Source organism: Sebastes fasciatus, chromosome 22, assembly GCF_043250625.1.
Source record: "Sebastes fasciatus isolate fSebFas1 chromosome 22, fSebFas1.pri, whole genome shotgun sequence".
In the NCBI taxonomy this organism is placed as follows: Eukaryota; Metazoa; Chordata; class Actinopteri; order Perciformes; family Sebastidae; genus Sebastes; species Sebastes fasciatus.
In genome coordinates this window covers 22,103,479-22,231,425 of record NC_133816.1, presented here as the reverse complement: position 1 = coordinate 22,231,425, position 127,947 = coordinate 22,103,479, and the positions used below count along the sequence as shown (strand labels likewise).

The 127,947-nt window shown below is 38.7% G+C and overlaps 6 protein-coding genes and 2 long non-coding RNA genes across 10 annotated transcripts; 4 read left to right on the top strand and 4 right to left on the bottom strand.

The window, feature by feature from the left end:
• Window positions 1–12,478: 12,478 nt before the first annotated feature.
• Window positions 12,479–16,534, bottom strand: LOC141760899 (uncharacterized). The gene is made up of 3 exons (XR_012592480.1): window positions 16,395–16,534; window positions 15,668–15,748; window positions 12,479–12,642 (listed from the first exon to the last, which is right to left on the bottom strand). It is a non-coding gene; the product is annotated as an uncharacterized LOC141760899 (long non-coding RNA).
• A 98-nt stretch (window positions 16,535–16,632) lies between these two features.
• Window positions 16,633–29,203, top strand: LOC141760895 (FERM domain-containing protein 7). The gene is made up of 12 exons (XM_074623995.1): window positions 16,633–16,784; window positions 23,720–23,824; window positions 23,908–23,950; window positions 24,648–24,726; window positions 24,866–24,963; window positions 25,128–25,242; window positions 25,379–25,526; window positions 26,056–26,151; window positions 26,275–26,438; window positions 27,191–27,259; window positions 27,554–27,629; window positions 27,974–29,203. Exons 1-12 carry the CDS (start codon window positions 16,650–16,652, stop codon window positions 29,159–29,161), a joined length of 2,316 nt encoding a protein of 771 aa, XP_074480096.1. The 5' UTR covers window positions 16,633–16,649; the 3' UTR covers window positions 29,162–29,203.
• A 1,194-nt stretch (window positions 29,204–30,397) lies between these two features.
• On the bottom strand, window positions 30,398–59,374 carry LOC141760897 (serine/threonine-protein kinase 26-like). Its single transcript, XM_074624000.1, has 12 exons — window positions 59,047–59,374; window positions 42,274–42,342; window positions 41,971–42,132; window positions 41,744–41,800; window positions 40,927–41,035; window positions 39,927–40,084; window positions 35,620–35,805; window positions 34,141–34,283; window positions 33,924–34,020; window positions 32,950–33,012; window positions 32,644–32,771; window positions 30,398–31,855 (listed from the first exon to the last, which is right to left on the bottom strand). Exons 1-12 carry the CDS (start codon window positions 59,065–59,067, stop codon window positions 31,840–31,842), a joined length of 1,209 nt encoding a protein of 402 aa, XP_074480101.1. The 5' UTR covers window positions 59,068–59,374; the 3' UTR covers window positions 30,398–31,839.
• A 1,765-nt stretch (window positions 59,375–61,139) lies between these two features.
• On the top strand, window positions 61,140–70,219 carry LOC141760380 (palmitoyltransferase ZDHHC3). Its single transcript, XM_074623104.1, has 9 exons — window positions 61,140–61,326; window positions 62,767–62,855; window positions 63,045–63,118; window positions 65,133–65,245; window positions 65,324–65,385; window positions 65,902–66,022; window positions 66,127–66,199; window positions 66,850–67,027; window positions 67,401–70,219. Exons 1-9 carry the CDS (start codon window positions 61,202–61,204, stop codon window positions 67,490–67,492), a joined length of 927 nt encoding a protein of 308 aa, XP_074479205.1. The 5' UTR covers window positions 61,140–61,201; the 3' UTR covers window positions 67,493–70,219.
• A 2,362-nt stretch (window positions 70,220–72,581) lies between these two features.
• LOC141760381 (uncharacterized) lies at window positions 72,582–73,224 on the top strand. Its single transcript, XR_012592342.1, has 2 exons — window positions 72,582–72,718; window positions 73,141–73,224. It is a non-coding gene; the product is annotated as an uncharacterized LOC141760381 (long non-coding RNA).
• A 1,696-nt stretch (window positions 73,225–74,920) lies between these two features.
• On the bottom strand, window positions 74,921–82,723 carry LOC141760498 (uncharacterized). The gene is made up of 11 exons (XM_074623354.1): window positions 82,497–82,723; window positions 81,461–81,651; window positions 80,882–81,022; window positions 79,830–79,968; window positions 78,706–78,880; window positions 78,434–78,575; window positions 77,453–77,596; window positions 77,240–77,292; window positions 77,010–77,102; window positions 75,813–75,892; window positions 74,921–75,060 (listed from the first exon to the last, which is right to left on the bottom strand). The coding sequence occupies exons 1-11, from the start codon at window positions 82,608–82,610 to the stop codon at window positions 74,992–74,994; spliced, it is 1,341 nt and encodes a 446-aa protein (XP_074479455.1). The 5' UTR covers window positions 82,611–82,723; the 3' UTR covers window positions 74,921–74,991.
• Window positions 82,724–85,110: 2,387 nt separating this feature from the next.
• On the bottom strand, window positions 85,111–110,089 carry LOC141760838 (uncharacterized). Of its 3 annotated transcripts, XM_074623931.1 has the most exons (12): window positions 109,781–110,089; window positions 108,005–108,195; window positions 107,580–107,720; window positions 106,912–107,050; window positions 106,033–106,210; window positions 105,342–105,483; window positions 104,498–104,641; window positions 104,300–104,352; window positions 100,554–104,189; window positions 100,277–100,356; window positions 99,757–100,148; window positions 85,111–85,178 (listed from the first exon to the last, which is right to left on the bottom strand). In XM_074623931.1, the coding sequence occupies exons 1-11, from the start codon at window positions 109,886–109,888 to the stop codon at window positions 100,038–100,040; spliced, it is 4,923 nt and encodes a 1,640-aa protein (XP_074480032.1). In that variant the 5' UTR covers window positions 109,889–110,089; the 3' UTR covers window positions 85,111–85,178; window positions 99,757–100,037. The 3 variants fall into 3 exon arrangements, with proteins under 3 accessions (XP_074480032.1, XP_074480031.1, XP_074480033.1); XM_074623930.1 differs by lacking the exon at window positions 85,111–85,178 and having other exon boundaries at window positions 99,239–100,148; XM_074623932.1 differs by lacking the exons at window positions 85,111–85,178; window positions 100,554–104,189 and having other exon boundaries at window positions 100,080–100,148; window positions 104,316–104,352; window positions 109,781–110,052.
• Window positions 110,090–112,570: 2,481 nt separating this feature from the next.
• On the top strand, window positions 112,571–119,013 carry LOC141760459 (type I phosphatidylinositol 4,5-bisphosphate 4-phosphatase-A-like). The gene is made up of 7 exons (XM_074623309.1): window positions 112,571–112,866; window positions 114,874–115,055; window positions 115,778–115,884; window positions 116,811–116,922; window positions 117,031–117,083; window positions 117,166–117,256; window positions 117,403–119,013. Exons 1-7 carry the CDS (start codon window positions 112,749–112,751, stop codon window positions 117,544–117,546), a joined length of 807 nt encoding a protein of 268 aa, XP_074479410.1. The 5' UTR covers window positions 112,571–112,748; the 3' UTR covers window positions 117,547–119,013.
• Window positions 119,014–127,947: the final 8,934 nt, after the last annotated feature.

The window sequence follows — 127,947 nt, the reverse complement described above, 5'->3', positions numbered from 1 at the left end:
GCTTAGCACAAATACTGGAAACAGGCTACTGTATATAAGAAGTGGACGTAGTCACCATGACGTCACCCGATGGTTTGTGGACTACTATTCTGAAGCCTCGAGTTCAGCATCATGGCCATCGCTATCTCGGTTTTTGCCCATAGCCATCTTGGTTTTTGACCGTCTCCATCATGTTTTTTTTTCCATCGCCATCTTCGTTTTTGGCCGTCGCCATCTTGGTTCTTTTCCGTCACCATCTTGGTTCTTTTCCATCGGCACTTGGTTTTTTGCAACCAGAAATGACACGAGACGGGTGGAGCTAAGTAAAACCGAACGCTGCATAAATCCAACAGTTTTAAAACAAACTGTGAATTTCTTGACTTACAAAATTGACAAACATCACATGTGTGATTCACGGCGCAATTCAATCAGGATCAGAAAGCTATTTGTCACCGTTGACTATCGTACATATTGTTTTCCGAAATAAGGTCCCATGCGGGACACCGGAAGAGGCGGGACTTCGTCCTCTCTATAAAGCTTTAAAAAAGGTTCAGTATTTTTCCAAAGCAGCTGGTAACTGTAGTTTTTTAATCAAACAAACAGGAGGAAATAGTGCAGTTGTTAAGGGGGACTATTTTCAGCGGCGGATTAATCCACATGTGGTGCTCTGGTGAGTATTAGTGGCAGCAGGACGGTGTATGAGGAGTCAGAATAAACCACAGTGGGTGTGTTCATGGTGCAACAGTGAGGCGCATTGATGTGTTTTTAATAGTTTTAACAAATTAAACTATTTAATTATTTATTATTATTATTTATATAATTATTTTTTTATTAATTTAATAGTTTTTCATGGGATTTGTTAAACAATAAGGAAGATATAGAATATGACCAGACATATTCAATGCATCTCTTCAATGGAGCTAATTACGTCTGTGTGCAGCATCTAGTGGCCATTAGTGGTACTGCAGCCTACTCCCACATTGGGCTTCTTAGCCGCAAATATTCACTAAAACCTAAAAGATTATAACTGAAATAATATTCTAAATTTGTATTTTGGTGTCTCAGTTTAAAGTGTTTGTCGCATTAAAGAAAAAAATCACATTAAACAGAGGAACATTTAACTGAAAACACTATTGACTCTCAAACAGGAAACTACAGCAGCACTCCTTTCTTTGACCTCCTTAATGATTCATTACAGCAATATGTGTGTGTGTGTGCGTGTGCGTGTGTGTGCGTGTGCATGTGTGTGTGCTGACCTTTCCCCAGTGTTAGCCGGTCGGAGCCATCACAGGAGGTATTAATGGACTAATCACATTAAACAGAGAATCATTAATCATCTCCCCTCAGCGCTGTCACTGCCACGCAACGCCTAATCAACTCTATTGTTTACACACACACACACACACAGGCTGGCATGAGGCTGGCACAAACACTGAAAAACACACACACTCAGGCATGAAACGTGCAGCAAAAACACGCCGTGAAATTACTTAAAAACGAGCAAAACCTTCTTCTTCTTCTTCCCTCTATTTTGTCTTTAATGGTCACTATCTCTCATCACATTTTACATCTAGTTTTTAATTTTTCTTCCATCTTTTGTGCTTATTTTTCCCTCCCTCTCATCTCCTTATTTATGTCATCCCTTTTCTTTTCTCACATCTTTCTTGTCTTTAAAATCTCCTGTTCATCTTTTCTTTCTGCCTACACCCCCCTTCTCTCTCTCTCTCTCTCTTCCCTCCATCACCCTCCGACTCTCCATCTTTCATCCTCTTCACTCCGTTCACTGTTTTTGCTGATTCAGCAGCGGCGTCATTAAGATGCCTGGTAGAAAAGGCAACACACACACACACACATACACTTTGCATCTTTAATAATCACACACAAAGCTGAAAGTGACACGATGCTGAACGAAGCTAAATACCTAAAAGTTCATCTAAATTCTTATTTTAATCAAATTACCAAGCTTGTTGCTGATTGGCTGTCATATTAATGTACGTTTTTCTTTACGTTTTTGTCAATAAATCACCAAATTTAATTATCTGAAATGTGCATTACAGTGCAGTAAATCCACCTTTTCTTCGGTTAAAAAGTTCAGGATTTACGACATGAGTGCAAACACGGGGGCGATTTTAAAAAGTGAAGCCGGGTACAGACAGATGTTACAAAAGGATGAATCCAGATGTGACGGATGATGAATGTAAAAAAGACAAACAGACAATTTAAAGCTGATTTTTGTTCCTGAAACAAAGAGGATTTTCTTTTTTCTTTAAAGAGCTGCCAGTTAACACAGATCATATATTCCACCTACTCACACACACACACACACACACACACACACACACACACACACACACACACACACACACACACACACACACAGTGTTTTTTCCTCCGCTCATCCAATCTTACCATCAGAGTCCTGGAAAGTGTGTAAATGATTAGACATGGATAGAGGGAGGAACGGAAGGAAAGATCGGGGGAATTCCTTCACTGGGAACGCCGGTTTGGTTTGCACCTCCTGACACAAATAACATTACATAAGAAAGGAGAGAAGTGATAGCAAAGAAATAAAGATGTCATGGGACAGAAAATTAAAGATTAAAGTTGATCAATTAAGGAGGAAAAAGAGAAAAGAGTGACGAAAGAAGCAAAAGAGAAAGACAGATGGACACAAAAGAAACAAATCAGAGACATGAAAAAGAAAAGAAAGTAAAGAAAAAATATAACATACAACATGAAATCATAACGTGGAAAAAATCCAGGAGAAACACACAGCAGAGGAGTGACAGAGCGAGACAAACAAAGAGGATGATGAGGAAGAGGGTGATGAGCAGGAATCATCAGAGACGGTGAAAAGGATGAAGAAGGAAAATAAAAAAATTTAAATAATAAAAAATAAATAATAATAATAATAATAATAAAACAAAAAAATAAAATAAGAACAGGAGTAAAAGTTATTTTGTCAAACATTTCTTTTATTTTATTTAACAGTCCAGAAATAAAATAAAACAAAATAAAATAAAATAAATAAAATAAAATAAAATAAAATAAAATAAAATAAAATAAAATAAAATAAAATAAAATAAATAAAATAAAATAAAATAAAATAAAATAAAATAAACTAAAATAAAATAAAATAAAGTAAGATTAAATAAAATAAAATAAAATAAAATAAAACAAAACAAAACAAAACAAAACAAAACAAAACAAAACAAAATTAAATAAAATAAAATTTTGGATAATATATGGAAGCCCATTCTAAAAAGAGAATCTCTCATATGACACAAATTTATTTATACAGTATATACTTCCCATATGAGCCCATTCAGAGCTCCATATATAGATGATGGATGTTTAGACAGAGGAAGAGAGAAGAAAGGAGGAAAGAATTGTGATCAAAATGAAATGAAAGAGAGATGGAAAAAAATAAAGTTATTAAAAGAAAATGTTAGAGAGATGGGCGAACACTAAATATAGAAAAATAAATATAGAAACAGAAAAGAAAAGCGAAGACCGACAGACATAAAATAAAATAAAGTAAGTTACACAGAATGGCAAACCTTTCCAGAAAAATATAGACAGAACAAAAGAAAGAAAGGAAAAAAGAAACAAAAAAGAAAGAAAGAAACAAAAACGTTATGGAGAATGGAAAAGAAAGAAAGAATGAAAGAAAGAAAGAAAACTGAAAAATAAAGATGGAAAAAATAAGAAAGAAAGAAATAAAGGACGTAAAAAAAGAAAAGAAGTTACAGAGTATGGAAAGCCTTTTCAGAAAAATAATAAGAAAAGACTTGAACCAAAAAATAAAGACAGTAAAAAAGAAGAAACAAACTAAAAATTTATGGAGAATGGCAAATAAAGAAAGAAGAAACTGAAAAATAAAGAACAAACGAACAAAAAAGACAGAAAGTAACAGAAAACGATTATGTAATTTATGATTAAAAAGTTATAGAGGATGGCAAACTTTTCCAGAAAAAGAAAGACAGAAAAGAAGAAAGAAAGAAATATAAAAACAAAAAAAGAAAGTAACAGAGAATGGCAAACCTATTCAGAAAAAGAAAGAAAGAAATTGCAACAATTAAACTAGTCATTGGATTACAAAATGACAAGTGAAACGACGACTGAAGAAACACAGTTTTGGACGTAGAAAGAGAGAAAGAGGAAGAGGTGTGATAGATGTGAGGATGAAGAGATGAGGGTGAAGAGGAGTGCATTAAGAGCGTCTGTGTCTTTTAGCGTCTAACGTCTAATTTGTAAGAGGAGAGAGACGGAGAGCTAACCAAGTGGAAAACACCATCTAGAAACTATGATTAAAGCCTTCCACTGTAATAATGAGATCTACTCCAATCCTTTTAACAGCAGCCAGCCTCCACACACACACACACACACACACACACACACACACACACACACACACTTATTTCAATCCAGGATTTTTTTAATATAAATTTAAGGTCAGACGTGTAATCTGTGTCAGTGTTACTGTGTGTTAATCACTTTAAGGACTCATCCTTCGTAGAGGGGGTGTGTGAGGAAATGTTCATTTTATATGTTTGATTTTTTCCGTCTTTGTCTTTTAAGTACTTGGACATATTCAACGTACTTTCTGGTTCTACTCCACGACATCTCAGAGGTAATATTGTACTTCTTTAGAGTATGTTTTAGCATCAAAATGCTATTTTCCCTCCTAAAAACTTTTTCCCCACATGACCTGACGTAGGTTTCTGCATGACGACGCTGCTACATGTACAGTATATATACATCCTTATAGTCAATGTATTAATGTTACATGCTCCCAATTTGGAGAAGCAGACGACATACTAAAAAACTTACTGCTTTTGGATCTGAAAGTCAAACAATAACACAAACTAACTAACCGATCGAGGCAGCGGGTAGATCAGCAACCTTCTGTGTTCTGAGAGGTAAAATCACTGTTTTTGTGAATGGAGTCTGGTGGCTTTGAAGACAGCGATGTAACGGCTTCGGTTCCCCGTCAGAAAGGGCTGTCTGATGGCGAGGTAAAGCGGTGAAAATATTCAACACAGCGTACACTTAAGTGGAGAGTTTAGGTGTTTTTTAGTGGGGTTTTATGAGGTACTTATCCATTTATCTTGCTGTTGGACAGCGCTTTCTGACGGGGAACTGAACTGAAAGTGAAAGCCAGCAGGCTCAGATGACAAAAACAGTACAGATATGTTTCACTTTCAGTTCAGTTTGCCATCGGAAAATATTCTAAATATAGCATACACTTAAATGGATATACGTTTTTTAGGTGGGCCTTTCTTTTAGGTGGCTTTTCTGCCGTTTCTAATCCGCAGCTATATATTGCTTTGCTCCAGTGTCGGTGCTCCTGTTTTGTTTCTTGATGCTGGGGGCGTTGCCAACTGTCATCTACTGTACACCGACTATGGATAAATACCTCATACAAACCCAACTTCAAAACACCCGAACAATCCCTTTAGACTGACCAACAACTCCGTGTTCTGAGAGGTAAAGTTACTGTTTTTGTGAATGGAGTCTGGTGGCTATGAAGAGAACGATATCGCGGCTTCAGTTCCCCCGCCACCAGACTCCATTCACAAAAACAGTAATTTTACCTCACAGAGAACGGGAGTATACATACAACCCCACCTTTCAGTTATTTCCAAACCTTGCACCCGTTCAGCGTTCACATTATTCATAACCTTATTGATTAGCTTTCTTTGGTGGGCTTGCTGAAAATCAAACATTTTTACTGGATTAAAATGGTTATGTTTGGAGGTTATGTTTTCACCAGCGTTGGTTTGTTGGTTGGTTTGTTTGTCCGTTTGGACGATAACTCCAAAAGGCGGCGATGGATTTGAATGCAATTTTTTGGAGGTTTGGGGTGTGGCACAATGAACAATCCATTCGATTTTGGTGGTGATCCGGATCATGATCTGGCTCCGGGAATTGTTTTTAATAACTCCGCTTAGCCTGTGCATTAACACCACAGGCCACCACAGGGGGGAAGCAACGTACATGAAAACTGCCTTGGCAGAGGTCTGCGCTCTCCGAGTGCACTTCTAGTTTAGATATTTTCCAAAGTAAAAGTTCCTAGAAGTGTATGATCCATGATCTAGTGTAAAACAAGTTAACCAAAATCGTAATAAATCTTAATATCGAATCGCAATACATATCGAATTGGCACCCAAGTATCATTATGGTATTGAATCGGAAGATAGGTGAATCATCCCAGCCCTGACAATTAGCTGATAACACTTACTTTTACTCAAGTAAAGTTTTGAATGCATGACTTTTACTTGTATTGGAGTGTTTCTACAGTGTGGTATTAGTACTTTTACTGAAGTAAAGGATCTGAATACACGAGACCATCACCCACTCTGGAGGTTTTTTTCTTTGCTAACAGTATCGGAGAAAAGGCAGTGTTAAATCTGCACCTTTTAATCCCTCTAATTGTCAAAGCGAAACCCCTTCAACAAACGTTTCACACTGACTTCCATTTCCTCGGTGTGAAATGGGCTCTTCAGTCGTCTTAACTGGCTTACAGCCGTCCTCTTCTGTTTCAAAGACAAATCCTATTTTCAGCTCTCATCAGTCAAGAACAGACGCCGAGGATGTCTCTGTTTCAATATCTCATTTAGCCACACACACACACACACACACACACACACACACACACACACACACACACACACACACACACACTCAGCCTGTTGCCACAGCTGCATTTGGAGACAAATCCCTTTTTCTGCTTTGCCCTCTCAGACAAAAAGTACTCGTCTCATTTCCTAACCCTGCCTGTTGCACAAGATAAAAGAGGACTTGCGATCAAGTGCCTTCATTTGTGTTCTCTCTTTTCTCTTCACCTCCTTCCTTTCATCCTCTTTTCCCCTCATCCTTTTTCACAAGACCAAATTATGCTCTCTGTGTTTGGACAGGACATAAAACTAAACTGTGTGAATGCCTGCAAATTATATCTGTGTAATATATATATATATATATATATATATGTATATATATATATACGGGGTATTAATAAAATATTTACTGGGTAGATATACTGGGACATATATGTAATTACCGGGGAAGAAGAGAAACAACTTTGTGCTGTAGAGAGACCTGGAAGTGTTTTTTAACTCACTGGGAACAAGCTGTAAACATGACACCGACATATTATGACCTTATAGAGTTGATATTATGATAACTTGTTAGCAGACATGTTTGTGCACGGAAGATTAAAGATCAGTCTTTGCTAAGGTGCTAAAAACCCTACAGATTGTGTTTTCAGTTAAAGGTCGACTCCATCTGCGTTCTTTTTCGTTTTATCCAAATAGAAATAATCAATAAAGCCCGGGACATACACAGGGAACGTCAGGAGCGCGTGGCTGCTGCGTGATTCACGCGTCGGTTGTTCACACCAGCTGCGTTTCTGCCACGTTTCTGCCGCTGCTGCCAGCCCTTTCTTTCTACATAGTTTTCTACAGAGTTTGCCTTTCATAATGGCCATTTAATTTCGTTATAAATGTCATTTTTATTTATTTTAGATAGAGAAAGGTTAAGAAACGTGTGGTAATTTGTAAATAATAGTAATAATCCACAATTTAAAAAAAAAACCTGTACTATATTCATTCATATCAAAAGTGATATGAGGAGAGTGGAAGTTTTTCACAATGGATGCCTCCGACAAATATGCCAGATCTTTTGGCCAAACAAAATCTCCAACCACCAACTGTACAAAAAAAACGGTAGCCGTAGCATCATCAAGGAAATTACACACAGACGTCTGAGATGGCTAGGCCATGTGCTGAGAATGGAGCAGGACCGGATCCCGAGAGTCGCCTTAAGATGGACACCACCAGGCAAAAGAAAACCCGGGAGGCCCAAATCCACCTGGCGCAGAACTGTGACACAGGAGCTGGACAAGATGAACCTGTCATGGGGAGAGGCCCAACATGCTGCCAAGGACCGAATACAATGGAGAGAGCTCATTGAAGCCTTATGTCCCATAGGGAATGAAGAGGAATGATGATGATGATATTCATTCATGGAGCTCTGCAAGTCACTGCATCTTCTACAACACTGTCTTGCAAATATTTAAGAACAAAATATATCTTTACTTTTTTTCATGTCCGTGACATATTCTACAGATACAGACATCGAAAGTGTAGTAATGTTGCTGATATGATGTCAATATAAAGTCAAAAGATGATTTTCATTGTCTGTTGTTGCTGTGAACTGCGCGGCTCGCGTTAAAAATAGGAGAGACCTTGAATCTCTAGAAGAGACGCAGCTGACATGCGGCTGCTCTGACCTGTTAAACATGGACGCCGAAATAAAAAAACAACAGGTAACGCAGCCACCACGCACTCCTGATGTTCCCAGGTTGTCCCGGGCTTAAGGTTATGAATAATGTGAACGACCGCGCTAGCTGAGTCAATGTTTGCTGTGCTAAGTTTGGAAATAACTGAAAGGGTTAGTTTGGATTTCTTGAAGTGGGGTTGTATGTACTGTATACTCTCGTGTTCTGAGAGGTAAAATAACTGTTTTTGTGAATGGAGTCTGGTGGCTTTGAAGAGAGCGATATAACAGCTTCAGTTCCCCGTCGGAACGGGCTGTTTGACGGTGAAGTAAAGTGGTAAAAATATTCTAAATATAGAGAAAGAGAATGAAAGCAGAAGACAAGAAAAAGAGAGAAAGCAAGAAAAGAGGAGATTCAATCTCAGTTAAATAACTAAGACAGGACAAAAACAATGGAAAGAAAAACAGAAAGACAGAAAGGAGGAGACAATAAAGAGACAGGAAAGATGATGAGGAGGGAGGAAGAAGGACAAATGCGGAAGCGAGAGAGCAATAAAGAGAATAAAAGGAAGAAAGGGAAAAGAGAGAAAGGATGACGAAGGAGAAGAAGAGAGGTGGAAATAAAAATAGAAACTGAAAGATGTGAAAAGTACAAGACGAGAGAAGAAACAGAGGGAAGGAATGGAGGGAATGAGGAAAAGGATGGAGGGAAAGAAGTGAGAGGATTAGAGAAAGGAAAAGAAAGAAGCTGAGGAGAGAAAATGAATAAAGAAAGAAGGGAGATAAAAATGGGACAAAAATAAATGTTTGAATGTAGAAAACAGAAGGAATGACTGGGAAACAGAAAGAGAGAGAGAGAGAGAGAGAGAGAGAGAGAGAGAGAGAGAGAGAGAGAGAGAGAGCAGCCGGCTGGTTTTTCCCAGCAGATATGATCTCTGTCATCAGCTTTCTCTCAGTTTTCCCATCGTTACAATCAGACCTCCATTATCTCCCATTAAGCAGCCAGGAAACACTAATTCATTTCACCTTCTCCGGGCCGTAAACGTGCATGTGACACAATCAGAGATATGTTTTAAAAATCAGCTCGGCCTGATGACTTCCCAGCAGCAACAGGAAGCGGCTCAGACGCAGAAGGTCATCCGTCACTGGGACGCTAAAACATGCAATCACAATATGTACACTCTCTTTTATGAGTTAAGTTCATTGTTACTGTAATACTCGCTGACGGTTTTATGGCTGCAATTAAGCATCACTTCCATTGATTCATCACTCCATTCTCCCATCAATCAATTCATCTCTTACTCTAAAATGTCAGTCATCAATTAGTCAAATGAACCTTAATGTCTTCGCTGACTTTTCCTCTCGCGCCACCGTGAGGTTGACATTTTTGAGATAATAAAACAGAATTTATCCCGAGGAATTGCTGTGCATCGTCTGCAGCACAAAGAGTGCAAATAAACAAAATATAAAGAATACAAAATATGAATAAGGTGTATAACAAAAGTGTAATGAGTCTCCTGGGGAAATGTCTTTTTTTTTTGTAATTATAATCACTTTGGTGATCTCTTTGATTTTCATCTACCGCCACCATGAGTGCAAAATTTAAATTTCGGCAATATCTGAGAAACTATATTCCCATCAGTCTAAGTACTGTACTTTGCATTTAGTACTAATTAGCAAACATTAGCATGCTAAGATGGAAACCTGGTAAATACAACTTGCTAAACATCAGCATGTCACCATTGTCATATATCACGTTTAAATTCACGATAGCGTGTTGGTGTCACGTTTTGAGTATTACACGCCTGTATTAACGTGCAGTACCAGCAGAGGGGGTAACAAAGACACTGACTTAGGATCAGGCAAGGAAACCTAGAAAACCTTAACTAAGGTAAGGAAAAAACGTCATGGTTGGGCTTAAAATAAGTACGTAAACTAAGTAAAACACGTACGGAAACAACGTAACATCAGTGGCGAAAACAAACTTCAATACAAAACACAAACATTATTAACGTAACTTGCTAAAGAGAGAGAGAGGGCATTCTGCCCAGCGAGAACTCATCGGTCCCGGGCAGCGTGAGCTCGTGTTTACAACACTGGAAGTCGTGTGCACGATATGCTTGGCGTTCAAGTGGTTAAGTCGTGAAGAACACCGCTGGTAAGCAATGGCAATATTAACGTTACTGTCGGCGTCTAGAAGCCACAGAGGCTAACAATTTAGCAAACTAGCAAGCGGGTAACATAATGCAGTAAATGCAAAGACATAATGACAGAGGAGAAAGATGAGGTCGTTGGGAATATCAACATTTTCCTCAGACCTATTATACAATTACAAAGAAAAACAATACACGACTAAAATTACAATATATTAACTTATTATGCACCGAAAAAATGACTTCCATAACTTCCGCCCTTTCTGTCAACATGAAAAAACACGTCACAAGTCGTGAACTCGGAAATTTCAGAAACTTTCCACTTCCGAGGTCGTGAATATGACATGAGGGGGGCGTTCTTATGGGCCCAACTCGTAAACACGGTAAACAGGACCACATTTGAAGGCACCATGAGTCATTACCTCTGAGCTTAGTACGGAAAACACGTGTCAACCGTCTCTACAAAACACTGCACCTTCATGCAGGCGTGTAATATTCACATCTCGGCGACATAAAACGTGACACTGACGCCCTTTCTTCTGGTGGACATGCGGGTCTGTTACACGCTTTGTCGTGAGACTGGGCTGTCTATGATAGAGCCTGTGAGTACTATACAATTTATATTGTTTTGGAGCGAACTATTCCTTTAACTCACCACTTCACCAAACCATCATCCACCTTTTGATCTTCATCTTGATAGTTTCCCACCTCTGGTTAAGTGTGATGTCCGTCATCCATTAAAAAACACCAGAGTAAAGACACACATCAGGACGACAGAGACGCCGGTTATCAAGAGACAACGAAGCAGAAATAAGAGATCATTAAAATGGCCACAGAAAACTAAACATCCTGCATGAATTTACTGATTTAATCCATCACAACGTTGTGATTTCACACCGATCTGTGTGACACATTCAGAAGCACTACGAGGAACGAGCCGGGACAGCTGAAGCGTCTTAACTCAGCTTCCTGCTTCTCTTATTTCCATAATTTCCCTCCAAATTAAGTTTAAAACCAAACAGCTGACTTTCTCTGCAGTCACATTAATCAAGATAAAGAGATTAACGCGCTGCAAAACTCTGTTTAACTCTCTCTTATTTAACGAATGAAATAAATATCAAAAAGCATGGACATGATTTCAGGAGAGGAAAGGTCAAGGTGTTTGTTTTGAGCTGCAGGGTGGAGCAGGCAGGTGGAGTTTACTGAATAAGTCTCAGGTGATACGTTGGTCGGTGACTTTAAATGGTTTCCTGGGATTGTCACACGCACACACACACACACACACACACACACACACACACACACACACACACACACACACACACACACACACACACACACACTCAGCCTTGCTATTTGACTTTCCATACGGTGGTTAATGGTTTGCACCTGTCCTGCTCTGTTCTGTTCTGTGCAGCTTTTTCCAGCGTATCCTTCATCAGTACACACTTTCTTTTTCCACATCACGTCCCCGCTCCTCGTCACGCTGCATCTCGTCTTTGCTTCATTTTGTAGAAATGCCAGGATGTTGGATTTTCCCCCCTCGAGAGGTCGACAGATGTTGACATCAGGATTTCATCCAAACTCACAGGGACAAAGACCTCCTCATCCGACAGATGATGAGATCAGCGGGCAACAACTCCGGTTCTGAGAAGTGAAGCCAATGCTGAAGTGTCTTAAAGCTGCAAACGTTCTAACAGCCAGCAGGGGGCGACTCCTCTGGTTGTTAAAAGAAGTCTGATTGTATAGAAGTCTATGAGAAGATGAGCCTACTTCTCACTTGATTTATTACCTCAGTAAACATTGTAAACATGAGTTTATGGTCTCAATCTCTAGTTTCAAGTCTTCTTCAATACAGCATGATGTTCATTTAGTAGATTATGGTCCCATTTAGAGTCAGATAGACCATAAAGCGGGAGATGCTTTAGGGCGGGGCTACCTTGTGATTGACAGGTCGCTACCACGGAATTGTCCGGTCTGGGAGTTGTCCGCGTTTTCGTCGTTCATCATAGTTAATTATAACCTTTTTGATCGCCTAAAAATGTTTTATTCAGTGTTCAGTTGTACTTAGCTCCACCCCACAAGACCCCAAATTAGCAGAGCAATACAGGAGCTGCAGTACCTCACCTGGAACAACAAGACCAGGGGCCTCTTCCTGGAGCCAGACCGGCCCGAAACAGAAAGGCATTGGGGTTGGGGACCAAAGCGTTCTGGCCCTTGGCACCGTAAACTGGTTCTAGGGGGAAAAAATAACATTTAGTCAAAAAAAAGACACACAAACATTAAATACTGTGCATCTGCATGCATGCACATCTGTATACATACTTTAAACACATAGACATGTAGTACATTACTGCATACTGTCCTGCTTTCATTGACTCATGTCTTCCAATATTATATAGAAAATAACTTCATTAAACTGCATAATAGTAATGTGCAATTTATTATTATTATTATTATTATTATTATTATTATTATCAACATCATCATTAGTAGTAGTAGTATTTTATTCTATTTTATTTTATTTTATTTTATTTTATTTTATTTTATTTTATTTTATTATTATTTTTTTTATTTTAAATAAATACAAATAAAAAGGAAAAAAACAATAAAATCTGTAAAAAAACAATATATATAAAAAAAGATGACATCACATAAAAGCACAAGTCTATAAAATTGGAGCTTTAAGAAGTGATTTAAAACACATATAACCTACTTATCCGTCCGTATTTTTTCATCTTTAAGGCAAATAATAAATAATTAAAAAATGTCCCTGTTATATGACATGGTTCATGGGCACATAAATAAAAAATTCAGCTTTCTAAAACTCAAAAAAAGAGAAAATTGTAGTTTTCAGCACTAGATGAAAGCTGTTTTAAATGTTACGTAACAGTATAAATACACAGTTTGTGAATTTAAATCTGCTACCAGCATTTATTCAGGAGTGAAGAACTCAAACTGGACATAATATGGTGAAGCTGAATATATTTTTATTAATTTACTATTTTTTAATTTTTGTGAATTGTTTGTTAAAGAAAGAGCAGGATATTTAAAGATCTTTATTATTAAGCAGGCGCCATGAATGCAGGTGTTATCACCTGTGAGTATCAGTGAACCAGCCGAGTTTAGAGGACGACGACACGCTGCTGCTGCTGCTGCTGCAGAGGAAAAATTATATAGAGAGAAAGCTGTCAGTGTGTGTGTGTGTGTTTGTGTGTGTGTGTGTGTGTGTGTATATGTGTGTGTGTGTGTGTGTGTGTGTGTGTGTGTGTGTGTGTCTCAGGAGGGAGGCAGCAGCATAAAGACGCCAGATGCTACTGTGTCAGGCAGGTTAGGTGTGTGTGTGTGTGAGACAGAGAAAGTGAGACGGGTGAGGAGAGACAGAAGGAGGGAACTGGAGACAAGGGATGGAAAAATGAAAAGTGCGTGTGTGTGTGTGTGTGTGTGTGTGTGTGTGTGTGTGTGTGTGTGTGTGTGTTTGTGTGTGTGTGTCTGGGTGTGTGAGGCAGATGGTGAGTAGAGACGGAGAGGTTCATATTACAGTATCAAAATATCTACTCATGTTTAGTGGACAAGTGTGTGTTTCTGAGTGTGTATGTGTGTGTGTGTGTGTGTGTGTGTGTGTGTGACTGGATCCTCAGGTCTTTATCTCCATCTAGTGGTCTGATTGTGATAATAAAAAATAAAAAAACAAACAAATCTGATCTACAGTCAGTTCATCTGAGCCAAAGTGAAACCAGGAAGTCTAAGGTTTTTTTGGTTCCAGAAGTAACTCATTCAGAACCTCATTGACATTTCTAACAATTCCGAAATCATTCAATCATCCAAATGAAGACCAGACTTAATGCAAAAATCACCAAATTTAAAGTAAGAAAATGTGTTTTCTTTATCCAAACATCCAAATGAAGAACAATCATTCACTCCTCCTTACTCACTAACCAAGGAGCTATAGAGTGAGCTCATCGGCAAAATGAAAAAAAAGGACTTTCGGACTCTACTTGGGTCATTTCCTCGGCGCCGTTAATTACATCATTGCTGTCGCACACTCAAAACGTGCCAGATCACTGCTAGACCGTGCATAACAATATAATGGATACTGACACGTATTTTTTGTGAGAAATACATTTTTTATAAGCTATTTTGCAGAGTTGATTGAATTTAAAGGTCCCATATTGAAAAAAAAGTGAGATTTTCAGGTCTTTTATATTATAGAGCAGATTTAAGTGCTATATAAATACTGTTAAACTATCAAAACGCTCAATATACGGAGAATTACACACAGTATTCAGAAATTGTGCGTTTGAAACAAGCCGTTAGGATTTCTGTCCATTTGTGATGTCACAAATATACAATATTTAGACCATTACACGGTTTTAAACGTAAACATTATAAATGTGTCCCAGTTTATTTTCCTGGTTGCAGTGTATGTGAATAACATCAGCTGACAGGAAGTAAACATGGACCCAAGCTGTTGCCTAGCAACGCAATTCCGTTGCAATTCCGTTGAAATGCAGTAAAACGGAGCGTTTCAGACGGAGGGTGAATACAGGTATATTCAGGCAAGATGGCGATGGCCAATTTATGGCTATTTATACTCTTTATTGTTTGTTTTTTTTACTTCTGTATAGATGCTAAATAATACTTGTACTCTGTGCAATGACAATAAGGTTGAATCTAATCTAATCCATAACCCGATTATTGTTGTATTGGTATATTGTAAGTGTGAGTGCATGTGTATGTGTATGTGCATGTGTGTCAGTCATAGAAACAGACAAAGGAAACGGAAAATGACTTGACCAACATTTCACATGTGTGCCATCCCTGTATGTGTGTGTGTCTGTGTCACACACACACACACACACACACACACACACACTAAGTGCTCAGTCCATGCTGGAGGCGAGTGAAGGCATTGCACTACTAGCCTACTTTAGGACAGGTCAGTCCTCTAAAAGCGTCCAGCCACCGTGAAATTCATATTATTCCCATGGAGGACACACACACAGGCACACACATGGTGGCGTCCCATATTGAGTGTATAGCATCATCTCTGTATCTCTGTGCAACTAACACGCCTGTTCATAGAAAATACACGAGAAGAGAAGAAAACTACAAATCTCACCTGACCAGACTCAATGCAAAAATCACCAAATTGAACATAAAAAAAAATCTCAGTTTAACACGTGGACGTACGAGCAGGATTTGTGACATCACAAATAGTTTGGAAGCCAATCATGGTCCAATATGAAACTTACACAAGTGTGATGTGGAAACTTGAAACATCTGGTGCACCAATAGACTTTTCAGGAGACGTCTTGTATCCAGTAATGAAACTTCTGAAATAAAAAAAAAATATTTGCATACTCATAAATTCTGTATTTTTAACTATTTCAAACATTGTAATTGAAAAACAAAACAAAAACATAGACATAAAATTTAATTTAATTTAATTTAATTTAATGTAATAATAATAATAATAATAAAAAATCATATTAATAAATTCTGTATTTGAACTATTTCCAACATTGTAATTGAACAAAAAAAAACATATACATAAATTATTATTCCAAGCAGAGTATTTAATGAATACTCACATAAAGTGATAATAATAAATTAAATTAAATTAAATTAAAATAAAATAAAATAAAATAAAATAAAATAAAATAAAAAATAAGGTAAAATAAAATAAAATAAAATAAAATAAAATAAAGTAAAATAAAATAAAGTAAATTAAAGTAAGATAACAATAAAATAAAATAAAATAAAATAAAATAAAATAAAATAAAATAAAATAAAATAAAATAAAATAAAATAAAATAAAATAAAGTAAAGTAAAGTAAAGTAAGATAAAATAAAATAATAATAAAAGTCTGACTGGGGCTGTTCAGCTGCACAATTATTATTTTTACTTTTTATATTTTAAGTACATGTTTCTGATGATATTTCAGTACTTTTACTTGAGTATAATGAATGCAGTACTACCTCCTCCACCGTAGTACTGCAGTATATAGTGAAGTATACTGTAGGGAAGCTGGATTAGTGGTCATCAGGCATCTGGAGAGAGCGCGCTCTCCGGAGAGGAAGAGGAAGAGGAGGATGATGAGGATGATGATGATGATGAGGATGCATGAAGTCGTCGTGCTGCTGTGAGTTCTGGATGAACCGTCAGGATGAAGGATGTAACAGAATCTTTCTGTTGTTGTTTTAATCTCTCCTGAGAGAGAGAGACCTGGACAGATGGGGGACCTGGACCGGCCCCGGAGGACCCGGAGACTCGGGAGCATCACGACCAGGTCCCGGGTCTCCAAGGAGACCAAGCTCCGGCTGCGCGTGGTCTTCCTGGACGACAGCGATCGCACGTTCGAGGTGGAGGTGAGTTATAGTCAGCAATAGAAAATAACTTACTTTTATTTATTTATTTTTTACTTTATAACACAATAAAAAAATAATAATAATAATAAATTAAAAAAAAATTAAAATTAAAAAAAATAATAATTAATAAATATAATTTTATGGAAATCAAAAAAAAAAGAAAAGGAATTAACTTATTTATTTGTATTTATTTCACTGCACACGTGCACCCATCTCTTTTTTATGGTGCACAGTATTTTATTACTGCATTTTATAAAATATTTATGATTTATTAAATAAATCCCACATTGTTCTTTTATACTAGGAATAGGATTAATATACTATAAACTATATTTATACTATAATATTGCATACCAGTGTATGTTTCCACATGTAAATCACTATTACAGTATAATCTAACCTATAGGACACTATGACCACACCAGTGGTGAAATGTAACTAAGTACATTTACTCAATGTACTTGAGTATTTAAATTTTATGCAACTTTATACTTCTACCCTGAAATATTGTACATTTTACTCCACTACATTTAGTTAGTAGTAAGTTTGCAGATTCAGATTATTAATACAAAATATAAATCTACTAATAAATTATGATGTATAATTATAGATTAATCTACCCAGCAGTATATAAAGTATTTAAAAGTAGCTCCACCTTTACCCACATTAATGCATCGATAATTATAATCCAGTTATATAATACCTATTATTCTGCATAATGAGTTTACTTTTGGTACTTTAAGTATATTTTATCGCTGATTTATATTTTTAACTTAAGCAAGATTTTGAAGTAATGAATCTACTGTACTTCCTCCACCACTGTTTACTATACCTACTAAACTATTGGGCAGTTTAAAGTATTATATTATATAAGTTATATATTATAACCCTAAATTGATCATATTTTTTTCTCCCATTGGTTTCTGGACTACGGTTTTGAAGCCTCGAGTCCAGCTTTTTGGCCATCGTCATCTTGGTTTTTGGTCATCGCCATCTCGTTTTTTTGCCGTCGTCATCTTGGTTTTTGGCCGTCGTCATCTTGGTTTTTGGCCGTCGTCATCTTGGTACTTGGCCGTCGTCATCTTGGTTTTTGGCCGTCGTCATCTTGGTACTTGGCCGTCGTCATCTTGGTTTTTGGCCGTCGTCATCTTGGTTTTTGGCCGTCGTCATCTTGGTACTTGGCCGTCGTCATCTTGGTTTTTGGCCGTCGTCATCTTGGTTTTTGGCCGTCGTCATCTTGGTACTTGGCCGTCGTCATCTTGGTTTTTGGCCGTCGTCATCTTGGTTTTTGGCCGTCGTCATCTTGGTACTTGGCCGTCGTCATCTTGGTTTTTGGCCGTCGTCATCTTGGTTTTTGGCCGTCGTCATCTTGGTACTTGGTTTTTGGCCGTCGTCATCTTGGTTTTTGGCCGTCGTCATCTTGGTACTTGGCCGTCGTCATCTTGGTTTTTGGCCGTCGTCATCTTGGTACTTGGCCGTCGTCATCTTGGTTTTTGGCCGTCGTCATCTTGGTACTTGGCCGTCGTCATCTTGGTTTTTGGCCGTCGTCATCTTGGTTTTTGGCCATCGTCATCTTGGTACTTGGCCGTCGTCATCTTGGTTTTTGGCCGTCGTCATCTTGGTACTTGGCCGTCGTCATCTTGGTTTTTGGCCGTCGTCATCTTGGTACTTGGCCGTCGTCATCTTGGTACTTGGCCGTCGTCATCTTGGTTTTTGGCCGTCGTCATCTTGGTTTTTGGCCGTCGTCATCTTGGTTTTTGGCCGTCGTCATCTTGGTACTTGGCCGTCGTCATCTTGGTTTTTAGCCGTTGCCATCTTTGTTTTTGGCCGTCGTCATCTTGGTACTTGGCCGTCGTCATCTTGGTTTTTGGCCGTCGTCATCTTGGTTTTTGGCCATCGTCATCTTGGTACTTGGCCGTCGTCATCTTGGTTTTTGGCCGTCGTCATCTTGGTTTTTGGCCGTCGTCATCTTGGTACTTGGTTTTTGGCCGTCGTCATCTTGGTTTTTGGCCGTCGTCATCTTGGTACTTGGCCGTCGTCATCTTGGTTTTTGGCCGTCGTCATCTTGGTACTTGGCCGTCGTCATCTTGGTTTTTGGCCGTCGTCATCTTGGTACTTGGCCGTCGTCATCTTGGTACTTGGCCGTCGTCATCTTGGTACTTGGCCGTCGTCATCTTGGTTTTTGGCTGTCGTCATCTTGGTTTTTGGCCGTCGTCATCTTGGTACTTGGCCGTCGTCATCTTGGTTTTTGGCCGTCGTCATCTTGGTTTTTGGCCGTCGTCATCTTGGTACTTGGCCGTCGTCATCTTGGTTTTTGGCCGTCGTCATCTTGGTTTTTGGCCGTCGTCATCTTGGTACTTGGCCGTCGTCATCTTGGTACTTGGCCGTCGTCATCTTGGTTTTTGGCCGTCGTCATCTTGGTTTTTGGCCGTCGTCATCTTGGTTTTTGGCCGTCGTCATCTTGGTACTTGGCCGTCGTCATCTTGGTTTTTAGCCGTTGCCATCTTTGTTTTTGGCCGTCGTCATCTTGGTACTTGGCCGTCGTCATCTTGGTTTTTGGCCGTCGTCATCTTGGTTTTTGGCCGTCGTCATATTGGTACTTGGCCGTCGTCATCTTGGTTTTTGGCCGTCGTCATCTTGGTTTTTGGCCGTCGTCATCTTGGTACTTGGCCGTCGTCATCTTGGTTTTTGGCCGTCGTCATCTTGGTACTTGGCCGTCGTCATCTTGGTACTTGGCCGTCGTCATCTTGGTACTTGGCCGTCGTCATCTTGGTTTTTGGCCGTCGTCATCTTGGTACTTGGCCGTCGTCATCTTGGTACTTGGCCGTCGTCATCTTGGTTTTTAGCCGTTGCCATCTTGGTTTTTGCCCGTCGTCATCTTGGTACTTGGCCGTCGTCATCTTGGTTTTTAGCCGTTGCCATCTTGGTTTTTGTCCGTCGTCATCTTGGTACTTGGCCGTCGTCATCTTGGTTTTTAGCCATCACCATCTTGGTATTTGGCCATCGCCATCTTGGTTTTTGGCCGTCACCATTTAAGTTTTTGATCACATGTTTTATTTGTAAATTCTTACTTCTGTACTTTTACTTAAGTAACATTTTGAATGCAGGACTTTGTGTATTTTTTACAGTACAAGAGATCTTAGTACTTCTTTCAGCACTGAAATCACCTAAATGAACGAATGAATAAATGCAGAAACAATAGTGACCAACAGTTTAACATAAGTTATGTTGAGTGACTGAGGTTAAACGGTTTAGACCTAAAAAGTGTTTTAGTTTTGAACATTAGTGACCTCAGTTTTAGATTTTAGATCAGCCAATGACTCATTCATCACTGAAGTTCTCCCACATGGTCACAGCTGGTATCTATTTATCTACTTGTTCAGGACAGATTTACGATGTGTGGAAGTAAATATAGGATCAAACTTTTTAATTACATATCTTAAAATAGATTGCATGAATCAGATAAATACTAGGATGTTGCAGATGTTTGCCAGCTGTCGAACAGAGTGTGTGTGTGTGATGTGTAAACAGCTGGATGTGGAACGTAAATACTCTGCTGTCTATGAACGGTCATGTGATCCACCAGCAGAGAGACGGCTCGCGTTTTTCCAACATGGTGACGTCGCCTGCGAGGCAGTAAAGCAGTCTAAAAAGAGACTTTCAGTGTTTGTGTGTGTATGTGTTTGTGTGTGTGCGGTATTGTGTTAGCAAAGTAGTCGGTTTCCCAGCAGCCTCGGGGACATTAGTAGCATCTTTACAAGAGGAGGAGGAGAGAGACGAAGGAAGAAACAATAAAAGAAAGAAAAAGGATGGATAGATGAGAGCAAAAATAAACTCTACCCACCCTGTGATAAATATAGTTTATCTGGTCGACAGAGGAGGTAATAAGTGTGTGTGTGAGACGGACCAAACCAACTCTAAAATCATAATAAATAGGTTTCAAGTTATGTGGGTGAGACCCAGAGAGACTCTGATCTTCAAGCCTTCGGGGCAAAAACCACAATTAATGATCAGACAAGATGTGGAGGAAGAGAAAAGAGGGATGACTGACTGTCTGGAGGAATGGTGGATAGACAGATGAGTAAAACGTATTCTCAAAGTTTATTTTATGGAGAAACACTATGCCTTGTTATTATTTCAGGAGTAGTAAACTAATGTTACATGTTTAAAAATGAGTGATAGAGGAAGCTAAAATGAAAATGTGAAGAAAGGACTAATACCTGGGATTAGTGAGACATAGAGCCGGGGTTAAGATAAATCTCCGAAGTTAGAGTTACTCTCATAGACTGTATAGAAGAAGTGGACGTAGTGATGTCACCCATTGGTTTGTTGGCTATGGTTTTCAAGCCTCGAGTCTGGCATTTTGGCAGTCGCCATCTTGGTTTTTGGCCGACGCCATCTTCGTTTTTGGCCCTCGCCATTTTGGTTTGGCCATTGCCATCATGGTCTTTGGCCGTCACCATCTTGGTTTTTGGTCGTCGCCATCTTGGTTTTTGGCTGGCACCATCTTGGTTTTTGGCTGTCGCCATCTTGGTTTTTGGCTGTCACCATCTTGGCTTTTGGCCGTCACCATCTTGGTTTTTGGCCCTCGCAATCTTGGTTTTTGGCCCTCGCCATATTGGTTTTTGGCCCTCGCCATATTGGTTTTTGGCCGTCGCCATCTTGGTTTTTGGCCCTCGCCATATTGGTTTTTGGCCATCGCCATCTTGGTTTTTGGCCGTCGCCATCTTGGTTTTTGGCCCTCGCCATCTTCGTTTTAAAAAAAAAAGACAGTAGAATTTGAAATTTCCAATTTTGGCACCACGAAATATGGAAATGCAGGCAGATTGATGTAGCAGAACTAAAGATATGGTCCGGGTTTAAAACTGCATACTAATATACTGACCCCCTATGGGGATTGACTCGCTTTTGGAGCCTCAAGTGGCCATTTGTGTGACTGCAGTATTTGGCACCACGTTGGCTTCATTTCTCAGCACCAGAGGTTGCCGCTTGGTCTCAAGGCACCCAGATCAATTCTTGCTAATCTAGCATACATCTTGACATATTCTACAAATAGTACACAAAATCCCCCTACATGTACTCTTCAGTGTGAACGCACGTCATACTTAGTATGAATAGTATGTGTTTTCTATCACAGCCATTGAGGCAATTTATCAGACTTCACACAGCTCCCTCTGGAGACACTGAAGACTTACTTTTTTCACATCTGCAGTTGTACTCCCCAACAAATGTACACACACTTTGAGGTGCAAAATCAGTGGAGTTCCCCTTTAATTAAAATAATAAAATGACACAGTATTAAACCCACAGTTCACAAGAACACACTTTCATTGACAAAAATATAAAGGATTATAACTTTCCTTTAGTCACACAGCGGAGCGGTTACAGCTTTACTGGCTGGCAGGAAGTCTGAACAGGTGGAGCTAATTAAAAGTAATGAGCTGTGTGGGTTCAGTCCTCTACCTGATATCAGGAACATTATCACACTTTATGACTTCATGTGAGGAAAGTGAGTTGATGATCTTCTTACGGACAGTCAGTCTGAATGTTGTGCCTTACATCTTTGCATTAAAGAGACATAATTAAAGATTAAAAACTCATTTTACCGCTCAGGAACGTTGTTGTTTTCCTTCACACGTTCCACAGATGAACGTCCAGCCAGCAGATTGGACAGTAAAGTTGCCCTCCATTGTGCTCTATTCCGCTCTATTGAAACTAACTGCTCTGTTGTTGTGGGGGCGGCCGTTTGTTTCCAGTAATCATCGGTTAGGCCGGTGTTCTCTTTATAATCGCTTACAGCTGCTCTGTCCCTCCTCTTCCTCCTCTTCCTCTTCTCTCTCTCTCATGACAAGTTAATGAGGGGCGTCCAGTGACCCCCGCCGGGGCGCTAAACGCCGGCTAGCAGACAGCTAACGCTAAAAAAAAACCTTGCGTTGCAATGCATAAACAGCATATCGGTAATTAGAGAGATAGAGAGAGGGAGAGGGATGGAGAGAGAACAGAGAAGGCAAGAACAAGAGAAGATGTAGGAAGGTTATTGAGTGCAAATCCCTGCTACATTTTATTGGACTGAAACAAGCGACGACTTTACTGGGTCTTCATAGCAAATGAACAAGCTCCGTTAACTAACGTGACGTCCACAGCAGCACATCGCTTAGCTTCCTATCTGCTTCTCCAAACTGGGAGCACGCCGACCACCATCCAAGTTACTGTATGTGACGTTAACCCTGCCTAAATATCTCCATACCGATACTGAAACGATACCACGGCAAAAACCTAAAACATCAGGAAAAGTAATGAAATAATAGAACTTCATATTTATATATATTATTATTTTATATATGTCCTGCTGTCGCACATCGACGCAATTCACAGCTCGTATTAAAACATGGTCATTCTTAAAGTATCAGTACTGATAAAACGGGGTATCGTATCGTTTTCGACAGCAGCGTATCGCATTACATTTCTAGTGTTGGTGTTCCGTGCAACACTAGACGTCACTACACTGACTATAAGGATGTTTATATACTGTACATGTAGCAGCGACATCATGCAGAAACCTACATCAGGTCACGTTGGGAAACTTTTTTAGAAGGGCTTGAAGGGAAAATAGCATTTTGACGCTAAAACATATGTATTTCGAGCAAAATGTGAATTGAATACATAAAGAACACCACTGGGAAAAACACCATTCACACCTTTTTTTGTGAGCAGGCCTCAAAGGCAAAGAGTCAATGGACCTCCAGCTCATACGAACGCAGCATTATATAAACTCTCATTATGCAAAGTGAACTAAGTAACAGAGAAACTGAGCTGCACCACATCCTCTGGGGTCCCCCGAGTGTCCCCGGGAATCCAGGTTTTAAGAGCGTCTCAATTAAAAAATCCAATCATCCCTCTCTCACTCGCTTACATTATCTTTAATTCTCTCTCAGCAAAAGGTTTTAGGAGGCGACTTCTTCAACAAAGTGTGTGGTCATCTGAAGCTGCTGGAGAAAGAGTACTTTGGCCTGGAGTTCAGACACCACGGCGGCAACTACGTAAGAAAAATCAAACACACACGTGAAGAGTATTTGGGATTTCTTTGCCATGTATATATACCGTGTGTTTTTGTCTGTTGCAGGTGTGGTTGGAGCTGCTGAAGCCGCTGGCCAAACAGATTAAATGTAAGTTTCTAAAGCAACTGATTCAGGCGGCTAAAATAATCCTCTTTATTCTCATGCAGCTAATCTGGTTCTTTGGAAGCAGTGAGAGGATTGATTTGTTAATCCTGGGTGAGGTTATATTGAATAACACTGCGCTCTTATTTTGAAATAAAATTATGAACTATGATCATCATTCATACGGTTGGGTTGAGTGCTGAAGGTTGGGAACCCTCCCAGCATGCATTGGAGCGATAGGTTCTTCTTCACGGAGTCCACCATGTTTCTACAGTAGCCCAGAACGGACAAACCAAACACCTCTCTAGAGAGATCCTTTTTGTGTTTTTACGTTACCTGAAGGCCACCGTAGTTCTCCGTGCTAAACCGTGGTACCGCCAGCCGCCGTCTGACTTCCATTGCTCTTAAACTAGCGTCATTATGGTAAAGATGGCGTATGAGCGAGGTGAATGGCATTACCGCGTTTTTTCACTCGGTGGCTCACGTTACCGCGGTCTTGTAAAAGGGAGGAGTGAGCGGAGGGGTACTCAAGTTGGTTGCAATCTGCAACCACACCACTAGATCCTGCCAAATCCTACACACTGTACCTTTAATGTCAAATTAAATGTTACGTTTTGGCTTTTTTTAGTGTAGCTACAAACCTTTATTTTGTTGTATATTTTACCTGTGATACTTCCTTCCTTTTTCTTCTCTCTCTCGTCAGACACCAACGATCTGTTCTTCAGGTTTATAGTAAAGTTCTTTCCACCAGATCCTGGACAACTAAAGAGAGGCCTCACCAGGTAACGCTGTTCCTTCTCTTTGGATCTTTGTCGGATGCTCTCATACAGGATTGTATTGTACAGGTGTCCTCTGATATGATTCATGTTTTTCTAAAACAGCAATGCAAACTGAGATACCAAACTTTAACTGTGTGTGTAGGTATCTTTTTGCCTTACAGATAAAGCAGGACTTGTCTAACGGCAGTCTGACCTGTAATGACAACAGCGCCACCCTGCTGGTCTCTCACATACTGCAGGGTAAGACATTGGCATTATTTAGTTAATCTACTGAACTTCCCCTGTAACCGTACAGAGTTGTTTTTATTTACATGTAAGGGGCATGTTTTTATGTATTTTATGTGTGTGTGTGTGTGTGTGTGTGTGTGTGTGTGTGTGTGTGTGTGTGTGTGTGTGTGTTGCAGCAGAGCTAGGGGACTTTGACGAGGAGCTGGACGCTCACCATTTAGAGATGAAGCAGTACGTCCCCAACCAGGAATATCTAGACCACAAGATCATCAAGTTTCACAAGAAACACAGGTACACACTGAGTTGATGCGTTGATCTTCACTCCAAAACATAGCCACCAAAAACATATCGCAAAGCTTGCAAATCCTCACGTTAATCACATCCAAGGTCTCTCTCTCTCTCTCTCTCTCTCTCTCTCTATCTGCAGAGGCGTGTCCCCAGGAGACTCCGACATCCACCTTCTGGAGGTGGCGAGGAAGCTGGACATGTACGGCATCAGGCCTCACCCCGCTCACGACGGGGAGGGAATGAGGATCAACCTGGCTGTCACACACTCTGGAGTACTGGTCTTTCAGGTATATGGTCTCATACGCTGTGTATAGCCACATTAGCAGCTCAGCTCAAGGGAGGGTTAGTTTGGTGGTCCAAAGCATAGACTGTATCTTGGTTTTTGTGCCGTTGACATCTTGGTTTTTGGCCATCGCCATCTTGTTATTTGGCTATAGCCATCTTGGTTCATTGCAACCAGAAGTGACACAAGAGGGTGGAGCTAATTACAACTGAACGCTGAATAAGGCCAACAATTAACTCTCATGAACTGAAAACACACTGTGAACGGGTTAGTTCTAAGATGAAGCGTGATGAACGTGGTAGCAAAATTTGGTAGAGCCATTCAGGGTGTCCAGAGGATGAATCCTAAAGACTTTGGTGATCCCTTGACTTTTTATCTAGCGCCACCAACAGGTTAAAATTACACACATTAAACATCTAAAACTGACCAAATTCATGACGGATATGTTGCATGTTGCTAAACATGAGCGTGTTATATCTGTCATCTTGCACTGAAGGACATATCAATGGATATTTTTGTTCTGCGCTTTCTAGGGAAACACCAAAATCAACACATTCAGCTGGGCGAAGATCCGCAAGCTGAGCTTCAAGCGCAAACATTTCCTCATCAAACTCCACGACAAAGTTGGGGTGAGGCCCGTTTGTTTTAAACTCGACCGGAGACGACTGGCGGTTGTGTGACTGCATTTGTTCAATATTTATTTCTGTGCACATACTGTATGTGTCCATTGATGCAAGTGTCTGTCCATCCAGCCGTCATGTAAGGACACACTAGAGTTATCCATGGCCAGTCGAGATGTGTGCAAGTCCTTCTGGAAGACGTGTGTGGAGTACCACGCCTTCTTCAGGCTGGCCGAGGAACCCAAGACGATGCACAAAACGCTGCTGTCCTGTAAAGGCTCCAGCTTTAGATACAGGTAAAACACACTGCTGTGACATGAAGGTATAAAACTCCCATTTCCTTGTCTCTGTATATTTATAGAGTGTAGTTATACACAAGAAGTATCAGATCATGACACACCACAGTGTGAAAAAATAAGTAAATTATATAAAAGTCACGCATTCAAGTATTAGCATGAAAATATACATAAAGTACCAAAAAGTAAAAGTACTTGTTATGCAGAATGACCCATTTCAGAATAATATATATTATATTATTGGATAAGAACTATCGATGAATTAAATCAGTGTTTTGTTTTGCAAGGTATATTAGTGACGTTTTCTTAGTTTACTTACCATCCCTATTTTTCTTAGTTTACAACCAACCACGCCCAACCACGACGTTCTATTCCTAAATCTTACTGTTTTTGTTGCCTAAACCTAAGAGAGTGTTTTTTTCCCCTCAACCTAACTATGTACGTTATCGTAGTTTTGTTGTGTGGCGTACAAATGACACGCTAAAAGGCTAAAATGCGTCCTCATGACACGCGGAATGACCTTCCAATGTTGTGCTATCTATACACCTTCCTGTGAGACCGGGTTGTGTTGAACTTGAGCACATTTATAACTTTATTTTTGTTTTAATCTATATTTTCTCATTCATTTTTCTCACGCAATTTCATGTTACTTTGGGGAAAGATTTTGTATGTTGTTTTAAGTCAAACGCTATATTGTAAGCTTTAAGAGGATGATGATGATTTACTGTTTGACGTGTTATTTTGTGTGGCAGCGGACGGACGCAGAAACAGCTGCTGGAGTGTATGGGATCAGGGGAGAAGAAGCCTTCGCACTTTGAGAGGTGAGAATAAATTCATCAGCAAACGTTTAATGTATTAGACCATTTGATCAACACAGATGCTCAAATTTGCCAATCTGCCATTTAGCCAAACAGACAAACGGTACAATAAATCAAGTTCAACTCTTTGATCTCTTTTTATCCTGTGATAACCTCAGATAATCATTTATCAAAGAAACATTTGGAAAAGAGATAAAACACGAGCTAGCGAAGGATAAAAGGCAAAGTTTTTTTGGTAATTTCTTATCTTTTCTGTATGTATCATCATGTCTTTTTGTCTTCTCGCTCTTTAACCAGGACTTACTGTCAGTCAGACCACGATCCCAGACAGTGTCGCTCTTCTCCTGATCTCCTCACGGACGTCTCCAAACAGGTAATAAAAACTGACATTTATGCACATACTATGCTGTACGTAAGAAGTAGAACTGCATCGATTAGTCGATTAATCGTTAAGTTGACCAACAGAAAGTGAATCAGCAACTATTTTGATAAAAAATTGATCATTTATGTCATTTTTCAAGCAAAAAAGACAAATATTTGCTGCATTTCTTGGTAATTTATTAAATTGAATATCTTTGGGTTTTATATCTTGGGCAATCACCAGTTTTCTGATATTTTATTGACGTAACAATTCAAGTTAATAATTAGCAAATTAAACTATAATGAAAATAAATGAGTTGCATCATAGTCTAATGTTTGTGTGTCTTACCTGCTCAGTTGTACGAGCACTCCCACCTGTTCACCCGGTCGGGTCATGCCTTGGCGGTCTACAGTCAGGATGAGTTGGACCCACATCACCGAGGCGTAGACAACATCGAAATCGGTGGAGGAGGAGCTAAACGCAGCCAATCATCCGTGGAGGTCACCCAGAGGACCCGCCCTCTCACCCAACTCTCCCCGCTCTCTCCATCTCTACACCCGTCAACCCCCTCGCCCAAGATACGATCTGCCTCCACATCTGTGATGGACGACATGAGAGGAGGGCGGATCGGGGCGCAGCGCCAAGCCCAACGGCTAGCCGGCGTCTACGGCAACCGGTCGCGGCGTCGCCCCAATCCCCAGCCGCACCCGGACGCCGCTCAGCAGCTGGTCCTTCTCTACCCAAACAGTCCCGCCTACCAGTATCACCCCGTCCTCCCAACGTTCCCGTTCGCCGGATCCTCGCCTCTCAACCGACACCCCTACTTGTCGGACTACGTCACCGTTTCCTCGCTGGAGCGTTTCCCGCAGGCGAGGAGGCAGGATTATGTGACGATGGACGGCCTATCGCGGCCGCCTTTCTATCCGCGGAGCCATGATTCGCCGTCGCTCTCGCCAATCAGGAGGAGCCTCCGCCCCTCTGGCTCAGGCGGGCTGGGATTGGCTCGGGTTTACCATCCGGGAAGCAACGGAGCGAGGCTCTTGGGCGTTGGACATACAGAGGCGGGGCATTACAGCGACGACTCCAACTTCCTCCCGGGGCTGCCTCGCCGCGTCGCTAGCCAACCAGATGTCAAGTTTCACCTCTCGAGGAGTTCTAACCCCGGTTTTAACCCCGCCTCTGAGTTCCGTCCCCTTGGTTACTACCCTCACCTGACACGCCCCTCCAGACCCAACTACCTCCCGCTGAACTCCTCGCCTCTGCCCGATCGGCCCACCTCGCTATGCATGATCGGAGGCACCACGGGAAGCTACAGTGACTCGGACCCGGAGGTTTTCTATCCGTACTACTGCCCTCCACCCCCGCTGGGGACAGTGGTACGGCCCGCTGGACTAGCCAGGATGAGGTTCTCCTCTGGGAGCCTCCAACTGGACGAGGAGGAGGAGGGGGAGGAAGAGGATGGCGCAGCAAAAAAAGAGTTGAAGGGTGAGAGAGAAAAGACCGAGACTAAAGGTGCTGCAAAGATTACTCAAGTCACGCTGTAGATAAAAACAAAAGGTTCAAGATGTGATCACACTCAACACTGGCAGGATGGGTTTTAAAATGTGATGGCTTCATATGTATGAGAAGTGTGTTGGTTTTGAGGTGTACTGGCAGATGAAATGTACTGTTTATGCCTTGTTTTAGCGAAAACCTCAGCTTCTTTGGTAGCCACATTACGGGTACAAGCTAGCAAATTTGTAAAAAAAATATATGTGCCCCTCCGAGCTGACCATCAAAGGTCCAACAAATTGTAATATCCTCGGCCTAACCCACCTGATTTACAGTCTATTACAATTTTCATATCTAGCCAATCAGTTCGATCAGTTATACATCAGACCGGCCATACGTTATCCAGAGTAGGCTCGTATGGCCACGCCCCGTTTTGGGGAAATTACAATCCAAACATACGTCAAATTGCATTGAAGTCTATGGGATCTTCGGTTTTCTATCCCCAAAAGGGGGCGTGGCCTTGACCTTTTGCAAAGTATCCGTATGTGTCGGTCTAATCTATCAAATTAATTCAAATTTTTATTTCCGCATGTGTAAAATGTCAACACTGTGAAAATCGAGTTACCACGAGCTGCACAAAAAGGTTAGTCAAGAGTTATAGTGCGCTACATCAGGTGAAGCCTTTGTTCACTCCGTCAGCTGGCAGATATCAGGCTTAATGTCTTAACATACAAATTAGCATGTGGACTTTTTCTGCTCTATCTGTGCTGAAACTGATTATTAAAGTGGATTTCTGTTTTCTACTTAGTTGAAGCATCTGGTATTGACAGTCCATCTCTGTATGGAATAACATGCATTTTCTTAAATATCCACAACAGCCTTGCAGGTGGAGCAGGTCTATATTTATAAGACTTTAACATTAAGTCTCGTTTGTGCGATGCGTAGGCTACGTAGGTTTGGAAAACTTATTGGACGACGTTCTGGGTGATGTAGCTGGGTATGTGTTATTTTATATGAATGGTTCTTGTGAATTCTGTAGGAAAATGTGAAGATTGTTTTGGTTTAAAGCAACTGTGCCAATAAAGGTTTATACAAGGATAATGCAACAAGATCTACAAATTCATCTGGTATGTTCTCTACCCTTTATCATATCATTGTTGGGTATTTTCACCCAAGACACATTGCGATAACAGAAATTTAAATAAAGCAAAGATTACCAGAAATTACTCGTACCCAAAATTTCTTTTAAGCTTTCCTTCAGAAAAAAACACATTAAAGTACAGAAACAGTTGTTTCTCAATCAAACTTAAATATTTATTCATAAAACTCTAAGTCCCGCTACAAAAAAAAAAGAGTACACTTCTGTAAAATCTTACATCTTTCATTTTACATTTCCCCCCTCAACAAGCATTGTCGTATCCCTTATGATATATAAAAAGACAAAAATATACAATGACCAAGTTTTTATAGTGTCTTTGGTACAAACTATCAGCAATACCTTTGATTACAGCTCCCGTCATGCTCTTGAAAAGGACCTGCGTTACTTTACAATGATGGGTAACAACGTCCTTTACACATCAAGCATTATGTTAAGAATCAACAGTTTTTTCCCAAACTTGATGCATATTGAAAAAAGGACACAGTGTTTTCATGAGCGAGTGGAAGACCTTTGTGCGGTTGCGTCTTGCTTGCAGATCCTGGAAAATGTTAATTTTTTGTTTTTATTCCCACTGAAATCTTGACACTTTTTGAACATCCCAGAATACGAATCCCAGAATGAAATCTCAGCCAACAGTCTGGACCAATTCAACCGTTCATTTGGAGCGCCAATTAGTTTTTCATCTTGGATGTACAAAATAATTTCCATACAAATCAGTAAGTAAAGCTGAAAAATTGTTCCGGATTACATATTTAATAGCATTTATGCTGTAAAATCACACCTAAAATGACCAAATATAAGTCTGAAAAACGGAAGTGTTTGACTTTGAAGGTTAGACCTGACCTCGACTTGAACTCCGGGATCAGGGAACTGTAATTTAAAGCATTACTGAAGGCAACAAAAAAATTTAATATTGGCATATAATCTGTCTCAAGTGCTACTGAACAAACATATAAACATCTACAAAGTCAAGACGAGTCATGACACAAAACATACCACTGCTGATGGACGAGAACCCTCTTCTATATAGAACTTTCTGTGTACGGTTTCAACAAAAAAACAAATAAAAACATGCTCAAAATGTGACGTCTACTTTTAAAAAATGACTGATAACATAAATAATTAAGGCACATGATGGTAATTTTAAAGTTTAAATATGTAGACTTACTTAAGGTGTTAAGTTTGAGCAAAAAAGGAGGAGTTCATGACCCTAAAAAGGGGAAACGAAAACCACAAATCCAACTGACAATTTAAGATTGTTTTTTCAAAACTTCAGACCAGAGGATTAAAAAATACGGCGAATTTTGAATCCAACTCGGGGTGAAAGAAAGGTCTTCAACCTGCAGCAGTGAATATATATATATTTATAATATATAGTGTATATATTACATTAGTAGTGTGTGTGTGCATGTGTGTGTGATGTGTGTGTGTGTGTGAGATGTGTTTGTACAGCGAGGAGACATCGCACAGCAAATCTCCTCAGTTTTCCAAATCATCCAGCAGCGTCACCGTACGGAGACACAGTCTCTATTCACATAATGTACTTCCTTTTCCGATCCGGGTTCGAGTCCTTCAGGTGGTCGTGAATCTGAGGGAGAGTCAAGATGGAGGGAGAGAGAAACATTTGGTTAACAAATAATCTGACGGAGGTCGATACAGACATCTTGTTCTGAGTAATATGACGGATGAGAGGGAGAGAAAGAAAGGCAGGAGAAGGAAAACAAGGAGGAATTATACACAAATAAAAGAACTAGTCAAAAGTTCTGAGGTAAAATTACTACTTTTGTGAATGTAGTCTGGTGGCTTTAAAGAGAGCGCTATAACGGCTTCGGTTCCCCGTCAGAAAGAGCTGTCTGACGGCGAGGTAAAGCGACCGTGGACTGGTTCTGCGTGGTAAAATTACTGCTTTTGTGAATGTAGTCTGGTGGCTTTAAAGAGAGCGCTATAACGGCTTCGGTTCCCCGTCAGAAAGGGCTGTCTGACGGCGAGGTAAAGCGGCCGTGGACGAGTTCTGCGAGGTAAAATTACTGTTTTTGTGAATGTAGTCTGGTGGCTTTAAAGAGAGCGCTATAACGGCTTCGGTTCCCCGTCAGAAAGAGCTGTCTGACGGCGAGGTAAAGCGACCGTGGACTGGTTCTGCGTGGTAAAATTACTGTTTTTGTGAATGGAGTCTGGTGGCTTTGAAGAGAGCGCTATAACCGCTTCAGTTCACTTCATCTCGCAATCAGACAGCTCTTTCCAACGTGGGACTGTAGCCGTTATATCGCCGCCTTCAAAGCTACCACACCAGATTCCATTCACAAAAAAACAGTAATTTTACCTCGCAGAACGTGGGAGTTGCTGGTCTACCGTTGGGAAAAGAAAGACTTCTGGTACCTGGCAATGATGTGTGTGACCATCCTGTCCGTGATGCCTGGACAGACCTCTTCAGCCAATCGGATGTTGCGTTCCAGCTCCTCGATGGCCAGTCGCTGCTCAGAGTGCTCCTTGTGCTGCTGCTTCAACTACAAGAAGAAAACACATTGTGAGCTTATTTTAGAGTCTCATGATTGTTTTAGGAGTTCAATAGCAATATTTTCATGCACACATGTGCAGTACATGTATTTACAGACATAAATGCCTCAGAAAATTATACTAAATAGGGTTGTTGTTAGCGTGACTGCAGTGTGTGTATATACTAACCTCAGTGAAGATGGGAGAGATGACTGTTGTGAGACTGGCAGATTTAACCAGCTGATCCTGACCCTGCACAGAGGAGGAGGAGGAGGAGGAGGAGGAGGAGGAGGAGGAGGAGGAGGAGGAAGTTGGAAAAAAAAAAAAAAGGTGAGCATCAACAATTTAGAACCTGACACATCTGACAAGATAAAAAATCATCTTTGCTTATAAAAAAAATTAATTTAATGTCCATATTTAAATGTCCGTTTTCAAATACAGACCAACACTTTTCAAGACGTTGCCTTTAATTTCAGACAATGCTTTTGTTTTACTATTTCCAGCCCTCAAAACCTTTTGTGAAATATTTATAAATAAAATTGTTTATAGTGTCATGTTAAAAGGAACATCAATATTTTTTTCTCAAGTTTACAAAATGATAAACTGGTTTAAAATCTTCTCCCTCTCACAAATCCATGTATATAATATATATATATATTATATATAACATATATAATATATATATGTATATCTATGATATATATTATATATTATAATATATATTATATATTATATATTATATAACATATTATATATTATATATATAATATATTATACATAATATAATATATATATAATATATATATATTATATATATATATAAAATATTAACAACAAATAACAAATTATAGCATTACTAATAATTAGTAAACATTAATTATCATTTCATTGTTTGTTAACAGTAAAATAACTATTAACTAAGTTTTAATTAACCATCAATTTAGCATTTATAAATAATGGTTATTATAAAGAAATGCTATTTTAATTTTAATATTTTGTTTTCTGTTAAACTTTTCTTCAAACAAGAAATCATTGAATTAAATTTGAGCATTTTGACAGCGTTATCAGCATTTCTCCACCCATGAAAAGCTGTTTCTACGTATAAATACACACATGCAGTATATATACAGTATGTATATATACAGTGTATTATGGGTACTGACCGTTCCGTTGAGGACCTTCCTGCCCTCCGTCTTCTTCTTACGGACGGTGGTGAAGGACCACTCAGGTGACTCGCTGTTCTCCTTATTACTGGACTCCCTTTACATATAAAAACACATACAGTTATGTTACTCACTAAGCACCATCAGACATTAAAGAACATCTGCGCTTCCTGTTTAAAACTGGAATGAAAAGAATCTCCAAAAGTAATCAGATTACCCGTCTGAGTCGTCGGAGCTGCTGCCGCTGTGGCCCTCCTCCTTCCACCTCCTGTACCTGTCGATCAGCTCGCTGAGGTAGGACGTCTTCTTACAGTGTTTGACGATGAACTTGTGTTTGAGGAGCTCTTTGGCTGTCGGACGCTGAACAAAGACAGAAGATTCACCGTCTTTAGGTCGACTTACTTCACTCGGTTGTTTTTAAGTAAGAGAAAGATGGAGATAAATAAAGGCTGACTGCAGGATTCTGTACTTATCTGAACAGTTTCTTATATGGTTCATTTATGGAGGAGAAAGAGGAAATAAGAGAGAGAAAGAAGAGGAGCTGTTAGACCACCAGAGGGCAGCAGAACGCAGCTACAATAACACACAGTGAACGACATGAAAATAAAACCTTAACAACTAGAGAAGAACTGAGTTTACAAAGTACTTAACAACAAAAACAATGACAAAAAATAACAAAAACTATTCAGTTAAGATAAAAAAAAGCAGCGATTTGACAAACAATTATGGATACAATCTGTATTTTCTTGTATTTATGCATCAAAATATTGTTCCTTAAACTTCCTGTATGACGGCAAGACTTTGGTAGTTGGTGTTTTCTTTTATTTAATTATTTTTATAATGACAAAGGCACGTTTTATAAACTGTAACCTCTTAGAAGACCCTATAATTCTGAACAAATAAGTAAAATGTTGCTGCCTGACTGGCTAGTAATAGAACACTGAAGTTATTTATTGTTATATCATTTGTTGAATTTCACCTTCATTTATTGTACTGATATGTATTTATTTATCTAGCTAATTATTTATTATATTTCACCTTTATTAATTGTATTTCACCTTTTTAGACTGGCCTTTAATTGAGCATTATTTATTTATCTATTCATAGACATTTAAATAGACTAAAAAACTAAAATCGATTAATCAAGAAAATAATCAACAGATTAATTAGTTGCAGCCCTACTAGACATTAAGTCTTTGTATGTGGCCACAAGTGAAAGACGTTGGGAGCCGCTGGTTTAATCTTTAACTATGTGTATTTTATTATCCTGGTGGTTGGATTTTATGCAAAGTAGCTACAACTGTCAGATGTAGTGGAGTAAAAAAACAATATTTCCCTCTTAGATGTAGTAGAGAAGTTAAAAGTAGCATTAAGTGGAAACAGTACCTTAATATGACACTTAAGTAAACATACTTTTATCCGAGAGCATTTAATGATTTTATTTGAATTTGAATTTTATTTATTTTATTTTAATCTTTTATTTCTTTTAAATTATGTTTGTGAAGCACTTTGTCACGTGGGTTTTGAAAAATGCTCTATAAATAAAGATTATTATTATTATTATTGAGTAACTGTATAAAACTTGGCAGACAGTGTCACAATAACAATTTAAAGAGGAGGAAAAAAAAGCATCTAAACACCATAAACAGATCCTTCGTACGGGGCTGAGAGGATGTAAACTGTGAGTGTGTCTTACGAAGGTAGGGTCCTTGTTGAGGCACGCCTCGGTGAACTCTTTGAAGCTCTTGGAGAAATCTCCGCTCAGCGTCGGAGGAGGAGACTTGGGGATGTGGAACAGCACTCGCATCGGATGCATGTCTGAGTTGGGAGGTTCACCCTTGGCGAGCTCGATGGCCGTGATGCCCAGCGACCAGATATCGGCCTGGAGAGACACACACAGTCAGAATTAACACACAAAGCTTCCTCTCTTAGTGTGACTCTGTTGGGACAGGAAAGCTTGAACAGCATTTATGCAGCTTCTGTTGTCAAAATACCAAACATCAAATTTAATTCTTCAACCAACAGCAGTATTTTTAGATGCCTGCCACACCTGTAAAACTTTTCATTTATTTATTTACTTTTTTCTTTATTTATCTAATCATTTATTTAGTTACTTATTTACTTATTATTTATTTAGTTATTTATTCTTTATTTATTTATCTACTCATTTATTTATTTATTTATTTATGTATTGATTTATTTACTTTTCTTTGTTTATCTACTCATTTATTTACAAATTTATTTAGTTATTTATGTATTTATTTATTTACTGATTTATTAAGTTATTTATTTATGTATTTATTTACTTTTTATTTTTTTACTCATTTATTTAGTTATTTATTTACTTATTATTTATTTACTTATTTACTTTTTTATTTATTTAGCTACTGATTTATTTAGTTATTTATTTACTGATTTATTTATATATTTATTTATGTTTTTATTTATTTACTGATTTATTTATTTATCTACTCATTTATTTAGTTATTTATTTACTGGTTTATTTATTTATTTATGTATTTACTTTTTTCTTTATTTATGTACTCATTTATTTATTAATTTACTTATTATTTATTTATTTACTGTTTTCTTTATTTATCTACTCATTTATTTAGTTATTTATTTACTGGTTTATTTATTTATTTATGTATTTACTTTTTTCTTTATTTATGTACTCATTTATTTATTAATTTACTTATTATTTATTTATTTACTGTTTTCTTTATTTATCTACTCATTTATTTAGTTATTTATTTACTGATTTATTTATTTATGTATTTACTTTTTTATCTACTCATTTATTTAGTTATTTATTTAATTATTATTTATTTACTGATTTATTTATTTACTTATTTTCTCTATTTATGAGGACAACACAAATTAAATCAACATTTCTGTAAATATGACATTTGTTAGTCAGCTGGCTAATTTTCAACTGCAAACAGCAAAACGTTAGTACAATAACAGCAAGCATCCCTGAAAAACAGAAAGTTTTTAAAACAAATTTATGTTTGTTTTTGGGCAGAAAGCGATTGTTTTAATTATCAATTAATCTCGTACGTTTTGCAATTAAGCGATTAACTGTTTAGTCTGTAAAATGTCAAATGCTTGTTTTGTGTGACCAACAGTCCAAAACCCAAAGATATTCAGTTTATAATAATTTAAAAATGACAAAAAAACAGCAAGTCCTCAAATCTGAGAAGCAGGAACTATAATATGTTTGACATTTTTGCTTGATAATCAACTTTAAAATTATAAAATTGTTTTATAGTATGTATGTTTTAAGCGTAGTATGACTACTTAGTCAGGTGGTTTGTGGATGAAAGTTGTGAGGCTGATTTTTCGGTTGCAACACCCACTAACCATATGTCAACACACACAAACTGATGTAAACACACACTCGGACGTTACACATGCACACAGGTTGAATGTCACATCGTTTCAACTTGCTCCAGTGACCATGTGGCGGCCCAGGTAACACACACACACACACACACACACACACACACACACACACACACACACACTCTGTACAGTTGTAGCTGCTCAGGGTCACATTACATCAAGATGCTCGGTCACTGTTTGACTGTTAACTCTGCCGGCTCCATTACTGCTACACACTGAACATATGGCAGCCTGGAGACACACACATCACGTCTTCATGATGTGTGTCCTACGGAAACTTTCTGTAATGGAGACACATCTACAAATCTGCAATTGCTGTTTTGGTTTACGTTTTTTATCAGTCATTGTTATCTACTTGGTCGTACTAATGAGTGTTGTGGGTTTTGTGAAGCCTGATAGCTCTTATTCCTTTGTGCCACAGAGCAGTGGTTCTCAAACGGGGGTACTAGTACTCCCCGGGTACTTTGGAGTACTGCAGGGGGTACGAGGATTTTCTTAAATTGTTAATCTAAAAAATAAAATAAAAATAATCATTCATGCATAATTCCTAAAATAAGTAAACCATATATTATTCTAATAAAAAAATGTAAATGTAAGTTCAATAAACTATATTTTATATTCCATATTCCTATTTTTAATTCAATCGTCAACTGTCGAAAAAACTGTCAACTACCATAAACTGTCAAATGTTGTAAAACTGATGTAAAAACTAACAACTGCAATAAACTGTCAACTGCCGTAAAAACTGTCAACTCAACTTCTGTAAAAACTGTCAACTGCCAAAAACGGTCAACTGATGTAAAAACTGCCACAAAAAACTGTCAACTCAACTTCTGTAAAAATTGTCAACTGCCGCAAAACGGGCAACTGACGCAAATTGGGCAACTGACGCAAAAGGGCAACTGCCAAAAACTGTCAACTGCCGTAAACTGCCATAAAAGCTTTCAACTGAACTACTGTAAAAATTCTCAACTGTCGTAAAAACGGTCAACTGACATAAAAACTGCATTAAAAACTGTCAACTGCCGCAAACTGTCAATTGTCGTACACTGTCAACTGTGTAAACTGTCAGCTGCCTTTGTTTGATAAAAACAACAGTGACCAGCTGTTTTAGTAAATTAATGAGCCTTTTTTAAGAGTTAATCTTCATGTTTGAGACTTTTTTTAAAGATTTACAGTAGAGACAGATAATATAATAATAAATATCAGAAATTGTGTTGAGCTTCGAAATATAACATTGAGATCGAAGAGTGCATCTTTATGTTGGGTATAGTTACGGTCACCATGTTAAACGGTTCAGATAATACATGACGTTTTGTGACTAAAGCTACGAGTCTGATGTGACGACAGACAAACGGTCCTTTAAGTCTTTTGTTTTGTAAGATGCTCAGGTTGCGTCTGTCGTTTACGTAACTGTTATCGGTGTCTGCAAACTGTCTGTGGTATTTCTACAAGTCTCACTTTGTCTTCCTTCCCTTTTATAAGAACAAAAACATCTTCCACAAATCAGTGGAAGATGCACACAGACACACACATTTGTTGTGGAGGATGAAAGTAACATTTTGACATAATAACTCCTGTTACAGACACCGACATGAATCAAACCACATCAACAGACACACACCCTAATGGATTTGCCTTATTTCCAAAACACACCAAACCACACACACACACACACACACACACACACACACACACACACACACACACACACACACACACTTCTCAGACATGTATGGACACAAACAAAGACAGAAAGCAGGTCAGGAGACGTCACCTCGTTATGTAATTTCATAAAAAGACGTCTGTTTACTTTGTTATTAGGCATCACATCCAAATATTTAATCCAGCCCTTTTTACCTTTGTGTGTGCAGCAGGTGCAGCTATGAATGCATGAGTGTTTGTCCAAAGTCATTCATTGATTTTGAGTCTTTGGTGTCAAATATACCAACAAAAGAAACCGACGAGGGAATCCCCTCCAGAATGAAGAGAGGACGGTTGAGGGTTAAACATCTGATGGTGAGACTAAGGTTTATAAAAAGGCATTTTATTCTGTCTCATCTCTCTGAAGTCCAGACAACAGGACACTGTGGGTGTTTCTATCGGATGCAAATAAAAACACTGTGGAAATAATGCAAACGAAGCCAGACGCAACAACAAAACCACGTGGCTGAGGTTGCTACGGCGATACGCAAACGTGACGCACGGTGTAAAAGGCACAGCCATAAAGGGCAGAGTGAAGCCAGATGAGCTTTCTAAGTTTGTTTGAGGTGACGAGTATTAAAACAAGAAGTACGAACCACACCAAGAATAGTGCAAAAACAAACGCAAGTACCAGTGGTGGAATGTAACTAAGTACATTTACTCAAGTACTGAACTTAATGTACAATTTTGAGGTACTTTACTACCTGCGGTGCCTAGTTACAGTTGCTAAGCTATGATTGGACGATCAGTGTTTGGGGGAGGGGTTTAGCAACATTTATAAGAGCTAATTTGCAAGACCACCAACACAATTAAAACCTACAAAGTTGCAAAATTTTGAGTTTCCCGCACCTTTAAAGTGGAGGATGAAAGGTGCGATAATAGCAGGCGTCTTACCTTGGAGTCGTAGGCGGACTGCTGGATGACCTCCGGAGCCATCCAGAACGGCGTTCCCACGAAGGTTTCCCTCTTGATCTGCGTGTCCGTCAGCTGACCGGCCACCCCGAAGTCCGCCAGCTTCACCTGACCGTGCTCCGACAGCAGGACGTTGGCAGCTACAGACAATTAATATCATTATTAATACAAGCTTTGGTTCAAAGAGTCAAACATTTTGAGCCCTTTATGAACACTTTCCGTAAGTCTGCATTTCTGCAAACTTTGCCTGAAGGAATTACCCACAATTCAGAGGAATGCAAGCGAAAAAAACTGTTTTATTCATCAACCATTTCTTTTCATTTTGCTTAATAAAGTTAGACAAAAAAAATGATGATTTGATGAATGATTTTTTGACAGTTTTCTTGTAAGACGTTCAGATAGGCAGTAAAAAAACGTAAAATAAAACCCCAAATTGGCGTCGTCAAGGTAATATGTCGCCACAAAGTGCCGTTCCATTCATATTTATACCATTTCAAGCCCTTGTTGAAACTTACACATAACATAATATCTATAAACTAACATGAGCTTAACAATAATGAACACAAGCTAGCTCTTATCTGATTTAGTTAAATGTTTTGATAATGTGAAAATTCTTAAAAGATGATGTAACACGACAGTATGACTGTTTAAAAAAAAAAGTGGTATTGCGTCTTCTGTAGCTCTGAAGTCTGAGAAACTTACTAAAAGTGTGTATGTTTTTTTTAACAGAAAGCCTGTGTTGTAATGTCAGGGAGGGTATGATGACAGATGCTTTTGAGTTGCATTATGGGAAGTGTAGTGTTTTTTGGAGCTTGACAGGATATCTCAGCCTCTGCTGCAGCGATTCATCCAACCCAGGTGCTAAACTCAATATATAACAGCAGTGGAAATCACAGACTATAATCCCAAATCACTACACTACCACTATTATTATTATTATTATTATATTATTATTATTTATTTATGTGCACAGTCTCCGTACCTTTAATGTCTCTGTGGATCTTCTTCTCGGAGTGCAGGTAGTCGAGTCCCTTCAGGATCTCCTTCAGCATGGTTGCAATCTGAGACTCGTCAAACGGACCCGCCCGAAGCTGCACACACACACACACACACACACACACACACACACACACGATGACACAGATATATACAACACTCACCTGACATGCCGAAGGCTGCATGCACGGAGGAACTCAAACACACCCTGTTCAGTTTCATTTAAGACTCAAGACTCAACACAAGAAAGTAGGCGACCAAAGACACCATATATATCTATCTATATAGAAACCATTCTTTACTTTTAATTTATATCCATTTGCTACTTCCTAATTCTTGTACCTGAACAGCTGCTTAGTGGACCCAAAAACAATCCGGTTCACATTTTCATTACAGATTCATTTCGGTTCGGTTTAACTGTTTGTCAGCAGGATTACGGAAAAACTACTGTCCCGATTTTCATGAGTCTTGGTGGCAGTGTGTAGCACGGACCAAGGAAGAACCCATCACATTTTGGAGCGGATCCGAATTACGGAGAGGATATAAGAATTATTTTTCACTTTGGTTAACATTGTGAAACAGGACATGGCCTCGGCGGAGGTCTGCGCTCTCCGAGTGCTCTCTAGTTTAATAAAGTTTTTTATTTTGACACAAATGTGAATTATCATGACTGTAAAGCCACGTAGCAGATTATTATATATTACTAAATGAATCAGAAACTCTGAGTAAAAGCTTTAAACGTCATGATTGATCTTTTATTTTTCTCATTTTACTAAATTACATCAATAAATCTTCAGACTCACCAAGTCGAGCGCTGAACCTCCGCCCAGATACTCCATGATGATCCATAGTTTACTGCCCTGAAAGAGAGAGAGAGAGAGAGAGAGAAAATGAAGCCTTTAAAAACCTTAATATTAAATGTTTCAACTTTGATTTAACGACCACAAACAAATGAGAAACACTTGAGGTACTTGTACTTTACTTGAGTATTCCCGTTTTATGCGTATGCAATATAAAACGATGTATTCACCTTCAGATAGGAGCCGTAGTACTTGGTGATGTACGGACTGTCGCACTGACTGAGAACCGTGATCTCCTGCTGGATGTCCTCGATCTCGTCCTCCGCCTCCTCCAGGTCAATCGTCTTAATGGCAACGACGCTCTGAGTGCGATTATCGATGCCTTTAAACACCTGCAGGACGAAGAGGAGGAGGAGGAGGATATAATTAAAGAGAAAGATTTAAGAAGAGTATAAAAAGAGATTTCAGTAAATACAGTAATAATATGACTAACGATCAACCAGGTGACATAATGATTAATAAATGACACTAACCTCTCCGAAAGATCCTTTTCCAATACGATCCAGTTTAGTGAACAACTCCTCCGGATCGATCTGAGAACTCTGAGAGGAGGAAGAGAAGAGGAGACGAGGAGAGAAGAGGAGAGGAGAGGAGAGGAGAGGAGAGGAGAGGAGGAGGACAGAAGAAGAGAGGAAACAAGGAGAGGAGAAGAGGAAAGGAAACAAGGAGAGAAGAAGAGAGGAGACGAGGGGAGAAGAAGAGAGAAGGGACAAGACAAGGAGAGAAGAAGAGGAGACAAAGAGAGAAGAGAGGAAGCAAGGACAGAAGATGGGAGATGAGGAGAAGACGAGGAAAGTAAACAAGGAGAGAAGAAGAGAGGAGACGATGAGAGAAGAGGGAAGGAAACAAGTGGAGAAGAAAAAGAGACAAAGAGAAAAATAGGAAAGGAAACAAGGAGAGAAGATATGAGATGAAAGGAAACAAGGAAAGAAGAGAGGAGACGAGGACAGAAAAAGAGAGGAAACGAGAGAAGAAAAAGAGGAGACAAGGAGAGAATGCAGGAGATGAAGAGAGAAGAAAAGGAAAGTAAACAAGGAGAGGAGAAGAAGAGAGGAAACGAGGGGAGAGGAGTGACAAAAGAAAACAGATTAATATTTTATATTCACTCTATAATATATATATATATTTTTTAATATAAAACTTTATTAAACTTCAGATGTAAACATCCAGCATGTAGAGAGAACAACGTTATGGAGAATAATAGTCCACAAAAGCATCATAAAAGTTGTGTTTCCGTCACTTTCACAGCAACTTTGACTCCTTATTTCCTCACACACACACTTTGCAACACGGCAGCCATGTTGTCACCACACACGCACACACACACACACACACACACACGCACACACGCACGCACGCACGCACACACACACACACACACACGCACACCAAACAGCCCATAAAAACACAGAAGGAAGCCGGCGTGACAGTTAAAGATAACAGGAACTGAACACACACACCAGACTTATCTCTGAGGGCTTTCCACTGACTTACATTCATTTCCTAAACGCTTCTCTCTCTCTCTCTCTCTCTCTCCCTCTCTCTCTCTGTGTCACCACTGTGCGGTCATAAAACTCAAAAAGAGACACAAGTTCACAGGAATAAACGTCATTTAATGCGACGTTTCCGGCATTTAAATGAAAGTTACTGTGAGGAACTTTGAACTGCTTAGGAAGCTGAAGTTACTGATGCTTCTACATGATAAGACTGTTTCTATAACGGTTATTAACGGCCGTCGTCGGCTCGGATTCCCCGTGAAATCAGACGAAACGGTTCAACATTCACAGCCGACTGCGTGTTTACATTCTCACAGGCAAAGTTTGGCAGCTAAAAGGAAGCAGGAGGAGATTTTTCTCTTTAGAGAGTTTTATTTTTAACCCTTTGAGACCCAGAATAGAGCCGTTTTAGTCTTTTTTTTAGAGGGGTCCAGGGAGTGTTCAGGTGGAGATAGCAGGTCAACAGTAGATGTCACATAGAAGTGGTGTACATCATCTGAAAGCTGAGAACCTGGAGATTAATTTGAGATGATGAATTAGATAATTAATTATTTTAAATTAATTGTAAATGCTCTATTATGTCTCATAAGTTGTTGCAGCAATTTTTGGGTTGATACCATTTGTTACACAGATTTTGGTGCTAAATTTAACCATTTTTTACCACTGGAGAATTGATCAAAATGATCAATTATCCCTCCAAAATATCACATTAAGACATCAAGACCTTGAGGATCACCATAGAAAAAGCCATGCTGTGATTTGGTATCAAAACCTTTTGAGATTTCTGCAGGAATTGCATGTGTCTGTGATTGGATGGCGAGCACTTCTGTTGTGTGAACTGCTCAGAAACCCCCTTATTGTCAATCTATCTATAGGAAAGCCATCCATCCTCTGATTGCTCTAGGTCTCTAGTCTGATCCATCCATCCTCTCAATGCTCTAGGTCTCTAGTCTGATCCATCCATCCTCTGAATGCTCTAGGTCTCTAGTCTGATCCATCCATCCTCTGAATGCTCTAGGTCTCTAGTCTGATCCATCCATCCTCTGAATGCTCTAGGTCTCTAGTCTGATCCATCCATCCTCTGAATGCTCTAGGTCTCTAGTTTGTGGCTGTATAATGTTTCATAAGGCTGTGATTATCCTAGAGGTCACCACAGGTCATTTTATACAGGGAGGTCAATGAAATGTCTTCTATGGGGACTAACATCATCACACATGAATACAGTTGGGTTCATTGGATCCACAAGAGTCTCAACTTTACAGTGAGACACAATTTATGTAATTTTAAGACTGTTTAGGGATGTATTTAGGGACAGTTTTTCCTCTTCCTGTATTATATGGCAGTATAAGACCTGTGTAAACACAGACGTCGGAAGAGAGCGAGTACTACTTCGTCTCTAGTCTGATCTGGAGCTCACAGCTGATGGAACGTGGTTTGTTTACATGACGTAGAACAGAAGTTCACATTTAACGGTGTGTGGACAGAGAGTGTCTGATGTTATTTGGCTACAAGTAAATAAAAATACCACAAATCTTCTTGTCTTGTCAATACGACAAAACAAGGTCGATATTATTCATCATTACAATAAATTATTAGTTCTACGTTATTATAAAAAGATATACAGTAGATGCATTTACTACAGCCTAGTACTACTGTAATACTACTGTAGTACTACTGTAGTACTACTGTAGTACTACTGTAATACTACTACAGCCCCGCTCAGCAGGTCACCTACAAGTACTACGTAGGCCGCAAGGCCATGTTCCACAGCTACTACAACCCAGGTACTACTGTAATACTACTGTAGTACTACTGTAATAATACTACGTAGGCCCGCAAGGTCATGTTCCACAGTGACTACAACCCAGGTACTACTGTAATACTACTACGTAGGCTGCAAGGCCATGATCAACAACTACTACAACCCAGGTACTACAGTAGTACTATTGTGATACTACTGTAATAATACTACGTAGGCCCGCAAGGCCATGTTCGACAGCTACTACAACCCAGGTACTACAGTAGTACTGAAGTAGTACTACTGTAATACCCCTGAACCAACACAAACTGCGCCTGTGTCTAGTGTATAACTGCAGTAGATCAGCTCTACTCCCCGTCAGTATGAACTGTTGAGAGTTTCAAGTGTTGCCATTTTCATCATCATCATCATCATCATCACGGCCTCAACTAGCACTTGTTATGCAAGTCAGAGCAACACACTCTCTCACACACACACACACACACACACACGCACACACGCACACACGCACACACATACATACATACATACACACACACATACATACACACACACATACATACATACATACACACACACACACAGACGATGACACACACTCACATTTTCTTCATAAACTCCCAGGATTTGTTTGGATGAACGTTTTAATAAACCCACCCACAGCAGCGTATGATATTCCTGTGATGCTGGTTGAGTTTCCTCTCTCTGAACTAAAAAAAGAAACACACACAGTGCCCACAACGTCGCCACACCCTGTCAGCAAATACAGTGGTTTCTGTCTAATGATACTTCTAGCTTCGCTCCGGAGAGACGAAGAAGCAGAGATGAGAGACGGTGAATACAGAGAGGAGAATAAAATACCAGACAATAACTCACAACACAATGATATAAAAGCTTCCTCATGACAACGCCGGGATCAACAAACACAATATGCTAAAAACAATACAGAAAAGAACTCTAACATGAAGTTTAAAAGTGACTAAATGTGTATGGTTATTGATAAAATAATACAATACAAGCTCATTAGGCCTTGGGAATATTTCCAATATTTTCTGACACTTTATAAAGTAAACAGTTAATTAACTAATTAATTAGAATCATTTATTTCTTCTTCATGTGTTTGTCATCCAAGAGAAATGTGACCGCATGCTACACGGTTCAACTCCAGCCAATAAGGAAGTTAAGTAATGGGCGGTTAGATATTAATTATGAGGTAATGATATGATAACCAACAATGGGATTTCCCAGAGGACTCTGGCCTCTCTCTCCTTCTAACACCATTTATATAAAACACAGAAAAAATAAATCATTTCTGGGTTGTCAGCTCGGAAATTAGATTTTGTTCCCAGTTATTTTTTCTCCCATAAGAATATCTCTTTCAAGTTTCAGTATAAAATACCAAAAAACAACACTTCGCCAACTCAGTACTTTACCAAACATGTTTTTCTAAGACGAAGACACACATATCTTGATGTCAGAGGTCAAGGGCCCCCTTTGGAAATGACCATGCCAGTTTTTCCTCGCCAAACTTGAGCGCAAGTTTGGAGTGTTATTTAATCTCCTTTAATGGATTCTTCAGGTTCTCTAGTTTCATATGATACCAGTATCTTCACTCTAGCTTTAAAACTGAGCCCGCTACAACCTTAAAAAACGCAGGTTGTGTTAATGCGTTAAAGAATTTTGTGGCGTTAAAACGAATTTGCGTTAACGTGTTATTATCACGTTAACTTTGACGGCTCTACATTTATACGCTCTGCTGAAGGCATGGCAGCTGCCAGCATAACTATATAACACACCTGCGTGTCTTTACTGTTTCTTTTCTCCTTTCTTAATTTTCCTTAATTAACTTATCATTATTATTTCTATTTACATCTTTATCTATGTGAATCTGTGAACATATCCATATCAATGTATTTATATTAGGGCTGTCAAAGTTAACGTGGTAACGCAAATTAGTTTTATCTAACTACATTTTAGGTTGTAGCAGCTCAGTTTTAAAGCTAGAGTGAAGATACTGGTATCATATGAAACTAAAAAAACCTGATGAATCCATCGGTACAGACCATGTCATACTTGCTTGTCCTGAAGGAGGTTAAATAAAGGTGTCAAAGGTGTCCCTTGACCTGTAGGGGTGTAACATAAAGTAGGGGGCTCATCCGTGACTAAAATCACATGCAGTTTAGGGGCAAGTCATAGTCAAGTCAGCACACTGACAGCTGTTGTTGCCTGTTGGGCTGCAGTTTGCTATGTTATGATTTGAACATAATGTTTTATGCTAAATGCAGTACCTGTGAGGGTTTCTGGACAATATCTGTCATTGTTTTGTGTTGTTAATTGATTTACAATAATAAATATATACATACATTTGCATAAAGCAGCATATTTGTCCACTCCCATGTTGATAAGAGTATTAAATACTTGAATAATCTCCCTTTAAGGTACATTTTGAATAGATAAAAATGTGTGATTAATCATGTTTAACTATGTTAATCGTTTGATAGCCCTAAATTATAAACTGTTGGTGTATTTATGCATGAATGTCAGGCTGCACACATGTATTAATGGTCCAGTAATAGGAAGTACAGCATATATAATGGTTGCATGATATATTTCCAACATAGATTCCCAGATTACATTCTGAGAAGTGCTTTTATATTTATGCAATATTGGTTTATTTATTTGATGTGCCTGAGCCTGCAAGAATCGAAATGAAACGGGGACTTTCTGAAGCAAAACACTTCCAGTATCCAGCCTGACTTTACTTCCAGCAGAGAAACATTTGACTTGTGAAAGTATTTAGAGTATAAATACTAAAAGCCTCAAACATAAAATAACAGCTTGCACTTGCGGGAGGGATTATACAAACCCCAGAGGTTACACTTTGACCTTTTCCGTCTCAGCGTGGTGAAAAAAACAACAGAGAAGGAAGTTAAACATTCAACGCTCGCTCAATCATTACACACCAGCTTAGTTACTGTAGATAAATCCTGTATTTCTACACTTAGGGAGCAGAAACCTGTAAACAATCTACCATCTTTCACAGTCAATGTTTCACTGCAGGTCACGTAATGTGTAAAACGACTGTTAGACACGCAGTCTGGGAATTTTAATTTGAGCTTATCAGTGACGGGGCATTCAAGGAGAATTACACAAAAAGCAAACAAACCTACTTTCCCGATTTTTAAAAAGGTGTTTCATGTTAATGTTTAACCAAAAGCCACAATGTCAAGAGAGTGTTTTCAGATTGTGTTGCTCAGTCCGATAAATCCGTAAGCCGTAAATCTCACGGAAAATGATTAAATATCAACCGATGATTCGACGAAGGAGGAGAGAGCTTGTTGTTCTGATGTGTCTTCACTGTGCATCCATTAACCTGAACAAACTGTTGGATAACTAACCAGTCAGCGTGCTACAAGAGCAAACAAACGCCTTTCTGTCAAGCAAAGAAAACATCCAAATAATGCTATACATACAAGTCGATTTTCCTTCCAACGCTGTCAATCAACTGCAGAACCATTCACATGATATTCATGAAAGTAGCGCTGCAGCTAAACTTACATTCCCATGCAACTAAATTGCATTTTAAATTATGCTATTTATGCAGTTTTAAACTATTTGAAACACGTGGTTGTAAATTGAAGCAAAACAAAACAAAAAACGCACCAAAACTTCTTGGTTAAATGTATTAAAAAACATCAAAGGTTGGATTAAAATCACTACGTCTGTTACGTTATCAAGCTACGGACGTAAATTAAAATAAGTCAACGTTGACTTTTGGTTTCAAATGGGACACAAACAGCTGTCTCCTGGGTGAAAGTCCAATGTTTGTTTGACCCATTCACCACCCAGACCTCCTCCCTATGTGGACTTCCACGGACTATTATTAGAAACGTATTTGTGATACATCAAAAACAAACATAATCCAAACGCAATTCACTGCCGTATCGGAACGTAATTTTTAGGAGACAGGGCTGCTAGCATGGCTGTTAACTCTTATTTGTACTTTTATTTTTAGAGTTTTCAGATTTGTAACCTGCAACAAGCATTCATTTATTCCACATATAAACATTTAGGTTACGAATTCAGCATCCCAATTCATGTAAATGGTCCAATATTTCTGATTTCTTTCAAAAAAAAAAGGTCAGATTTTCCATTCAGTTATTTTTCGAAAATAATTTCAAGCCATTACGCTTAAAATATCCTGCTTCAATCCATATTTGTTGCCGTTTAGCCTTTCAAAAACAACATTTTCACTACGGTCAAAGACTTATTTTGCGAGACCCGCACATGTATTAACGGGACGGCCTAGCAGCAATCTAACAACACCATAAATTACATTTATTTAACCACAATAACAAAAATATCTATTTAGGCTCTAACACTATTATAGTAATTAAGTCGTTGAAAAAAAAAAGAAATCATATTAAGCATCTGCATTCACTTGGTGAATCCGTCAAGACTTCATCACTTTAATTATTTTGACAAAACTGACTGAAACACTGGATCACTTTATTCAAATTAAGGATTTTGTTTGAGGATTTTACATTTTTTTATAGGTTGACGACGTTGAGGGGGGCTCAAGGAAAATAGGTTGGGAACGCATTTTATATCCAATTAGGCTGAATTTAAAGGTGCTAAATGCGAGATTGGGAGCATTTCTATTGCCTCCACATGGCAACGACTGAGCCAGAGGCTTACAAGGTTGTGTCTAGAAGGTAACCCCCACGTTACAAAACTTTCGAGGTTAAGGTTAGGATAGGTCGTCGGGCAGCGAGTCTCGCAAGCGTTTTTGCACCTTGGGGGTTACCTTCTAACAGTGAAAACAACGGCAACACTGCTGACAGAGCTAACAGTGTTAACCTGAGTGGGGAACCGGAAGGTGGGTGCTACGCTTTCGCACTGTCAGGTACGGCGTTATCAGCTGTAGCCGACGTATGAGAACAGTGCAGAGCGGCGGCCGAGAGCTAGCCAGCCGGCCCGGCAATGTCAACAAAGCACAGAGAAGCTCTGATTAGAGCACAAACAGAGGGAGAGACTTCATTCTCTGCTCTGGTAGACATTAATCCTCTATATCTTTACATAGACAATCGTTGTTTGCTGCTATATTAGTGCTCTGGATTTCATTTAGAAGATTTAATTAACAGAGGAGCAGTGGGACAAAGTGTACAAGGTTAACTGGTGATAAGAGAAACACCGGCGATAGCTTCAGGTTAAAGCTACAAAGATAGAAAGAGAGAGGCAGCGTTGAGTTTTAGAGGTCACTGAAGTGAACATGCAAACATTCAGCTGCATTCAGGAAAAACTTGGACCCGGCTGTGGAAACTGTGTGTGCGAGTAAGTTAAGTGAGAGAGAGAGAGAGAGATCCATGTTTTTACTAACAAGTGGTGTCCAAATATCCAAACAGAAAAAGCTCAGTGTGTGTGTATTAGGAGGTCAAAGGTCACAGCTGCTGGAGGAGGAAGTACAAACACAGCATTCTCAAAAATGACCTTTGCGGAGCCGCATCATGTGAAAATCTCGCCACTCTTTAACATTTCCTGTTTCAAGTCAACTCGAAAAAAACATGACATGATCTGTTGAGTCATGCAGCATTTTCCAAAACACACTAATGCTTTTTTTTTTTTTTTTAAACGTGATGTACAACAAGTCTGCTGGATGTTTGTTACCCGCTTTCAGATTACAGGTTAAAACGTCAAAACCATTTGTTGTGTTTATTGTAACAAAAGAAGCCAAAGTGCTCAAATGTTACAGGAATAATTTGCTCATTTGCTTCCTTTACGAGAGTTAGATGATATCACTTTCGTGTCTGTAGGCACAAATATGAAGCTACAGCCAGCAGCCCGTTAGCTTAGCTTAGCATAATGACTGGAAACAGAGGGAAACAGCTAGCCTGGCTCTGTTCAAAGGTAGCAAAATCTGTGTTCCTGCATCTCTAAAGCTCACCAATAAACACGCTGTATGTTGTTTGTTTTACTAGGGGGTCATGTGCCGGACAACTTGACGTGCTTACACTTTGTTTTTTGTTAGGGATGCACCGATGCCCGGTACCAGTATCGGGCATCAGGTCCGATACTGTGCTCATGTACTCGTACTCGCAAAACGGCTCCGATACAACGACACCAACACCACTTTACAGCGGCGTGACGTTAACCTCTCGCCACCATCTTTCGGGTCCTCACGCTCCGACTCCCAGACGGTGCAGGCGAGACGGGCCAGTGGTGGGCAGACCCCGCTGGGCCGGGATCCCACCTCAGCCGGCGCACGACCTGGGTTTTGCTTGCACCCTCTGACTCGCGGGTGCTTTAGACTCCTTGGTCCGTGTTTCAAGACGGGTCGGGTGGGTTGCCGACATCACCACAGACCTCTGGCGCCTTTTACGTGGGCCGCGGCACGACGCGGTTGGGGCGCACTGAGGACAGTCCGCCCCGGTCGACAGTCGTACCGGGAGCAGGGAGCCCCTTCACGGTGCGGCGAGGTCCTTGCGGGGAACGCTGTAAAGCTGCGGCCGCGAGCCACCTTCAACCCGAGCCTTTCCAAGCAGACTTAGAGCCGGTCGCGGCGCACCGCCTCGCTCACATCCTCCAGCTGGCTAGTAACGGGGGTCTTTTGGCACAGAAAAGTACTCCTATCGGTACTTGGAATCGGCGAGTACCCAAATGTAAGTACTTGTACTCGGTCTGAAAAAAGTGGTATCGGTGCATCCCTAGTTTTTGTACAGATGAAATTATTTAAAAGTTGTCTAATCACAAGCAGCCGTACAAGAACTTAGCAAACTTAGTTGTCACAATTAATCGACTAATTGTCTCAGATGCAACTTTAACCAAAACTAAATTAATACTTTATAAATGTCTTAAATCATTTAACTGACAATTTTCTTTGGTTATTTGGAAATTCCTCTGAAATCAAACATGTTGACGATCATGAGTGAAACTTAAATGACTCAATCTGTTGCCCAATCGGACTCCACAGATGTGTAATAACGAGATGTGTTAATAAACCTCTGTCCGATACAGGAGCCTGTTTGTGAGGTCAGGTGACTTCTGTTTAACAGGTCTGGTGTAGGAAAATGTGAATGTAAACAAATATAAGATCACAGGAGGAGAGTAAAAATGTTCAGACCACAGAAAAACTGACTCACCAACTAAAAATCAAAACTTACAAGCAGCTGGCTGCTGATTATTTCTCACCCCAGAAACACACACAACACAAGCGTCTTTCAGGTTTCAGTCGAGGCGGTGGAGCCTATGATTATGTCATGACGGGGACGCTCCAGTTCTCAAAAAGGTGCAGCCGTAAAAAAAAAAAAAAAAAAAAACATTACAAAGAGCAGAAGAAGAAGAAGACACTCCCTGGTGTTTGATCAGGGCCATCTCCGTCGACAGACACACCTGCAGATGGCTTCCCCGCAATGTCTGGAAACAACCCGCTCGCACTTTACCTGCAGGCTGATTTACAACAGGAAGTCTCCAACGCCCAAAACGAAAGAATGAATCCCCTGCAGGAGTTGCAGTTTTGCAGGGAAACAGGAAGTTCTGTTTTTCTTCATTAAGAAGATCTCTTTTTAGGCCTACAGTGAGGCTGCAGCCGCACTAATACGTTATGAACTTTCGCTAGGTTTATGCCTAGCGTCCAAACTAATCCAACAGGCAACAACAGCTGTCAGTGTGTCAGTGTGCTGACTTGACTATGACTTGCCCCAAACTGCATGTTATTATCATAAAGTGGGCATGTCTGTAAAGGGGAGACTCGTGGTACCAACCTTTACCTTTGTTTTGTATAAAATAAATAAAATACACAGATTTGTTCCAACACTGACAAAAATCATCGGTTTATCTCTTCTCTTTCTTTGCAAAGAGCAGTGTAGAAAACATTCAGGTAGCAGCTTCTCAGCATTTGTCGGTTAAAATGACAAACGTTGTTGGCAGCAGATCAGATCAGCTGTCGCTAATTAACGTTACTCCCGTGAGTAACATTAATGACGGGCCAAAATTAAACCGGTCTGCTCTCTACGAAACTATCTGTACTCAGACTAAAGATTGTTTGTGAGGAAGAGGCATCACTCTGTAACATTGCTGCACAACCACGAGTGTTTCTGTAGTTCCCACAACTCCAACAGAGTGAGACGTCTTCTCTGAACTTATCATCTTAATAGTTTAAGGTGGAGCCATCAAAAAACCAAATATGACTTGAAAGATCTTTGGCATCTTTTTTTTTCCCGTCAGAGAGGAAATAGCAAACCTGAAATAGCATTCATACCATCACAGGACACTAAATCTCTCCACTGACACCCAATACTGAACATAAAACTAACAATTAGATGATAAGCATCAATAAAAACTTCCCGTAATTCCGTGTCCCTGACCACGTGGAGTCAGTCTTTATAAGGGTTTCCCGTAATGACCAGGACATCGTCAAACAATTAAGCAATAAAAGTCAAATTAAAACGACGTCAGATCAGCTGTAGACGACACAGACTATTTGAACAAATTCTTAATGTCGCAACATCCATCAGCAAAGCTCAGTCACATTATGAAGATATAATGGTTTATATTTATTTGCTTTGAAGGAACAACAGAGCAACCTTTTTTTGCATTTTGTGGTGTTGTCATAAAATGGGGAGGCATAAAATCGTAAAAACTAAAAAAAAAGTGTGTCTAGTCTGCTGTGACTCTTTATATGAAGTTGAGGGTTTGACTGGACAGGATTCAGAGAGAGAAACAGACTACATAAAATGACACAGATGACTACAGCTGCAAGTAACAGTTATTTTTAAGGTTGATTCATCTGTTGCATTGTCTAGAAAATAGCCTGCAGCCACGTGACGCTGAAATGACACAGTGGGGCTTTGAATTAAATGCTAACGTCTCGGGATGTCACGGGAATTCGTCAATTCTTGGTACCAAGTCGATGCCAAAATTCTGAAAAACATGACAGCTTGTTTTTCTGCAGTTCTGCGAGTTCCGTAGGTACCAGATATCAGGGCTCGAGACTAACGGTGTCCCGTCGTCCTGGATACGATAGAACATTTCCCTTATAATCCTACATTGTGAACAACAAATCTGTGTTGAAATCGACAGGAGGAGAGCTAGTTAACGTTAGCGGTTAGCAGCCGGTGGGCAGCACAGTCCTGCATGGCTAAATAACGGAGCTAACAGTTAACATACGGCGGTTCCATTACATTGTTACAGGTTACTTTATGATGCACTCAAGCTCTATTCAGTAAAAATGAGTATTGGGCAAAAGGTAAGTTATAACTTTATCATGATGTGTTTAAATGTAGTCTTTTCAAATGTAGTTTTTGGTGAAAAACTCGAGGCGGATAATCAGGGATAAATGATAAATTCGCAAAAAAAACAGTATGCAAATGATAATAAAGGAGTGTATGTTGAAGTACATGGGATTTATTGTTTTGTTTTTGTTTTTTACCATAGTCAAAATGGGTTTCAATAATTGTGAAATTTCACTAGTATTGGTATCGACTACTACATTTCTGGTATCGTGACATAACATGCTTACAATGGCAATGCTAGCATGCCAAAGTTTAGCAGGTGAAGCAAAGTGAAGAAGATCACGAAAGTTATTACAATTCGTCTTGAAAGGAACATGAATGTCTGAACCCAATTTTATGGCAATCCATCCAATCGTTGTCAAGACATTTCACTCAAAACCACAAATGTCAACCTGAAGGTCAGGGGCTCACCAACATTTCTACCAAATTTCATAGCAATCCATTTAACAGATGTTGAGAAACAGTCCTAAACCAAAAGATATTGATTTTATGATGACATAACAACAGAGAAAACCATCAAATCCTCATATTTGAGAAGCTTGGAAATGTGAAACAGAGAAAAAAACAGTAGAACCTGACGACAAGTACTTTTTTGGGCCAATGTAGATATTTGAGTTCTGCACACTCTTTGAAGCAAGAATCTCTCAGATTTGGTTATCAAACCCAGAGTTTCTCCTGGGGAAATGGTTTTACAGAGGTCCACAACTTAACAGAGGGCTTTCTTTACATCCCAACATTGCGACACAAACAGCCAGACTCTAAGGAATCTTGTCTTGTGATCAATGTAGATACTATAAGACAGCCGAAACAACTGCAATATTCATTCAATATTTAACTGTTTTGCTCTGAGGGTTCATAAAAGTGTAATAATTTCTGCTGACGCTGGCAGAGGTGGTCTGTATTGGAGACTAGGCGGGCCGCCTCCGCTTAAATTCACTGTGGGAAACCCAGAAAGAGTCGGTTCAAAGACAGACAAATGCCCGAGGCAGCAAATGTTACAGTGTTGAACAATAAAAGTATTATTCTTTAACAGACTGTAAAAGCATTGTAAATAACAGACTCATGATGACGGCATGGTTTTCACATTACATCAGGCTCATTTCTTCTTTTGAAAACGATGTAAAAACCAGTAAACCGCATCTGTGATGAGCCAATAACCCACAAAACCGTCAGCTGTCTGATACTGGTCCGGCTTTATAAAACAATTTCTGAAGTGTTGAGATTTCACAACAGCACAGTATCATCCATTGATAAGAAAAATAAAAAAACTGAGGCGTCTTTGTGGTTCAGAGGTCCAAAGTACATGTGTAACTGTGATGTCCACACAGGGGCGTATGAATCTCTCTCTGACCTCGACTTCCTTTATGAAACCGAGTTAAGCTAAATGCCCGAAACAATACAACTACTAGACACAGACATAATACAACTTGCTCATTTAAACCTGCAATAACAAATGTTTTGGACACTTGGGGGCAGTGGAAACAAGCTGTGGATACAACAACTGACATATCATCACCTTTTAAGTTGTGCAAATTAGAATCTATGGTCCCGACCACGGCTCTGAAATATCAGTAAGTTAGAATCTACAGCCCCGACCACGGCTCTGAAATATCAGTAAGTTAGAATCTACAGCCCCGACCACGGCTCTGAAATATCAGTAAGTTAGAATCTATGGCCTCGACCATGACTCTGAAATAACAGTAAGTCAGAATCTATGGTCCCGACCATGGCTCTGAAATAACAGTAAGTTAGAATCTATGGCCTCGACCATGACTCTGAAATAACAGTAAGTCAGAATCTATGGTCCCGACCATGGCTCTGAAATAACAGTAAGTTAGAATCTATGGCCTCGACCATGACTCTGAAATAACAGTAAGTCAGAATCTATGATCCCGACCATGGCTCTGAAATAACAGTAAGTTAGAATCTATGGCCTCGACCATGACTCTGAAATAACAGTAAGTCAGAATCTATGGTCCCGACCATGGCTCTGAAATAACAGTAAGTTAGAATCTATGGCCTCGACCATGACTCTGAAATAACAGTAAGTTAGAATCTATGGCCTCGACCATGACTCTGAAATATCAGTAAGTCAGAATCTATGGCCCCGACCATGACTCTGAAATATCAGTAAGTTAGAATCTATGGCCCCGACCATGGCTCTTACATATCAGTAAGTTAGAATCTATGGCCCCGACCATGGCTCACCAGTAGTGGTGAACAAAACGAATGATCTGTCACACCTTTAAAAAAATCACTGAACTAGTTGCCAAAATGAACCTTCAACCGTCGCCGTCACTTTAACGAGTTGTATCAGCGTTACACAACACATCCCACAATGCATCATCAGTCATCTTGGCAGGTACAACCACCTCGGCGCTGCAGCAGCTGCTGCCGGGTGTCAGGTGTGTGTTGATTTAACCAGCCTTTAGACACCATTTCTGCCCCGCCCACCACCTGGGACGAACAGAGCAGGCAGAGTGAGTGCGCTGACAGCACAGACAGCCAGTCCCACAGGTAGACACACCTGAGAGAGCCGGCCTAACAGGAGGCCGAACATGGAGGGTTATAACTCACACTACATACCTTGTTAAGGTGGCAGAAAACACAGTCTACCTACTCATATACCGTCAACAAGTGTAATCCTAGAATACATGTTATTGCTTATCATAGAAATCCAATGTTAAAGCAGGTATTTGGTGCAGAACAGTCTTAAAAAAGCTATGTTAAGTCACAATATAGGTCACTAACGGGCACAGACACACCTAGTACCTCCTGAGGGCAGTCCAATTATAACTCATATAAAAGCAGTTAACGATACGGAGCGATAAATACGGCTAAAATAAGCTCTCAGATACAATGAGTCACTGTGATACTATGACGGGAATATTACAGTAATGCAATCACACACACACACACACACACACAAGTCCTTTTACAATATAAGTCCTTCTGTAAGGATATTTGTAAGAGATATAAACACCATATGGTCACAATAAACTTGGTTTGGAGTCACATTATAAGTCACTATATGACAATTTTAGGGACATCTTAAGAGATATAATCATCACAATGTCACTATAAACTCAGTATAGAGTAGAAAAGACACATAAGTCTTCGTAAGAATATTGCGGGGACGTTTTAAGAGATTTAAACACCATATGATCACTATAAACTTGAATTAAGAGTACCAAAGTCGTATTAAGTTACTATAAGAATATTATAGGGACATCTTAAGAGATATAAACATCACAATAATGTCACTATTAACTTAGTTTGGAATTGTAAATCACATTATATGTCACTATATGAATATTATAGTGTCATTTCAAGAGATTTAAACACCATACGATCACTATTAACTCAGTTTGGAGCACTAACGTCACATTATAAGTAACTATAGGAATATTACAGAGATATCTTGAGAGATATTAACATCATAATGTCACTATAAACTCAGGTTAAGAGTAGCAAAGTCGCATTATAGGTCATTATAGTGACAGAGTAGCAAAGTCTCATTATAAGTCATTATAGGGACATAGAGTAGCAAAGTCACATTTTAAGTCATTATAGGGACATAGAGTAGCAAAGTCACATTTTAAGTCATTATAGGGACATAGAAGTAACATTATAAATCATTATAGGGACATAGAAGTAACATTATAAGTCATTATAGTGACATAGAGTAGCAAAGTCGCATTATAAGTCAATATAGGGACATATTAAGGGATTTAAACACCATACAATCACTATAAACTCAGGATAGAGTAGCAAAGTCACATTATAAGTCAGTAAAGGGACATAGAGTAGCAAAGTCACATCCTAAGTCATTATAGTGACAAAAAGTAGCAAAGTCAGATTCTAAGTCATTATAGTGACATAAAGTAGCAAAGTCAGATTCTAAGTCATTATAGTGACAAAAAGTAGCAAAGTCACATTCTAAGTCATTATAGTGACATAAATTAGCAAAGCCACATTATAAGTCATTATAGTGACACAAAGTAGCAAAGTCACATCCTAAGTCATTATAGTGACATAAAGTAGCAAAGTCACATTCTAAGTCATTATAGTGACACAAAGTAGCAGTCACATCCTAAGTCATTATAGTGACACAAAGTAGCAAAGTCACATTCTAAGTCATTATAGTGACATAAAGTAGCCAAGTCACATTCTGAGTCATTATAGGGACATATTATGGGATTTAAACACCATACAATCACTATAAACTGAGTTTGAAGTACCAAAGTCTCTACAGAAGTCACTATAAAAACATTATAAAGATATTTTTTAGAGATTTAAACACCATAATGTCACTATATACTCAGTTTAGAGCACTAAAGTCACATTAGAAGTAACTTTAAAGGAGTAGTACAGAGACATCTTAAAAGATATTCACTCTAAAGTCAACATGGAGTATAGCACAGAAAAAAGTCACTTTATATATATATAGTGTCTTGTTATATAAATATATATATAATGAGCTAAAACAATGTTATGGTGACTTTTCTTTAAACCTGAGTGTGGAGACCGAGGACGGTTGAATTAAGAGTATTTCTGGTTATATATATAATAATAAACAGTTGAGAATCTGAGGGAAATGGCCTGTAGTTGCACAATGCCTCCTCCACTTTGGATAAACTGGTTTAGTTTGCTGGTAACGACGACAGAAAGAGACCCAACAACCACCTTTCAGCAGCTTACCTGCATACCAGGAACTTCCATGGTTACTTCTTAGTATGAACGCCCTTTTCCTCCTCCAGGTTTCTCTGTTTTCTTCTTCTTCTTTCAGTCTTGCTTTCTTTTTTATCTCCTCTTCGAGCTCCCAACACAATAATAATAAATAAAAAACCAACCAGGATAAACTTTGGATGTAGAAGTGAAGAAATGTATCCGATAGAGAGGAAGTGGTTGTGTTGTTTGCAGCAGTAGAAAAAAAGAAATGAAGAAAACTACAAAACACAGTCACACGTCCTGAGAGAGTCTGCAGCAACAAAAAGTGTTGAGCAAACGAGGAGGATGACGAGGAGGTGACTGCCTACTGGAGGGAGGAGCGACAGAGAGAGGACATTTCAGCTTTATACAGCAGGATGGATGCTGCCTCCATCTGGCTCTATACTGAAACTGCTTATATCTACATACATACATTTACATTTACATTGCCAAAGCAAGTAGGGAATAAAAACAAAAAAATGCATGTACAATAATACAGTAATAATGTGTGACATTGCAACATTGTAATAAAATATATAAATACAAATGAAGAAATTGTGATTTTGTTCTTACATATATCTCTCTTATTTATATTATATTATATTATATTATATTATATTATATTATATTATACTTTTATTTTTATATATTTTGGTAATATATCATTATTATTATTGTTATTATTGTTGTTGTTGTTGTTTAATAATATAATAATAATTATTATTTTATAAATAATAATAATAAAAATATACAAAATAGAAAATTATTGCAATTAAAAAATATATATATTCATGTATGTATGTGTTCTTTATATGTATTGGCATGGGAAACATACGTTTAAATTGCCAAAGCAAGTATGAAATAAAAACGGGAAATGTCTATATATGAATAACAACGATATAATAAAATTAATTAAAAAAAATATGTTTTAATTATTATTATATTTGTATGTATATTATATTCTTATGTTTCATCGTTATTATTATTATTATTATTATTATTATTATTATTATTAATAATAATAATAAATGAAGTCGAAAAATGTAGACATTGCAGTTAAAAAAATAGAAATACAAGAAGTGAAAACTTTATCTTTCTGTGTCTGCAACTTTTCAAAAAATATATTTAAAGGTATAAAAGTTGGTGTTCATATATATATATATATATATATATATATATGTAAAGTTAGCTTAAGATAATTATGATTATTATTTTAAATAATTATTACATTATTATTTTGTGATATTACTATTTTTTATTTTGCATTCTTTATTCATTTATTATTATTATAGTATTATTTGTAATAATTCTTATATTATTAATAATAATAACAAATAAAGTAAAAATATTAGACATTGCAGTTAAAAAAAATTGAATGCAAAGAAGTGAGAACTGTGATCAACTTTATATATATATATATATATATATATATTTAAATGTAAGCTCTACTAGAAAACAGAAATGTGTGAACAGAGCTGTGTAACATTGTAATAAAATATATTATATATATAAATACAAATAAGCATGTTTGACTTAAACATTGCCCAAATGAAACAAGTGAACTGCCCCTTTAAGAAGTCATTATTATTTATTATTTCCTACGGTCATGGAAGGCAGCATCAGGTTTCAGCTTGACGTCAGATGTAAGATAATTATGATTATTATTTTTTAATAATTATTACATTATTTTGTATGTTATATTATTTTATTTTGTAAACTTTATTTATTTATTATTATGTTATTGTTATTTGTAATAATTATTATATTATTAATAATAATAACAAATAAAATACAAAATTGTACACATTGCAGTTAAAAAATATGAATACAAAGAAGTGAGAACTGTGAGCAACTTTATATATATATATATATATATATATATATATATATATAAATGTAAGCTCTACTTGAAAACAGAAATGTGTGAACAGAGCTGTGTAACATTGTAATAAAATATAATATATATATAAATACAAATAAGCATTTTTGACTTAAAAATGGCCAAAATGAAACAAGTGAACTGCCCCTTTAAGAAGTCATTATTATTTATTATTTCCTACGGTCATGGAAGGCAGCATCAGGTTTCGGTGTGACGTCACCAGGAAGTGTGTTTGTGACGCAGGAGGGGGGCGGAGCCCGACAGAAGATGGCGTCGGTCCGCTGTAGGCGAGACCTCTGCGGCGTTATCTGCCTGATTCTAACGTATTTCAGCGTGTTTTACGCGGACTACGTGGTCATTCAGTATGTCCTCATCCCAGCCTACACGGACAGGTCGGTGCTTTGTGTTTTTAATGTCGTTTAAAGCCTTTAAAAGAGCCCAACATGGCGTCTGCTTCTCTCTGCCTCTCTGGGCTCCATTCATTCTGACAGAAAGCTCTGACAGCCTCCTCCAGCTGCCTCCTTTCTCTGCTTCCTCTGCTCTATACACACTAACCTACTTCTTTATCACACTAACACATGTTTATCTATATTCAGGAGGCTGTTTGTGAAGGTTTCGTACCAGATTACACCTGCTTTCCTTTTGTTTACTAGCTGAGGTGTGAAACAGCTACAGGAGGTTCCTGTTGTTTATCACTCACAGCTTCACTTACTTTAGATTTAATTCATGTTTACTGCTTTCATTTCTACTTTTTACTGCACTACATTTGTCTGACAGATTTTAGTTACTTTAAATATTAAGATTTTACAATAATACACATTATGAGATAATAAAATACATTGTTAAGTGGTTAAACCAATAATAATAATAATAATAATAATAATTGCATACATATACATATATACATATTGCTTTACAATAAAGTAAAAAAAAACAAGAGAATAAATAAAAAATAGTCAAATTAAAACAAGAAAGAAACATTTGTTATTATTTGTTGCATCAAGAAGTATGTGTAGTGAAATGTTCTTGCATCAAACTCCCAGGAAGAAAAACTCAAAATACCAGATAAAACATACCAAAATGAGCAAAATATACAAAATATTAAAAATATACAAGATAGTAAACATGGTAAAAAAAGTGAGTTGAACAGTGCAGAATAAGTGGCAACAGTATATAATATAATATTAATATTGCAGCAGGTATGGTATAATATATACATGGTGAATGTCCTTGGGTTTATTGTCCTTAAAGAGTTTGTTTCATTGTTCAAGCATCTGATAGTTTGTAAATTAAATCAAGTGCAAATACTTCATGACAAAAAAAAAGAAAAAACAAATTAATAATGCAAAAAAAGAGGCAGGAAATAGCTAGAACAGTTATGGAAATAGAATATGTAAAATATATAAATAAAACAATCGAAAGACAGTTAGTTGAAGTTTTTTTTTTATGAAGACGAATATTTTTTAAAATAATACATCCACGGAGCTTTTAGAAAGGTGCAGAATAAAAGTATGGCTTTTCCTAAAAAAAGAAAAAAGAATTGTTATGATTGTGAATTAATCATTTAAAAAATAGTGACGGATCCAAAATTAATGTTTTGGTTATCTGTGTGGAAGATATCTGACGTTTGGTTCCCACTTCTAACAAGACTTCTGAGCCAATAGTAAAACGACGTTGGAAAATAAAAAAATATATTTTCTGTATTTATATGCGTGTATATATACATATATATATATATATAGTTATATATATGTATATATATACATAACAGAAGGATAAATAAAACAATGAGGTAATAAACAGTCTGTTTTTGTTTTCTAACTCTCTGGCAGTGTGTGGTGTACTCTACACGGATCAGTGTTCAACCTGATTCTGCTGCTGCTGCTGGCCTGCCACTCCAAAGCCGTCTTCTCAGACCCGGGTCAGTATCTATGAGAGAGATCCATAAGTCAAGAGGGGAATAGTACGGTGGCCCCGAGAGCTCAACGTGTTTAAGAACTTAAGAAAAGTTGCAGTGCGTTTAGGTATCAGGGCCACCGTAGGAAATGGGAGAAACGCTCGGGGGGAAAAGCACCAAAAGATGACGATTGATTTGTGTGTTGTTGTCCAGGTATGGTGCCTCTTCCTGAGACAGCCATTGACTTCTCAGACCTTCGCTCCCAGTCGTCCCGGATGAATGAGCGGGTGAGTTTAGTCCATCGCTTTACTGCTGAGTCAAGTATCAGTTGTCAATCGATTAAAATAGTTAATCACGATTAATCGCAAATCATTCGCACATTTTTTATCTGTTCAAAATGTACCTTAAAGGGAGATTTGTCAAGTATTTAATACTATTTTCAACATGGAAGTGGACAAATATGCCAAAATGTAACATAAGTTTGGAGCGTTATTTAACCTCCTTCATGACAAGCTAGTATGACATGGTTGGTTCCGAAGGATTCATTAGGTTTACCAGTTTCATATGATACCAGTATCTTCACTCAAAAATTTAAAACTGAGCCCGCTACAACCTAAAAAATTTCAAGTTGCGTTAATGCGTTAAAGAAATTAGTGGCGTTAAAACAGATTTGCGTTATTATCAAGTTTACTTTGACAGCCCTAGATATTATAATTGTCCAAATCATTGGTGAGTTTGTTTGTTTGTTTGTTTGTTTGTTTGTTTATTTATTTATTTATTTATTTATTTATTTATTTATTTATTTATTTATTTATTTATTTATTTATTTATTCATTCATTCATTTATTCATTTATTCATTTATTCATTTATTCATTTATTCATTTATTTATTTATTTAATAGGCCTACATTTTCCATTAGTTTGGCGAGTTAAACATCTCAGCTTCTTGCCAGGAGGCTTAATGTCAAGCGCTGTAAAGGTTAATAATAGAGAGCTCCTCTCAGACTATCAGTGTGTTATTAACTGCTATATATTTATCTCACAGTGACTCCGTAATTACATCTTAGTACGTCTGTCTGCTGTTGGGCTTGTTATTATGTGCTTATATGAGCTTTAATGACAGATTTCTGTAGAGTGTTGCAGCGATGGGCATGACGTGTGTCTGTAGCTCCACCAACAACACGACTGTTGTCTTTTTCTTTAACTTCTGTGGGTTCAAACAAACTGGGACCAAAACTTCCTCAGTTCTGGGTTTGATAATGTTGGCAGACAGGTGTTGGAAAATTGCAACGACAAGGTATAATTTTAAAAATGTTTGTGCCAGTGTTGTGCTGAAAGAATCAGCAGATGAACAGAAAATGAATCGACAACAATTCTGATAACCGATTACTCGTTTAAGGCATTTAACTCGAACAAAAAATGTCAAACGTTTGCTCGTTCCAGCTTCTCAAAATGTGAGGATTTGCTGCAAAATCAGCAATATGAAGAGATTGTGATTTTTCACTATTTTATTGACATTGTGTGGATTCAAACCAATGGTTCCTTATGGAGGACTGAACCTGCCAAAATAAAAAATAAATGAATATATAAATAAATAAGTGACTCGATAAATAAATAAATATATCATTAAATATAGCAAAATTAATATTAAAAATAAATGTAGCCATTAATTAATTGATCATTTGTGACATAAATGGATATTTCTATTTTAATTTGCTTTTTTATTTATTTATCTTTCTATTAATTCCCTTATTTATTTACTCTTGTATTTAAATATCCTTTTATTTATTTGTGTATTTATTTTTATTAATTTTTAAATGTATTTATTTATATTTGCAATTATGTTTTATCTATTTTTTTATTTTATACTTATTTTTATATATGTCCTCCATGTAATATATGTTTGTATTTAAATACATACATTTACAAATAAATATGAAACAAATAGAAATAAAGTAAAAAATAAATGAATACATTAAAAATGTCTTTCTATTTCTTTATTTATTTTTATTTTTATTATTTATGTTTTTACTTACTTTTTTAATCTAAATTTATTTTTTATATTTCTTATTTTTTAATTATTAATATTATAATTTTTTCTCCTCCCTTGTTTTTGAATAATATGCTTTTTAATTTACAGTTGCTGTTATCATATGTACATAATACTTTATTTGTTCGTGTTAGGTTGTTGTAACAATAAAAAGTATGACTCATGGAGTTAAAGGGGAAGCAGGATTATTTGTGGTTGAGTCTCTGTCAGATTGCACTATGTATTTTTACCGTCTGTCCTGCTGCTTCCAGGGCTGTGAAGGCTGGACGGTGTGCAGTCGCTGTGAAACCTACAGACCTCCCAGAGCGCATCACTGCCGCGTCTGTCAGAGGTGTATACGCCGCATGGACCATCACTGTCCCTGGTGAGGAAACAGTTTCTTATTTTCCTCCTCTTCAACTTCCTCTTCTTCTTTCCTAATTTGTGTGTTTCTGTATTTTAGGATCAACAACTGTGTCGGAGAGCTGAACCAGAAGTATTTCATCCAGTTTCTCTTCTACACCGGTGAGTACATACAGGATGTAATAGTACTCAAACACTGACTCATAGCATTGGGAACATTTCAACCCTACTGGGTAGTATCTCCATGCCTCGAGGAATTATGTTTTCAGGTTGTCTGTCCCTCCGTTCGTCCAATTATCTCAGGAATTTCTTCAAATTTGCCAGAAACGTCCACCTGGACTCAAGGATGAACCGATTAGGTTTACGTAGTCAAAGGTCGCTGTGACTTCACATACAGTTACTTCTACTACTGCTACTTCTATCTATCGTCCAAGCTACTTTAGAGGTGCTGTTTGGACGGTATGAAAGCAGTGAAAAGGTCCTTTCAGAAGGTTGGATGAAGGCAATCTGTGTCTCTAAATGTGTGTCACTTCCTCTCTGTATTGACGGCACCACTCTCCGCCTTAAATTAAAGTTGCTATTAAAGTTAAGAACATCTACAGCTCCGATACAACGGCACCGATACTACACTGAAGCTAATGCTGCTGATGTTGTAACTGTGTCCACCTTCGTGTGCAGGCATGGCCAGTCTGTACTCCATGGTGCTGGTGGTGTCGGCGTGGGTGTGGCGGATACGGAGCGAGAGGGAAGGCGACGCAGAGAAAGAAGCAGAGGAGACGCCCAGCAAGCACCTCATAGTGTGAGTTGTTATTGTGGTGTTTCAGTGTAAAACAGTCTGTGAGTATTAAAGTAGTGATTCTGATCTGTCAGCTCGTTGTTTCTGTTACTCTTTCTCTCTCGTAGTGCTCACTACATCATCCTCCTGGTGGAGTCGGTGTTGTTTGGTGTGTTTGTCATGGTCATCTTCTACGATCAGGTAAAAACACAAAGTAATAATGTTGTGGTTTGGACAAAACAAACATTGTGAAGGTGTCACTTTGGGCTCTGGGTCATTGCGACAAGTTTTTTGTTGCTGTTGTTTTTGTGTTTGTTTATTTATTAATTTATTAATTTATTAACTAATTAATTAATTTATTTATTTATTTATTTATTGTTTGGGGGGATTATCCCTATTAGTAATCATTTTATTATTTATTTAAAAAATTTTCCTCAATGTTTTGTTTTTAATTATGTAATTTTCTTTGTTAATTACTTCCAATGCAGATCTTTAAAACCAATAAATTTAGATCACATCAAGATTCAATAATCTCTCAAGGCGTAATAAGCACATAAATCAACACCAGCAGTTGTGCAAAATAGTCAAAACTATAAGTTAAGCATCAAGCTGACATTACAGTCGAATGCAAACTGCTGCAAGGCCTTCTGGGAAATGTAGGAACTCAAGTTAAAGTAAAAGTAGACGAGGCATGTTGAGGAAAAGCAGGTGATCCGTGAAAGTAAATGACAACACTTGATTAAAAAAGAGCTGCTGGAATAATCAACACTAATTATCTTATTATATAGAAACAATTTGGATTAAAAAAAAATGGTTTTCTGAAATGTAATGTCGTACTTTCTTCCCTCCAGTTGGTCTCCATAATCACAGACGAGACTCCCATCGAGCAGATGAAGAACAGGCTGATGATCAAGGACAGAGCCTCTTCATCTTCCTCCTCTTCCTCCTCCAACTCCTCTCAGCTGCCTCACCACCCTCCACACACCCGCAAGCCCAAGCTCGCTCTGCTGCGGGAGGTTTTTGGAAGAGGTGGGTATTTGACATTTTGATTTAAAAAAAATTTTAGTATTGATTTTTTGATTTTTGATTTTTTTGTTTTGTTTTGTTTTTAATTAAAAAAATTTTAATTTTATAAAAAATGTTTTTTAAGTTTAAACTTTTTTTTTTTTTTTTTTTTTTTTTTAAATATACCTCTAACGACTATTTTCATTGTTGTCTTTAAAGAATTAATGAATAATTTCAGCGCTGAAATAGCGAGCTGTTTTACCTGTTTTATACCTGTTTCTGTAGCAAGCATCGATACGAACCCACAAAATCAGTTTTTATAAATTTCGGTGCAAATTTGTCAGACGAAAATCCAAGCTCTGCTTTTAATCCTTAGTCTTAACTAATTTCTCTCCAGGTTCGGTCTTTTGCTGGCTTCTTCCTCTCCACTCCAGCCCTCCGTCGGTCGGCGGCATCACCTACTCCGCCCTGCCCGACTACGACGTCTGACCTGCGAGCGGCGGACAGAGGGCGAGGAAAGGTTTTTGTGTGTGTGTGTGTGTGTGTGAGAGAAAGAGTGAATTTTCTGCCTAACTACGATGTCTTATCTTTATCTTTGGACCTGAGAGCTGAAGAGGAAGGAGGCTGAGACTGGGATGAATGACGAGAGAGAGAGTGTATTAGATGAATGAACGAGTGTATGAAGTGTGAGTGACTTTATCCCCCAGGACCTAAAAGAGTTCAGCCTCAGACACCCAGACTCATGAATTTCCTTCCTGTCATATGAGGGAAGAGCTCCGACGGTCCCGATCCGTAGTTTAACTACCAGCGTTCTATGATTGTTTAATGGAAGAGTTGTGGACACTGGGGTTTCACTGATGTGGGGTTATAAACCCTGATATGCATTTTATTTTTACACCAAAAAGCTGCTGATATTGGATGTATATTGGACAGATATCATGCAAACATTCAGGGCCAGATTTAATAAGAAAATGGGGTCAAACATGGTGATCCTCCAGAACATTTAGCGGTTGAAGTCCACCTGAAAAAACTATTATTAAAAGACAGATTTAGCATTGCACTCCTTTAACATTGTCGGACTCCAGCCAAAAATTACGTTTTATGGGAACGTAATTTGGTAGGAGACAAGGCTGCGGACTCACGATGGACAGTTTTTCAAAAATATGGATCAAAATTAATCAGAGATCTTTCTTGGCCCCTGCTACAACCTTCCACCAAGTTTTACGGTAATCGGGTCTGTAGTTTTTCCATAATCCTGCTGACAAACAGACAAACAAACCAAGCTGAAAACATGACCTCCTTGGCGGAGTTAATACGGAGAAAGGCACACCTTGCTAACACTTGCAGCAGAATGCGTCAAAAGCCTTGTTAAACCTGGCCCTCTTTGTTTCCTACCAACATTTAGGTATATATCATGAAACACCAAAACTGCCCAATTAAAACTCCAAAGATGCTAATAATGGTGCACATTGTGCAAAAATATGTATGCATAGATGTGAGGAAGGGGATTTCTAAGACTTTGCTCAATATCGACCCAAATACCAGTTGAACCCCAGTCTTTTTATGATGCTGACTTCTGGCCAGGATTTATGCTAACTCTCGTCAGTTCCTCTGACTTTAACGAGCCTCAGCCTTTCGAACAAAAAGCTTCTAAAGGAGGTCAGGTAGGTCAACTTCCTGTTCCTTCAAAGAGTTTTTACACCTTCAACTCCTGAATGGAAAATTATTCATGGAAGAATCAAATTCTTTTACCCAGGTAATGTCCAAGCCAAGCTTTAAATAGTTACTTGGGATGCACTGATATGGATTTTTTACCAATATCTGATTTTATCCCATCCGTATTAGTTGAATATGTTCTTATGGATCGTAGTAAAATCACAGACGCAAAACTGGTTGAGCTTTAATTTTAAAAAAAGTATTCAAAAGTACGTGGACACCTGAACATTACACCCATAAGTGAAAGTTGGACATCTCATTCCAAAACCAGTCCCCAGTTTTGGGGACGTGTCTGCAGGGATTGAATGCTTCCATTCATACAAGTGCATTAGTGAGGTCCAACGCTGATGTTGGGCGATCAGGTCTGGCTCAACCAAGTTCATCCCAAAGGTGTTGGTTGCACCAAACTGGGAAAACAATTACTCTATGGACCTGGCTTTGTGTACGGGGGCTTTTGTTTGGTTTTCCCCAAACACTAAATTGGAGGCGCACTGTTTTCTAAAACTTCATGCACTGAGTTTGGTTAACGTCCAACACCAAAAGACAAATCCCAAAGGGGCATTCGTTTGGTTTTCCCCAAACTGTTGACACAAAATTTGAGGCCCACTGTTGTCTAAATAGCGTTGTATCCTCCCTTTATTGGAAGGCACCGAACTGGTATAATAATAGAAAATAAATAAGATGTGTTCATGTGATGCCTCGGGGTTCGTAAGTAAGCAAACAGGAAATGGAGAATGTCCACAAAGAGATTCCTTTTTTTTGAGTTTGTGTTTTGTTTTTTTTCCTCATTCCTGTTTTAATTTTGAAGTACAAAGAAGTTTGACGTGCTAACTAACTAAACTGTGTTACATTTACAGATTTACACACACTCAGAGTACACTTCTCAGTATTCTGCTAAATCTCAGTGAAGGGAAGACGATTCTTAACTTATTTATTGTTTCTTAACTATTCCGTGGAGTTAACTCTACCAATAACTGTGGATTTTTATGTGACGGGTGAAGTTGCCTTTGCTGCTGTTGAAGGAGCAATAATGAAGTGTGTAGTGGTGCGTTTCCATCCACCTGTTTTGATGCACATTTTCAATTTGTGCATTAAAAAAACCTGAGTGGAAATGCAAAGTTTTTACTGGGGCTGTCAATCAATTAAATATTTAATTGCACATTAATCACATTTTTTTTTTTTATCTGTTCAAAATGTACCTTAAAGGGTATGTAACAGTATGGTGCTGTTGATTGCTGCTAGACTGCCCCGTTGGGTGCGTGCCTCCCAGTGAAAATGTTGTTTGAAAGGCTAAACGCCAACAAATATGGACTGAAGCAGAGCAGAGTGTTTCATTGGATGGAAGCATGGTGAGAATTTTGGAAATGATTCCGTCGATCTTTTTTCAATAAATGTTAACTTTTGTACTGAAGACTTGAGACAATTACAGTCAGAGACGCTGAGCGCCGCGCCGCTTACAAACGCTCCAAACTTACACTAAATTTTGCCGAGAAAAATAATGGCATGACCATTTTCAAAGGGGGTCACTTGACCTCTGACTTCAAGAGGTCTTGAGTACTAAATACTTGACAAATCTCCCTTTAAGGTATATTTTGAACAGATAAAATATGTTCGATTAATTTGCGATTAATCATGATTAACTATGGACGATCCTGTGATTAATCGCGATTAAATATTTGAATCGATTGACAGCCCTAGAAACAATCAATTGACCCTAGCTTTACACATACGTCGGTCTTTAGAAATTGTCTTCTTTGGCAGTAAAATAAGTTGCAAAGATGGGACATGCATCCTTTAAAAGGTGGGGGTGCCACAAGAGAATATTTATCTGTTGAGTTGCCCTCAATAAAATTTCGTTAAAAGAACCAATATTTGGGAATGGCAACAGCTAGTTTTTAGTTTTTCTCAGTATTTGTATTGTTACGTCTTCACTCTACTTCATGTGATCATGAAACACTCACACTGAGGAGCTTTTTCATGGTTGACATCTGGTTGAAAAACCTTCAGACGCAAAGGCAACTTCACCCCTCTGCGTGTTTTTATGTATGTATATATATATATGGTAATTTTGTGTTTGACCTGAGCTGAACATTATGACTTCAGTGGATTTAATGAACTCTGTATTTTAACAAAGTATTCACAAATGGTCCTCAGATGTTACAAATACAACCAGTTGGGAGATGGTTTCACCTGTGTCCTCTGAAAAGCCCTTTTTCCTTGAATTATGTGACTTAAATCACACGGAGTGATCTGCCTTTTTTATTGTACTTTCACACGTTTCAAGAAACTTAAGTTACTGATAATAACACTCTATTTTAAAATGTTTCTTAACAAAGTAAGTGAGAACCTTGGAGAGATGTTAGCAGTGGTAATGAGAGGCGTGCAGCGTTGTCAAAGGGTTTGTAATGCTGCATTCACACTGTGAGCAACGAATTAATCATAAAACAAAGAGAACAACGATTGCAGCATAAAATCTGAGTGACAGTGCATATTATAAATTCAGAATATTACGTTCCTCGACTGTGATGTTAAATATTACCAAGAAAAGACGACTAGTGCTCTTTCAAACAAGAGCACTAGAGAACTGGGAGGCTTTGATTGGTTCTTCTCATCCATTAGCATATTTTATCGTCTGTTTATGGGTGATTTTATTAATAATTTAGCTCATGGTGTGAATGCATGTTTTCAAACCCCATGATGGCGACGAAGCAACCGTCCCTCCGAGCTAAAAGATGCCTTATTTCTGTTGGTTTTTATAATGTTTGACTGCAGGGAGGGTGACTGTTTCTCATAACCACTGGTATCCGCTCTCCAAACACTTCTTGACAGGCAGGTTTCACTTACAGTACATCCTCGCCCAGGTTTGGTTTTTGCTAGCTGTACATAGGAACGTTCATATTTTATATCGACGATGTGCAATTCTCATGAAGGGAAAGTTACTGCATTTTTTTGTGTGTGTGTTTTCTATCGCGATCTGGGTAAAACAAAACAAAGGGTTTGAAATGTTTTTTGTGAATATTCATGACGAGGTTTTAACTTATCTCGCCTTGAATTTGGTCAAATTTTCAGTCCTACGTCGCTCTCAAATCAAGCGCACCTCTCTTAAAAACGTTTCAAACTGTGAGTGTTTTTTTGTCCGGGTGTGTGTTAACTATCAGGGTACTGGCTTGCTTGTTTGACTTTTCATTTGTTTTTTTGTATCAGTGTTGCTCAACAGGGTGCGCTTGTTTCGGTTCATCCACATTGGTGCCTCCTTGGGTTCCACCAACTGTCAGCTGAAACAAAACAAGCGTGCCCCATTTTGCTGTTTTACTTGACAGCGGGAAGGAATGTGTGTACAAACAAAGAGGGTCTGAAATTAACACTTCGCCACCAGCCAAACATTTAACATTCAGTTCTGCTAGCCTGTTTGGCAATTCAAAAACCTGCAACTTCATTGACTTTTATGGGGAAAACAAAAGAAAGTGCATCAATGTGACCGCCTCAAGCTACAGTGGATTGCAATAGAGTGCTCCAGGGATGACGTATTTTTGTAGGCCAACCAGGAAGTTAGCATCATGCCGAAAATAAGCTCTGTGGCGAACAAACGTTTATGATACTTTCACGTTTTGAGCAAGATAATCTCCATATATGAATACCATTTTATGATTTTTGAAGCGTGATTGCAATTGCCAGTAGTAAAAAGCTAACATTAGGCTGTAAATGAACTACATCACGGTCGCATGAACGCAAGTATGATGAACGGCGTGATGATGTTTTGTAGTCTCATTTAGCCGCTTGTTAGCAATCGCCTTTTTTAAGACACATAAAGGCTTCAAAATTCACAAGTGGGTATTTATTGGTGTATTTTACATCGTAGAACAAAACGTTAAAATCTCTTCAGCTTGTGTTAACCACAGACCTTATTTCAGACTTCTAACTAAAAACCCATTAAAAAACCCCATTGACTTCTAGACCACCCAATTCCACTGTTATCAGCTCGTTAAATAGGCGTTATCAGTCGCTATAAGCACCATAGATGTGGGTCACTAGGGGCCTACTACACCTACTACGTTGTGAAAGTGAATTGTAAAAGCAACGCGTTCTAAAATGTAGTAAAACTGAATGAAACATTTTGAACACAAACAAAAAGTCTTCTTTAGGTTTAGGCAAAAAAAACAAAAAAAACTTTTTTAGGTTTAGGCAAAAAAAAAAGCACCAGTTAAGTTTAGGGAAAATCATCGTGTTTTGGGTCAAAATAACTACGAACACAAAGACAACTACACATTGTTGGTTTCGCACAGGATGCAATACTACAACACCTGACTTCGGCTTCTGCTCCTGTCATAATTACTACGGTCGCTAGAGGTCGCTGTCGTCTTCTTTTAAAACCTTCTTTCGGTGATCTACCATGTGAATATATGATAAAGTGGGTGTGGTAGGCCCCTATTGACCCACATCTATGGGGCTTATTGGGACTGATGACGGCTATTTCATAGCCTGACAACAGTCTAATCGGCTGTCCAGACGAGGGAACAGGAAGTGCTAAAATGCTAACTCATTTCCGGGTTTAAGGACTCATTCCTGCAGCACTCTATTGTCTCAAAGCCGTTTTATCATAAATAAATCCAACAAATATCAACCAAAGAAGTAACATACCACTATTTCAAATGGTTTTAAATATTAAACCATTCAAAGGTAATTTAGACCGGCGTTAGTCTTCATATTTTTGCACACTTTATTTCCTGAGGAGTTTCTTCAGCTGCTTAAACTCTGTATTTGTTGGCTGGTTGGTGCAAAAAAAAAGTTAGTTTCACACCCTGCAAACAAAACCAACAAAGAGTTTAATATCATGTGGCGTCATGATGAACAAGTTTACAACCGACTGATGTTTTATTTATTGTTACTATCTTGAAACCGTGACCTGTGTATTTATTCCTAATGACATGCTGCTCTGGCTCGTTCAACTGGAAGTAAAACGGATGTCTTTCAAACTTCACCGCCTCCGTTTCAGCTTTTTTTCAACATGTTTGTTTTGTTCAAATAAATTCTCAAATGCTTAAGATTAATTATGTTTTACAATAGTACAGACAAGTCCACAGCGTACATAAAATGTGAAGACAACAGCTAGTCAGATAAAAATAATTATTTTATTAATTTATAAATGGTAAATTGATAGTTAATTAAACTTAGTTAATAGTTATTTTACTGTTAACAAACAATGAAATAATAAGTAATAATGTTTAGTAATTATTAGTAATGCTATAATTCCTGTTATTTTATCAGTAGTTTATATAATATGAAATAATGAGATTATAAATTAGATGATAACAATTCAGATTACATTCGTAAAGTATTTTTTTAACAGTTTATTGTTGTACACATAACATTTTATATCATTTATTATGTATTTTTTAATGTATCAATAATTATAATACAAAAATATGATATACTGTATATTATTCTGAAATGGGCCATTCTGCATAATGAGTACTTTTATTGTTGGTACTTTAAGTAAATTTTGATGCTCATGCTTTTGTACTTTTACTTAAGTAACATTTTACTTGTAACAGAGTATTTTTACACTTAAATAAATAAACAAATGGAATAAATAAGTAAATATAAAATAAATAAAAATGTCTGAAATAAACCCTGAAATAAATAACTGAGGTAATAAATATATAAATACATGTAAATATAAATACACATTTATTTATTTCATTATGAAATAAAAGTACCCTGAAATAAATAAAGGTGTATTTGTATTTACATTTATTTATATATTTATTGCCTCATTTATTTATATCAGGATTTATTTCATAGCCATATTTATTTATATATTTATTTATTTATGCATTTATTCATTTTTTTAATAGCACTCCATACTTCCACCACTGAATGTGAATATTCAAAGAATTTACACTCACTACTACTGCTGTAAATCTGAAAACTTGTGACTTCTGTTTATTTGTCCAGATCAGGGTTTTTTTCATTTTTATTTATTATTGTTGTAAGTCTATGGTACGACAGAGTATTAGGGCCAGATTGAGGGGGAAAAAAATAATCTGAGATTTCGAGAAGAAAGTGATAATATTACAAGAAAAAGTTGTAATATTATGGGAATAAAGTCATAATATTATAAAGTAGTAATTTTTGTTGTTTTTTTCTCGGAAAGTTATGACTTTATTCTGAAAACAAAAATTGTCCCCCTCAGTCAGGAGTCAGTAAATAATCCCGTTGAACCAGTAGGGGGCGCTGTGGGCTGTAACTCCCAGTCACACCAGTCACACCAGTCACACTCTCCTCACGAAGGTCAGGACGGAGGATGGGGGAATCCCTCGTCTCACCAGTTCATCTTTAAGCTGGAGGAGGAAACACACAGTGGTTTGATGCTGCTGCACATGGGCACTGATTTTAATATTATTATTATTCAGTAGCTTTTATTTTCCATCTGATGTTAAGCAGTATTCTATGTAATCTTATTTTAATCTGATTTTTATAAAGTGTGTATTATTTTCCCTCTTATTTTTCCTTGTTTTTCTGTTCATTCTGTCTATTTTTCCTTTATTTTAAAGCACTTTGTGTTGCATTTCTTGTATGAAATGTGCAATACAAATATATTATTATTATTTCAGAGGTAAATATTGCACCTTTTAACTTTAGTTACTTTGCAAATTCCGATTAATAAAATATAATTGAATAAATTATGATATATTATTATAAATTGAGATAAAACTTCCAAATGGATAAATTCACAAACTACCCAGCAGTATATGAAGTCATTAAAATTAGCTCCACCTTTACCAGCTGCAACATTAATGTGATGAACACATTAATGCGTTGATAATTATAATACAATAATATAATGTATATTATTCTGAAATGGGTCGAGTACTTTTACTTCAGTAAACTTTGAAAGCAGGGCTTGTAACAGAGTATTCCTACACTGTATTGCTACTCTTACTTAATTAAAAGATCTGAGTACTTCCTCCACCACTTCTTGTGAAAATCAGACATTACCTGTAATAACTGGAAGTACTACATAGTCAAAGTATCTCTGCGTGGTCATGTGACGCTCTGACACGACGTCTGGTTGGATAAGAAGCAGACTTACCTGTTGAATGACGGTAGTCCTGATGTCGTCGTCAGACAGCGCAGACAAAGAGGTGATCCTCACTCTCAGACCGATGACGACTAGAAACACAGTGACTCAACATTACAATACAGGCCAGAAGAAAACTGTTAAAGGACTGGTTTTTTTTGCACAATTACATACAAAGTCAATGCAAAGAGGCAAATTTGCGCCGTGACACGAATGGTGCGAACGCCGTGAATGACACAACGCGATATTTGTGTCATTCGCATATTCGCGGGATTGAAATATTTCAACTACAGTGAGAAATTTGCGTGACGCTGTGTCACGAAAGCCTTAAACGTTGAGATTCTCCTCTTGTCGTCGCAGACGTCCTGACGTTGTTAAATCAGGAACGGAGAAAAAAATATATTGTGGTCGCCCAGAGCTACGATAGTACATCATATCTGTACAGAGACCGGACCAAACTCTGTGTATGAACCACATACTGTCTACGGTAGAAACAACAACGTCGCTGCCGTATTAATGCCTAGATGACGTTATGTTGAGTGTTGATGGAGCAGCTGCATAGCCTGGCACTGATTCCATCCAAACTCCGTTCAGAAAACGAGCATTTTAAACGTTGTTTGCTTGTCGTCTTGGTAATAGACCTGACAACGCAAGAATTCAGGCCTTTTGCCAATCAAAGCCATGATGTCGTTATTTCGGCAGTCTTTTGATCCGTTTATTGCAATTAAATCAAAGCACAATCTGTTTATTTTGGGTTCATATCGCAGTAGCGACGTGTGGCTTGCTAGATATAGTCAGTGCAATGGCACTGTATGTGAATACAGCTCGCCGCCGGGTGATGTTATGAACCCAGACACAAAGGCGTTTTGGTTTTCTGATATATCTGGGACTTCCACAACTTGTACGAAGCAGCAGCAATGGTTATTTCCTCCATGGTCGATGGAGGAAATGGTGGAAAGAAAAGTTGTTGGTATCTATAGAGACAAGCTCCTCCTCCTCTCCGGCGCGTCTTGCGCGAATGAACTCAAATGATACAGGCGGTCCAGCTCTTCGCTTCGTTCTTGGTCTGAACACGGCATTACAAAATCTGTATTGTTTGGGGATTATAAAGTCAGTTTTCTTTGGTTTGAATGAGAATGTGTAAGTTGTATAAACATTTGCTGTTGTGATGTAGCTGTAAAGGGAATAATGGAATAATGGTGGTCGTACAATGATCGGATTCAGGCTTCGTTGGAGTTGTTGGACTAGTGGTTGGACCTGTGGTTGGAGTTAATGGGGCTGCAGTTGCAATCGATGGTGGTTCTGCGAACAAAAGTCAAAATAAAATACCTTTAATCAGAGGTTAAAGGAGTATTCAGATCTTTACTTCAAGGACCCGTAATGTAAAAAAAAGTGAGATTTACATAACAATAGATCATGAACAGAAAAGAGCTGCTCACCGTTTCCAACGCTCACAATGAGACATCGCAGCTCCGAGTGATACTTATATGAACTGAGGGAAAAAAATAAGAGCTTGATTACAAAATGGGACATCCATTTTTGAAGAAAAAAGTACAAAATATACTTCTGATTTCAACCTCGCAAGAACTTTTTTGTGTTTGTTCAACATTTTTACTAAGTACTTTCACGATATTTCCATATAACTGACTAACTTGTGAACAGCTTGGACGACGAAGCAGACGGGATGGCTTTCTCCATCTTCGTCCTCAGACGGTGTCCATCTCAGGGTGAACCGTCCGGCTCCTGATGTCATCTTGATCATGTTGTACGGCCCGCTGAACAGCAGCTCAGAGATCCTTTAACAAACAGATGATTGTCAAGTCAAATAAAACCAGTAAAAATGAGTCTCTAGACCAAACTAGACCAATAAAACTCTGACTCAGCTTTAATAAAATAATAATAATAATAATAAAATGTATTTTTCATACAAGAAATGGAGCTCAAAGTGCTTAACAATAAATGCATAACATGAACTGAGTGCTTCACATGAAAATGAACATAAAAACATATTAAAAACATTCAGATGGAAAATAAAACCAGGAAAAAAGAAAGAAAGAAAAGTTCAAATATAATACATAGAATGCAATAATAATATAAAATGATCGATAAAACCCACTGAATAATAATAAACTAGAATAAAAACAGAATTCATAGAATGCATAAATCAAGTAAAATACATGTATTCCTTTATTTAGTTTAGTGGCTGTTGTTGTAAGACTGGCTGATGTTTAATGAGTTGCCATCTTTTATTAATACAAAAGAAGAATTGGATGCAAGCAATTTAATATTTTACAATTTACGGCACGATATTGTAACCCTTATAAGTACCTGTGCTTATAGTTCTATAAGCACAGGGCTCTGCCTGTGCTTATAGAACTATATCGTAACCTTAGTTTTGATTCACTCTCACTGCTCTTACAGTGTCGTTTCTCTGCTGCAAGGTCCAGGCGTAGCATACCATTAGCTAACTATATTATTTTATGTAAGATAGAGGCTACATTAAGCATTCAGGACTAGCGCATCCATGACATTGGAGTCAGTCACGGCAGAGTTTCGATAAAGACTCTTCCACAAGAGGAGATTGAACAAGACATCTGCGTTAATATCTAGGGTTTGTTTTATGTTTGACTTACAAGGAGACGTTTGCCTCGGCACTGATGCTGATTTCCAGGGACTGATAGACGGGGGTGTACAGCTGAGCTCTGTTGGCTGGGGTTGGAGGCAGGAACTTGGGCAAATAGATTCCCTCTGTGCACGATGGCACCACAGGATCCACTGAAACAATAGAGAGAATAGTTAACAGTCAACTTCAGTAGCATGCACCCAAAAACCGATGGCGTCCACACGCCTAAGATCAACTCCGCTAAAGGGATTCAAACTTGTCTGTCAAAATGTGAAATCTGACCTCTTAATACAAACTGGACAGATAGTTTGCTGAGTGGGCTGTTAGTCGTTATCACCTGGACCCCGCCAGTTTGAGTCAAGGTGATAGTCTGCCTGGGAAAGTCCTCCATCACCAGCTGTACAGCGTACGGACCTTCGTTCTTGCTCCTCGTGGGGCTGAACGACAGCGAACAAGACTGCAAAAGAATAATAAAGACAAGGCCAAAATGTTCTTTGTTGTAATGAAATGCAAGTCAGTAGCTACTTATGAAAAAACCTTTCTCGAAACAGAAAACCCAGCCAGTTCTCATTCCCATGCTGTCAAATACCGACGCTTTGTCATGACCGTCGGCGTTCGCTACGGACGCACAAGGCACCCGTTAGCGCCGGTGTGAAATGCACCGGGCGTTCCATTAACTACAACGTAAACCCAACCGCGTCAACAATAAACGCTCTGAGATAGAACGAAAGAGTCACACTGGGCAACTGATAGCTTTAAGTATTATAATCAACCAACACAAGGCTTTCATCCAGGACCAGACCACTGTTCGTGTCCTGTGCGTTCCGTTGTGTTAAGTTTCACTTTCACATTAAAATCAGCTATTCGTTCGTGTCTTGTGTTCACAACGTTCAGTTTCAGTAGTAGATTTAAGCCGAACCATGACGTTCTTTCCTACAACTAACTATAGTGGTTTTGATGCCAAAAATAAAGGGACGCCAATGGGCGTGACAAAGCAGCTGTATGTGACGAGTTGGGATGAGAACGTGTTTGATTGACAGGTCGCTACCACGGCGTTGTCCAGTCTGGGAGTTGTCCGTGTTTTAGTCTTAGGACTTTAACCCTTTCACAGTGTGTTTTCAGGAAAGTTAATTGAAATATTTTAGTCATTATCAGTGTACGGTTATACTTAGCTCCACCCTCTCATGTCATTTCTGGCCAAAAACCAAGATGGGGACGGACAAAATGCAAATCTTGAGGCTTCAAAACTGTAGTCCAAAAACCAATGGGTGATGTCACACTTCTTATATACAGTCAATGATGGGGACATGATAGTGTAAACTAAATTTCATGACTATCAATCCAATAGTTGTTGGGACATTTAAGTCAACAACAACAACTCTGCTATTAAAATGCAGGCTACTCACTGATGAGAGGTGGAGAACAGAGGGCGGTGTGCAGGGGTTACACTCTGACAGTGTTGGGTTTCCATATCTGCATCTGACCTCGTCTCCGTCAGGGTCAAACGCCAACAGGTTGAAATCTCTCCGACAGTTTGAAGGAACTCTGACAGAGAGAAACAGAAATATCTAGCAGTTGTTTCATGCTGTCTCAAAGTCGACGCAGGCTTCCTGTGGAGGAACAACATGGTATTCATGCCATTTACGTTTCAGTGGCAGTGTATAACAATCAGTTCCTCACATCTTTCTCTGGAAACACCTCAACAAAAAACACAGTCTTAACTTGCCAGAAACGGGTACGGTACAGGGAAAGTCCGTCCAGAAACGGTAACCCAAAAACAACAGGCAAAGGCAGAGTCTAAATTCACAGAAGAAAGTTCTAAATCACACTACGAATACTCAAGGAAACAAGTTATCTGACGTTACAGACAGGCAACCAGCGGAGACTCCAGGAAGTTAGTGTGCCAAAAAACAACCTATTGTCCCTGTTGCTCTTTGGTATTTGTATAACTTAAACAAACAAGATATAGCAGGTTAATTATTGAGCTTTAGAGGTGCTAGTAGATGGATTTTGTTACCGTTGGACAGAGTCAGAGCTGTTTCCCTGTTTTCAGTCTCTATGCTAAGCTAAGCTAACTGACTGCTGGCTGTAGCTTTGTATTTAACAGACCAGACACGTCTTCATGATAGAATAACCAATCGCCTATAGAACAGCAAGATCTTCATCTTTCCATGATGCATTTCATCAACAACATATAAACCTGTGTCTGTGCCAAATGTGTTGCTTTTATCGCAAAATGCACAATTGTTATAAAAATTTCAGCTGAGCTGCCCCACTATTGACCCCTAGTTCAGTTCAGAAAAAAATTAAAAACAAACATCCAAATGGACAAAAAAGGGAGAAAGTTGATTTTGCCTTGTTATATACGAGGAAGTAGCTTGTATATAGGGAATGGTGCAGGGACAAAAATGTTAAATGCCCCACCAATGTAAACACCCAGATAACAGCATAGTCTTACCTCACAGCTGGCAAAATGGTGGTCTGGGGTGATCTGTTGGCTCGGCCGGTGTCCGACCGGTTCCTCAGCTCCACCAGAGTCACAGCTCTCCAATTTATGATGCCATTTACAATGTTATTTATCCAGTTACCACCGTCCAACCTTCAGTGGGAGTTTATGCGAAAGTCGGTTGTTACTGTTGCACAGAATCTGAGTGTACTCAAGTACTGTAGGTGTTACTGTGGCATTTCCAATGTATTCCAATGGAACAAAATAAGTGCCAGTACTCCCCTTATTCACATGTTGGCGTGTGTGTCTTTTTAGCTTTCCTGTGTTATTTGTAGCCTATAGTATCGCTCTTTAATATATTATAGGATGCCTATATTGGTGCTTTCACAAAATATTTAGACAATGATATTTTTGATAAATAATCATCAGTAATGTGGATATATAATGACCAAGTGGGTAAAAGCAAATAATAGAAAAGCAAATGTAGCGTTTAAAACCAAATTGAAAACCAGTTGAATGAAATACCCAGTGGGTGGATTACTGAAACAAGGTATCTGAAAAGTACATTTTTGCAGTACATGATTTACTTACCAAAGCTCAAACGGAGCGTTGCTGGGAACCTGCCGAGTCATGATTCCCTCTCTCTGACACCACTCTCCGCTGCTCTCCTTGTCGACCTCATTCAGCACTAAAGAACTCGGATTCCCACAATTCCCACTCAAGCACCTCCATGTGTCACCATCAGTGCATCTGTGAAAGTTCAGCTTATAGCGGATGACCACCTGCAGAGATAAAACGACTCAAACATAAACATCCACAATACAGAAGAAGGTAGTTATTCAGACATTTACTTCACTTAGTATTTATTGACCAGTGGTAGAAAGTAACTAAGTACATTTACTCAAGTACTCTATGTAACCCAGGTTAAAAACGCAAATACAATCTAAATATTAATATAACTAAATTTAGCCAATCCCGAACAATCCAGAGAGAAATATTGTACTTTTTACTCAACTAAATTTATTTGATAACTTTAGTTACTTTGCATATTCAGATTATTAATCCAAAATATTAATAATAATAAATGATCATATATAAATTAAACTACCTTGCAGTATATAAAGTCATTAAAATTAGCTCCACCTTTACCAGCTGCAACATTAAAGTGATGAACACATTAATGTATCAATAATTAGAATATAAAATATATTATAGTGAAATGGGCCATTCTGCATAATGAGTACTTTTACGTTTGGTACTTTAAGTATATTTTGATGCTAATGCAAGACTTTTTCTTGTTACAGAGTATGTCTACACTATGGTATTACTACTTTTACTAGTACTTCTTCCACCAATGGTATTCGCTGATATGAAGTAAGACTTAAACTTAATCTTTATGTTGGAAAGTAAATTATGTTTATGAATATGTTTAAAATAGCATACAAACCATTAAAGGGCACACAGGGTCAAAGTTAAACTGTTATTTAATTTCTTAAATTTTATAGTTTTTGATAGTTGTGTTTTTTCCCGTAAAGCACTTTGTAAAGTTGTTAAGTTAAGTGCTATATAAATAAAGTGTATTGTTGTTATTGTAAAAGCTAAAGAAACTACTTCTAGATGTACATACCGTGACGGATCCATCGGTGTTGGTCTGTTTCGGGTAATAGGTCATCACTGTCCCTAAGAAATGAGTCGCCTGGGAGCCGCACGCCAGCAGCATCAGCAGCAGCAGCAGAGACATAGTGGACGTTAACAGACAGTAAATTAATACAAACACTAACACAGAGAGACTGTTTCTCTCTATATATACTGTATACTCTTTATCTGTCTGCGTCCCACATCTAATAGAAGGATCTATTTTAGGTTGGACGATGAACCAGGAAGTTACCTGCTATGAGGAACTTTCTCCTGGTTATAAGATAAGATAAAGATCAACCACTACTGTTTATTAACTTAGTACTGACAACATATTTTGTGTTTTCACTCATTTCTTTTTTCTTTTTTTTTGACGTTTACATTTTAATTTATAAAAAAAAAAAAAAGGTATATGGTTGAAAGTAGATTCTGAGTATTTATTCTAAATGACAAAGTGTAGAAAATAGATGAATAAATACAACTTAGGAACACATACAAACATGGTACAACCTGTCAACAGGAAAAAAAAAAAAAAAAAGAGAAACATATCCATTCCCACAGACCGGGTCGCAGGAGATTTTTTTTTAGGGTCGCCAAATAAATTCTGCAGAATTTTTTTCCATCGTCTTTTTTTGTCTGGACCGCAGAGGGCCAGCCCTACAAACGCAAAAGTCTGTCACTGAGTGATGAAGTTACAGGATTGGTCGGCCGACCAATTGGCCGTTGCTCTTTCAAAATGAAAAGGCGGAGAACAGTTTTGTGTTTACGTTTTCTGGGGAGCTTGTCAGCGGTTCAATAATATCATTACATAGTGCTGTTGTTGTGCATGTGCTTTTGTTTATGTTAGTTTACATTACGTTGTGCTTCGTATTGTATTACCGTGCATTCACACCAAGCGCAAAGGAAATTTTCGCCTCGCTTTCCTCCAGAAATAACCAATCTGGGTTCATAACGTCACCCGGCGGCGAGTTGTATTTACATACTGTATCTGTATCTAGCAAGCCACACGTCACTACTGCGGTATGAACCCAAAATAAACAGACTGTGCTGTGATCTAATTGCAATAAATGGATCAAAATGATGCTGAAATAACGACATACTGATGTTGATTTGTAGAAAGACAGAATTCATGCTTTGTCAGGTGTGTCCACAACACAACAAGCAAACAACTTTTAAAATGCTTGTTTTCTGAACAGAGTTCAGATCGATCAATACCGGGCTATGCTAACATTTTAAAAATGTATAATAAACTGACTAGTAAATGTTACCATTTACTATTACTGAATGTAATTTGCTTCATTATAAGTTGTCTTTCAATCAAACATTAAGATATAACTGTTCACAAAACATTATAGACATGACCACTGACTATTTGTGTAACAATTTAGCCACCAATTCACATACTGACCATATACGGTCCAGCCATATACTCGGTTTTGACCGAGTCTTGTTTTGTTTTTTTACATTTATATCTGCAGTACACTTTTGAGCCACATGGGGGAGCCTGAATGTTCATATTGTTCTGATAATTGTAACCTACGTATAACATTGAATCTAATATGAAAGGCTGGCGAACATTGTTTGTCTTACTGATGAGAGGGAAAAAAACAAGAGCCTGTTAATTCTGCCTAAATGCATTTTATGTGGTCTCATTTATAAAGTATTTAACATGTATATGTTTTCAATAACACATATCTCTTCAAAATGGCTGGTTTACCTATTCTAGGTAATATAAGGTGATGCGGAAATGACAAAAATAAGTGGTCAGGAACATTCTTAAGTTTAAAGGTCCCATATTGTAAAAAGAGATTTTCAGGTCTTTTACAATAAAAAGCAGGTTTAAGTGCTTTATAAATACTGTTAAACTATCAAAACGCTCGATATACGGAAAAAACACACACAACCCCGTATTCAGAAATTGCGCGTTATTGAAACAAGCCATTAGGATTTCTGTCCATTTGTGATGTCACAAATATACAATATTTAGACCATTACATGGTTTTAAACGTAAACATTCTAAATGTGTCCCAGTTTATTTCCTGTTGCAGTGTATGTAAATAACATCAGCTGACAGGAAGTAAACATGGACCCAAATTGTTGCCTAGCAACGCAATTCTGTATGTTTTCATCAGTCACATAATTTTTTCAGATGCAAAACTCAGACAGCAGTTAAATGTCACTGCACCAAAACCCCCATTGAAGAAAGCCTCAGAGCTCCATTATCAGACGTGACATCACCACTTTAGACGCCATCATCCCGGCTCTTGTATGGAAAACCATAACTGACTCAAGCAGACGGACCAGTTCTTTGCAAAGTGCTTAAGTAAAGCTTCTGATGTCAACGACTGAGGCTGAACTGCTATAATGAGACACCAGATGGTTTTGACTCAGTCGTGACGTAGACTGTATAGATGTTTGATGCGTCACTCTTTTGGCAATGGCTCCCCCTGCCTGTTCTCAACGGCTGTGAAACCTTTAATGAGCTAGATTTATTGGTACCATATGAAACTAGAAAAACCTAATGAATCCATTGGTACCAACCATGTCATACTAGGTTGTTGGGTTAAATAATTTTGCAGTTGGCTTTATCATAAATACACAAAAAAAAAATACAGTACAAAGTACAACAAATGAAAGGCAGCAAAAACATTTTAAAACACACTGCAACAGTAACCTGCTTTTACATTCATACGGTCAAGTATGTTCGCATGAAAACATTGGCGTAGAGATGGATGTGTTTTTTTCCACAATTAAAATTAATCTTAGGAGATTTCATCTTTATGAGAACAGTGAAGGTAAAGCAGCTGACCGTGCCGTTGTCAATTTAATGGGCAACATGCAAACAAAATGCCCCTACAATAATGTTCATGTTGAATCAACGACCGGTCACTGTGGTTGTAGATCCCAGCCGCATAACACTGGCGAGGCGTACAGCAATGTCTGATGGTAGCCCTCGTCTCACCAGTTCATCTTTAATCTGGAGAAGAAAAACCAACAGTGGTGCTGAAATTTGAAAGCGTGAGATCTGTGATTGTTATATGTATGTATGTCTGAATCATCAGAAGTGTTTATGATACATGCTGTTATTTCTGATAAGATATGAAGAGGCTGACCTGTTGAATGACGATAGTCCTGATTTGGTCCTCAGACAGTGGAGACGAAGAGGAAATCTTCATTCTCAGAGCTACAACAGCTAGAAGCACAGTGACCAAACATTACAGTGAAGGCCAGAGGGTGCTGAAACTGAGTAATACAACACAGAGTCTCTAAGGTGAGGTCTACCATTTTCTGAAAACTTACTTGGGCTTGAGACGTCAGTTACAGGTGTTTGGGAAGTCCTTGATTCTCTGGTGGTTGTAGTTTGTGTGGTTGTTGCATTTGGTGTAGTGATGGTTGTATTTATTGGGGTAGTTATTGAGGGACCCGTTGTTGTACTTTGTGTGATTGTTAAATCTGGTCTAGTAATGATTGTATTTAGTGGGGTAGTCATTGAGGGACCCATTGTCGTACTTTGTGTGATTGTTGTATTTGGTGTAGTGATGGTTGTATTTATTGGGGTAGTCATTGAGGGACCCATGGTTGTACTTTGTGTGATTGTTGTATTTGGTGTAGTGATGGTTGTATTTATTGGGGTAGTCATTGAGGGACCCGTGGTTGTATTTTGTGTAATTGGTGTATTTGGTGTAGTGATGGTTGTATTTATTGGGGTAGTCATTGAGGGAACCGTGGTTGTATTTTGTGCGATTGTTGTATTTGGTGTAGTGATGATTGTATTGGGTGTAGTGATGGTTGTATTTATTGGGGTAGTTATCGAGGGACCCGTGGTTGTATTTTGTGTGATTGTTGTATTTTGTGTAGTGATGATTGTATTTGGTGTAGTGATGGTTGTATTTATTGGGGTAGTTATTGAGGGACCCGTGGTTGTATTTTGTGTAATTGTTGTATTTGGTGTAGTGATGGTTGTATTTATTGGGGTAGTTATTGAGGGACCCGTGGTTGTATTTTGTGTAATTGTTGTATTTGGTGTAGTGATGATTGTATTTGGTGTAGTGATGGTTGTATTTATTGGGGTAGTTATTGAGGGACCCGTGGTTGTATTTTGTGTGATTGTTGTATTTGGTGTAGTGATGGTTGTATTTATTGGGGTAGTGATGGTTGTATTTATTGGGGTAGTTATCGAGGGACCCGTGGTTGTATTTTGTGCGATTGTTGTATTTGGTGTAGTGATGATTGTATTTGGTGTAGTGATGGTTGTATTTATTGGGGTAGTTATCGAGGGACCCGTGGTTGTATTTTGTGCGATTGTTGTATTTGGTGTAGTGATGATTGTATTTGGTGTAGTGATGGTTGTATTTATTGGGGTAGTTATCGAGGGACCCGTGGTTGTATTTTGTGCGATTGTTGTATTTGGTGTAGTGATGATTGTATTTGATGTAGTGATGGTTGTATTTATTGGGGTAGTTATTGAGGGAGCCGTGGTTGTATTTTGTGTAATTGTTGTATTTGGTGTAGTGATGGTTGTATTTATTGGGGTAGTTATTGAGGGACCCGTGGTTGTATTTTGTGTGATTGTTGTATTTGGTGTAGTGATGATTGTATTTGGTGTAGTGATGGTTGTATTTATTGGGGTAGTTATCGAGGGACCCGTGGTTGTATTTTGTGTGATTGTGGTATTTTGTGTAGTGATGATTGTATTTGGTGTAGTGATAGTTGTATTTATTGGGGTAGTTATTGAGGGACCCGTGGTTGTATTTTGTGTAATTGTTGTATTTGGTGTAGTGATTGAGGGACCCGTGGTTGTATTTTGTGTAATTGTTGTATTTGGTGTAGTGATGATTGTATTTGGTGTAGTGATGGTTGTATTTATTGGGGTAGTTATCGAGGGACCCGTGGTTGTATTTTGTGTGATTGTGGTATTTTGTGTAGTGATGATTGTATTTGGTGTAGTGATAGTTGTATTTATTGGGGTAGTTATTGAGGGACCCGTGGTTGTATTTTGTGTAATTGTTGTATTTGGTGTAGTGATGGTTGTATTTATTGGGGTAGTTATTGAGGGACCCGTGGTTGTATTTTGTGTAATTGTTGTATTTGGTGTAGTGATGATTGTATTTGGTGTAGTGATGGTTGTATTTATTGGGGTAGTTATTGAGGGACCCGTGGTTGTATTTTGTGTGATTGTTGTATTTGGTGTAGTGATGGTTGTATTTATTGGGGTAGTTATCGAGGGACCCGTGGTTGTATTTTGTGCGATTGTTGTATTTGGTGTAGTGATGATTGTATTTGGTGTAGTGATGGTTGTATTTATTGGGGTAGTTATCGAGGGACCCGTGGTTGTATTTTGTGCGATTGTTGTATTTGGTGTAGTGATGATTGTATTTGGTGTAGTGATGGTTGTATTTATTGGGGTAGTTATTGAGGGAGCCGTGGTTGTATTTTGTGTAATTGTTGTATTTGGTGTAGTGATGGTTGTATTTATTGGGGTAGTCATTGAGGGAGCCGTGGTTGTATTTTGTGTAATTGTTGTATTTGGTGTACTGATGATTGTATTTGGTGTAGTGAAGGTTGTATTTATTGGGGTAGTTATCGAGGGACCCGTGGTTGTATTTTGTGCGATTGTTGTATTTGGTGTAGTGATGGTTGTATTTATTGGGGTAGTTATTGAGGGACCCGTGGTTGTATTTTGTGCGATTGTTGTATTTGGTGTAGTGATGATTGTATTTGGTGTAGTGATGGTTGTATTTATTGGGGTAGTTATCGAGGGACCCGTGGTTGTATTTTGTGCGATTGTTGTATTTGGTGTAGTGATGATTGTATTTGGTGTAGTGATGGTTGTATTTATTGGGGTAGTTATCGAGGGACCCGTGGTTGTATTTTGTGCGATTGTTGTATTTGGTGTAGTGATGATTGTATTTGGTATAGTGATGGTTGTATTTATTGGGGTAGTTATCGAGGGACCCGTGGTTGTATTTTGTGCGATTGTTGTATTTGGTGTAGTGATGATTGTATTTGGTGTAGTGATGGTTGTATTTATTGGGGTAGTTATTGAGGGACCCGTGGTTGTATTTTGTGCGATTGTTGTATTTGGTGTAGTGATGATTGTATTTGGTGTAGTGATGGTTGTATTTATTGGGGTAGTTATCGAGGGACCCGTGGTTGTATTTTGTGCGATTGTTGTATTTGGTGTAGTGATGATTGTATTTGGTGTAGTGATGGTTGTATTTATTGGGGTAGTTATCGAGGGACCCGTGGTTGTATTTTGTGCGATTGTTGTATTTGGTGTAGTGATGATTGTATTTGGTGTAGTGATGGTTGTATTTATTGGGGTAGTTATCGAGGGACCCGTGGTTGTATTTTGTGCGATTGTTGTATTTGGTGTAGTGATGATTGTATTTGGTGTAGTGATGGTTGTATTTATTGGGGTAGTTATCGAGGGACCTGTGGTTGTATTTTGTGCCATTGTTGTATTTGGTGTAGTGATGGTTGTATTTATTGGGGTAGTCATTGAGGGACCCGTGGTTGTATTTTGTGAAATTGTTGTATTTTGTGTAATTGTTGTATTTGGTGTAGTGATGATTGTATTTGGTGGAGTGATGGTTGTATTTATTGGGGTAGTTATCGAGGGACCCGTGGTTGTATTTTGTGCGATTGTTGTATTTGGTGTAGTGATGATTGTATTTGGTGTAGTGATGGTTGTATTTATTGGGGTAGTTATCGAGGGACCCGTGTTTGTATTTTGTGCGATTGTTGTGTTTGGTGTAGTGATTATTGTATTTGGTGTAGTGATGGTTGTATTTATTGGGGTAGTTATCGAGGGACCCGTGGTTGTATTTTGTGCGATTGTTGTATTTGGTGTAGTGATGATTGTATTTGGTGTAGTGATGGTTGTATTTATTGGGGTAGTCATTGAGGGACCCGCGGTTGTATTTTGTGCGATTGTTGTATTTGGTGTAGTGATGGTTGTATTTAGTGGGGTAGTCATTGTTGGAATGGTTGTGGTTTCTGGTGGTTCTGTAAACAGAAGTGAATATATAACATACGTTACAAGTGAATTTATCAATTCAGGAATTCATCAATCAAACATTTAACATTAAAAGAAAACAAAGGCTGGTTTCACTCACCAATTCCAACACTCACAATGACACATCGGAGCTCAGAGTGATACTTGACTGAACTATGGAGATAAATCAATATAATGGTTTATTTATTTCATAAAGTATTATACTTTTTTTTTTTTCTTTCTTGCTCAAGCTCTCCTCCATTCTAAAGTAATAATTTGAAAGCGAATGAGTGTATTTTCCTAAAAGGTCCATTATCCGAGACCACACAGAAGTTGTCACAAGAACTTTGTAGTCTCTTTGTTGTTTTGCCTGGACTGTCTCCAGCCTCCTGCTCACTCTCCAGACCTGCCATCCTCCAACCATCCACCAGATGACCTCAGACTCTCTTTGCTAGTCCTGCTCCCCTGCCATCTTCTCCCACCTACACACCTGTACTTATACATATATATATATATATATATATATATATATATATATATAAAAGTATATATATTTATTATTTTTTACCCCCATCAGCAGCTATAACCCCATGATTTATTATATCTTATGCATTTATTTATACAGTACATTTAAACTAATATTTGCATTTATTTATGCTATTCTTGCATTTTTTACACACTCAATAATGGACCCTATTTTTCACCATTATTATTTGTATTTTTATATTTATTTGTATTTATTATTTGAGGAAAACGTAACTCAATTTCTCCCCTAGGGATCAATAAAGGATTTCTGTTTCTGATATTTATTTTATTTCCTCGCCGAAGAGAGGGAAGTTCATCCCAAAGTGACCGATGTATTTATACCGTACACCTTAAAGAAGGGTGCTTCATTGAGCTGTGAGTGTGACTACAAAAAGTAAAAATTAAAGCCAATGATGTAATTCTCTTTTAGGACATTTAGGACACCATTTCTTTCCAAAACTCCTTTCTTCCATTATATTTATACTGACAATATAATAGCTTGATTTATGCATTAATGACTAAAACACCTTTGCCATAAGAAACTCAGTTGACAGTTTATAATTTCAGGTATTTCTATGGTTTGTCCATATATGTTTATGTACTTGGGAGAAGTGACTGACTTGCTAAGTGCCTGGACGACAAAACAGATGGGGTGGCTTTCTCCATCTTCGTTTTCAGACGGCGTCCATGTCAGGTTGAACCGTCCGTCTCCTGATGTCGCCTCGTTTACGTTGTGCGGCCCGCTGAACAGCAGCTCAGAGATCCTTAAACAAACAGAAGAGGAAAAGGCTTGGCAAGATAAATAACCATTACCGAAAACCACCACACCCCCCAATTAAGCAAAACTGTTTTCCTTGAAGGCATGATCGAAACCTTCTCAGCTTTATTGTAAATTACGTTTCTATCATGGTAATTATTTTTTTTTTTTTCATTAGTCACACAGTTCTAATTGAGCTTGTTAAACGACTACTGAAACAATGACGTGCAGCACGGTTGGTTGGTTCTTTCACTTGTTGCACTCATGTCAAACCTGTCTTGTGCATCAGTGTTTACTCAGATCAGATTCCTTGTGGTTTGGGGAGTGAAAACCATTGACTAATGCCCTGAACTGGATACGTATTTTCTTATGTAATCAGAGAACCTTCTGCGTCATTAACATTCTTTTAAATCAGTTTTAATGTTCGACTTACGTGGAGATGGTTGCCTCGGCGCTGATGCTGATTTGCAGGGACTGACCGACGGCGGTGTACAGCCGAGCTCTGTTGGCCGGTGTTGGAGGCAGGAACTTGGGCAGATAGAGTCCCTCTGTGCACAATGGCACCACAGGATCCACTGGAACAATAGAGAAAAGGATGGCAATCAACTTTTCATCCAGACTAGAGTATCTCAGCAACTGTTTAATTGCCATAAAATGCTGTGGGGACATTCATGGTGCCCTGAGGATGAATCCTAATGTCTTTAGTGACTCAGAGACTTTTCCTCTAGTGCCACCAGCAGGTCAAGAGTTTCACTTAATCTGTGAAATATCTTTACATCTACTATATCGATTGGAACAAACTTGCAAGCTTTTTATACACCCGCGACAACGTTGTCCGGGGTATATAGCGCTCGGCGTGTCCGTCCGTCCATTCACGTGTCACACTTTCGTTTCCAGAGCAGAACTCAAAAACTATTTAACTTATGAACTTCAAATTTGGTATGATGGTTGACAGTGTGGTCTAAGGTAAGATAAGGTATTCCTTTATTAGTCCCACAGTGGGGAAATTTGCTAGTTGTGCCTTTTGGGGGTTAGAAGTCCAGGGTGCCCAAATTTTTTTAAATTTTGGCCAAAATCTGTGATTTTTTTCGACCTCAATTTCGTTTCCGGAGCAGAACTAAAAAACTATTTGACTTAGGAACTTCAAATTTGGTATGATGGTTGACAGTGTGGTCTAGTTGTGCCTTTTGGGGGGTTAGAAGTCCCGGGTGCCCAGCTACGGTAAGCTGATAACAAGCTATATTGTGCTCAATATACTAATTCCATTAGTTCCAAAAGGGCAAAACCTTTGGCCCTACTTTAGTAGGGGTAAAGCGGTGAGCCGAGGTATGTGAGCAATGCTCACTTTTGCCTTGTCTTTGATAGAAGTATTCTCTTGGCTTGCCGAAGCACAAATGTGAAGACATTTTCAAAATCGGTCGAACCGTTGTGAGCTGAAAAGTGAGTTTTTCTTATCATACTATATCTAGTATTTGTTGCTCTGAGCGAAGCATATTTAAATGGATGCACTTTTGCCTCGTGCATTATCGTGACATTCACACGCATTTGCAACTGGTCTGTATCGTATCAAAAAAATTCAAATAGTATCCACCGCTAGCTAGCAGAGGAAGGGTATAATCGGCCATTATTGAAAGATGATGATGATTGCTAAATAACTTTGATGTTATACACTATAAATTCACTTACTAAAGATCAACTACTGAGATTATTTCTAACTTCAGCACAGCTAAATAAATCCTGGCTACCAAACAAGAAACCTTACCCCTTACGGCAAACTGGACAGGTATTTTGCTGATAGGGACGCCGCTTATGGTCGTCTGCACCCCGTTGGTTTGAGTCAGGGTGATGATCTGCCTGGCAAAGTCCTCCATCACCAGCTGTACGACGTACGCACCTTCATCGCTGCTACTGGTTGGGCTGAATGACAGAGTACAGGACTGCAAGAGGACAAAACAAGAGTCATGAGGACAAAATAATCAAAGTATTTTCTGTCAGGTAATGAGATGGAAGACATGTACATTTAAATTGGAATAAAATTTAAGCTTTAAACCCCAAAAAATAAAGTAGTACAAATTTGCGGCTGCTTTACTAGAGTATTCCCATTTTATGCAACTTTATACTTCTGCTCCACTACATCTCAGAGGGTTAGGGTTGACATTTGTCCATGACAGTTTTTCCTCCACAAAATTTTGCATAAGTTTAGAGCGTTATTTAGCCTCCTTCCTGACAAGCTAGTATGACATGGTTGGTACCAATGGATTCATTAGGTTTTTTTAGAACTCTACATACATATATTTCTACATATATATATATATATAAATATATATATATATCTTTAAAAACACCTACAGCAGTAAAATGCAACATACACATTAATGCAGCAGTAATATTAATCCAGAAACATCAGATATGATAGCAAAACACTGTTTACTGCACAATGAATACTTTTACTTGCCATATTTAAGTAAATTTGCGTCTGAGGCTACTCACTGATGAGAGGCTGAGAACAGCAGGCGGTGTGCAGGGGTTACACTCCATCGCTGTGGTGTTTCCATTTCTGCATCTGACCTCGTCTCCGTCAGGGTCAAACGCCAACAGGTTGAAATCTCTCCGACAGTTTGAAGGAACTCTGAGAGAGAGAAACATTGTGCAAACCCCCCCTGCATCAACTTCCCTGTAAAGCATTAGCCATGGACCATGGATGTATAAAGAGAGCTGGATACAGCGTTGGAGGCGGGGCCCCGTTCATTCCTATGAAAGTTGCTCAGTGGCGCATGAACCAAAATGGCTCGAGTCTTGTGACACATAAAACGGTTTAAATACATAAGGTGTAAAGATAGAAGCATGAACGGTAAGGAGGCTTACCTCAGAGCTGGCAGGATGGTGGTCTGGGGTGATGCGTTGGCTCGGCCCGTGTCCGACCGGTTCCTCAGCTCCACCAGAGTCACAGCTCTCCAACTTCTGATGCCATTTCTAACGTTATTTATCCAGCTATCACCGTCCACCCCTGCCAACCTTCAGAAGTTCATGAGACAGTCAGTTTTTACTGTGTTGCACGCACAACCTGAATGTTGCATGTGTGTACAGGTCACTCCTAATATAAAGTGTGTTAATAAATCATTGCTTTGCATGAAGCCACCAGAGCAGCAGTTTGACAGTTTTAAAAAACATCTTTGACCTGTATTATTTGGATGCAACAACCTAAGTATTCATTTAAACTAGGGATGCACCGATACCACTTTTTTTCAGACCGAGTACAAGTACAAGTACTTACATTTGGGTACTCGCCGATACCGACTACCGATATGTTTACTTCTCTGTGCCAAAAGGTATGGTATCGATGCCGTTGTATCGGAGCCGTTTTGCGAGTTCGAGTACATGAGCACAGTATCGGACCCGATACCCGATACCCGATACCCGATACTGGTATCGGTGCATCCCTAATTTAAACAGAGCGTTTCAGACAGAGGGCGAAAAGAAACAGCCGGTATGAGGAAAATAAAGCATGTTCAAGTTGAAACCTAAAATTCAATGCACCTGAAATGAGCATAATAGACAGGTGCAGGGATGACATATTTTTGTAGGCCATTGACTTCCAGACGAGGGAACCAGAAATGCTACCTCATTTTTTAGGGCTCATTCCTGCACCACTCTATAGGTCCTCTTTAAAACAAAAACAGAAAACAATGATATGAAGTCATTAGGAACAAATTGATTGACAAAGTCAGGTAGCACTTCATTTTACAGGTCCGCAAATTTCATGGTAATTAGGTGATAATTAGCAAGAAATTTCTTTGGAATTACTGCCAAATTACCCCAATATTTACCTCAAAATGTATCAAAAATTACTTTGTTTAGCTGTCTTGACTTGGAACTTGACTCTGGACTTTTATTATTATTATCTTATATCTATTATAAACCTTATTTAATAATTATATTCCACTATTTCCCAATAAGCAGTAATACAATTTACATTTGCAAAAAGCAGATAAACATCATTCTTAAATTGAATAAGGGCCTCAAAACATTGAAATTCAGTTGAAAATGTTTTGTTTTTTTTCATCAGCTTTATGTTATTTTTTGCACTGTCAGGGTGAACTCACACCATCTCAAACGGAGCGTTGCTGGCAAGCTGCCGAGTTATGATCACCTCTCTCTGACACCACTCTCCACGGCTCTCCTGGTCCACGTTGTTCAGCGCTACAGAAGTCTGACTCCCACAATCATTGTTGGGGCAGTCCCACCTGAGGCTCGCAAAGCAAGTGTGGAGGTTCAGTTTATAGCGAAGGACCACCTGTAGTATTACAGTGAAGACCATTAAAGGGGACATATCATGAAAAACTCACTTTTTCTTTTTCATCAAACTGTGACAACAACCCAGTCAGTTATTTGTGGGCTGCTTTGATCAGAAAACATATGATTCAACGAGCCATTCAGATTTGTCTCCCCTTCCTGTGTCACATGTTATGGACACTGTCGCCTATGCCTGAAACTTCTTCCACATCCTGTAGGGTGCTGATGCTCTGCGGACGGCGGGTTTCTTCCTGCCGCTGAGTTTCATCCGACTGATTTGACTTTCCCCTTGACAGAATCTGGTCAATACGGGACCCTGGGTTGGAGATTTTCAAGCATTTCTTCCGTCCTTGTTGTATTTTAAGACCATGAGTTGATGTTACTTTAGTCCAGCCACATCTACAAGTCTGAAGAACATGTCCAGCTGCTGGTTTCTCAAGAGTATTGCCACTTCCTTGATTCATTGTCGTGTCCCATACCAAGGTTCATTACCGGGAGGTCAGCCAGTGAGTCTTCCTGCACCCCTGCTCTCGCAGACTCCGGGGGGTATTCTTCTTTTTGAACTTTTCAGTAGCCAGGTGAGGGTGGCTCTTGTGCCCTAGTAAGGGTAGGTACGTCATCGTGGTCATCAGATGGGCACCCTCCTTCATTGACGTTTCGTTGATTCGGAGTTTGGCTTGCTGGTACAAATGGTGTGAAGTGGACCTTTTACGCCAGCATTTGTGGTGATTCGCCTTTGTTCCAAGATTGATGCCAGCTGTCTGAGAACTTGGTTATGCCGCCAAGTGTAACGCCCTTGGGCGAGACTCGTAGTGCATCCTGATAGAATGTGCCTTAGTGATGATGCAGGCGCTTGACAAAGGGAACAAGAGGGGTCTTCTCCGAACCACTGCTTCAGGTTTTGTGGTGTGGGTAGGAGGTCGTAAGCTCCATCCATCTCCCATATGTCACGCCAGCTGAGTTTTCTCTTTTCCAGGCTCTCCCAGTCACTTCCTCCCCGTTGCCGCTGTTTGAATGATGGTATCTTCTGATTCAGGTAAGGGTCATGACCATTCTTGCTTTGGTGCATTTGAACTCTTCCACGAGACCTGCAATTAGAAATTCCAGTTTGCCGTTCCCATACAGCCCAACGGAACTGAAGCATCGTGGAATTCCAAGTCACTGTTTCACCTGTGTCCTGATCATCCTTTCCAACTTTTCCACTTTGTTGATGGGGATCTCATACACAGTTATATGCCACATGAGTCTTGGGAGTATGTCAAACTGAAAGCACCACAGCTTGAGTTTTCCTGCTCGGTGTCCTTTAGCTTCGCACCATACCATCGGCCCAAGCTCTTCCCTGGCATTTCTGAAAACAGTGGGGACAGGTCTTCCACCAATATGAAATCTTTGATGTGTGACTTGACCTTTGACAATAGAGATGCTTCTGCACTTGCTGGGCTTGATCTTCATCCTCGCCCATGTGATGTCTTGATGAAGCTTTTCCAGAAGTCTCTTGGTGCAGGGGACAGTTGTTGTCATTGTTGTTATGTCATCCATGTAGGCTCGTATCGGTGGTAACCGCTGACCACACTGTAGCCGTTTTCCTCCCACAACCCATTTCAAAGCTCTGATAATGATCTCCTTTGCCATAGTGAAGGCCAATGGAGAGATGGTGCATCCCGTCATGATGCCTATTTACAGTGGTTGCCACGCTAGTGGTGAAGTCTGAAGTTGTGAGGCAAAATTGCAGATCTTGGAAGAAGCGTTTTACCAGATTTGTTAATGTTGCAGGAAATAATTCAAAGGCAGTCTACAGTAGTGAACGAGGAACTAGTTGCTCCATAGGCGTTGGCCATGTTCAGAAACAAGACATGCCGATCCTTTCCTTCTTTTTTTGCAACCTGAAATTATGCTGCTATGTTCAAGGCATCCCGAGAAACCTGCTATGCCAGCCCTTCTGGGAAAGTTTAAAGAGACAGGTGCTAAAAGGGAGCGTTTCAGACAGAGGGTGAATACAGGTATATTCAGACAGAGACAGTTTGAGACAAATAATGTGTTTTTTGAACATTAAAGCATGTAAACATGTTCTAGTAGAAACCCAAAATATAAGTATGAACCTTGAAATGTCCTCTTTAATGACAACATCCAGGAGAGAAACACATGAACTTGGGAAAAGATGCTACTTTGCGGGCCGATATGCAAGAATTGATAAAATCTCCTTTTGTTTTTCTTGAGATACCAGTATTGTTATCACATGGTCCAATACAGACACAACAATTACCTCACGGAGAGGTATTTTTAAGGGGAAAAACCCTTTATTGTGAAGTATATTTAAACATATATAGAGAATCCCCTTTGTTGCATTGATAGATAGATAGATAGATAGATAGATAGATAGATAGATAGATAGATAGATAGATAGATAGATAGATAGATAGATAGATAGATACTTTATTGATCCCGAAGGAAATTTAGGCATCCAGTAGCTTACACAACAAATCCAAACACCAATACACCTTAAAAAGAGATAAAATCGCATAGAATGAAGTAAAATAAGTCTACGGACTTAAGATACAGACACATCCCAGAAATACAGTTATCACTTTTTTTAGTTCTTAATGATATTCATTCATTAATGGAAAGTTATTTTACATTTATACTGTCAAATTTCAACAAGTGAATGTAGGATTAGAAGGAAAGTGTACATACCTTGATAGATCCAGGGGTGATTTTTGGGTAGTAAGTCATCACTGTGCCATAAAAGTGAGAAGCCTGGGCGGTGCTGACCAGCAGCAACAACAACACAGAGAGCACCATGGTGAATGTGTTCAGTCTCTCCACACAAAGATAGAAAAGTAAAACCCACACACTTCCAAAGACTGCCTCTCTTCCACACTCTCTTCCACAATAAGCGAACCGTCTAGCTCTTTGTTCAAACACCAAATGGCACAGCGTTAAAAGTAGTAGTAGTAGTAGGAGTGGAGAAATTAAATTTGATCCAGAAAATCCAGTTTCAGCAGTGATGGAGGAAGTGTTCAGATCTTTTACTTAAGTAAAATACTAATACCACAAGTAAAAGTCCTGCATTGAAAATGTCCCTTCAGTAAAATCTTGAAAATCTAGTTAAAGTATTAAAACTGTGAATGTTCTACTATTATATATTATATAATTAGATTATTTTTACTAATGCATCAATGTAAACACTCTTTAATAGGCTACTCTATCAAAAAAATAAGCACAACTACAAGCCAAGTATACTTTTCTGTAGGCATAAGGTAAGGTAGGAAGGTAAGAATACTTAATTATACTTTTCTTAAGTACATTTCGATCAAAAGATTAAGTACAAGTAGGCCTATAAGCCAAGAATACTTAGACTTTTCTGTATACTTGTTAGCATAAACCAAGTGTACTTAGACTTTTCGGTATACTTGTCCATATGAGCAAAGTATACTTTTCTGTATACTTGTCAGTATAAGCCAAGTATACTTAGACTTTTCTATATACTTATCAGTATAAGCCAAGTATACTTAGATTTTTCTGTATACTTGTCAGTATAAGCCAAGTATACTTAGACTTTTCTGTATACTTGTCAGTATAAGCCAAGTATACTTAGACTGTTCTGTCTACTTGTCAGTATAAGCAAAGTATACTTAGACTGTTCTGTCTACTTGTCAGTATAAACCAAGTAAACTTAGACTTTTCTGTATACTTGTTAGTATAAACCAAGTGTACTTAGACTTTTCTGTATACTTGTTAGCATAACCCAAGTGTACTTAGACTTTTCTGTATACTTGTCAGTATTAGCCAAGTATACTTAGACTTTTCTGTATACTTGTTAGCATAAACCAAGTGTTCTTACACTTTTCTGTATACTTGTCAGTATGAGCCAAGAAATTAATAAAATGTTACCGAAACTGTCCATTACAACATCACAATTTTCTTCTTTCATCTTTGGTGTATCGGGAACAGAATAATGACTATGACTGATTTTCCTAAATAATCTGAGAATAGAAACAAGCAATCATCGCGTACCTGCTTCTCTAACACCTCCAAATTGAGTTGAAGTTATTTCTTTTTTAAAAAAGCATACAAATCATAATGCGTCTCACGTTTTGATTTACCCTAGTTTTTTATTTTTATTTTAGATTAATAATTAATTTTTCTGCAAAAACAAAGCGTAAAAAAAACAGCTTTTATTTAACATTTATCAAGCTGCATTCATGATAATAAAGTTAGATACAACCAAAAAATTAAAGGTGTCATACATGATGGTTATAGCATCCAAATCATTATTGTAAACACTAACAATAGTAGCAGTAGTAAAGGTTTACACATGTTTAAAAACAAATGGACACTTGAACACAACATAAAATCATGTGATGTCACATCATGCGATTAATCGCGATTAAATATTTGAATCGATTGACAGCCCTAATATAAATATATACATGTAGTTATAGCTTTATGTATGTATATAGTGTGTATGTTTATATTCTAGTGATACTGATTTTGATATGTGACAATCCAATGTGACGCAATAAACAAAACTGAGGAAAACAAATATTTTTTGCAATTTTCGTTTGCAAGTTAGTTTGTTTTTGCAGTTCGCTTTATTATAAATAGACAAAACAAAAAAATACAGTGCAAAGTACAACAAATGAAAAGCAGCAAAAAAAAAAAAGAAACTACAACAGTAACCTGCTTTTACATTCATATGGTCAAGTATTTATACATGAAAACATTCTGCTTACAAACTGTAAACATTTTTAAATGTTCAAAATAATGAACAGATTTTTTTCAATCAATAAAACAGGTATGATCATATAACTAATTTGGAATATGGAATATATTTATGACCTGTGATGTGTGAAGGAAAATATGCTTTTGAAGAGCTGTTTGAACAGTGAAGGTAAAGCAGCTGACCGTGCCGTTGTAAATTTGACAGGCAACTGCAAACAAAATATCCCTGCAATAAATGTTCATGTTGAGTCAACAGGGGTCGCTGTGGTTGTAGATTCCAGCTGCATACTACTGACGAGGCTTAGAGTAAAGTCTGATGGCAGCCCTCTTCTCACCAGTTCATCTTTAATCTGGAGAAGAAAAAGCAACAGCGGTGCTGAGATATGATAGTGTAAGATCTGTGATTGTTATATGTATGTATGTCTGAATCATTTTATGATACTTGCTTTTATTTCTGATAAGATATGAAGAGGCTGACCTGTTGAATGACGGTAGTCCTGATTTGGTCCTCAGACAGTGGAGACGAAGAGGAAAGCCTCATTCTCAGAGCTACAACAACTAGAAGCACAGTGACCAAACATTACAGTGCAGGCCAGAAGGTGAAGCTGAAACTGAGTAATACAACGCAGAGTCTCTAAGGCGAGGTCTACCATTTTCAGGCCACTCCAATGTCGTTGTTTTCACTTCGCTCGCTCACTTAGCTAAGTGTATGTCCATTAAGAGATGATTAGTTTCACCATTTTTGTCATACTCACTTAGGTTAGAGATGTCAGTTACAGGTGTTGGTGAAGCTGTTGTGTCTTGAGGTGCAGTAGCTGGTGGGGGACTTGCTGTTGTAGTTGGTGTAGTGATGGTTTTTGTAGTTAGTGGGGTAGTTGTTGAGGGAATTGTGGTTGTATTTTGTGTGATGGTTGTTGTAGTTAGTGGGGTAGTTGTTGGGGGAATAGTGGTTGTATTTTGTGTGGTGGTTGTTGTAGTTAGTGGGGTAGTTGTTGAGGGAATTGTGGTTGTATTTTGTGTGGTGGTTGTTGTAGTTAGTGGGGTAGTTGTTGAGGGAATAGTGGTTGTATTTTGTGTGGTGGTTGTTGTAGTTAGTGGGGTAGTTGTTGAGGGAATAGTGGTTGTATTTTGTGTGGTGGTTGTTGTATTTAGTGTAGTCATAGTTGTTGTAGTTAGTGGGGTAGTTGTTGAGGGAATTGTGGTTGTATTTTGTGTGGTGGTTGTTGTAGTTAGTGGGGTAGTTGTTGAGGGAATAGTGGTTGTATTGTGTGTGGTGGTTGTTGTAGTTAGTGGGGTAGTTGTTGTGGGAATTATGGTTTTATTCTGTGTGGTGGTTGTTGTATTTGGTGTAGTGAAGACAGTTGTAGTTAGTGGAGTGGTTATTGATGGAATTATGGTTGTTGTATTTAGTGTAGTCATGGTTGTTGTGGTTAGTGGGGTAGTTGTTGAAGGAATTGTGGTTGTATTTTGTGTGGTTGTTGTATTTGCTTTAGTGATGGTTGGTATAGTTAGTGGGGTAGTTGTTGAGGGAATTGTGGTTGTATTTTGTTTGGTTGTTGTTGTATTTGGTGTAGTCATGGTTGTCGTGGTTAGTGGGGTAGTTGTTGAAGGAATAGTGGTTGTATTTTGTGTGGTGGTTGTTGTATTTGGTGTAGTTATGGTTGTTTTGGTTAGTGGGGTAGTTATTGAGGGAAAAGTGGTTGTATTTTGTGTGGTTTTTGTAGTTGGTGTAGTTATGGTTGTTGTGGTTAGTGGGGTAGTTGTTGAGGGAAAAGTGGTTGTATTTTGTGTGGTGGTTGTTGTATTTGGTGTAGTGATGGTTGTTGTAGTTAATGGGGTAGTCGTTGATGGAATTATGGTCGTTGTATTTGGTGTAGTGATGGTTGTAGTTAGTGGTGTAGTTATTGAGGGAACTGTGGTTGTATTTTGTGTGGTTGTTGTATTTGGGTTGGTGATGGTTGTATTTAGTGGGGTAGTTATTGAGGGAACTGTGGTTGTATTTGTTGTAGTTGTTGTATTTGGTGTAGTCATGGTTGTTGTGGTTAGTGGGGTAGTTGCTGAGGGAATTGTGGTTGTATTTTGTGTGGTGGTTGTTGTATTTGGTGTAGTGATGGTTGTTGTAGTTAGTGGGGTTGTTGTTGAGGGAATTGTGGTTGTATTTTGTGTGGTGGTTGTTGTATTTGGTGTAGTGATGGTTGTCGTAGTTAGTGGGGTAGTTGTTGAGGGATTTGTGGTTGTATTTTGTGTGGTAGTTGTTGTATTTGGTGTAGGGATGGTTGTTGTAATTAGTGGGGTAGTTGTTGAGGGAGTTATGGTTGTATTTTGGGTGGTGGTTGTTGTATTTGGTGTAGTGATGGTTGTTGTGGTTTGTGGGGTAGTTGTTGAGGGAATTGTGGTTGTACTGTGTGTGGTGGTTGTTGCATTTGGTGTAGTGATGGTTGGTGTAGTTAGTGGGGTAGTTGTTGAGGGAATTGTGGTTGTATTTTGTGTGGTGGTTGTTGTACTTGGTGTAGTGATGGTTGGTGTAGTTAGTGGGGTAGTTGTTGGGGGAATTGTGGTTGTATTTTGTGTGGTGGTTGTTGTATTTGGTGTAGTTATGGTTGTTGTGGTTAGTGGGGTAGTTGTTGAGGGAATTGTGGTTGTATTTTGTGTGTTTTTTGTAGTTGGTGTAGTTATGGTTGTTGTGGTTAGTGGGGTAGTTGTTGAGGGAAAAGTGGTTTTATTTTGTGTGGTGGTTGTTGTATTTGGTGTAGTGGTGGTTGTTGTAGTTAGTGGGGTAGTCGTTGATGGAATTATGGTTGTTGTATTTGGTTTAGTGATGGTTGTATTTAGTGGGGTAGTTATTGAGGGAACTGTGGTTGTATTTTTTGTAGTTGTTGTATTTGGTGTAGTCATGGTTGTTGTGGTTAGTGGGGTTGTTGTTGAGGGAATTGTGGTTGTATTTTGTGTGGTGGTTGTTGTATTTGGTGTAGTTATGGTTGTTGTGGTTAGTGGGGTAGTTGTTGAGGGAATTGTGGTTGTATTTTGTGTGTTTTTTGTAGTTGGTGTAGTTATGGTTGTTGTGGTTAGTGGGGTAGTTGTTGAGGGAAAAGTGGTTTTATTTTGTGTGGTGGTTGTTGTATTTGGTGTAGTGATGGTTGTTGTAGTTAGTGGGGTAGTCGTTGATGGAATTATGGTTGTTGTATTTGGTTTAGTGATGGTTGTATTTAGTGGGGTAGTTATTGAGGGAACTGTGGTTGTATTTTTTGTAGTTGTTGTATTTGGTGTAGTCATGGTTGTTGTGGTTAGTGGGGTTGTTGTTGAGGGAATTGTGGTTGTATTTTGTGTGGTGGTTGTTGTATTTGGTGTAGTTATGGTTGTTGTGGTTAGTGGGGTAGTTGTTGAGGGAATTGTGGTTGTATTTTGTGTGTTTTTTGTAGTTGGTGTAGTTATGGTTGTTGTGGTTAGTGGGGTAGTTGTTGAGGGAAAAGTGGTTTTATTTTGTGTGGTGGTTGTTGTATTTGGTGTAGTGATGGTTGTTGTAGTTAGTGGGGTAGTCGTTGATGGAATTATGGTTGTTGTATTTGGTTTAGTGATGGTTGTATTTAGTGGGGTAGTTATTGAGGGAACTGTGGTTGTATTTTTTGTAGTTGTTGTATTTGGTGTAGTCATGGTTGGTGTAGTTAGTGGGGTTGTTGTTGAGGGAATTGTGGTTGTACTTTGTGTGGTGGTTGTTGTATTTGGTGTAGTGATGGTTGGTGTAGTTAGTGGGGTTGTTGTTGAGGGAATTGTGGTTGTATTTTGTGTGGTGGTTGTTGTACTTGGTGTAGTGATGGTTGGTGTAGTTAGTGGGGTTGTTGTTGAGGGAATTGTGGTTGTATTTTGTGTGGTGGTTGTTGTATTTGGTGTAGTTATGGTTGGTGTAGTTAGTGGGGTAGTTGTTGAGGGAATTGTGGTTGTATTTTGTGTGGTGGTTGTTGTATTTGGTGTAGTTATGGTTGGGGTAGTTGTTGGGGGAATTATGGTTGTATTTTGTGTGGTGGTTGTTGTATTTGGTGTAGTGATGGTTGTAGTTAGTGGGGTAGTTACTGAGGGAATTGTGGTTGTATTTTTTGTGGTTGTTGTATTTGGTGTAGTCATGGTTGTTGTGGTTAGTGGGGTAGCAGTTGTCGGAATGGTTGTTGTGGTTAGTGGGGTTGTTGTTGTCAGAATGGTTGTTGTGGTTAGTGGGGTAGTTGTTGTCGGAGTGGTTGTTGTGGTTAGTGGGGTAGTTGTTGTCGGAGTGGTTGTTGTGGTTAGTGGGGTAGTTGTTGTCGGAGTGGTTGTTGTGGTTAGTGGGGTAGTTGTTGTCGGAGTGGTTGTTGTGGTTAGTGGGGTAGTTGTTGTCGGAATGGTTGTGGTTTCTGTTGGATCTGCAAACAGAAGTGAATATATAACATAGGTTACAAGTGAATTTACCAATCCAGGAATTCATCACTGGAACATTCAACATTAAAAAAAAACAAAGGGTGGTTCCACTCACCGTTTCCAACACTCACAATGACACATCGGAGCTCAGAGTGATACTTGACTGAACTGTGGAGATAAATCAATATGATATATATTTATTTATAGTTTATTTACACCTTTGCCATAAGGAAGTCAGTTCACAGTTTTTAATTTAAGATATTTCTATTGGTTTTTCCCATATATGTTTATGTTCATGTGAGAAGTGACTGACTTGCTAACTGCCTGGACGACGAAACAGACGGGATGGCTTTCTCCATCTTCGTTTTCAGACGGCGTCCATCTCAGGGTGAAGCGTCCAGCTGCTGATGTCGCCTCGTTTATGTTGTGCGGCCCGCTGAACAGCAGCTCAGAGATCCTTTAACAAACAGATGAAGAAAAAGCTTGGCAAGTTAAAAAAACAAAAAAGCCAAACCACCACACCCACAAATGAAGCAAAACTTTCCGTGATGGTAAGATCGAAATCCTCACCTGGCACCTGACTCAGCTTTCTAAGTAATTTTCATGACAGTTGTTTTTTTTGCAGCAGTTTGTCGATTCTTTTACGTGTTGCACTCTTGTCAAACCTGTCTTGTACATCAGTGTTTGCGCAGATCAGATTCCTTGTGCTTTGGCAAGTGAAAACCATTGACTAATCCATTAATGTGGATGAGTATTTCTTAATATACCCCTGTGACAACGTAGTCGCATATAGTTGTATATAGCGCTCCAAGTGTCCGTCCTTCCATTAGTCCTTCCGTCCGTCCTACTTTCGTTTACGGAGCAGAACTCGGAAAGTATTAAACTCACGAACTTCAAATTTGGTATGATTGTTGACAGTGTGGTCTAGTTGTGCCTTTTGGGGGTTAGAAGTCCAGGATGCCCAACATTTTTGATAATAACAAGCTAGATTGTGCTCAATAGACTAATTCCATTAGTTCCAAAAGGGCAAAACCTTTGGCCGTGGTAGGGGTCGAGCAGTGAGCGGAGGTATGTGAGCCACGCTCACTTCTGCCATGTTTAACCAGAGAACGTTCTGCGTCATTAACCTTCTTTTAAATTAGTTTAATATGTCTTACGTGGAGATGGTTGCCTCGGCACTGATGCTGATTTCCAGGGACTGATTGACGGGGGTGTACAGCCGAGCTCTGTTGGCCGGGGTTGGAGGCAGGAACTTGGGCAGATAGAGTCCCTCTGTGCACGATGGCACCACAGGATCCACTGGAACAATAGAGAAAAGTTTTACTAAGGATGGCAATGCCAGTCCATCAGTCAGTCCACCACTTTTCATCCAGACTAAAATATCTCGGCAACTGTTTAAATTGCCATAAAATGCTGTAGGGACATTCATGGTGCCCTGAGGATGAATCCTAATGTCTTTAGTGACTCAGAGACTTTTCCTCTAGTGCCACCAGCAGATCAAGAGTTTCACTTAATCTGTGAAATATCTTTACATCTACTATATCGACTGGAACAAACTTGCTAGCGTTTCTTTGGTAAGAGTGTTCTCTTGGCTTGCCGAAGCACAAATGTGAAGACATTTTCAAAATCGGCCAAACCATTGTGAGCTGAAATGTGAGTTGTTTTTTTATCATACTATGTCTAGTATTTGTAGCTCTGAGCGAAGCTTATTTACAGCAAGAATAGCGTTCTTATTACACACTTTTGCCTTGTGCATTATCGTGAAATTCACACGCATTTGCGACTGGGATGTATCATATCAAAAAAATTCAAACATTATCAAGAAAGTACCAAAACAAGAATCCTTACCCCTCAAAGCAAACTGGACAGGTATTTTGCTGATAGCGACGTTGGTGTTTATGGTCGTCTGCACCCCGCTGGTTTGAGTCAGGGTGATGATCTGCCTGGCAAAGTCCTCAATCACCAGCTGTACAACGTACGCGCCTTCATTACTGCTACTGGTTGGGCTGAATGACAGAGTACAGGACTGCAAGAGGACAAAAAGGGTCATGAGGTCAAAGTATTTTCTGTCAGGTAATGAAATGGAAGACATGTACATTTAAATAGGAATACAATTTAGGCTTTAAACCCCAAAAACAACAGCTGTCAGTGTCAGTGTGCTGACTTGACTATGACTTGCCCCCAAACTGCATGTGATTATTATAAAGTGGGCATGTCTGTAAAGGTGAGACTCGTGGGTACTCTTAGAACCCATTTACATTCACATATCTTGAGGTCGGAGGTCAAGGGACCCCTTTGAAAATGGCCATGACAGTTTTTCCTCGACAAAATTTAGTGTAAGTTTGGAGCGTTATTTAGCCTCCTTCGCAACAAGCTAGTATGACATGGTGGGTATCGATGGATTCTTTAGGTTTCTTAGTTTTATATGATACCAGTATCTTCACTCTCACTTTAATACAGAGCCCGGTACATTGAGAAATGTAAACGTTCTAGCGCTTTCTATCCAGAAAAACGTCCGCTCCCTCATTCACTTGTATGTGTTAACAGGCCAGTCCTGACCTTCCCAATATGGCGGCGACGTTAACGCACGATCCAAGGGCCAATGCGGCATCTACATATATATATCTTTAAAAACATCTACAGCAGTAAAATGCAACATACACATTAATACAGCAGTAATCCATTTACTTGCCATATTTAAGTGAATTTGTGTCTGAGGCTACTCACTGATGAGAGGCTGAGAACAGAAGGCGGTGTGCAGGGGTTACACTCCATCTCTGTGGTGTTTCCATATCTGCATCTGACCTCGTCTCCGTCAGGGTCAAACGCCAACAGGTTGAAATCTCTCCGACAGTTTGAAGGAACTCTGAGAGACAGAAACATTGTGCAAAACCCCCCGCCCCTGCATCAACTTCCCTGTAAAGCATGAGACATGTTTTACAGGGAATAGCTGCTGCTGGATCAGTTCTGTCTAGACAAAAAGTATCTATTAAATGTCAATGTAGTGACTGTCATTCTGCTGGAACTGGATACTGCATGTAACCTGACTCAGTTGTTCCTCAATGTTTGCACCAGGAAACTCACTGCAGACGCCTTTTTGAATTTAAGCGTGCATCTGAACCTGAGCACAAGTCAGCAGATTTCCTCATTTAAAGCTGTTTTCCTACAAAAATCCCCTTTGCCTCTTCCCTTCTCCCCTTTTGTACAGTTATTCTGTGGGAGTAGTGGGTGTAGGGCAGCACGGTGGTGCAGTGGTTAGCACTGACTGCCTCACAGCAAGAGGGTTGCAGGTTCAAACCCGGCTTGGGGTTTGCATGTTCTCCCCGTGTGACCACATAAAACAGTTTAAATACATAAGGTGTAAAGATAGAAGCATGAGCAGTGAGGAGGCTTACCTCAGAGCTGGCAGGATGGTGGTCTGGGGTGATGCGTTGGCTCGGCCCGTGTCCGACCGGTTCCTCAGCTCCACCAGAGTCACAGCTCTCCAAAGATTGATGCCATTTTTAACGTTATTTATCCAGTTACCACCGCGCAACCTACAGAAGTTCATGAGACAGTCAGTTTTTACTGTGCTGTGTTGCATGTGTGTACAGGTCACTTACAAGATATTAACTCCTAATATAAAGTGTGTTAATAAATCATTGCTTTGCATGACGCCACCAGAGCAGCAGCGCTGACAGTTTTGCAAGATATACATTTGCAAAAGCAGATAAACATCATTCTTAAATTGAATAAGGGCCTCAAAATATTTACATGTTTTTGGCCCTCAGTGACATCAGCCCTATGTTATTTGTTTTTTGCATTGTCACGGTGAACTCACACCAGCTGAAAAGGAGCGTTGCTGGCAAGCTGCCGAGTCATGATCCCCTCTCTCTGACACCAATCTCCACTGCTCTCCTGGTCCACGTTTTTCAGCACTATAGGACTCTGAGTCCCACAATTACTGCTGGGGCATTCCCACGAATCGCTCCCTGTGCAAGTGTGGAAGTTCAGCTTATAGCGAAGGACCACCTGTAGTATAACAGTGAAGACGTGTTTTAGCATTAAAGGGGAAATATCATGAAAAACTCACTTTTTCTTTTTCATCAAACTGTGAAATAAAACAACCCAGTCAGTTGTTTGTGGGCTGCTTTGATCAGAAAACATGTGATTCAACAAAGCCATTCAGATTTGCCTCCCCTTCCTGTGTCACACGCTATGGAAGAGGGAACCTGCCAAATTAAAAAAATAAATTAACAAAGAAATAAGTGACTCGATAAATAAATAAATGTCATTAAATGTAGCAAAAATAATATTAAAAATAAATGTAGCCATTAATAAATTGTGTAAAATGTGACATATATTTATATTTCTGTTTTATTTTGCTTCTCTGTTTATTTATCCCTGTATTAATTCCCTTATTTATGTATTCTTCTGTTTAATTTTCCATTTTATTTATTTACGTATTTATTTTTTATTACATTTTAAATGCATTTATTTATTTTTGCATTTCTTTTTTATATTTTTTGTTTATTTTATATTTATTTTTAAATGCATTAATTTATTTATTAAATTTGTATTATTATTTTTGCATTTATTTTTTGTTTGTATTATATTTATTTTCAAATGTATGCATATATTTATTTACATATTTATGCAAAATTTCCCCTTTGCATTTCACCCCTTATCTATTTCCCCAAACTTATTTATTTCTGTTTTCTTTTCTTTATACATTTCTTTACACATTTCTTTATGCATTTCTGCCTCATTATGCAAATTAGGGGGCTAGCTATCTGTGTAATGTATAAAGAAAAGAATACAGAAATAAATAAGTTTGGGGGAATAAAAAATGGATGCAATAGAAAAGGGAAAATTGTGCAGAAATAAATTAATAAATACAGTTAAATAGAAATATAAAATAAATAGAAATAAATGCAAAAATTATTTAAAAATAAATACATAAAAGGGAAAATTAAACATAAATATCATTTATGTCACTTTTTATCAATTAATTAATGGCTACATTTATTTTCAATTTACTATATTTAATGACATATTTATTTATTTATTTATCGAGTCATATATTTATATAAGCATTTCATTTCAATTTTGGCAGTTTTCGTCCTCCATAACATGCAGGCTTATTAAAATATAAAAAATAATTTAAAGAGACAGGCGCTAAAAGGGAGCGTTTCAGACAGTGGGTGAATACAGGTATATTCAGACGGACTGTTTGAGACAAATAATGTGGGTTTTTTTAACATTAAAACATACAAGTATGAACCTGGAAATGTCTTCTTTAATAACAACATTCAAGAGAGAAACTATGGGAAAAGATGCTACTTTGCATGTAGATATGCAAGACTTGATATTATCTTTTTTGTTTTCTTGAGATACTAGTATTGTTATCACATGATCCAGGTCCCATACAGACACAACAATTACCTCATGGAGAGGTATTTTTAAGGGGAAAAACAACTTTATTGTACAGTATATTATTCATCCCATATCACTTTTTAGTTCTTGATGATATTCATTCATTAATGAAAAGTTATTTTACATTTATATTGTCAAATTTCAACAGGTGAATGTAGGATTAAAAGGAAAGTGTACATACCTTGATAGATCCAGGCGTGATTTTTGGGTAGTAAGTCATCATTGTGCCATAAAAGTGAGCAGCCTGGGCGGTGCTGACCAGCAGCAACAGCAACACAGAGAGCACCATGGTGAATGTGTTCAGTCTCTCCACACAAAGACAGACAAGTAAAACCCACACACTTCCAAAGACAGCCTCTCTTTGTTAAGGTTGAAATAAAACAATAAACCAGGAAACAGTGTGGTAGGCTAAGAGGAAATATATTGTGTAATGGTTAACAAGATTATGATCAAAATTCAAAAATGCTTCCAGAGAATGCAGCACCATGTGTCAATAATGTCACCATTGGGTTATCAGATGAGTTTTCAAAGGAATTTGGGCCTCAACAATGGACAACAAAGCATTTGAGTTGTGTGGAAACCCTCATTTTCTCAGAAATAAGAGAACCGTCTGGCTCTTTGTTCAAACACAAAATGGCACAAGAAACAACAAAGGTGGAGAAAGGAAATTTGATCCAGAAAAGCCAGTTTCAGCGGTGATGGAGGAAGTGTTCAGATCCCTTTACTTAAGTAAAAGTCAAAAAAATACCACAAGTCAAAGTCAAAGTCAAATCAGGAAAATGTAGTTAAAGTATTAAAACTGTAACTGTTCTACTATTATATATTATATAATTTGATTATTTTTACTCATGCATCAATGTGAACACTCTTTAATAGGCTACTCTATCAAAAAATAAGCACAACTACAAGCCAAGTACATTTCTGTAGGTCTATAAGGTAAGAATACTTAATTATACTTTTCTTAAGTGTAAAGATTAAGTGCAGTAGGCCTATAAGCCAAATATACTTAGACTTTTCTGTAGACTTGTTAGTATAAACCTACTTCGAATTTTCTGTATACTTTTTAGCATAAACCCATATACTTAGAACTTCTGTATACTTGTCAGTATAAGCAAAGTATACTTAGACTTATATATGTATAATTCAAATTAATTCAGACTTTAATTCTCCTTCAAATCGTCGTTTTGGTCACATGAGGTTGGCACGGGTTACCATGGTTAAACGTCTCTAACCGGCAAAGAGGCTCTCAGGAAATGACGACGTAAATTACTGCTCAGTGTGTCTGAAGAGATACATACTACTGTTTATTCACACAAAAGTACGTTGAACGATAGTACACCTATTGGGTATGTACTGCATAGTATGAGATTTCCATCGAAGCAACCCAGTAAAGGACGCTTTGTAGTGATGTGTCGGTTGCGAACGACTCGGTTCAAAGAGCCGGTTCCCGTCCGAGAGCCGCTTTTTTTCTTTTCTTTTTTCTTTAATTAATTCAAGGCAGAATGATAGGACAATCTTCTCCGCGCCACGGGCACTCCATGCACTGTGACTGAATGTTGTGTTAATGACGTCCGTGCGACCAATCAGGTGATGACAGACAAGGATCATACCATCAAGCAGGGAGGGGCGGGGGTGCGCGGCAAGCTGCCGGTCTACAGGTACAGAGCAGGAAGAAGAGAAGGAGAGAAAGAGAGAGGAGTGCGATGCACGAATAGCAGACAAGATGAGTGACAGTCGGAAACGAAGCAGCATGTTAAATTATGATATTCTGGAAATTATAAGGTTTAGTATAATTATATTGAATAATTTAAGTGATATATCTGCACATATACTAATCATAGGTGAAAACAGCTAAAGCTAAATTTGGCTGAATTATAAAAGGCAGAAGTGAAGTAAAACGAAGAGCCGTTTGAGAGCCGAAAGAGCCGGATCTTCTTGGTGAGCTGAGCCAAATGAACTGGCTCACTAAAAAGAGCCGGAATTCCCATCACTAACGCTTTGTATTAGTATTGTAACGTGGCCCTAGCTGTCAAACGGCCCAACAGCGCTTTTGAACCCGCCCATCCCAACCGCGCTACTTAGACTTTTCTGTATACTTGTTAGCATAAACCAAGTATTCTTAGACTTTTCTGTATACTTGTCAGTATAAGTTAAGTAGAAAAAGACATTTTCTGTATACTTGTCAGTATGAGTCAAGTATACTTATGTTTACTTTTGTTAAGTATATCTCTGATAAGTACATAAAACAACTACACTCCAAGTATACCTCATCATAGTATGAGATTTCGAACGAAGCAACCCAGTAAAGGACGCTTTGCATTAGTATTGGAACGCGGCCCTAGCTGTAAAGACATTTCTGTATACTCGTCAGTATGAGTCAAGTATACTTATGTATACTTTTGTTAAGTATATCCCTGATAGGTACATTTTTTAGTATATTTAGTATTGTTTAGTATGAAGCAACCCAGTAAAGGACGCTTTATATTAGTATTGGAATGCGGCCCTAGCTGAAAAGACATTTCAGTATACTCGTCAGTATGAGTCAAGTATACTTATGTCTACTTTTGTTAAGTATATCCCTGATAGGTACATTTTTTAGTATATTTAGTATTGTTTAGTATGAAGCAACCCAGTAAAGGACGCTTTATATTAGTATTGGAATGCGGCCCTAGCTGAAAAGACATTTCAGTATACTCGTCAGTATGAGTCAAGTATACTTATGTCTACTTTTGTTAAGTATATCCCTGATAGGTACATTTTTTAGTATGTTTAGTATTGTTTAGTATGAAGCAACCCAGTAAAGGACGCTTTGTATTAGTATTGGAACGCGGCCCTGGCTGTCAAATACCCCAACAGCGCCTTTGAACCCGCCCACCTCAACCGCGCTCTCTCATTGGTCGAGCTTGCTGTCCATCACATCACAGCCGTGACTCAGATCTCCAGTCATGTGACAAGATGTTTTTGTAATTTCACTTCCGCCTTCAGTGTTTCTCGCCGTGTCATGTGGATATTGACTGACTGACTGACTGACAGGCTTCTTTTAGGGTTGAAATCTCCTTTAGGACGCTTCCAGGTGAAGTCTCTCTCTACCGGAGGTCTGAGGAGCAGACAGCGCAGCAGAGACTCTCCTTGAGGCCGGTGAGGAGGTGATGGCGGACGGGGAACGGTCACCGCTGCTGTCCGAGCAGCACGACGGGACCCGGGGCTTCTCTCCTCCGGGCTTCTCTCCGGGGAACAGCATGCATGGATATCCGTCCAAACCACAGAGTAGGTCTATTCTGTTCACTTCAACCTGAGCCACACATACATGTTCAAAGGTTTTGTCCAAAACAACTTAATTGGTTAATTATCAAAAGCAGTAGTTCTGAGCAGTAATAGTTACAATTAGCACAATCATAACCATCTAAAGCATCATATATATAATAGTATGACACTGTTAGGGAGCATTTTACTGATTATTTTCACAATTAATTGATAAATCAAGGTGACATTTTCAAATTTTACTTGTTTTGTCTAAAACCTAAAAATACTCAGCTAATTATAACAAAAGACAATTAAAGAAAAGCTGTTTTTTGCTTTAAAATAAATTACTTAATTGGTTAATTATCAAAATAATTTGTTGTTTTAGTCTAAAAAATTTCATATAATGTCAATAAATTGGAGGATTAAGAGGTTTTTTTCTGAGCAGCAGTAGTTAAAATTAGCACAATCTTAAATATCTACAGCAGTAATATTAATAAAAACAAAATAAAATAAAACAATGAAAGAAAAGCTGAGAAAATTGGGCAGTTTTTTGCTTTTAAATAAATGACTTAATTGGTTGATTATAAAAAAAAACAACCCCAAATCATTACAGCCGATATACTGTTCCACATCAACATAATCTACTTCCAGTGAGTCATGCATTGGTCAGCAAATATGGTACATTAATTACATCAGTTAACATTATCAGTGTGACACGCCCAAAGGACAAACTTCTAGGAGGGTGTGAAGAAGAAGTTCACAGTTAATAAGAAGCGACACAAGAAGACAGAAAGAAAGAGCTAACGCAGAGATTAAGAGAAGAAGAAGAGCAAATAAAGAGTGAGACATATAGTCTGGATACAACAGTGGGGATACTCAAGTACTTGAAACTGTATTTGGGTTTTAGGACATAGAGGAACAACCAGTTTCAATCACTGTCAGCAGTTACTGCTGCTCAAAAACTGACTGTTTGTGTTGATATGTTGATAAATTGATACAACTTGTTTTCGAAGCGTTGTAATTAGGGATGCACCAATACCAGTATCGGGTATTGGTGCATCCCTAATACCGGGTCCGATACTGTGCTCATGTACTCGTATTCGTACTCGCAAAACGGCACCGATACAACAGGACCGATACCATTTTATGTTGGTGCGCACGACCCCGCTGGGCCGGGATCCCACCTCAGCCGGCGCGTACCGGCCCTCACTTTCATTGCCCCAAAGGGTTTTGCTTGCATCCTCTGACTCGCGATTGCGTTAGACTCCTTGGTCCGTGTTTCAAGACGGGTCGGGTGGGTTGCAGACATCACCGCAGACCCCTGGCGCCTTTTACTTGGGCCGAGCCCTGATCTGGCGCCACGACGCAGTTTGGGCGTACTGAGGACAGACGGCATCGGTCGACAGTCGCACCGCGAGCCACCCCGTCCCTCCACGGCGGGGCGAGAGGGCGCAGCGAGCCCTTTGTCCACGGTGCGGCGAGGTCCGGGCGGGAAACGCTGTAAAACTGCGGCCGCGAGCCACCTTCGCCCCGAGCCTTTCCAAGCCGACCTAGAGCCGGTTGCAGCGCACCGCCGCATATGCGGGACTCCCCAGCCTGCCGTGTGTCGCTCATACCCTCCAGCTGGCTGTTAACGAGGGTCTTTTGGCACAGAGGAGTACTCGTATCGGTACTCGGTATTGGCAAGTACCCAAATGTAAGTACTTGTACTCGGTCTGAAAGAAGTGGTGTCGGTGCATCCCTAGTTGTAATTGTTCAGAGCTCATGCACATTTTTCTGGGACTAAACAAAAATCAAAAGCTACCCTCAAATGTGTGGTCAGATATCAGGGTTTACCCAGCAAGTTTTTAAACGGAGATGGTAAGACATTCATATCCTGACGTTGTAACTGACAGTTTAAACCAGTGGTTCCCAACCTATGGTCCGGGCACCCCTCGGGAGAGTGCCAAAGATCACTGGGGGTGTCCCAGGATTCATGAGGGTTGGTAAACTGAAACTAAACTGTTCCCTCCTGGTTGTCCCTCTCTCCAGGTTTGGCGCCGTTCCCCAGCTCGGTGGCACCAGGTGAGCCTCCGCCGCCCTACTCGCCACAGGGCAGCCCGGACAGCAGCAGCGCTCCGGTCATCAGCTGCCGGGTCTGTCAGAGCGCCATATCTGTGGAGGGCAAGACGCACCAGCACGTGGTGAAGTGCAGCATCTGCAACGAGGCTACGGTGAGTCGACCAGAGGGAGATCCAGACGCACAGTAGGCTTCTTCAGGGGGGTATCGCAGGACTCTGGACCAGATTTGTCCTCTAATCCCTAAATACAACAAGTTTTCTTTAGGGCTGCCACCAAAATTTGATTCCTGCGTCATACTGTGGCATTAAAATGTTTAATATTGTATGTTTATACATTTCTTATATATGGTTTTTATGTTTGTTTTGCGGTTCAGTTTTCCCATAGAAATATGTTGCATTTTTATCTAACGTTAGAAGCTGGCAGACTGCAGGCAGGCAGAAACTATAAAACATCCGACTGAGTGTCACCAACCAGATATTGGTGTCAGTGTCTCGTATTTCCTGTCTCAGGAAGTCTTTCCTTCGCCTCATCTGAGAAGATGTGCTGAATTTCTGCTGATGAAAAACCACTGAGAACTATTTTAGAAACCCCAAAAAAAACCTCGACACTGAAACGTGATGTGTTTTCTTATTCTTCTCTCCTCTTTGTGTCTTTCTCTCTCTCTCTCTCTCTCTCTCTCTCTCTCTCTCTCTCTCTCTCTCTCTCTCTCTCTCTCTCTCTCTCTCTCTCTCTCTCTCTCTCTCTCTCTCTCTCTCTCTCTCTCTCTCTCTCTCTCTCTCTCTCTCTCTCTCTCTCTCTCTCTCTCTCTCTCTCTCTCTCTCTCTCTCTCTCTCTCTCTCTCTCTCTCTCTCTCTCTCTCTCTCTCTCTCTCTAGCCGATAAAGAACGCTCCTGTTGGAAAGAAGTACGTCCGCTGTCCGTGTAACTGCCTCCTAATCTGCAAAGTCACGTCGCAGAGGATCGCCTGTCCCAGACCGTACTGGTGAGAGACAGAAACACAGTGGGATTATTTTCCACCCGTCTCAGTTTTGGCTTGTAATCGCACCATCTCTGCAGAAGAATACATTCATCCAACAGCCATTCAGCAAAATACAGTCACGGATGAGACAGTTATACCCCACGACAACGGAGTCGGGGGTATATAGCTCTCCGTCCGTCCGTTCGCGTGTCACACTTTCGTTTCCGGGGCAGAACTCGGAAACTATTTAACTTAGGAACTTCAAATTTGGTCTGATGGTTGACAGCGTGGTCTAGTTGGTTATTTTGCATTCAGTACCTGTATGGCATGGGGAATAAAAGACCTCTTATATATGTTCCGGCTCGCCCTCGGGACCCTGAATCCACGGCCAGACGGGAGAGGCTCAAACTCCGAGTTTAGTGGGTGTGAAGCGTCTCCAGATATCTGTCCGGCCTTCCTGAGTACCGCTCTAGCAAATATATCACAGAGCTGCCTTTGTGGCTTTCCAACCACCTTCCCTGCAATCTTAACAATTTTGGAAAGCTTGTTTTTGTTCTTCCCACTCAAGTTGCCAAACCAAGCAGTCATATTAAACTGTAAGATGCTTTCAACCAGGCTCCTGTATGCCATCTCAAGTATGTGCTGACTTACACCAAAGCTCCTCAGCCAAATTCTCAAATGTTTGTTGTCTAAACACAAGAAGCAAGAAGACAAAACCTTTACCTAAATACAACACAGTTTAAAACTAGCACACTTAAAAAAAAAGGTACTGAGAGGATCACAAGCCAGAAACGGGAACTCATGTGAGGAACCAGAAGACTTTTACTCACACTTCTTTATACAGACATGCGTGTTATATACAGTTGAAGTGGAAGTGGTCAGGGTTGTCTTGTGTGGTCTGAATTTACGTGACGTTAAAGTGTAACCAGCTTTTCTTTTTTTTCTGCCAGTAAACGCGTCATCAACCTGGGACCGGTTCACATCGGCAGGGAAAGTCCTGAACCGCAGCATCAGCCCGTCGGCATCAGGATCATCTGTGGACACTGCTCCAATACATTCCTGGTAGGACGCACAAACATTATAACTGACGGTGCAAATTTCACTTCTTTGTTATATTTTGTCGTCTACAGAACGATGTCACTGATGTTTCACTTCCTGTTTCTCTTCCAGTGGACAGAGTTTTCAGACCGGACCTTGGCCCGATGTCCACACTGCCGAAAAGTGTAAGCCTCAACACTTCCCCTCAAAACGGTCCCACCAACAGCTAGTTTGACTATTAAACGTTATTCTGGCTTTTATTTCCAGCTCTTCTATTGGTCGACGGTACCCCAGGAGGAGGAGCCTGCTGTGCTTCCTGCTGTTCGTCGTCCTCGCCGCCTCCACTGCAGGACTTATGGTGTGTGTTTATGTTTGTGCGTAAGAAGACATTTGAATAACTGGTTCGGAACGGGTCGATTACTTTGCCTTCAGAAGTTCTGCTCGCAGCGTTGTTAAGAACCGCGTTGAAAACCATTCATTATGTGTTTGTGTCTGTGTGTTCAGGTTGGGACGTGGAAGCCCGCCCAGCAATCTAAAGGGATCTACTTTGCGTGGGTGCTGCTGATCCTGCTCGCTCTGTTCACCATGGCGAGAACCATCTACTGGAGGTGTCTGAAAATCAGCGATCCCATATCCAACATCACGTAGAGAGAGAGAGAGAGAGAGAGAGAGAGAAAGGGGAGGAAAAGGAAGGAAGGAAAGTAGGTAGGTGAGAGGGCTAGTGGATGAAGAGAGGGAGGGAAAGACAAAAGATACAGATGAGACAAAGAGAGAAGAAAAGATGAATTTAAGGTATTAAACTCCACATTCATGCTAGATTGGATTTACAGCAAATATGAGCTGACAATTGTTTTCTATTCACATCATAAATTGGGGACGGTTTGTTTGCAAAGAGGTTGAATGAAGAAAAAGTTTGAGATGAAGACGTCAGACAAAGATGGACAAAAGAAAGAAAGAGTTTAAATTATTTAGTTTTTGACCCGTTAGTTTTCTATTTTGTTGCACTAATACGTTGTTTCAGATCTTGGTGCTGCTGTCATGTTCACAACAATACAAAATACAAAATGATAAGAAAAACTGCGTGTGATTAGAGAAGGTTGATAACACTCTTTCACGTCTGTACGGTAAATATGCAGCTTCAGCCAGTTAGGAGAGCGGTATCAATCTTGTCGTCTATCTCTCGGCAAGAAAGCGAATAAAAGTGTTTCCCAAATCGTCAAATTATTCCTTTAACACACATTTCAGCAGTTTAATTAAAATTTGAGCTGATTTATTTAGTTGAACAGAACGTTGCATTAAAATGACTCAAAAAAAATATCTCAAAATATACTAAAAACATCTCAATAATCACATAAAGTCAAAGTGCACATATCATTTAAATACAATTCATAGAAGGAACAACGCATGTGTTTTGTTTTGGGGCATTATTTGTTAGATAACAACAAGATAACATGCGTAATATGATGAGGGAAATGCAATCAATAGACGATGTTACATGGGGTGAATTTATAAATCAGTAGACGGGCATTAATTCAGGATTGAGTGGCATTATTTTCTTTATGTATTTCTCAAAGTCAGTCAGTGTTCAGATCATCTCGCACATGGATTTTGGGGATATTACTTTTGTTTTCTTTCTTTAAAAAATGACATATCAAAGAGACTAACTAATCTTCTAAACTGGACTGGAAATGCAGATTTCAGACTTCATATTCCGCTAAACGTTTAACTTATAAAGTGCCGTTTTACTTGACAGAAATCAGCTTAGAAGCACACACAGAATGATTTATTTATTTATCTTCTCTCTTTTTAATTCACATCTGTCTTATTTGACTCAAACTCTGCTGACTCACCAGTAAAACCAGTCTGTCTCTGTTAAAGTGTAAATATATTCAGTGGGATGTTGATTATTTTGGACTGTACAGAATTATTATCAGAGCTGTCGCTTCCCCCTTGTGGCTGATCAGTGTAAGTACCCGCTGACTGTGAAACATGTTGCACTACATTGTACTGATGTACTACTACTACTGTATGTTTTTGTCAATATTATTCCGGTGGATGGATTGTTTTGGGATTTTTTTGTATATCGTGAAACAAAGTAATACTTTTAACAACGTCCTCTGACTCAAATGTCTCTTATTTTCAATTATAAGTTATGTGTGTTGGTGTTTTTGTCATAATATTTAGTGTTTCGGATACACAATTTACAGAGCATATCTACAGTATAAAGTAAAATATTACTACTATTGAAAGTAAATGTTTTTATTTAAGTTTTGGTCCAATCTGTGCTCCCTGACAGCTAAAACCCTCATGCATGAACTGACCTAAAGTTGGCGTTATTTGGTTTTAACAGTAAAGTTACCTCTTCGGATACAAATAATCCTGTTTGTTGTAGTCTGCAAGCAGGTTCAAACAACCTAAATTAAAGCAAATGCTAATTATAGAGAATACTGTGTATTAAACAAATGAGAATTTGTTTAAGGGAGTATACTAAACATCTTAATTATTCACATAATTATTCATCTGTTTCAATAAATTCATAAATAGTGAATTGATCTTCATTCAATATTTGCTCTTTATTATTGAATGTGAAAGAAGTAAAGTAATGATGTAAGCCTTATTCTGTCCACCAATATAATATTAATATGATTTTTGGTAATATTTTATAACCAGTATCATTTATAAATGATAAATTGATAAATTAATTAAACTTAAGTTAATAGTTATTTTACTGTTAACAAACAATGAAATGATAATTAATGATGTTTACTAATTATTACTATGCTATAATTTATTTTATAGTAAAATAAAGTTAATATAATGATTAAAAAAAAGTAAAGTTTGTGTAATGTGAAATTATATATTGTATCAGAGCTGATAAGACACGTTAACAATTACATTGTGTCGAAAAACCAAGAAGGTGACGGCCAAAAATCAAGATTGGCCAAAAACCAAGATGGTGACGGCCAAAAACCAAGAAGGTGACGGCCAAAGACCAAGAAGGTGACGGCCAAAAACCAAGAAGGTGACGGCCAAACACCAAGATGGTGACGGCCAAAAACCAAGAAGGTGACGGCCAAACACCAAGAAGGTGACGGCCAAAAACCAAGAAGGTGACGGCCAAACACCAAGAAGGTGAAGGCCAAACACCAAGAAGGTGAAGGCCAAACACCAAGAAGGTGACGGCCAAAAACCAAGAAGGTGACGGCCAAACACCAAGAAGGTGACGGCCAAAAACCAAGATGGCATTGAACTTGAGGCTTCAAAACGGCAGTCCACAGACCACTGGGTGACGTCACGGTGATTACGTCCACGTCTTATATACAGTCTATGTTTTTTACTGACGGGTCTTTCAACTCAAACATTTCGTTACCATCAAAATGCCACTAATAGCTTCGGTGATGAAGAACTTCCTTGTGCTGGCACAGTAAAACTTAGTAAGTGATATTTTGTGACTCCTTTTAGTAGTAGACACCCTCTCTCTCTCTCTCTCTCTCTCTCTCTCTCTCTCTCTCTCTCTCTCTCTCTCTCTCTTGCCCTCAAGACTCTCTCGCTTGCTTTTATCTCTTTCCCTCTCTCTCTCTCGCTATGTCTCTCTCTATCTGTCCAGCTGCTGGCTCAGAGGGAAGTGTGTCGTGTCGTACAGCGTTCCTCCCGATTCGCCTCTCAGTCTCTCGCTGCTCAGATCCCACTAATGGCTTTAAGCCCTCGGAAATGCAAAACACTCGAGTTCCGGAACACCTGGGTTGAAATTCCGCAATACGGGAATACCGGAGGACTTTTGCTGAGCTGGGAAGATTCACCTCGTTACTTTTAACTCATTATTCCGTGCCTAAAATTGGTTTATAATGATCTGCTGCAAGCACCACATGAAAGCGGATCCATTGCCTTAATTTCCCAGGACTGCGGGAGGATTTTGCTACTTCAGGAATTCTCTCCTCTGGAATTACTTGCGGACAAAACTTATTTTTTTTCTTTGCAAACATGGAAAGAATTCAAACAAAATAGCAGGAGAAAACATTTCTTTTTTACTTCTTAAATTTGGGGGATTTATCTTTCGGATTTGGAAGTGCTTCCCAACGAGACACTCAAAAGTTGACGTGTACTACATGTGTGCCTTAAGACATTAAGAAAGTGCGTATTGGTTATATGTCTGTGTGCGTGTTTGCGGGTATCTCTGTGTATACTTTTGGCCATGCTGGAAGAAAAGAAGGCCCGGGGTTCTCTGCAACAACCGGCCTCATCGGACGCAGGTGACCCAAAAACGTCGAAGATCAACAGCGGCACCCGTAACTTGGCCGTGGGTAAAACCAACCACAGCTCAAACAGCAGCAACGCCATCGACCCTGCACGCCGGTAAGGGGAAAAATTGTTACTTACAAACTTTTAGTACTTTTAGAATCCAGCTAGCATGCAAATATTAGCCTCTGCCTACTAAAACAATAACACAAAAGCAATGTAATGGATTTAATTAATGGCCAAATCTAGACCGTACTCCATAATTTAGAGTCCCAACGAGATCTCCCCGATGAGCATGCACTTGGTACGACAATGGCAATCCCCTTTAACGGGTAGAATCCTTGGGCAGTCTCAGCCATGTACATTTGATTAATGCTGGTGTTGTTGTCTACCATCCACAGTGAGTTCAAAGTGACCACATTCTCATGTGGCCATGTATGCATATGGAGCAATTAGCAAGTGTGAAATAGCCCCCTGGTATTAACCCTGGCGAGCGCTGCTGACCCTAAAGTTAAAACAAGAAGACAACTGTGTGTTTGAGTGTTATGTATGTATGTATGTCTGAGGGCCTCGTGTGTCTAAATCCAAGGCTTTAGAAGTTTTTCTTTCAGCTACGCATATCATACATACTCTACGGGCACAAAGATACCACATCGGGAACAGGTTTCTGAAGATTTGTTCAAGTGATTTAAGATGGAATTGATTCATCCAAGAGAGAGATGGATGCCATTTAAACCAGCCGTACACAGCCCAGTCGCACAGCAGTTTGTGATCTCAAAATGTAATGTATTGATTTGTGTACATAGACACGAATTTAACTCTTTTTTCGAGATGATCAGCATGAATTCAACTCGTATGCAATCATTTAAAGTAATTTTTTCATGCAAAAAAAATGTCAGAAAATGCTGTTTTCTACCTCAAAAACATCTCTGTTTTACATCACATTAAACTGAATGTCTTTGGGTTTTGGACTCACAAAACAAGACATTTAAAGGCATCATCTTGGCCTTTGTGAATCTTGGATGGACTAGATTAATCGATAATGAAAATAATCGTTAGTTGCAGCCCTAAAACAAATCCTAAAAATGTTCAGTTGTTTTGAAGAAAGTCATTAATCATCATCACCAACAAAAACACTGAAAGCCAAACTACTTTAAAATCTTTTTTCACTTCACTTTTATACTTTTCAGGTATTAATTCTTGAATTTAGATTATCTGTCTTTAAATGTGAGCTTATCCGCCAACTACGGTGTCTTTCGAAAAGCACTAGCATACTGTAGGACTCTACTGTCTCATTACTTTTAAAGAACAGGAGTCGCGTTTTTTTTAAACTCCCTTCAAAATACTAACAATTGTTTCGTAGGTCGTACAACCATTAAGTCCCAAAAAAGCTTTTAATAGTTTTCCTCGGACAGCCGGACGCTGGGGAGGCGTGTGTGTGTGTGTGTTAGTGTGTGTTTGTGAGTGTGTTACCATCCCATGCCTTGATGCCATTATGGGCCTTGGCTGGGTTTTTATGGGATGATGGAATAAACCAGATGACTTCCGACTGTGTGTGAGCTAAAGTAGAAGAGATGGGAAAAGTGGTGGAGAGGGAGTGATGGGGACAAGATTTAATCAATAAACCGAGAAGGTAAAGGTGGATAGAAAAGAGTAATAGTTTATAAGTGTGTGTGTGTGTGGTAGAGAGAGAGAGAGAGAGAGGTGTGAATAGCTTCGGTCTGAAGCAAGGCTTTGCTCTGAGCTCTCTGTTGCTGTGGATTTAGACGGCTGGATTTAGGAGTGTTTATAGTGTGAGAGTGTGTGAGTAAATCTGATTTACCTCCGTGTCCTTCTTGTCTCTATTTTCAGGTTTTATCACAGCTCTGTTATCTGATGCTTGTAGCACAATTCATATGAAACCTGATTTACAGCCACACACACACACATACATACAGGGTTTCGAGGTTTTTTCTATTCCTTGTTATTGCTCCGATAAGATTTATATCCGTGTGGCGGCCTGTCGTTTATATTTGAGCTTTTCATTTGGATCTCCGGCCATTACCTCTCTGTCTCTCTGACACACACACATCAGCTGGGTTGTGTGTTTGAGTGTTATGTTAATGAAAGTGAAAAATAATGTGTGTATCCTCCCCATGATGCTACACCCTTCCACAGAGATTCATGAAAATCGGGCCAGTAGTTTTTCCGTAATCCGCACTCATGATCGATGTTAGTTAGTTTCGCTTTTGTTAATTTGATTGACAGATGGTTCATCCAATCACCTGCCAAGTATCTTTTGAAAGAGCCTGCCCCTTTTCCAAACAGTTTCCAATGACGGCTACAGGCATCCTTTACACATTACACAAAGAAATATGATCCATTATCTGGATATCATAAAATATATTGAGTAGTATATGAAACTAAAAGCTCCTTCTGTTCAAAAACACACTGACCTTGTACTTCAACAACGTCCCGCACACATTTAGCCCACCGCACACACTCAACATACGACCGAACATCTCGTAAATTTCTGAGAGGGTCTCTGTTTTTACAACGTGGCAGGTGTGATTATCACAATGTGTGTGTGTTAGCAGGAGAGAACAGGTGGATTTAAAAGTGCAGCTGCTGCGTTTCCTCCACAAAGTGTGTCTGTTTTAATGTAGATGCTAAAACCTCATGACCAGATATTCTAGAGTTTGAAAGCAGAAACTTAAAACACCCACAGCATCAGGTTACATGTATGGTGGTTTGGAAATAAAGTCACTTCCTCAGTACAGTATCTGTGCTATAAATCACACAGTTGTGAAGCGTTGGCGTTGTGTGTTTGAGCCCAGCGATCTCCTGACGATCGGCTCACTTTGTGTTGGACTCCATTAGTTCATCCGGTTATGAAAAGAGTTTCTGGGTCAAAGCAGCCAGTCCAGCCTCAGAATCGGGTTATTAAGTGTGATGGCTGTGGACGGGATGTCATCGTAGAAAAGCCGCAAGTCAGTGACATGATTTTTAAACTGCGTGTGTGCGAGAAGAAAAAAGGGAGAGAAGACAAGACAAGAGAGTACAAGAACAAGTACTTTTTACGTTTTTGTTGTCCAAAACACGGCGTATATTTCCACAGGTTCAAGACACTTTTACAGTAACTTGATTACATTTTAAAATATAAAATACATCTGACAGTGTCGTTCTTTCTTATCTCTGTATCGCCTTCTTTAACTCTACACTACAAGTTTGGAATCAGCTGTTATACTGATGTTTTTCTTCTTTCCTTCAATAATAAATATTTTTAGCAGTGATAAAACCAGTATAAGTCAGACGGCAAATGTATTATTTATAGAGCTTTGTTATATTATATGAGAGATTTGTCAAGTATTTGATACTTAACATGGGAGTGGACAAATATGCTGCTTTATGTAAATGTTTGTATATATTTATTACTGGAAATCAATTAACAACACAAAACAATGACAGATATTGTCCAGAAACCCCTTTGAAAATGGCCATGACAGTTTTTACACGCCAAAATTTAGCGCAAGCAAAGAACGTTCAGTATATTGCCAAGAAGTGAAAGTCAATTGTCGTTCCATTGCAACATCAGCGGCCAGCAGCAAAGCTACACTTCCGCCATTTTGGACTTAAAGCGACTTCCAAACGCCAGTAAAAACGTCGGCCTAAAAAGTGCCGTACAAACGTAAAACAAACTTATTCTATTCTATTGTTATATTCTACCGAAATGGCCTGTGTTGAACATAAAAATATTGTAAATATAGTACTTGTTTTCAGTCCAAAACGGCGGCAATGGCTGTTGTTTTAAAAAAGAAACACCGGAGTTTCGTCTCTTTGCTTCTATACTCTTTGGCGTAGATTTGGAGCGTTATTTAGCCTCCTTTGTGACAAGCTAGTATGACAGGCAGAAAAGGCAGAAATTGGTGCATGGAAATTCACCAGAATGCAAGAAATGAAGTGTTTGACACTCAAAATTTCACGCAGACCCACCACTTAATATGTCTGGTTGTTCTCCATGTACAAAACAAAATAACATCTATTAGTAAAGAGGACTATGTGCAAGCTGAAAGTGTGCAAGAACATTCATACATATAGATCAGTCCTCGCTCTCAGACATGTCACTGGGCCCAACCATGCTTTTTCTGGCAGCAGATGACCGACGTTTGAACGGTATCATTTTAGTCTCCTAAAAGTCTTGAAGCTGGCTCACCATATCAGTTGATACGCCATCAATATTGTGTGTCTGAGACGGAATGACACATACTGTACCTCAGTGGTGATGAAAACTCTCCTCAGCTGTAAATGAAGACGAGGCGGGATGATGTAACTCGAACTAGACCCACACACACACACACACATATTAACGCTGTGCTACATGATGCAGTATCACTGTCATTTTCAGCTGTCCGTCTCATTCGTCTCACATAGTCTACTTGTGTCTACTTGTGTAATTGCTCAAGTGGTATTTAAAGAAACGCTCCAGCGAAAATATAATCCCTATAACATTCGCTCAAGTAATGTACTTAAGTGCAAATTTGAGGTGCTTGTACTTTACTTGAGTCTTTTCTTTTCATGCCAAGTTCTACTTCTACTCTACTACATTTATCTGACGGCTTTAGTTACTCTACAAATTCCGATTTTTGCACACAACATAAATTAAGAGTTTATAAAACAATGTTTTGTTTTAAATGAAACGACACAACAGATTATGCAAGTACAGCTGATTAGTCAAAAACACACATCTGAAGTTTTGCGTTGTTACATTACATTGTTACATTAAATTGTTACATTACAATGTTACATTACATTATCCTACATTGTTACATTACATTGTTACATTACATTGTTACGTTGCGTTGTTACATTGTTACATTATGTTGTTACGTTATATTGTTACATTACATCGTTACATTATATTGTTACATTACATTGTTACATTACATTGTTACATTACATTGTTACATTATATCATTACATTACATTGTTATGTTGCGTTGTTACATTAAATTGTTACATTATGTTGTTAAAATACAAAGCCAGGAAGACCTTGTCTAGCTTGACACTTGAAATTGAACTTTCCCCAAAAGACTTAAAAACAGCTCTATATACAGTATATATAGAATATATATATATATAGAATATATATATATATATATTCTATATATATATAATCATTCATCACACATCACATGTACATACTGGAGTGCACTGAAACATACATAAAATTATGAAATGCCCTGTTCTCATGACTTTTGAGGACGTTTCATTGACTTACATTAATTTCCTGGAGACTTACCCTAACCCTAACTATAACTGCTACTTGCCTAGTCCTAACCCTTACCCTAACATTAACCTAATCCTAACCCTAAACCAAGTCCTCACCCTAGAATATCATGATTTGCATTATGGTGACGTGCATTTCGACCCCCTTTGGAAGGCGTGTCCCCACAATGTGACTGTGTAAACAGGTTTATGTCCCCACAACATGGGTAATACGAACACACACACACACACAGAGAGATGTCCAGGCCTTGTGGTGCTGAGTGACTACAACTCTCCGTTTGAGCCGACGGCGATTTATTTTCATCAGCGTTTATTAGCCCCTCTGATAACTGCTCCTCAGAGGCTGCCAGCCGCTCTCACAGTATTCACACACACATACACAGCAACACAGACACGCACACACACAAGGGAAGCAAATACGACGTGTAGACGTGTGCACATGTTGAATTAAACATTTTCATTTTGTCGTCATCATCTTTTAAGGATGTACGTTTTTGACAGTAGTTGAAGAAGTATTCAGAACCTTACTTGAGTAAAAGTATGTATCAGCAAAATGTACTTAAATTACTTAAAGAAATTAAAATTTCCTTGAAAACTTAAATGAATTCCAACCAGATTAACCCCTCGTCTTCCTCCTTCCCCTCTCCTCGTCTACTCCGTGAAAAATATCAAAGCGTGTTAAACCGCCGACGCTGCCGAGAGATTTATGACCCTGACATGTGCATCAGCAGGGTTTTCCTGGTGTGGGTTACCGTGTATTCCCTGTCCCCGGTATGTGATGGTTTAAACCCATCTATCACTGGGTGTGTTGCCGAGAGCCACAGGGACTCCCAGGAGCTGCTGAAGTAACCACATAACCTGGAAGCTGCGAGGCCAAGGAGGCTTCGGCATTCGGCATCTTTAATCTGATTGGCCTGATTAGGACCAATGTGTCAGCAACTATTTGACCAGATGTTTTCTGAAGAAATTAATTCAGTGCTAAAAAAGCTGAAAGCAACAACAACAACAAAAAAGTTATAAATAAAAAAAATAAAAAAATGGTATAAGTAAGAAACAAGAGATTTGAGGAGGGGATGGGTATTTATGGAGGACGGAACCTGCCAAAATCAAAAAATATATGAATAGATAAATAAATTACTTGATAAATAAATAAATGTGTCTTCACATGCAGCAAAAATAATATTAGAAATAAATGTAGCCATAAATTAATTGATAAAATGTGACATAAATTGATATTTCTGTTTTAATTAGCTTCTTTATTTATTTATCTTTGTATGAATTTATTTATTTATTTACTCTTCTGTTTCATTTTGTCTTTTATTTATTCATGTATGTATTTATTTGTATTATTTTAACTTTATTTTTATTTTTTTTTGCAAAGGAAAAACTGTGCAGAAATTTAAAAAAATTACAAATTAATAAATACACACATTTAAAAATATTTATTAAAAAAATATATAGATATTTCAAAAGAAATTCCAGGAGGATGGTGAAAAAAAGTTAGTTTAGAGCCGTGACTGTAGTAGCGACGCCGTGGTATTTTATTTA

Coding starts and splice junctions, on each gene's coding strand:
- LOC141760895 (XM_074623995.1), top strand. CDS start 16,650: ATGGGGGACCTGGACCGGCCCCGGAGGACCCGGAGACTCGGGAGCATC. Junction 27,260..27,553: donor AAGCCTTCGCACTTTGAGAG/GTGAGAATAAAT, acceptor CTCTTTAACCAG/GACTTACTGTCAGTCAGACC. Junction 27,630..27,973: donor TCACGGACGTCTCCAAACAG/GTAATAAAAACT, acceptor TTACCTGCTCAG/TTGTACGAGCACTCCCACCT.
- LOC141760498 (XM_074623354.1), bottom strand. CDS start 82,610: ATGTCTCTGCTGCTGCTGCTGATGCTGCTGGCGTGCGGCTCCCAGGCG. Junction 77,597..78,433: donor GCCGAGGCAAACGTCTCCTT/GTAAGTCAAACA, acceptor TGTTTGTTAAAG/GATCTCTGAGCTGCTGTTCA. Junction 77,293..77,452: donor GTCGTCCAAGCTGTTCACAA/GTTAGTCAGTTA, acceptor TTTTTCCCTCAG/TTCATATAAGTATCACTCGG.
- LOC141760897 (XM_074624000.1), bottom strand. CDS start 59,067: ATGGAAGTTCCTGGTATGCAG. Junction 41,036..41,743: donor GAGGTTCAGCGCTCGACTTG/GTGAGTCTGAAG, acceptor GTGTGTGTGCAG/CTTCGGGCGGGTCCGTTTGA. Junction 33,013..33,923: donor GGAAGGTCCTCAACGGAACG/GTCAGTACCCAT, acceptor TCCTCTGTGCAG/GGTCAGGATCAGCTGGTTAA.
- LOC141760838 (XM_074623931.1), bottom strand. CDS start 109,888: ATGGTGCTCTCTGTGTTGCTGTTGCTGCTGGTCAGCACCGCCCAGGCT. Junction 107,721..108,004: donor AACGCTCCTTTTCAGCTGGT/GTGAGTTCACCG, acceptor GAACTTCTGTAG/GTTGCGCGGTGGTAACTGGA. Junction 100,149..100,276: donor GGACTACCGTCATTCAACAG/GTCAGCCTCTTC, acceptor TTTCTTCTCCAG/ATTAAAGATGAACTGGTGAG.
- LOC141760459 (XM_074623309.1), top strand. CDS start 112,749: ATGGCGGACGGGGAACGGTCACCGCTGCTGTCCGAGCAGCACGACGGG. Junction 112,867..114,873: donor ATATCCGTCCAAACCACAGA/GTAGGTCTATTC, acceptor CCCTCTCTCCAG/GTTTGGCGCCGTTCCCCAGC. Junction 115,056..115,777: donor GCATCTGCAACGAGGCTACG/GTGAGTCGACCA, acceptor CTCTCTCTCTAG/CCGATAAAGAACGCTCCTGT.
- LOC141760380 (XM_074623104.1), top strand. CDS start 61,202: ATGGCGTCGGTCCGCTGTAGGCGAGACCTCTGCGGCGTTATCTGCCTG. Junction 62,856..63,044: donor AGCCGTCTTCTCAGACCCGG/GTCAGTATCTAT, acceptor GTTGTTGTCCAG/GTATGGTGCCTCTTCCTGAG. Junction 65,386..65,901: donor CCAGTTTCTCTTCTACACCG/GTGAGTACATAC, acceptor CTTCGTGTGCAG/GCATGGCCAGTCTGTACTCC.